General features: G+C 44.8%; 4 protein-coding genes across 9 annotated transcripts; 3 read left to right on the forward strand and 1 right to left on the reverse strand.

The window, feature by feature from the left end:
* Positions 1-8,708: 8,708 nt before the first annotated feature.
* On the forward strand, positions 8,709-26,286 carry cuedc1b (CUE domain containing 1b). Its single transcript, XM_084466331.1, has 11 exons — positions 8,709-8,831; positions 13,190-13,790; positions 18,383-18,501; positions 19,206-19,329; positions 19,461-19,683; positions 22,200-22,265; positions 22,348-22,422; positions 22,507-22,600; positions 23,849-23,907; positions 25,028-25,098; positions 25,355-26,286. Exons 2-10 carry the CDS (start codon positions 13,482-13,484, stop codon positions 25,096-25,098), a joined length of 1,140 nt encoding a protein of 379 aa, XP_084322457.1. The 5' UTR covers positions 8,709-8,831; positions 13,190-13,481; the 3' UTR covers positions 25,355-26,286.
* Positions 26,287-36,992: 10,706 nt separating this feature from the next.
* Positions 36,993-48,360, forward strand: wsb1 (WD repeat and SOCS box containing 1). Its single transcript, XM_084466911.1, has 9 exons — positions 36,993-37,166; positions 40,630-40,798; positions 40,922-41,193; positions 41,793-41,924; positions 42,546-42,646; positions 45,733-45,905; positions 46,006-46,119; positions 46,473-46,580; positions 46,799-48,360. The coding sequence occupies exons 1-9, from the start codon at positions 37,127-37,129 to the stop codon at positions 46,959-46,961; spliced, it is 1,272 nt and encodes a 423-aa protein (XP_084323037.1). The 5' UTR covers positions 36,993-37,126; the 3' UTR covers positions 46,962-48,360.
* Positions 48,361-48,777: 417 nt separating this feature from the next.
* On the reverse strand, positions 48,778-50,072 carry LOC311341678 (gap junction delta-2 protein). Its single transcript, XM_084466482.1, has one exon. It carries the CDS (start codon positions 49,893-49,895, stop codon positions 48,792-48,794), a length of 1,104 nt encoding a protein of 367 aa, XP_084322608.1. The 5' UTR covers positions 49,896-50,072; the 3' UTR covers positions 48,778-48,791.
* A 5,611-nt stretch (positions 50,073-55,683) lies between these two features.
* On the forward strand, positions 55,684-84,839 carry LOC311342517 (vascular endothelial zinc finger 1-like). 6 transcript variants are annotated; one of them, XM_084467342.1, is made up of 7 exons: positions 55,684-55,755; positions 65,848-66,581; positions 67,341-67,410; positions 74,895-75,066; positions 80,387-80,428; positions 80,781-80,849; positions 81,039-84,839. In XM_084467342.1, exons 1-7 carry the CDS (start codon positions 55,723-55,725, stop codon positions 81,362-81,364), a joined length of 1,446 nt encoding a protein of 481 aa, XP_084323468.1. In that variant the 5' UTR covers positions 55,684-55,722; the 3' UTR covers positions 81,365-84,839. The 6 variants fall into 6 exon arrangements, with proteins under 6 accessions (XP_084323468.1, XP_084323467.1, XP_084323465.1 ...); XM_084467341.1 differs by lacking the exon at positions 80,387-80,428 and having other exon boundaries at positions 65,848-65,970; positions 66,229-66,581; XM_084467339.1 differs by lacking the exon at positions 80,781-80,849.
* The last annotated feature ends 59,340 nt before the right edge of the window (positions 84,840-144,179 follow it).

Here is a 144,179-nt window from a genome sequence, read left to right on the forward strand (position 1 = left end):
CTGGCGCAGCAAGGGAGTCCTAGGCCCGGGGTGGGCAGGGCCGAGCTGTGGTAGAGGAGGATTCTTCGGGTGCCGGCCTTCGCTTGCCAGAGGGTGGCCGCCACATTTCCGTTTCTTTGTGTGACGTCCAGATGGAAGGGGATCGTATAGTTGGGGGCTTGGAGGGCGGCGGCCGAGTGGAGGGCCTGCTTCAGCTGTTGGAAGGCGGTGTCTTTTGCTGAGTCCCACTCCAGCAGGGCCTGAAGGTGTCGGGTGCCGGCTGCGGTGACCATCCGGCGGAGGTCTGCCGTTCGTTCCGTGAATTCTGGGAGGTACTGGCTGCTGTAATTGCACAGACCCAGGAAGGCCAACATTTGCTGAACCATGGCGGGTCTCGGGTAATGCAGGATGGTTTCTCGGGTGTCCTGGGTCATGTCTCTGATGTCTCCTCCGACCATTCTCCCCAGGAATTTGACCACGGACCGGACGGCCTGGAGTTTGGACCGCTTGACCTTGTACCCTGCTTTCCCCAGGGTCTCGAGCAGGGTCTTGGTTGCGTCTATGCAGGTTTTTCTGGTGGGGGCGGCGAGTAAGATGTAGTCTACATACTGGATCATCACCACCCCATCGGGTAGTACAGTATCATTGAGGTCCTTCTGCACACAGTCGTTGAATATGGTGGGGGTTGATCGGTGGCATCCGGGTGTAGGTGAGTTTTTCTCCTCTCCAAGTGAAAGAGAAGATTTCTTGTGAGCCTCCGTCCAGGGGGATGCAGAAGAAAGTGTTGGCCAGGTCTATCGCAGAGAACCAGAGGTGATCAGGGGTAACCCCGTGGAGAGCTACTTGTGGGTTTGGTACCCTCTCGGGGGGCCCATCTGTGGCGTGGTTCACTAGACGGAGATCGTGGGCCATCCTCCACATGAGTCCATCCGCCTTCTTGACGGTGGTCAAGAAGGCGGCCGTGATCCCCGCTTCTGCTTCCGGTCTGACCTTGTACTGGGGTTGGTGGACCGGGGCTTGACCGGGTTTGAGAGGTATGTGGATGTTGTGCTTGGGAGTAAACCCCATGTCGTAGGCTCCGTTGGCCCAGAGTTTCTGAGGGAGGTCGTCCAACATGGTCTTTACGTCGGGATCTTCTGCCTCCGGGGGATCGAAGGTGTTAGCAACCCCCGGGACGGGTGGGCGGTCGCACTCCACCAGTTCCGCCACCCCCCAGGAGGCCGTTTGGGGGAAGGAGACTCGGATCAAGCCCTTGTCAGGGGCTAGGTGTACATGCGGGTTGTCGGTGGGGGTCCATTCTCGTACTTGGGTCGCTCTGTAGATCATGGGTCCCAGATTCATGGTTGTGTGGTGTTTTGCGACTGCCAGGTTCGAGGCGGTACCAGTATTCTTGCTCCTGGGTGAGGAGGGTGGGAGCCGCCACCCCCTCAGGTCCGATGTACATCGCCTCATAGAGGCATTTCTGGCCAGTGCCCTCCATGGCACTTTTCCATTGTTCGTCGTAACTGTCGTCTGGGTCTCGGAGTACATTGAGGGTCGTGTGGAGGGGGTCGTGCGGTGGGTAGAAGTCCCCTTGCTGCTGGATCCAGGGGACCCACTGTCGATATGTTTCTTCTAGGGGTTTGAGGCCGTCCGGGGTGGTCATGTTCCGGATCCAATACACGTCTGCGGGTGGGCTCAGGGGCGGGGGTTCATGCACTATCATCATCGTGTTCTAGGGGCTGGGTGTAGGGGAGACTAGTGGTAGCTTCTCTTTGTGGCAGGGTTTTTTTGGGAGTTTGATGTCGTCCAGCAGGGGGTCATCAAAGTCAGGGGAGAAGTAGTGTCGGTGTTGTCCAGCAGGGGGTAGTCAAAGTCAGGGGAGAGGTAGTATCGGTGTTGTCCAGCAGGGGGCAGTCAAAGTCAGGGGAGGGGTAGTCAGATTTCAGGGAAAGTCCAAATGTGGCGGACTGGGAGGTACCGCCTGGGACGGAGTGAGAGAACTCAAAAAATGGCGGCCGGGGAACAATAAACTATTTTGGGCTTGTCTAACATACGAGGGCGGATGAGAAGCTAAGGAGTCGCTTTTTTTTGTCACTCTTGGAGAGGTGAAAAAAGGGGGGGGCAAAAAAAGAAGCAACACATCCAAGAGACGTTATTCAACATAGCCAGATATTATATTATATAGGTCTCTGCTATCCCTAGTCTATCCCTAGTCTGCGTCAGTCCATGCATTTGTCCGGCAGTCCCCGCATATGCAATGAATATATGGCCAAAATAAAGATTATTTATCGTGCTTGTCCAGGCACCTCAAATCCACTTATCAAGGTTCTCGAGGGTATTATTCCACCATGCAGCGAGCCTTATCTACCTTGGCCTCGGGGGTATTGTATCACCACGCCCGATCATTATAGGCCCTAATGTCTCGAGGGTATTATTTCACCATGCAGCGAGCCAGGGGCGTACTTAGTCATTTGGGGGCCCAAGGCAAACCCAGTCATTGGGGCCCTCCACATTCTCGTTCTGCACTGTATATATATATATATATATATATATATATATATATCTCGTATAACTCTGCTTCATTTTCTCAACCCGCGCCAACTAGTTTGTTTTGGTACTGTCTTCCTGAATCAAGCCTGCACATGCGCAGTAACATGGAATTGTCCATTGCATGAGAAGGGAGGGGGGGGGCAGTCAAAAGATCATGATAGATTAAGCATTTTTATGGATTTTTAAGCGTGCGAATTAAGACAAAAAATAATAATAATTGCTTTAAATCAAAGAAAACTTTATTAATCAGTTTTGTATGAGACGTTTGGGGGCCCCTGGAAATCTCGGGGCCCCAGGCAATTGCCTGTGTTTGCCTAATGGTAGGTCCGCCCCTGCAGCGAGCCGTATCTTCCTTGGCCTCGGGGGTATTGTATCACCACGCCCGATCATTATAGGCCCTAATGTCTCGAGGGTATTATTTCACCATGCAGCGAGCCTTATCTTCGATGTGTCACGCGTTTTAGGGTCAATCGGGTTTTTACAGGTTAACACTGCGTTGCAGTTAGATTCGTCCCTGCGGGATGTCCCGTAGAAAACCGTTCTTACAGTCTCATCTCCTAATGTGGTTCCTATATAACTATGCAGAGTTCGGGTTTTATCAACAGGTTCTGCCTACCTTTTGTTTGGGCGCCCGAGGTGAGACTGCAGGAATCGGTCTGGTGCTCCGGGGTCCCGGGGCGTGCCCCTCTCCGTCCTCTGTGGTTTTCCCAGTTGCGGTTCAATTCGGAAAAATCACGTCAGGGTCGCCAATTTGTTGGGAAAAACAGTCTGTCTAGTTACTTGACCAGATAAAATGAGACGGAGAGGTAATAAAGTCTGTCAGCACGAGGGCCTCGGATTTATTGAGTAAAGTAGCAAAGGTGATACAGATTCATAAAGCGTGAGAGATCGAATATTTCTAAGTCCCTTACAGCGCTGAGGTCGTCTGGAGCTTCGCCTCCGTGGAAGTTCTGCTTCAGAAGAGCATGAGGTGTTCTGTGTGATGCAGTCTTATGCTGTATTTTCCCTCCCAACGAGGTGTGTGCGTTTAGGCTGGTGTGTGTGTTTCTGGATGTTTAGCTTGACCTTGAGCCTCTGGGCTCTGATATCGTTTATGAGTGTCTTCTGTGTTTCTGACCAGGTGTGAGGGCTTCTCGAGGGGTATCTTGACCCTGAGTTGTGGCCGAATATTATCAGCAGACTGACTCCTGTTCTTGCAAATGTGTGGTGCATTGTCTGAGTCTCCAGCGTCTCCCCTAGTTGGGACATGCGGCCTGAAATATCTGACTATATTCGTAATGTACATGTGATATGTTCGTTAAGTTAGAACAAGAGTTAACTATATTCGTAATGTACATGTCATGTGATGTGCTCGTTAGGCTATTTTGCCCATCAGGAGCCAGGAGCATACTGCTCAGTTTATTAAGTTGAGGGGGGAGAAGGATGACCTCGTCACCGGGGCCAAAAAAGCCACTGTGTTTGGAGGTAAGGAAACAATAGTATATTCATGACATAAGTTTGTTTATAACAATTATTGTTATTATTAACAATGGGCCATTTGTAATATCTACATTGGACCATCTTGTAAAGGTTACAGTTAAATTAGCCCTCATTAAACAGCAGAGTCCCCACAACACACAAAGTCCCCCAGAAATCTTTTACTTTGATGTCCTTTTTTGGGTTATTAAAGAAAGACCAAAAAGGTCACAGCTTGCATCCCTGTGACAGCACTACAAAAACACACAACAAATAAAGAGAGTATTGTCCCATCTACTTGTTGTTTTATTATTATGGGCTTTGTATAGAATGAGGGCAAATTTAACTGTAGCCTTTACAAGGTGGTCAAATGTAGATATTACAAATGGGCTATTGTTAACATGGGCTATTAACATGATTGATAAATGTTTCCCTTTTCTCTTGTTTTCTCTCTGTGATTAGGACAATTCTGGAGAAAATGGGACTGCAGGGGAAGGTGACTCCCCTGCAGGCAAAGAAAAACAAAAGAAAAAGTGGGATAATTAAAAAAAAAATATATATATATAAAGTATGTACATGTCATTTTTAATTGACATTATTTGTTTTAACCATGCAAGTTGATAAACACACTTTTGCTGAAATTTGTTTTGCTGGTGCTGCTGTTGTTGTTAACTGCCATTATTGATTTCCTCTGCCTTAGGATATGCCAGGGTCCAGGGTCAGGCGAGGGGGTTAGGTGGGAAGCCCACTGCTGCCACTTGGCCCTGGTTTGTCCTCCTGGATGAGGTATTGGGACAGCGGCATTCCACCAACCCCCCTGGATGAGGAGGAGGAAAGCCAGCCAGGGCCAAGGTCAGGGCCAAGGTCAGGGCCAAGAAAGAGGGACAGAGAGGACGAGCTGCTGGACGTGATTAAAGAGGACATGAGGTTGCAGAGGGAGGCTGAGGAAAGGAGAGGATGGAGATGCTGTACTCTCTTTTAGAGAGACTATTCGATAAATTGAATATATTTAAATAAAATAAAGTTTTGTTAAATTTAAATACATTGTTTACTTCATTTTATAACAATGCACAAAAATTATTTACAACATTTACATAGTAATTCAATTCATTTAAATAAATATAATTTGATAATGTACATAAAAAACCGTATTTTAGCTGAGCAGGGAGCCTGGTGGTGCTGCTGGATGGGCGGCCACATTAAGACCCTGGTGTCTGCTGTCAGTGGGACATCATCTGGGGTGGTCTCCAGAGTGTGTTGGAGATGCCACTCTCCACTGTCCACCGCAACGTCAATCGAATGGGTTTGCAGGGCTGACTTAATCGACGGCTGCCATGTCACTAAGATTTTTTCGGAAAAGGGCAAGAATAAGAGTGCATACAAAATACTACTTCACAACCTTACCACAAATAATTTCAACAGGCAAACAGGCAGTTCTACAAAACATTTTAAATAAATAGAAATCATATCCTCCACATCCTGCTCCGGCTCATCCTCCTCCTCTGGGGTGATGATGTCATCGGCCCCAAGGCAGATGTTGTGGAGGATGGCACATGCTGTTTTGACCTGAAATGATAAAAAATTAAAAAAATATATGTACCTCCTGAGAAAATAATTAATGCTTTTTGATTTATTCAGTATATAGTATTATAGTATAGTATTATAGTATATAGTATTCAGTATTCAAAAAAATCCTGTAGAGTGCAGTGGCGATTTCAGAGTCTGTTGGGGCCCTAGGCAAAATTTCCTAGGGGGCCCCTCCAACCAAGGTTCATCAGCATTATGTTATATTAATACTGACCAAAACAGTATAAGGTCCGTGTTCATCCATGCATAAAGCATTTATTTTGCAAATGCTGTTTTACATGCCATGGCGAGTGCAAATGCTATGTACTCGCATCAAAAGACATTGAATATTGCACTCCACTGAAAGAGTCAGTGTTCACATTAATTGGATAGCACTATGTTAACACAAATGTAGAACATTTAAACTAACAAAGATAGATATAAACATAGTATAAAATGCACACCTAAAATGCACACCACAACAGAGGTGTGAAGTGACTCGGTATTAACTATCTCAAATTAGTTATGGCAATCGAGTACTTGTGAATAGTTTTCTTAGGTAATTAAACCCACATTACAATTCCAGTGCTCATCAAACCCCTTTAAAGGTGCTACATATGATATTCTGAACATTAATATAACAGCAAATACTGGCCTTTGCTAGGGCAAATGCTTGAGCTCACCCCTGGCGGCTCGGGGCCCCCAAGGAGTTGCCTGCCTTGCCTGTTCACAAGCTGCGCCTCTGGTTGAGTGGTTACTTACGTGAAGTACAAAGGTGTGGTGCACTTCCAGCGCTTGAAGGAAGATGGCCCGAAACCTAGTCTTCATCATCCCTAAAGCAGGCTCTATAATGGAGCGCGCCCTGGAATGATGGGAGTTGAAGTGCTGGGCTCCCACACTGGTCTTCTGTAGGGAGTGATGAGGGGTAGTGGGTGTTGGAGGCACAGTACCCTCCATCTGCAAGGATAAAGTGCCCTGGACGAGGTTAGAGTGACCTCCTTTACAGAGGGCTGTGTTGGAGGACTCTAGAGTCGTGGACTGACCCAGGCCAGCCCACGTACGTATTAATGAAGCGGCCCTGATGGTCACAAACAGCCTGCAGATTGATGGAAGGGAACAGTTTCCTGTTCCTGTAGCAGTGACCATCAGGGCCACTTGGTGGCTTGATACGGACATGGCAGCCGTTGATTGCTCCAGCTGCTTTCAGCAAAGCACGGTGTCTTGCCAGCCCTGCAAACCCACGGGTCACTACCTCCAGGTCTTCGGGAGGTGGATGACCTTAAGATACCATTAATCCCACACAAAGAAAATTCACTTGTTACAGCAACTCAAGAGTCCAAGGTAGAGGAAATGAGTGATTGAGTGATAAAATAAATAAAAATATACTTTGTGGTGAATGGCCACCACTTTCTTTCGATTGATGAAAACGTTGTCACAAGGAAAGACTGCAGCGCATCATCCACACTGCTGAGAGGGTGATTGGCTGCAGCCGGCCCTCTCTGCTTAGCCCGCACTCCTCCAGGACCCTAAATCTGGGCAGACACTGTGCAACTATTTTTGATGGAGCATGTTCCCACAGCCCTATGTTCCACATTTCACTGGCACCGTTGGATCCTGCCACAACATCTGGTCGGAATTGAGCTAGGGTTAGCACTAACCCTAACCTAACCCTGTCTGCTATGCTTTTCACCAAATATTGTGGAAAAAAATGACTCATTAATTTACTATAAAGTGCTTCCAAAAAATCTTGTGGGAGGATAGGGCATAAATTGAAGGGAAACATAAAGAACACAATACCTCATTTTGAAAATGTCCTAGAAATGTGGGACCATAGGCTTTCATTTAAAAAAAAATCTTATAAATAAGAAAAATCTTAGAAATGTGGGCACATAGGGCTGTGGGACCATTGGCTGTGGGTGTCATGACTAAAACCACATGGCTAAAACAAACCAAGTCCAGAACTGTCAAACTCCAAGGTAGGGGAAGACAAAAACAACAGTCCAAGCTGGAATCCTGACAGTGGGAACATAGGGCTAACCCAGTTTTGGAATCGGGCCGGGTTTGACTTAATCGTGTGTCGTGCATTGTGTAGTATGCATGGAGTAACGAGAAGCGATAACACCTCAAGACCAACTCAGCAATCGTGTGTGTGTGTGTGTGTGTGTGTGTGTGTGTGTGTGTGTGTGTGTGTGTGTGTGTGTGTGTGTGTGTGTGTGTGTGTGTGTGTGTGTGTGTGTGTGTGTGTGTGCAGGGCCGGCCCTGTACACTTGGGGGCCCTAAGCAGGATAATTTTGGGGCCCTGCTTTGCGGTTGATGCATTCATAACCCTTAGTTTTTATCCGTACCTCTTTGAACATGATAAGCCGCAATTATTATTATAAGTATACTCAACAGTCAAAGTAAAGCTTGCACACTTACCACATTTCTACTTTTACTTTACTGTCTGAATGCCGTGTACATTTTGAAACAGCACTAACTGTTTTGTCCACTAGGCGGCTTACAACCTTTAGTATTAAAACATCTTCAATAAAGTTACTGGAGTCTTGACCCTTTGAACAGTTTTTTCCTTTCACATTTAAAAGAGTGAAAGTTGAAATTCATATTTTGAATTTAAGTGGGTGAAAAAACTGCTAAGCAAAGTAAAGGAGTCAAAGCAGTCAAATTATAGTCTTTGAGGCTGTGATATTAGAATGACACTAGGCTACATTAGCTGTGTCACATTAATATGCAAAAGAAAGACAAACAAACCCATTCACCTCTGGAAATAGGACTTGATCGTTACATCATCAGGCTTAGTGATGCAGTAACACTGCTGTGGTCTCTAATGGGACCGAACTACTTCATGGCAGCAAAACGTTTTGTTGTCCACGTTACTTTTTTACACCACTCACTCCATGTAACTGTAAGAATACGGGGAGCATATTTTGATACTGTATTATAACGTCTTTGTTGGACATTCCAGGGGTACAGTAGGGAGCAGAGATTGGCAGAACACCGGGCTGCCGAGGGGACCCGAGTCGAACCGAGTGGACCCGATCCGAGCCGAGTAGACCCGAGTAGAGCCGCGAGGAGCCGAGTCAACCCGAGGAGACCCGAGTCGACGCGAGGGGACCCGAATCGAGCAAGGCCTATATACTGGAAAAACGCAAAGGTTTGCGTGGATCTGATCCCTCCCACTCCAACCCCCCGGATGAAGCTTTCTGATCGTTCCAGCCAAGACGTCGATACAGCACAGCTACGCTTCGTTTTTTAACAGATATCTAAATGTATGTTTTTTTCTGGATGGTTAGGCCTAATGGGTAAGTGAACAATCCTCTCTTCTTTGAGCATGGCGTTGGCCCAGAACCAAGTGCATTGAAAAGTTTGTTTTGCAGTGTATCATCTAAGTCAAATTGCGTCTTTGTAACATGGACACCTGCGTGACTTATCTGCGTGATTTTCAAATATTCCGATCCGGTATTGGAAAGTAGTTGCAGATGTCGATGAGGTCGCCGGCGGCGGTGCGCCGTGGAACAGGACCCGGGGCGAAGGGACCCGTAAGCTCGGTAGGGAGCTACGGGAGGACCCTGCGCAGGGCTTTGATTCGGTGGAACTCCTGTTTGGAAATAGTATTGGAAAAATAAGGGGTCGCGCTATTATCAAAAACACTGGATTAGGGTTTTATGTTGAACAAAGATGTGTCTATGAGTGGCAGAGTGTTGTTGGGGATCAGAGGATGCGGCCTTGTGTTTAGCCATCCACTCCGTGTCCTCAGCTGCTCAGGGACTGTGGGAGCTTGATGTTGGCTTTTATCAAGAGAAAAGCTCCTTATGGATGTTGTGTGCTCTCCGTGTGAATGAGTGAACGGGTGGTGTGGCCTTGGTTTAACGCACAGGTCAACATGCATGCGGTCAGTGGCTCCATGGTCCGCTGCTGCGGCCAAACGGTAGATACCAGCAGATACTGTGTGGATTTGATCCTATTGTGCTTTGCACTTTGTTGCATTTTGTTACTTGTTTTATTTTCTTGTATTACTTCTCCACTATTATATCGCAACTGTTGCACAGCAATTTCCCTCGGGATAAACAAAGCTTCTTGAATCTTGAATCCTGACTGTCATAGTCTCCAGCCGTACATGTATTTAGCTATTGAGGAACTGGCTTGACCCGATTTGGGAAATGTGTCGTCGGCGATGCCGTCGTGTCATATTACACATTTTATGTATATACATATATATGATGATACATATATATGATATGATGATACATATATATGATATGATGATACATACATATATATGATGATACATATATATGATGATACATATATATGATGATACATACATATGATATGATGATACATATATATGATATGATGATACATATATATGATGATACGTACATATGATATGATGATACATACATATGATGATACATATATATGATGATACATACATATGATATGATTTGTTTCAGGTATTTAAAAGTGACTGTAAATTCATGCATCCCACTAATGGGCGATATTGTATTTAAAGGGGACATATTATACCACCAGGTGTGAGTGTGATTAGCCATTAAGCCGTTTTGAAAATGTGCCGCTTCTGACATTACAGGTGGGCGTGTCCATCTAGACGTGTGCTGGATAGATCAGCCTACCCAGTGGACTGTAGCAAACGTTGCTCATCTATCCGTCATCCGTCAGGTGGACACGCCCACCTGTGATGTCAGAAAGCGGCACATTTTAAAAACGGCTTGTAATGGCTAATCAAACTCACACCTGGTGGTATAATATGTCTCCTTTAAAGGATAATTCCGGCATATTGCACTTTGAGCCCCCTTTCTTGGTTGTCTAGGATGAAATATTGGTTGTGGTTGACACCGAAATTTTGACTATTGGTCCCGTCTCGGGTATTTGGCTCATATAGAATCGCCCCTGCCTGCTTCAGAATGGCTGGCTACGGGCATTTACAAACCAGAAACCGTAGGGGGTCTTTTTACGTTTGGTTGTAGTCTTTTCACTCAGTTCTCCGTCTCAACAGTATGGCTAGAACCGAGAGAAAAGATTACAACGTCAACAACCCCCCCTTCCGTTTTCGGTCAACAAGCACTGAGTCTTCCAACAGAAATCAATGGGATTTACAAAATGCCAAATAAAACACGACAAACTCTACGATACTTGATTTGGAACATCAGCGAATACTACTAACTAGGCCTGTCACGATAACAAATTTTGCTGGGTGAAAAATTGTCCCAGAAAATATTGGGATAATATTGCCGTCTTGAGACAATTTTCAACTAATATAATGATAAAGGCATATTAATGCAAGTACAACCTTTCAAAGATCAATAAACTTATTTCTAAATAATATTTAACACTGGAACTAAATATCCAAAATCCAAATCAACAAAACAACCAAAAACAATAAATAAAATGGAATCTATTTTAACAATAAATTAAATAAAAACTACATGAAGCGAACTACACTGTCTGAGTGCGCACCATTTGAACTGTCCTGTTTGTACTTTTGTTTGTCGACTAAACGCCCCAGTGATTGTGGACTGTCGGGAAGACGGAGACATCCCATGATCTGTTGTATTTTTTTTTTTCTGCAGCTGAGAAAACTGCATTGGATGATTATGCTTTAGGTGCAGATGCATGTTTGTTGTATTGGCGCGTTTAGTTGCTACCGTTTTACAACAAATGTGACATACCTGCTCACAGGTTAAGTGGTTCACCGCGGTCATTCGGTTTGAACCCGAAAGTGAAAGTGCTCCCACACGGCAGCTGTCGCATTCGGCTTTGAAACCAATTCCGTCTTTGTTTTTTATTCCTCAAAATCTGAACTAGCCTTTTCTCTGGCTTGCTACTCGAAAACTTGTAAACAAATGTTTATGGTTGTTTTAAGGACAGGTTTGTGAATGCCCGTAGCCAGCCATTCTGAAGCAGGCTGGGGCGATTCTAAATGAGCCAAATACCCGAGACGGGACCAATAGTCTAAATTTCTGTGTCAACCACTCTATTTCATCCTAGGCAACCCAGAAAGGGGGCTCAAAGTACAAAATACCGGAATACCGAAGTTCTGCAGACAAACCGATGTAAACATAAGTGCGTAAATTGCATAAGTGGAATAAATTGAAAAGCATTCAGTGAATGTACCTAAAATAATTTATTATAATGTTGGCTATATGTCTTATGCTCGTCAACATAGTGATCTATGCCTTTTTGCCACTTTTACTAAATTACATTTTTGCCTGTCTTAGCAGACCAGTTTTGAACGTCCCACTCTGTGCTCGGTGACGTGGGAGACCTCATGACATCCTTTAAAGTCCTAAGTGTGCTCTTTAACGTCACACCATCAGCGGTGAAGTGTGTGAAGTTTGCGTCCGAGGGAGTGCGAGGCTTCTCGGACACTTTACACCACAGAGAGTGGAGCATTTCATAACATCACTCTTTTTAAAGCTCATACACAACGACAGTACGTGATTAAAAAAAAAAAAAAAGTATCAACAAGTCGCTCTGTGTCGCAGCATTGGGGAAAACATTTCCTTCCTCCTTCCTAGAACCATTAGCCCAAAAGGTTTTCTTTAATTTTTCATGTCATTGTTGGATTCGGTCTGACTGGGGTTAATTTACACTTTAAGACTTTACAGTCAGTTCAGATTCTTTTCTGATGCTGCGTTGGCATGTGTGACAACCCAGGGCTAACATCCAGGAGAAATACTGTATGATATCACACAGTCATGGTCCCCAGCCATCCTGGTCCTCTGGCCCTCTGTAACGGCAGAGGATCTTTCTAGGGCTGAACGATTTTGGAAAATAATCTAATTGCGATTTTTTTTTTTCCCCCTCAATATTGCGATTTAATATGCGATTATTTTTTCAAGGTCACAATAGGCACAATACCTGACATTGCGCAGCATTGTCTTTTTTATAGCCAAAATAATTCCACACAACTGATGTGCCGCCCCTCTTTGGTACCAAACTCAGCTGTGCGCTCTTCTGACGAGCCTGAGGCCGTTGTGCAGCAGGTTAAAGCGCAGCGTCTCTCCCTGCCTGCACTGCTTTGCTCCGCTCGGCTCACTCGAAAGTCACGTGACAAATCAAATCGCAGCCTTTGTGGTTAGAAAATCTCGTTTTGTCATATTGCGATATTATCGCAAATGCAATTAATCGTTCAGCCCTAGATCTTTCACATGTTCCCTTTCCCTGTCTGTCCAAGGCTGCTGTGCCTTCGGTGTCTGACTCCGTTCAGACAGTGGCCGGGGGTTGGGTGTCTCTTCTAGGTACCTTTTTTATTTATTAGTTGTTTAGCTTCTCTGGACACAACACTTGCCTATGAAGTCCCAATACATTATCTATCAATTACAATTCCCTGGATGGACTGAATCCAGGATAGGCGCTTTTAGCTTTATTCTTGACCAAAATGAGTCAAGAATAAAATCACCCATTGTGATAGAAGGTGCTGAGTCTTTGAGTCTCAGGAATTAAGTGTTCCAACCATTCTGACCCTTTTGATGGTCAAAATATTGGAAAATGTTAAAATAGTAAATAATCTACGTAATCTTTCTGAAACAACTGATCAGAACAAACGCCATTGGAACCATGTGCTGTGGTGTCTATATTCATATTATTGTCCTACCTTTTGGTAACAGTTACTGTCTCTCTTTCTCTTCCTAAGGTGTTGATCTGATGAAGCTATGAGGGACAACAGTTTGGTATTATCTCTAAACCCCTCATTGTGAGAGCTGCCTTGGGATTTACAACAGACGTTAACCAGCACAGTTAACATTTCTGTATGTGCTTGGATGGCAAAGTGAATTGGATTTCATTCAACCATCAAATTGTGCTTCTTTAGATAGGAAAGCCATGTTTGAATGATAAACTTGTAGGATATCTGCAACCGCAAGGAAAATCCAGAAGAGTGGAACAGTCCAGTCAACGGTGGAGGAAGAGCTGCTGAGGACCTGGAAATGACCAGCTTGTTCAGGCGCAACAGCAATGGAGGCTCCAGGAATGGAGGACCTGATGGAGGCGGCGCCCCGACCTCAGGCCAGCTCAACAACAGCAGGCCCAACCGGCATATCCGGCGGCTGGAGTTCAACCAGGCCATGATGGATTTCAAGACCATGTTCCCTACCATGGAATATGAGGTCATTGAGTGTGTGCTACGTTCTAACAACGGGGCAGTGGATGCCACCATTGACCAGCTTCTCCAAATGAGCATTGATGGGAACTGTTCAGATGACAGCTCCGACTCGGATGACAGCATTCCTCCTGAGGTCAGTGGAATATCTCCTGTCTTCCTCTCATACAGTACTGGAACCTAGGGCTGCACAATTATAACAACAATTAGAATTGTGATTATTTGGCCCAATATTGCGATTGCAAATATTCATTGCGATTAACGGATGATGCATTTTGTCCTGACCAGCATAGAAACATTCCTGGCATGAACAGATAAGATCCTAGCACCCTTAATCCAATGCCTGTGATTCATTGGAGTGCTTTTTGCAGGATTCTAATTTGATTTTGATGTAATGGGTCCACAAATTCTGATTCAGTCGGTACGTTTACATGCACAGCTTAATTTGATTAAAGCCATAGTTTGACTATGCTCCTCAATTGGATAACTGCAATTGTCCGTGTATACATGGCGGTGAGTAAATCGATCCATTGGCCGAAGCGTGTCATGCCCCGGTACGATAGGTGGCACTGTACCCATTTCAACATTCCCCACCGCGGCGCAATGAATGAATAAAGATCGTAAACACGTCGGGAGAAAAAAACTTATTTTGACAGATGTGCCCGAAGTTACTACTTTTAGTTAGTAACTTTTACTACAACCTCGTTGATGACCCACATTTAGAAAAACATGAACTTTTAATTCAGCCTTGGGTGAAATGGAAGCGTAGTGTCTGTGTGCTTCCACCTTTAATGAATGCATGCCATGCGCGCTCCCGCGGCCGGGACACAATTCTTATAGGGGGTAACTACATTCACCGGCTTCCTCCATCTTCTGCGCCACCTTTTTAATTAAATCGCCGTTTCTCGTTATCCCTTAATCCGACGGCATCAGCGACAACAACACGACTATCGTCTCCTTCTACTTCCGGCTCACAGCCCCGGGAAAAGATCTCGAGCATGCGCAGAACGCAATTCAACGCATAATCCAATTCGACTCCGTACATGCACGCTTAGCTCGACTATGAATCGCATTATCTAGGGGTCTTAATTCGACTGAGTAACCCAATTCGATTCGAGTATAGCTCGACTAAGGTGTATACATGCATCTTAGTAATCCAATCATAGTTGGACTAAGCCAATAAGTCGACTTTCTTGATTGTCATGTAAACGCACTGAGTGTCAAACCATGAAGTTGCAAGGCACCTTTTGTTGTTGCCAGTTTTATCATTATCTTTCCGCCACACAGTCCCCAACAGCCAAATCTAAAAGAGGAACCAATTAGCCCACGTCTCTTTCATCAAATTTGCAACATCTCAAAAGGCCATATCTCTCGCCCAATTTGCCCTTTCATTTGGTGTTATATGATGCATCTTCTCAAGCACATGAAGACTTCTACAATAACAACTTTTCACATCTTCTCCCAGCCAATTGCATAATTAAAACCAGTACAACTCAAATAGATTCACAATCTCATCATGAAGAACAGTATCAAAACAGTTCTGAAACACAAATTGTATGGCCTCCAGGGACTCCAACGTAATGCGCGCAAACGCCACTTGGAAAGGAAAATAGGCATTTCAGCCGGCTTAAGAAACATTATCTAGAGTTTCTAAATGGTCTGGCCGCTACAAAAATATTTAGACGCCGATGAAGAAGCCATAGCTCCCAAACGCTCCTCCCAATTTGAACCCTTCTTTGGTTATGTTCCCCTGGCTCACTTCTTGCCAAAATGTCCAGATTAATAGAGATCAGCCCAAAACATAAAAATCAGAAAATAAGGGACCAATCGAACCAAGTCTCTAGCGCCACCAACAGGACCAAGTTTTTAGTTTAAAAGGCTAATTCTCAGGTCCCGTCTGACCCAGCCTCGCCACCTTGGTGTCAAATTATGCAGCTTCTCGTGGCCCACCGCCTCTCCATGGGCACCAGTGTCCTCTTCCTCCCTACATATTCCACAATTTTTATATAACTGAAAAAAATTAAAATGTTAATCTCCTCCCAGGCCTAACCAAACTAACTAATTGATTCCGCATTACCCAAATAATAAAATCAAACAAAGTGATTAACATTTGAAGTAAGGCTCCCTCATGGCACTTTGACACAAGGTAGGCATGTTATACCATCTCCTCCGAGACCATTTGTCCAATCATCGTGATGCCTGCTTTGTTGAACTACTCTCCCAATTTTCCACATAATTCCATGAACTTTGTTTTCTACTTGGATTATGTGGCCCATTGGTCCACATAAGTGCCAGGGACAACCTGAAACATGCATACTTGTTGATAGCTCGGTTAGTAGAGCACTTGCCTGGTATTCCATGAAAGATTGTTTGTTGCATTCTGTGCATTCGTTTGTTGCAGGATATATAGTGGATATTGAATTCTATGACGATAGTGGATGTAGAATTATATGCTCTCTGTCTGTCTGATTTTTGATGACTTGCGACTCTACTTGGACTTTGCCTCTTTGACTTGTAATGACTCGACATGTCTTGAGGCAAAAACATTTATTGTTTTAGATATCTAACATATTTCCTGCCTGGAGGGCTAGACACCCAAGACGCGTTCACTTCCGTGAAGATGAAAAGAAAAACAGCGAGCGAAGACACAGGCGGGTGCAGGCGGGGCCTTAGTGGTACGAAGAGTCAGTCAGACACACAATGTGTGGAGTGAAGTCTGCGTGAGAAACTAAATTAATCACACACTGAACACACTGAACTGAACACATCGCCGTCCGCCCAGCGCTCGTCCGCCCAGGGCGGTTGGAGATGTTCGCGCATTTCAGAAGCAGGGAGATTCCGTACAAAAATATCTAATTTGTCAGTTTGCTGTGTGTCTGCCTGGCACTAATGCTCCCGTTGAGCTAATCTTTCCATCATTAACAATACTTGGACTGACGAGAGGAACCGCAAGACCGTTCCACCTTAAAGGCGTTGCTTGTTACGTGGAACAATTTTGATGACTCCTGTCTGCAATTCCACAGCAGCAGGCTGTCAGCAAACAAATCGATGTTGGAGCAAATTCACTCCTCAAACAAATATGTGTAGGCTAATTTGAAGAGCTATGAGGTTGAACACACACACGCACGCACGCTCGCTCTTTGTTTCTTTCTGAAGGTTCAGGCTAATTCATAAAAATATAGAAATATAGTCCCACACAACTCATTCAATGTCTTTTCATATTTTCTCAAATGTGTAAATAGGCCTACCAAAAACATGCATGATTGTTTCCCCATTAGCTTTGTTGTGAGCAGTAGTCCTATAGGACAGTGATCATGATTTCGCCTCAATATCAGAATGACACCCATAGGACAAATAGCAATGGTGGGTGGAATGCCATAAAGTAGGTCTGTATATGCAGTGTAAGCTTGTCCAGGCTCTGCAAGTCAGGATGTAGGCTATGAATCTGAACACAGTACAGGAAATCACGTCTACCAAATCAAAATCTTCAGGGGGAGGACCGCCAAACCCCCTGTCCCTGACTGCACCTGACCCCACCCACAAATCTATCCACCAGCCGCCGCTGGTCCTATGTGTTGAAATTGAGCCTAACATCGGCGTCTATGACCTCACATGCACGCGCACTACGGTCACACGCAAAGTGTCCCGGTTTTAGTTTAAGGAAATCTGGTCACCCTATGCTAGGCAGGTAGCCTAAATAATTTGATTTTCATTTATTTTCTAACAACCTTGCTGCCCGTTGTTTGAACAAGTCTTCTAGTTGTGCTGAAGCCTGTAAAATGTTTTAAGAGTTTTGTAATGCAGATTAAACATTGAGACTTAATATTTAAATAAAACAAACGTGTGTGTTGTAAGGAAAATTGTGGCATACTGTAACTGACATCCACTGAAGCAGTCCTTTCAGATATCCATACATAACTCATATGCCACACTAGTCAAGGCGTGGCTATATCAACTTTAGGGTCACAGTGGTGCCTTCCGTAGCCTACTAATACAATTCAAACCCACCATCCACTCTGTTCTCCTCTGAGACAACATAGGATTTTGGCGCATGCGCATATCATAACACATCTGAAGACAGAAACCTATTATAACTGTATTCATAAGAAATGACACTGTACATGAGAGTGATATGTTGAAATTATGATCAATAGCCTAATAATGACATTAAGTAAAAAGTACATGGTGACTTGTTCAGGACTTGAAAAAGTTTGGGACTTGCACTCGACTTGGCTTTGGTGTGACTTTGCCTTGGACTCGACTTTCCTTCCCCTGTCTTGATTTCGGACTCGACTCGGACTTGACTGCTAAGACTTGGGACTTGCCAAACAGTGACTTTGTCCCATCTCTGATATATAATCTACTCCAGACCATTTGCTTTCTTTTTGTTATGTTGAAAATTCCCCATTAACGAAATCCGACTGAGAAAATAACAAACAACCATTAATTGTTGATTACACACTATGACATAACTACGTGCTAAACTGTGAACTAGGCATGCTTTACCATGGTCTCAGCCATTTCGATGCAACTTCATTTGAAAAACTTTACACAGCACATGACGTATATGAGTTATTTTACTCAAAGGTTACAAGTGGACTAATGAGGTAAGTTAAACAGGGACGTTTAACTTAACCTTTATTAATTGGAGCCCTCAACATTATGGGGGAATGTGAATTAACGTACTTGTGAAAAATGTCAAGTATTGTAATGATGTGCTCTTGCTAGATTCTGGAGAGGACTTTGGAGCCTGACAGTTCAGACGAGGAACCGCCCCCTGGCTACTCTCCACCAACGTACGACCTGCACGCACACGACAGGAAGTACCCACAGGCTCCTCCCCCGAGGTATGCACTTTTGGAGTGGCATATCTGACACTCACACACCGCAGGGCACCGCTTACACTACTAACATCTGGCAGAAAAACAAGGGTTCATTTGGATGTGACTGAAGTGTGACAACAGTGAAAACAGGACTGGTTTTGGCTGCTGTTTGAGGCCCCGTCCGAGCGAAAACAATCTTTTCACCTCAGTTTTCCTTGGAAGTGTTTCAGGAATTTCTCCGTAAAGACGGACTCATTGCAAAAACACATCTAGCTGTAGGAACTCTGTAGTACATATCCAAGGCCTCTATGTGGCGCTGCTTCTCAACCAATAAAAGAAGACGAGGCGGAGCATGTGCATCAAGCCTGCGCGCTGTATACACACATACAGATAGCAGTTGTTTAACCTTGTAGATTGAGCAGAAAATACTTTTTAATGTACAGTTAGTAATTAAATGATACATGTTCAGGACAGTGACATGGTACATGTACCATGTCACTGTCCTGAACATGTACCGTGTCCTGAACATGTACCGTGTGTACCACTGTCCTTCCTCTGGCCCTCTCGTCATAACATGACGAATGAGAAGGGTTGGGGGTTTGGCTATTGGGTTCACTCATCATATGGCTGTATCCGCTTCTCCTCATGTGATTGTTGGTTGTTTGGCGCTTCTCCCTGCCAGTTTCTCTCATGCTATGGGTGTGTCCCTTCTCCTCACATGATTGTAGGTTTGAAGCGCAGCCGTCTGCTCGTTGCCAGGTGGGGAGCTACCGCCACTGGAATCCTCCGCTTTTAGGAAACCTCCCAGAAGACTTCCTACGCATCTTGCCCCAACAACTAGAACACATTAAAGTAAGCAGGGATCTCTTTCCAGCTCGATCTTATGTGAACAAGTTGTGTTAAAGAAATGTTATGGTACTCTGATGAGCCATGAGGTGTATTTCTATATTTCTCCATGACCATTTAACCTCTGGCCATCCCAGCCAAACCCCGTCCCCTCTGAGAGCCAACAGACGCCCCGGGCCCACTCCACGCCGGCCGCTGGGGGAACCAGCAGTGCCTCAGGGTCAAGAGGGGCAGCTACTGAACCGGAGGGGAAGCTGAAACAGTACCTGGAAGATGAGCGTATCGCCCTGTTCCTGCAGAATGAGGAGTTCATGAGGGAGTTGCAACGCAACCACGATTTCCTTATTGCTCTGGAAAGAGGTATGTTTTCACAATCACGTTGCAATTATGACCCATGCATTACCTATTCATTACTTTATTGTCGCAGTTTTAATACTTAAATACTTTGATTAAAAATCGAAAAGGTGAAACTCTATAGCTTTCCCAGACTGCAGGACTTGGATCTACATCTAAATATTTGTGGGTTAAATGCCAACAGGGTGAATCTGGATTATCTTTCCAACTAGCCAGGCTAGTAGAGCAACATTTAACCTAACTGACCTCACTACTACCTCTACTGCTTTGGCCTTTTAACGTCCCTACCTCTATTTATAAAGTTAGAAACTACAGCTGAGTGGAACGTCTTTACTCTGCCAAATATGCCCGCCTTTTTCCCGGCATGGTCTGTGTGTTTACACTGACCGAGTTAATATACCGGCTTGATTTCGCACCCCAATTTACCCTCTCAGACCCTACACATATTGGGGGTTTCATTTTCATGTAAATGCGATTAGACGGCTTTGCGGTTCCAGGGCCGGGACTTGGGTAGAGGTGTTGCTGTTGTCTCTACAACAGAGACAACGCAGCGATATCAACATGAGTCGTTCTAACTGGAGAGACGGTGAAATCCGCAAGCTGCTGACTATCATGGGAGAGAAGGTGAAGCAGTCGCATTTAACAAAGACGGGGAAAGATGGTGTGATCCTTACGAGGCTTTCATCAGGATAAAAAAACATGTGGTTAGCAAAATAAAGAATATGTTGGAGTTTTCGCACTTACAATAGTAGCCTAAACTGAGATGTTGTCTACTCATTCGTGCATGCGAGTGGCTTGAATAAATAAATTAAACATCCAGAATATGCAAATTATTCTACTCTCCATGCATAGCCCCGCCTACTCCAATGAACCGAAAAAGCCGGATCCATGACGAAGGCGTGTTCTACCCCCTCGGTTTTCCACAGGCAAGACAGTAAAATTGCAGGGTGTCTCAAGCCGCAACTGTACCGGCTTGGCATGTGAGATACGCATTTCTGAAAGTACCCTTCCTACAGTTAGCAAACGAGCGAGTCAGTTTCGGCGCCCCCTCCTACGTTGGAGGGGGGCACATTTGAATATTACCACCTACTTCCCCACCCCCCTCCAATCAGAGCATCGATACGATTCTGTGGCCCAGCGGACGAGCGCTGAGCGGACTCAGCGGAGATTCATCCAACCATAGATGTGACCTGTGAGGGGCGGCCGTGAGGCTGGATGATGGTAAAGAAAAGTGGAAGACGACAGCCAGGTTTGAGAGCCAAAAACGAGGGCACTGGTGTTAGGACAAAAAGGTGAAGTTTTATTTACTCCAAGAAATAAATGATCAATAATAAATCCATTAGTTACAAAAATAAAGCAATGTTCTAAAAAGAAACGACTGGTTGCATCAATCAGCCTAGCCTAACAACATATACCATGTGCTCTAGGACTGGCCTCTCGTCAAGCCAGCTCCTTCCCCCCAGCCTCAACATGAGACTCCCCTTAAATAAGCCAATCAGTCCCAGGTGGACTGATTGGGCCATACCAATAACAAGGGGAACTTCCCTGGCCAAGGCTGGGTTAACCTCTGCCCCCTAGTGCTCCAGAAGTCCAAATACCACATTAAATATGATGTGAGGGGAGAGACAGTGAGAGGGGATTGTCACCTTCTCACAGACTGCCTGGCAAGGAGAAGCTCTCCCCACCGGAGCTCCTGGACTGCCGCCGAAGCTCCCCCGAACTCAGGAACGCCGGCCGCAGTACGGCAGCTCAGCTCGGGGAGTACAGTCCCTTTCTCCTCCATGTCGCGGTTCAATCCGGACTTCAGAGTCAAAGCCAAAGTTCCTTTCCCCCAATTCTTCTCAACCATGTCCGAGATAACCCCCACTACGAGTCTTTACTTGTTGTGGAAGTACCAGAGACGTCAGACGCAGGCTTTATGATTCATAATATCATCCGAGGCGCACATAGCTTTTGGCCGTGATATTAGATATACCTATTATTATTATTATTAGTCCACAAACGGCAACAATCACTTCTCCTCCATGCTGTGGTTCACTCTGACAGCTCATTGGTCAATGGGCAGCAGCTCATTTGCATTTAAAGCTACAGACACCATAAGCAGCACATTCTGAAGGGACTGAAACAGAGGGGAATAGCGGCAGTCAAGATTTTTTTTCCTAAAAGCAATTTCCAGCAAACAGCTTCAAAAACATGTTTTCTGGAACTGGTATACTATGTTTACTTGATGGGAAAAGACCATAATATGTCTCCTTTAAGGATCGCCTTGGCTCAGGAGGGAGACAGATTGACTCTGAGGGTCGAGGTGTCCCTGAGCAAGACACTTAACCCCAACTACTGCTGACGAGCTGGCTCTCCCCCTGGTGGTTGACTCCACCATCGGTGTGTCAATGTGTGGATTAACCGTCCGGTCCGTTAAGTCGCTTTGGATAAAAGCGTCTGCTAAATGTAAATGTTGTGTGACATTCCCTCCTCACCAATGGTGAACAGTGTTCCTAACGCCGCCTCTTCTGTATTTGTAGATCGCTTGAAGTATGAATCAAAGAAGTTAAAGTCCAATCATTCAGCTAGCCTGGAGAACTCCACAGGTAGATCTTAATCCTCAAGCTTTCTGGGACGCAGTGAACCATGACAGAGGTTCATCACATCATGTTCATTGTCTCTTCCCAGGGGAGCGTTGTCCTTCCAACCCAGGGGACTCGGATGAGGCCGTGTTCCAGGACAAACTCAAACACATGGGCAAATGTAATGCGCCTCAACTTTTTAAGATGACTTTGGACCGGTAACATTTGAAATGTGCTGACCACTGTCGTCTTTTCTCTTGTGTAGCCACAAGAAAGAAGCTGTTTGAAATTGCCAGAACCTTCTCAGAAAAGACAAAGCGGAGAAAGTCTAAACGGAGGACCCTGCTGAAACACCATTCGTATCCTTAAAGTTGAATCATATGAACGTGTTTTATTATAATATTATCAGAATACAAGCCCATCTCCACGTGGGTCCCGGGGTCTGGGTCAGGGTTCGGGGGGTCTTTGCCTGCATAAAGCTGGGAATGACTCTTCTGGTTCTCATTTGTGTCTGTAAATATATTCAAGCAATAATTATGTAGAGAATAAGCTATTATTTATATTTAAAAACAATATATTCAAAATGGTTTTGCCGTTGGCCACTATACTGCTCCCTAGCGCATTGGCTCTTGTGTATTAAAGGCGTAGTTCGGAATTTTGGACATCGCACATTTCCAAGTGAGCCAGTGTGTTATCGATCATTGGAGATCGTTTAACACGTTTCATTCTTCTAGTTGCAGAAATCGCTGGTGCTAGGCTAGCGCAAGTCGAGGGGAACTGCTAGCCTGCCAATAAAAAGTTTTACCCACTCCAAAGTACACCCAAGGCAAACCAATTATAACGCCCGACTATCGATGTAAATGTCTGTGTTGATAGAATAATGTTAGAAATAAAACTATCCTTGTATCGCAATGATCACATTACATTTTGGGGGACTACTTTCTCAGCAGCGGTGGAATTTGACTTTGCTCCGGTGTAGCAACCAATTCACTACAGCAGAACGCAAACAGAGAAGCGCACTCCAGGTAATATCAGTCCACCGCTGCCGTAGCCTGCTTCCAACTCCAGGGATTATAAACTAAATGCAATGCAAGGGTAGTTTTATTTCTAACAGTATTCTATCAACACAGACATTTACATCGATAGTCGGGCATTATAATTGGTTTGCCTCGGGTGTACTGTGGAGTGGGTAAAACTTTTTATTGGCAGGCTAGCAGTTCCCCTCGACTTGCGCTTGCCTAGCACCAGTGATTTCTGCAACTAGAAGGACTGAATGAAACGTGTTAAACGGTTTCCAATGATCAATAACACACTGGCTCACTTGGAAATCCGATGTCCAAAATTCCAAACTACCCCTTTAAACTATTTATGTAATCATTTTTGTGGTATAAATGTACGCCTAAACATTTATCCGAACAATAAAGTGGAAGTTAAACCAAGCGGCTCCTGCACCGACACCAGTTTGTAAAATGGTTAACACTGGAATGTAGTGACGACATAAATGCTTTTATTTACTTCCAATATTTAAAACGTCACATGGATGTTGTTGTTAAATATGATGATTCCCAGGTTAGTTGGAAGCATTGTCTTTCTTAGCATGTTTCCAGTCTTGGCACAGCGAACTCAACGGCCAACCTACTGGATGCTGCGGAGGGAAACCCCTGTGGTAATGTTCAGCTTTACAATATCTTCTGTTTGTAATGAGAATACCACAAGAACAAGCACATCGATAGAGTGGAAGGCTTTTCTCAATCTAGTGGTTGGCAAAACATGATGGCGGATACATCTTACAATTGTGAGGGTAAAGTCTACAGCTGGCTGACCTGCTCTTAGACCTGCCAGTCGGACGAAGGACCAGTTGATAATGCAATAAAGACAACGGGCAAGGTGCTCAATCAATCATAACGTACATAAATGTGTTTGGATTGATTCAAAGAAAAAGACATGTCAACAACTTGAGACTGGATTGGCAAAGGGTTCTGTTGATCAGCTTAATCTACAGTTCATCTGAGGTCTGAATGTGTCGTCCGTCAGGCCATGAGTTCAAATGAGCCGCTTGGGCAAAAGGCCTCTCTCACGACAGCGACTGAAGAGACTGCACAGGAATTGTGGATCCAGTCTGTATCACCCTCATTTAAAGGGGTCTTATCATGCTTTTTCGACTTTTCCCTTTGCTTTTAACTGTTATATGAAGTATTTATACATGTTTTGCGTCTGCTCAGCTAGAAAAATCGGAGTCCGAGCCAGGGGGAGTATTCGCGCCCACGCGAACGCCCCTCAATAAGAGCGTGAAACGGCTTGTTTGTGCTCAAACTTTACTTCTGTCACAGTGTGACGTCAGAGGTGCAGTGGACGGTGCTGAAGTGCAGAAGTCCAGCCACCTGGCTACCCCCAATGTTTACAACTTCTCAGGGGTGTGAAATTGTCGAGGCACGCGCAAAGCGTTCGACCAATCGCAACAGAGTGTGCTTGCTGACCAATACCAGCAGACTGGGCTACTCAAGAGGGGGGGCCTTAATGCGACATGATACAATTCAGACCATTTTTGAAAGACACTGACATTGGTTTTGCAGAAATGTGTGAGAATAATAAGGGGTATTTTTAACAACCCTATTCAAGTAGTACCCCCAAATGCAATATTGACCCTAAAAAAGCATGATATGGGATATTTAACGACCCCCACGTGACCTTGGCTGAAGGGGCTTCTAATAAGGAATTGAGGCATCATAAAAGCAAAGCCGTCCAACCTGTGGTTCCTCTCTGCTCACACCTGTTCTCTGTTCCAGAGGAGGACGGCCAGTCTAGAAGAGTGGACATCCCGGAGGAGAGTGAACAACAAAAGTCTTGTTCTTTCTAAGTAATTACCTTTTTACTTTTGAAATGGCTTTTTATCTTCTTGTTTACTTGGGCAGTTTAAAATAGGATTAGATTAATCTATTCTGTGTGTAAGGAACATTTGATTGTTTCAGAATTCAGAAATATCGAGACAGAGAATACAATCATTATTTTCTTTTTTTTCCTCCAAGTTTTGCTCGGCTTCATTTTCAGTTTGTGTTTCTGCTGCTAATTGAACCAAACTCTTTCCTTGATTATTGGGTGCTGAATCCCAACAGGGATTCATGACTGCTGCAGTTTGAACCTGTAGACTCCAGCTCAACAACAAGAACGACCACCTCCCATCCAGAGGAACAACCTCAACATTCACGACTAGACTGTCTGCAGAGCTCTTTTGCAACAAAATGGCCACCAGCATTTTCTCTTACTTTGCTTATTCTTATGGTGGATTGAACCACATACACTAAATAATGAAGTAACTAAAAATAACTTTCAATGTACATTAGCTGTATTATAATTGTTTCTGTATTTTTCTTGTTTTCTTCTGTATGGATATATTTTATTCTCGTATGTATGCCCCTAAACATTTATTTCCACATCTGTGTATATATGAATATATTTATTTCTGTAATTGCTGTGATCTTAATGTTGGCTGATGTTGCTGATGTTTGGACCAGCTCCTTCAGAACTATAACCTTTCAGCTGAGAGACAAACGGATATTTCTCTTTAGCAGTCTTTTTCAGTATTTTGATATGTCAGAAACGAGACCGCCACCATTTCAATCAATGGTCATTACATGAACATTGTACTTTCTATCAGATATATTCATTTCTGCAACACAATATCAGGGAATAAAGAAAACGGAAATAAACGTGTGGGAAAACTGTTTGAATTGGATGTGGAGATAAATAGAAATGGAAGTAGAAAAAATAGATTTAATTTGATTTCAAACATTTCCTCTATTTTTTTAATAAGTGAATTTGGTCCTGCATATTTTCAGATGTAGGCCTAGTACCATTCCTGCCCTCTGAGGCCATTTTCTGAATGCCTATTTCTAGGGCTGAGGTGTCTTTATGACTAGACCACATTCTGATGGCTTTTCTAAAACATACGGTGGTATTTCATACTGTTTCCCTACAACACCTGTCTGCCTGGCTACGTGAGGTAGGCCTATAGGACAACTGACCGTGATATTATATCAATAGTTGATGAATAAATAAAATACAAATGCATAGCAAGACTGAAATGTTAAGTTTATCAGATTTGAATGAACTTGATATGTAGGCCTTTATTTGATACCGTGCATCTTCTCTTCACCATTTACCTCCTCCCCCTGGGCACAATCCTCTGTCAGCATGGGTGACGGAGGATCCTTTTTCACATCTACGCTGATGACACACAGGTCTACATCTCCTCCAAACCCACCGCTGCCATCCCTCCCACCTCCCTCATCACCTGCCTTGACGACATCCGGAGCTGGATGAGCAGGAACTTCTTAAAACTGGATGGCAATAAAATCGAGGTCCTGCTCATCGGCTCCAAATCCACCCTCACCAAATCACAACACACCCCAGCTCCACCCATCATCGTCGACGGATTCCCTGTACCCTTCTCCTCCCAAGTCAAGAGCCTCGGCGTCATTCTGGACAACACCCTCTCATTTGCACCCCATATTCAAAACATCACCCGGACTGCTTTCTTCCATCACCGCAACATCTCCAGACTCCGCCCATCACTGACCCAATCCAGCACCGAAATCCTGGTTCACTCATTTGTCACATCACGCATCGATTACTGCAATGCCCTCCTCACTGGACTCCCCACCAAACTCATCAACAGACTGCAAATCATTCAGAACTCAGCCGCCCGGATCATCACCCGCACCAAATCAGCTGACCACATCACTCCTGTTCTCATCCAACTTCACTGGCTCCCAGTACAATACCGCATCCACTACAAAAACCTCCTCCTCACCCACAAAGCTCTCAACAACCTAGCCCCCACTTACCTCTGCCACCTCCTTCACGAATACACTCCCTCCCGCTCCCTCCGCTCAACCTCTGCTGGACTATTAACCATCCCCACATCACGCCTCAGTACCATGGGGGCCCGATCCTCCAGCTGCTCAGCACCCAGGCTCTGGAACTCCCTCCCCCCACACATAAGACAGTCAGACACCATCATGTGGTATGATTTGTAGATCATGTCCCTCTAGCCGCAACCATCTGACCTCAAGTGCTAGGTTTATTACATTGCGATAGGCGTACATTATTAGGCCTACCATGATCAATGTTATTATCAGTGTGCGAAATCGGGAAAATAACCCCTGAAAGCCTCAAAAGCAAAATTTCACAAATTTCGTCCAAAAATAAATAAATATTATTGTCACTAATGGTCATTTAAATGTGTTTAAGCTCACCATGTCCAGTATTCAGAATTTTAAACATTTATTCACAAATATGTTCTATTTTTTGCCAAGCGGAGCCAGCCAGTCCTGTGCGCGTATGCAAATTAGCCATGTGCGCCAAACAGTATCTTACGCCCGGCGCAATTGACTTTCTACACCGACGCATGTGTCGTTGCTAGTTTGCACCCGGCGAAAGCTGATTTCCCCCGCAGCAACCAGGCACCACTACACTTGCGCCTGGAGAGGCGTGTCGGCGAAAAGCAGGGGCGTGTTCCGGCGCAAATGATACTTGGTGCTATTTTAGTGATCTAAAAAATGCGCCAATGCAATTGCGCCACTGACCGAAAAATACCTGGTCTATAGCGGATAGCGCAGTTGTTGTTGCTATTTTGACGTGCCATGGCAGGTCGGAACTACAACATAGCCTACGCTTACACACACGTAGGCTATACACAGCACTACCATGCAAACTATTAACCTGATTTAAATATTATGGTGTCAAAGATTATTCATACGTGTGAAACTGCATAGAAATATTTTTTTGTTCCATAGGGCTGCATGAATGAACACGAATGAAGTATAGTAGGCTATGCCATGCGTTAAAATAATAATAATAATAATAATAATAATAATAATAACAATAATACATTCGAGCAATCCAGGCTTCCAAAACAAAATCTAGTTTTAGGGTAAATGATTGGTTAATGATTTGGGAAAGAACAGCTGATACAGCGGTAAGTTGCACTTTTAAATCAATGCATCTGCAAACACCGTACAGCAAACACATATGTTCTTGACCCAGACATCGTGTACAAGCCCATTGCTTTTAGGATTGATGAGTATTTGATCGTGAGAAAATATAGTTTTACCGCGAGTGAGTGTTTAAAAGAATGAATGAATGCGGGTGATGCTTGGTGCGCGTGTGTGCGCGCCCATCTGTCTAAACACACGCAAATTAAACACGTAACGCATGGCGATGTATATTAACAGGGGGACACATGCATATTATGAACACAAGTCGATAACGATAATGTATACAATACTGGTAACAAACGATGTTTGTTAATGTAGGCCTATTGCCGCATATCATTAAATAGACCCACAGTTGCGGCCATCGAGGACCGCGTCCGCATATCATATGTTTTAAGTTGTCTTTGTCGCAGTTTAGGCCTACATGACGAATCAGTGTTTCTGAAGTTGGCGAAGAAAACGCTATTCCATGTGTTAATTAGGTCTATTATTTGGCCATAAACTGAGCCATTTGAAGTTTGAAATTCATGTGGTCATGCATCTGTCTCAGCGGAGACTGCAAACGCGCTGTCCAAATATCAACTCGTCAAGTCAAAATGCGCTGGCTCTTAAAGGAGATGCCACTCTCATTGGTTTATTGCATGTTACGCCCAAAACACACCTACTGGTTTCAGCCTAACCCATTTTAGATTTGCGCCGGGCGCAAAGCTCATTTATCTCGCCGTCATAATAGCAACAGCGCCATAGAACCGCCCACAAAGTACTTTGACTTTGCGCAACAATCGGGAGATGGGACCCCCCCCCCCCCCCACTGTGGATGCCCGCTGGTCGTGGGTTGGGATGGCTTGTGTATACTTCGAAAAGACATCGGTCATGACCAGGATGTTCTCTGCCCCGCTCTTCGAAGGCTCCAGGATGGTGAAGTCGATGGCCAGGATCTGGTTTGGACGTGAAGCAAGCAAGTGACCCATATAAGCACAGGCAGTAGGTTGAGTGTGTTTGGATACCTGGCAGCATTCACATTCTCGACACCATTGCTTGATGTCGTGGTGCATCCCTGGCCAATAGCACCGCAGACGGACCAGCTCTGTTGTTCGCTCAGCACCTTGGTGCCCATGTTCATTGTGCAACTGTTGAAGTATCTGTGTCTTGAGCGATGTAGGGAGTACTAACTGGAGCACTTCATCTCCTCTAGGGATGGTGACATGGCGATAGAGCACCCCTCCTTGCTCCACCAGCCGGTCCCACTGTTTGATCAGCACCAGGACTTCTTTCTAAGCCTGCCGTCGTTCAGCTGCATCCGGGGCCCTCTTTCTGGTCCAAAACGTCAGGAACTCTCGGATTACTGGATCAGCTTCCTGTAAACCATGCAAGTCAGGGGGAGAGTAGCAAGGGAAAGCTGAAACAGTAGCCTGGGTCACTCGATTCTCCACAACAACCTGTTGTAGCAATTCCGGGACTGATGTGCCTGGAGCTACATACTCTGATGCTTGAATGCTTGGTGGATGTTGCCTGGAAAGTGCATCTGCATTCTTGTTGCTTTGACCGGACCTGTATTTGGTGGAAAAGTCAAAGGACGCCAACTGTGCGGCCCAACGGTGCTCGGTAGCACCCAGCTTGGCTGTGGACAGGTGGCTGAGGGGATTATTGTCTGTATACACCACACACTTCTGTCCCAATAGATAGTCCCGGAATTTTTCAGTCATAGCCCATTTAAGGGCAAGAAATTCCAATTTCATGGAGCTGTAGTTTGTCATGTTGCGTTCTGTTGGTTTAAGACCACGGCTTGCATAGGCAATGGGTCTGACCTTACCCTGCTGTTCTTGGGACAGTACAGCACCCAGTCCGTTGTAGCTGGCATCAACCTCCAAGATGAAGGGTGATGAAAAGTTAGCATAGGCCAGGACTGGAGTTGACACCAACCTTTTCTTCAGCCCCTCGAAGCTCTGCTCACACTCCTCTGTCCATGCAGCATGAAGGCTTCCACCTGATGGTTTCCGGGCTTTGGTGCCAGTGAGTTAAGCAACCAGGCGATGTAAAGGGGCTGCCAGCTTGGCAAACCCCTCAACAAAACGTCTGTAATAGCTGGCAAATCCTAGAAAAGAGCGCAGCTCTGACACATGGTTAGGCCTTGGCCACCCTGCAACAGCCTCGATTTTGCCAGGATCAGTGGCTGCACCTTCTCTAGAAATGATGTGACCCAGGTAGTTCACCTCTGATCTGAAGAAGGAGCACTTCTCCAACTTGGCTTTCAGTCCTTCTTGCTGTAGGCGACCCAACACGTCATCCATGCGTTCAATATGCTCTGTCACAGTGGCAGAAAAAACAACAACATCATCCAAATACAACAACAATGATTGACCATGTTGTTCCCCAAAGATCCTCTCCATCAATCTTTGGAAAGTGCTTGGGGCATTGCACAAACCAAAAGGCATCCGGTTCCACTCAAACAACCCAAAAGGGGTACAGAATGCCGTCTTTGCCTTGTCCCTCTCTGTGACAGGTACTTGATGGTACCCAGCAGCCAGGTCCAACGTGGAGAACCAGTGGGCCCCTGATAATGCATCAAGGGATTCTTCAATACGGGGCAAGGGGAACGCATCCTTGTGAGTCTTGCTGTTCAAAAGCCGGTAGTCCACACACAACCGAAGGCTGCCGTCTTTCTTTCTCACAAGCACAATGGGAGAGGCAAAGGGGCTACTACTTTCTCTGATGACCTGTGCATCCAGAAGTTGGCGAATGTGGGCTTTTGCCGACTCATACTCTGAAGGTGGGATACGCCGATATTGCTGGCGCACTGGCACGTCATCTAGTAATGGAATATCGTGAGAAATGAGGTTAGTACAACCTAGATCTCCCTCATAGGCTGAAAAGATACTACTGTATTTCTGCAGTAGCAGCCTAACTTGACACTGCTCGTCCTGAGTGAGTGCTGTTAAATCAACTGCAGCGATCTTATCCTGCACTGAACTGGTAGTCTGTGAAGAGACTGTAACTTCTACTCCCTCCTCCACAAGGTTATCAGGTGAGTTGGCAAGGTGAGCTTCACTAACAGTACCTAGAATGGTATTGGGGTATAGTACAACACACTGGGTCCCTACATTGACAATGGCAATATACACAGTACCTTTAACCATGTGAACCAGGGCTGGAGAAGCTAATAGCCCTGCAGGCAAGCCACCGCTGCTGGGCTCAAACAAAATCTGATCGGCCAAATGTTGGGGACCTGTGGCTGCCACCATTTTCATAGTACCCCCTGGGACTCTCCCCCTCTCCCCCCAAACCCTCCCCCCTTTTACCCTTACACAACCCGAACGTTCAGGAGGGGCTTTAGTTTGGACCCGATAACACTGCTGAAGAGCGTGCTGAATGGGTGTGGGGGCCTGTAACACAGAAGGCAAGTCAAAGAGGGCAGGCCCATGTTGCACAAACAACTCCCCGTAACATTCTTTGATGATGTTCATTCCTAGTACACCAGGGACTAAGGATACACCATGTGGAGTGTTTCTGACAACCAACACCCCCCGCCTTTTAACAGTTTTCCCACAAAGCTGCACGTCCAATTCCAGATAACCCACATATGGAATTGCTAACCCATTTGCAGCACTTAATCTGAGCCAATTACAAGACTGGAGTTTTTCTGGGCCCCAGGGCTCAAAATGCTGCAGAAAGAAACTCGCGGTTATCGTTGACACCATTGATCCAGTGTCCACTAAGCATGGAACCTGCACCCCTCCCATACGTACAGAAATATTTGGACATGCAGAAACCAATCTTTCATGACTAGCAGCCAAATTGTCAGATGAGCCCCCACCTGAACTTTGGCTCAATGGTTCAGGGGGTGCCAGTTTCCCTGGTTTCTGGGGCGGGACATGGGTTGTGTGGTAGCAGGAGCTTGCTGGGGCTGTATAACTGCATAATCCTCTCTACACTCCCTAGCAAAGTGACCTGGTTTTTGACATCTCATACAGATCACCGTTCTCTTACCATGCCCTGACTGAGTTCTAGGGCCTTCTTTAAGGGCTGTAAGGCTCTTAGTGAGGTGGATGAGTTGCTCTTGCTGGTTGTGGAGGATTTCCTTCAGTTCACTTAACTCAGAACTGAAGGATGAGTTACCTGCCCCCTGGTGGTTAGACCGATTACCTTCTACAGTGTGCTGGTAACCAAAGGCACTGGGAACAGAATAGCTTCTGCCCCTTGCACCCCCAGGCATCCCTTCTTGTTCCCATCTAATGGCCTCAGTACGGACCTCTATCAGGGTGGCGGTAGGGTGGCCCCGGACAAACTGCTTGAGTTCTCTGCGAAGGGATCAATCAAACACATGTTCAACAAATTGATCTCTCAACAACACCTCCCTATTAAGTGAACCATGAGGGGATTTTTGTACCACCTGCTCCATCAAACACATTAATGCATGAGAGAACTCTTGTAACGTTTCATCATCTTGTTGCTTCCTGGAGAAGAAGTCTTCCTGCAGAGACACATATGATTTTGTACACCCAAAGAGTTATTTTAATATAAGCAGAACCTTATCTGGATCTGCCCTTTCCTCTGGGGACCGATATTTAATTTCTTCTCTTGCTTCTCCCTCCAGGTGATCATAGATGAAGAGCGCTTGGTCCGCTGGAGACAGGTGACGAGCTTGTACGCAGGCGTGGACCTCTTCGATCCACTCCCCAATACTTAGTCCTGCCCTGCCCCGAAACAGTGGGCATTTCCGGTCTCTGGGGAAATGAATGAATGGTCTCTCAGTTACTGTAGGAACTGAAGAGAGTCCAGGAGCTGATTGCTGATGAGGTGCTGGGCCAAGGCTGGTTAGCCTCTCGCTCTTGACGCATGTGTTGATTCTCAGCTCACAGCTGATTGACCAAGTCCCTTAATTGGGCGACCTCCTCCTCCATGAGGAAACAAAACTGAAGAGGTGAGAGAAACTGTCCGTGCCTGCCCGGCACCTGCTGCTGTTCTGTAAAAAAAATAAATAAACCCTAACAAGCTATATACAAATCAATTGGGTTGTGGAAAAAAAAGAAAACTACAAGTCTCTGCCTCAAAGAAATCCTGCCGACAACACCAAAATGTGGCGTTTACTTAGTGTAAAACTCAACATAAATGGGGGGAAGTAACTAAAGAGGGACCGACAATGCCACCTGGGGAATTGCACCCCAGGAAATAAAGAACAAAGAAAATTAAACTATTATATTGAAGAAATTATAAGGACACAGGTTCGAAAAACTAAAGAGGCAGAGACAATATATATATTAAATGTTTATTTTGTTACAAGAATAACTAAATAAAGAAAACTGGAGTAAAACCAAACCAAACCAAACAACAAAACAGAGGTTATGTAAACCAGCAACCCAATTGTCAAACAATGACACAGAAAAGGGGAAATAACACAAAAAGCAAACTTAACCAAAGCAAACAAAACAAAATAGCAAAACAGAACCAAAACAAAACCAAAACAGAACAGCAGCAGGGGATCCACCCTGGTAGGCAACCAGCAGAGGTTGAGTTCAGCCATCTTGGCCCTTTTATAGTGCACCTGGGTGCAGGGGGAGGAGCTAGGAAAGGCTGCGTTCGCAACCCCTACTGAGGTTCACTACACCACCATAAATCACAACTTTGTAGAGGCTCGCCATATCATTCAAAAAGTACTGCACAGGGAATTATTTATTGTGCTTACCTTTCTTGTTTATTTGTCCAAAACAGCCAACAGCGCGTATCACTGCTTACTTAACTGTTAGTAGTTATTATGATTTACTGTTATTAGTAAATCATAATTTTAAGGGTCTCGGGCATAATGTAATGTCTACTCATGTTCTTATCTTTCGCCTCCCTCCAACCCTCCCAGATCCCCAATTCTTCTCACCATCTTCCTTTTCTCCCAGTCTATGGGACTACTTTATGCATGATTAATTGATATGGATGAATATCAAAATATGAAGCCCTAGTTGTGTAAACTAACTGATCATGTTTTTACAATTTATGCTGGTAAACATACGTTTTTAAATCAGAATCAGAATCAGAAAAGGTTTTATTGCCAAATACATTTCACATATGAGGAATTTTTCTTAGTTTTTTTTCAGTGCGCACGAAATTTACAAACAATAAACAATAAATCAAGTGGTCCAATACAATTAGATAGATTGAAATAGAAAAAAAAAAAAAAATTAAAATTAAAAAGATAATAATAGAATAAATTAAAAAGACACTCTATATACAAATGAACCGTAATAAGAAGAATTAGAGAAAAAAAAAAAAAAAATATATATATATATATATATATATACAATTGTGCAGAATGATGCAAGTAGTGCAAAAATTGTGTCATCATAGGCAGATGACGGGTGGTGGGTGAAGGGGGGGTAGTGTGCGTGTCAGTGGGGGTCCGGGGCCATTGTTGATGAGGCCGGTTGCAGACGGGAAGAAACTGTTTTTGTGGCGTGAGGTTTTGGTCTTGACAGACCTCAACCTCTTGCCGGAGGGGAGTGTTTCGAACAGTTTATGTCCAGGGTGGGAGGGGTCCAACATGATCTTCCCTGCATGTCTCAGTGTCCTGGAGGCGTGCAGGTCCTGGAGGGACGGCAGGTTGCAGCCAATCACCTTTCCAGCACTGCGGATGATACGCTGCAGTCTGCTCCTGTCTTTGACCGTAGCAGCAGCGTACCAGATGGTGATGGAGGAGGTGAGGATGGACTCTATGATGGAGGTGTAGAAGTGCACCATCAGGTTTGGCAGGTTGAACTTCTTCAGCTGCCGCAGGAAGTACATCCTCTGCTGTGCCTTTTTGGTGATGCAGCTGACGTTCTGCTCCCACTTGAGGTCCTGGCTGATGACTGTGCCCAGGAAGCGGAAGGACTCCACAGTGTCGACTGGGGAGTCACACAGAGTGATGGGGGAGGGTGGGGCTGCATTCCTTCTGAAGTCTACAACCATCTCCACTGTCTTTAGAGCATTGAGCTCTAAGTTGTTTTGGCCACACCAGGTCACCAGGTGGTCAATCTCCCACCTGTAGGCAGTCTCATCGCCGCCAGAGATGAGCCCAATGAGGGTGGTGTCATCCGCAAACTTCAGGAGCTTGACGGACTGGTGACTGGAGGTGCAGCTGTTGGTGTACAGGGAGAAGAGCAGGGGAGAAAGAACGCAGCCCTGAGGGGATCCGTTGCTGATGGTCAGGCTGTTGGAGACGTGCTTCCCCAGCTTCACATGCTGTTTCCTGTCAGACAGGAAGTCAGTGATCCACCGGCAGGTGGAGTCGGGCACGTGCAGCTGGGAGAGCTTGTCCTGTAGCAAGGTCGGGATGATGGTATTGAAGGCAGAGCTGTAGTCCACAAACAGGATCCTGGCGTAGGTTCCTGCTGAGTCCAGGTGCTGGAGGATGAAGTGGAGGGCCATGTTTACAGCATCATCCACAGACCTGTTGGCTCTGTAGGCGAACTGCAGGGGGTCCAGGAGAGGGTCCGTGATGGATTTGAGGTGCGACAGGACAAGGCGCTCAAAGGACTTCATGACCACAGAGGTCAAGGCGACTGGTCTGTAGTCTTTGAGTTCTATGGGCCTTGTTTTTTTGGGGATGGGGATGATGGTGGAGGATTTAAAACAGGCTGGTACATGTCTCCAGCGAGGTGTTAAAAATGTCTGTAAACACTGGAGACAGCTGATCTGCACAGTGCTTGAGGGTGGAGGGGGAGACAGAGTCCGGTCCAGCTGCCTTGCGGGGTCTCTGTCTCTTGAACAGTCTGTTGACATCCCTCTCCAAGATGGAGAGAGGTGTCGGAGGGGGGGAGGGGGTCTCAGAGGTAGGCAGGAGAGGAAACGCCTGGGCTCCTGCTGAGGTGGGGGGGTGTGGTGATCGGGCGATGGTGAATGGGGGTACGGGGGATGGTAACAGGACTGCATTGTCTGTCGAATCTGCAGTAGAACTCGTTCAGGTCGTTGGCCAGGTGTGGGTCGTCGATGGAGTGGGGGGCAGACGGTTTGTAGTTGGTGAGCAGTCTCAGACCCTTCCAGACAGACGCTGGGTCGTTATCTGAGAACTGCTGTTGGAGTCTCTTTGAATACGAGAGTTTAGCATCTCTCACCGCCTTGCTAAACCTGTATTTGGACTCCTTAAACCGGTCTTTGTCTCCGCTCCGAAACGCCTTCTCCTATAATCATTTATAGGCACACTACTGTTCTAGTATTAGTATTCTACTTTCGATCAAAATTACTCACAGAAAGGCATCTGTTCTGCAGCAAATGACCAGAGCCCCAGGCTGCAGCCAGAGAGAAAGATTGAGGGGGTCATTTTTTTAAGCCCGCTGACTCATCAGCATCGGCGTAAGAAACTACCCATTCAGTTGAGTTGTAGTGGAGGAGACCAGAGGTGGAATGTGGAGTCAGAAATATATTTGTCAAACATCATTTGTTCCACCATTTCAATCATTTCTTTTTAGATGTGAATCTAAAATGTGAAGAATGTGAAGTTTGAAAATACAGTTGTTCAATTTTGAATAATTTAGGTTATTTTTTATTGGGGGGGACAATTCATGTTTTTCAGAAATTGGGGGGGACGTGTCCCCCCCCCCCCCGTCCCCCCCCCCGTCCCCCCAGGATCTGCACCCATGATTGGAACGCAGCCGGGGATGTTGTGTCGTCACATCCAGTGTTGCCAGATTGGACAAACAGTATTGCCTGTTTGGGCGGGAAAACTGTCCCAATCTGGCAACACTGGTCACATCCTCCCGTGAACCCCTATCCGGGTAAACCAACACCAGTGAGAAGAAGGCGGCCATTAATGTGAAGACCGAAGACCGATCGCGACTTCAGTGGTCCAGTAAACCCAATAACTGAATACAGTATATAATATTATTCTAGTGTCTGCAGTCTGAGATAAAGAAGGTCTTTATTTAGATGGCAAGCTTCCCGGGCTCTCTAAACGAACAGGACATAGGTACGGTACAGTTCTGAAGTGTCAGGCCTCTGGTTACTTCCTCTTATGCTTGTGTGTATGTGTGCATTATTTGTACTATTCTCACTATTTACTTCCTCTAGTGCGTGTGTGTATGTGTGCATTATTTGCACTATTCTCACTATTTACTTCCTCTATTGCTTGTGTGTATGTGCGCATTATTATCAGAATCAGCTAGGTTTGCGTAAACAAACAAGGAATTTGACTTCGGTTAACCCTTGCTGTCAAAGTACAACACTTAACTTATTGTTTATATTAAAATAATAAACAGAATACTACGTAATATATGAATATCTACTGTTAAGTGTACAGTATGCCAATACCATATAATTTACAAATTTACAAAAAATACGATTATTTATTATTATTATTTGCACCATTCTCACTATTTACTTCCTCCGTGGGACTGGGGGAGTCGCCCAGTAGGAGCACCAGTTTTGTCTCCGTTGGGGTCAGGTGGAAAGCCAGTGTGACTCCCACCTGGTTTCAGGGCTGTTGTTGACAGATGGGAGAAGAACTAAATCACCAGTGTCACGAAATACTATGAGTGACTTTCATTTTTCAGTGTGTCCAAAGGGCTCCACACATCGTGACCCCACTGGGCTAGATGGATCTGTCGACTTTAGTGTGAGCCCAGCGGGGGGGCCCTGTCCCAATTCTTGAGCCCTAATCCTAGGTTTTGCGCCTTCCCACGAAGGGGTAGGGTGTTCCAATACTTAAGGGAGCAAGGGCAAGTGGTGTTTTTCCCTTAAAATCAACCCTTGAACGCTAGCCAGCTCGGTAGCTGACTTGCAGCTAAGGGCACTCAAAGCAAGTGTTCTTGTTAAGGGGAGAGAAATGGGACTGGGCCTAGTGTTGTGGACAGGTCTGAGGCCCCTCGGGCATGCAGACCCCGGCCTCTGCATGTCAGCTGTAGTCCAGTGTCCCGCTGCCAATCTATGCTACTTATCACATGGGGCTACGTAGTGGTTCTGCGCATGCCGACAACATTGATCTGTGTATTATAACGTAACCAATAGATAAGACTCTTGCCGTATCCGGTCGGTAGAACAGCAACGCTTTTGGCTCGCCTATATCAGATACACCGATGTGATTGGTTAATGTTCTGGGCCAGGGGAATCGGGGAGTGGGTAGATTGCTCGTTCCCAGAGTGACTCGCTGAGCAAATTCAAATTGTGCTCTCGCGAGAACTCTGGATTTCCAGGGTAACACCACAGATCAATATTGTCGAATTGAACCACTAGGTAACACCATTTGATATGTAGCATCGTTTGGCAAAACACCGGAAGTATCTTATGGTATGGTCAGCAATGATAAGATATGTTTGAGTGATCTGAATGCTAGGGCTGAACGATTTGGGGAAATAATCGAATTGCGATTATTTTGACCAATATTGCGATTGCGATTTAATATGTGATTTTTAATTTATTAAGTTCCTTATGTTCTGTATTATTCACTAAAAAAGCAATAAATCATTCTTTAGTATGACCAACACAACACTGCTCTTTCCTTTAGGCCGATGTGATGAGATTAATTGATATTATAACATCTTTATTTAACTTTTGAATTGTAAAAGAAAAAGAAATATAAATCTTACTGATCTCCAGTCAGTAATGGTAACAAATCCCAAATTAAAAAAAAATACGTATAATTTTTTTTTTCCACAGCCTTTGCGATTTTCATATTGCGTTCTATTACATCGCGATTTTGATTTGAATTTGATTAATCGTTCAGCCCTACTAAATGCTACGGAAAAGTGCTTCAATGCTTCCTTTCTCATCTCTTTTAGGATAGGGTAGACTGGACCCTCCTTTAGGAAAGGAGACGATGCCGTCCCACACCTTCCTTGAGGCCGCAACGTTTAGAACCAATCAGGAAACGAACAATCAAACTTTACGCACCATTATTTTCAGGCACGCATTTGGCCTGCAGGATGGGACTATTTTAAATTAAATGTCCCACACGAATAATGATCTTATTTGTTAAAACATGTCCGGGGTAGGCCCACGCCGGGGTACAGACGGAAACAGACTGCAGTTAGGTCAGTCTAATACCCTGCACATGGAAACCGCTCAGAATACCTTCTAACCGTCGGAGCAAAACTTTATGCCAGTGACCTAATGTTGCCCGGCATTAGTCTTCTACCAGTGACCTTCTCTATAAATGACACATTTCTTCATGGGGATAATTATCTTGAATTAGACATTCGTGAAACTAGGCTATGTTAATATTGGTTGAAAGAGGGCACTCACACTGAAACACTGAAACAGATTCCACACAAATTCCTTTGGTAACTGAAGTGTTAGTGAAGCAAGGAGAGAAGGATGTTTCAGACCCACAACTCGGGCTGAGCCTCGACTCTGGGGAACAGCTGTCCCTCGTCATCCGTCATGCCGACCATAGGCCCTTTAAACAGCAGCTACTTTGACAAGGCTTTGCAGGGTCAAGTAATGACATGCCCTGTTCCATTTAGGTGGTGATGAGGCATGCTGGCTCACTAGATCATGGAGTCAGTTACACCTGTGTTCACCATGATGTGTGTCAAAATGGGTCCTGTGAAAAGTCCCATTGAAAGGTAGTAGTATTTCCACAGCTGGGCCCAATGGGTTGCAGATGTTTCTCCTGAACGTAATATGAAGGAATCCACTGCAGACCGTTTATGTCCTATTTACCCGTGTCGCGGTGTGCTAGGAGGCTAGGAGGCCACAATGGTGCATTATTTCCCCATGGGTCTTCCTGAGGGGAGACAAGGTTGGGTCATTTGATTCAACATTGAAGGAGGGCATGTAGTTGGTGTGCTCTATTGACCACTCTACATTAATAGTCCAGTCATTTTATGAAAAAAGGTCAAACAAATTGCAACAGAAGCAAACTCAACTGATTTTGTTTCCTCAATATGTCCTGAGTAAGGAAAAAAGGCCCTGAAGAATCCCAATAGGGGAAAGTTTCTAAAAAGACCCAACTATAGCCTATTCATAAGCCTATTTATTATTTTTCTTACGTAAATAGCATACAAATTACTGAGTTGATTACTTACATTAAGACAAACAAAAAATGTATTACAATGTATTACAAGTTCAAAATACTTATTTTTTGTTTGTCTTGATGTAAGTTATCAACTCGGTCATTTTCATGGTGATATCTAAATGTTACAATTTTTACCCTATTCACGTGAGAAAAATAATGAATAGGCGTATGAATAGGCTATATTTGGGTCTTTTTCTAAACTTCACCCTAATGGGATTCTTCAGGGCTTTTTTTTCCCTTACTCAGGACATATTGAGGATACTAAATCAGTTGAGTTTGGTTCTGTTGCAATTTGTTCTAGGCTGACCCCCATTTTGGCTTCAAATGACTGGACTATAAGGCCAACAGTTGAGCCCCCTCTCCATGGGCGTGTTGATGCAGCCTCACCCTGATCATGCCCCATATATTGGTTTCCCAGGTAAGGCCAAGTTCATCGGTGAGCTGTCGGTGCCTGTAGCCCCCTTTGACCAGAAGTCTGGACGGGAAACCTGGACTGTAGCCTTCGCCCCGGATGGATCCTACTTTGCCTGGTCTCAAGGGCATCGCATTGTGAGGCTGGTTCCCTGGTCCAAATGTCTCACAAAATTGTAAGTAGATCCCGTTTTGTAAATGAGCTTTTATTTGTACAATGAATAAGTGAACCGCACAGCCACATGTGCTTATGGATCATTCACCATGAATCATGATGGTTCTGTTTCATGTGTCTGTAGCTCCACGTCCCGCTCTGGTGAAGGTACCCACCCAGCAGGAGGACACCAGGACGGTGATGAAGGCCTCGTCCCCCTGGCGGCGGACCAGCCCCGCGACCACACCATCGACTGCGGGGACATCGTCTGGGGGCTGGCCTTCGGGTCGTCGGTGCCGGAGAAGCAGAGCCGCTGCGTGAACATCGAGTGGCACCGCTTCAAGTTCGGCCAGGACCAGCTGCTGTTAGCAACAGGCCTCAACAACGGACGCATCAAGATCTGGGACGTGTACACAGGTGAGCACCAGAGTACTATACACACATATATATATATATATATATATATATATACACATACAAACAAACAATAGGGTTCTATACCATGTGAGCACACGTCTACTGGACTGGGATAGGGTTCTATACCATGTGAGCACACGTCTACTGGACTGGGATAGGGTTCAAATGGGTGCATTTAAGGTGCTCTCCTGGTGAGAGATCTTTTTCCAAAAAGAGGTACATCATATGCACATTTGATTGCTTGAATAAAAATGATTGTGGGCTGAACCCTTTTCTGTTAATTTCATATGGCATCGTAACTGTGTGTGTGTGATGCACACTCTCTGACACCACATTCATTTCAGATAAAATGATATTGAAATAGTTGCGTCACGGTCACGGCCCTACATGGGTTAAAGAGGGTTTTGTGTGAGTTATGATATAAAATCGACCCATTGCAACCAAGTCCCCACTCAAACGTTGTGTGGGGCATGTCACACCAGGACATCACACTCGTCTTCAGTTGGTGCAATGATCAAGCTTGTTTAATGTTGTTGACCGTTTTCATATCACAACGTTGATAAGGTTGTGTTCACTGTTTCTTTATCATGCTTTTCCAGGAAAGCTGTTGCTGAATCTGATGGACCATACTGACATAGTGCGAGACCTGACCTTTGCTCCTGACGGCAGCCTCATGCTAGTCTCTGCATCCCGGGATAAGACTTTACGCATCTGGGATCTGAAGGATGACGGTATGGACAAGTGTTCTTAATGCTAGAGATGAAGGAATTGTGTGTGCCTGCAAAGTGATGATGTATCTATTATCTCTGCTGTCCAATGTTCTGATTTTTTCTGAGACAATATGCCGCTACAGTTGGACCAAAGACGTTGTTTGTCTTGGATGGATTATTTCCCACCATGCACATGGAGCAGGAATCTCTGATCTAGAAACAGCTGATCATTTAAGCACTATAAATCCACTATAAATGCACCACAGATAATTCAGTTCCACATCGTTTTTTAAGCAGCTTCCTTCCATGATGCATAAAATGGAGCAAAAGTGAAGCAGTATTGTTTATTGTTTTAGGTGTCTGTTGCAGTAGATCCACGCCTACAGAGCCTCAATCTGTCTTGAGCCTTGTGAATGCCATGTGCTAATGCCATACATTATTACAAAGCATTAGTTTTTAAATAATGTAGATCACCACCTATTCCATCGATGCAGCGTTTAGCTCTACATGTGTTCAGACCAGGCAGCGTCTTTGTGTTTGATGATTTCATCCACACAGAGATGGAGGTAGAGTGTGTCACTACGCTAGGGGCACCAGAGCTGGGTCTACTGTAGTGCCTCCTGACTCTCCCCCTGTCTCTAGGTAACATGGTGAAGGTTCTGCGGGGGCACCAGAGCTGGGTCTACTGTAGTGCCTTCTCCCCCGACTCATCTACCCTGTGCTCGGTTGGTGCTGGTAAAGCGGTAGGTTGGTTTAAACCCTTTTCCGATATTGTTTTTATTTCTTAACACTGCTATTTGTGGTATTGTTTGTGCCCACTAGTAAAGAAGTACACGCTCAAATTAAATATAGTTTATACCCTTGTATGAGTGTGCTTAGTGTCGTAAGAGGAGTTTGCATCATAGCCTTTGTTTTGGAGGTTAAATGGATGAATTCTGGGGATATTTTGACAGTTTGCATGCAGAATAAGAATACATTTGACGATGTGACGGGTGGGTTGGTGAAGGCACAAAGGAGGGACCTCAGGTATCACCTGGCCAGGGGAACATCAATGTTTTAGCTATTCTGGATTAAGAAACAGTTCTATGCTGCACGATCATGAAATCTCCATCATATTGTCGCACAAGGGCGACTGAAAACAATGTATTTAAAATGGTGCTGGCGCAACGGCCCCTCAAACACTCTAAATTCAGTCTTGAAGATGCGCCTGTTTACTTGAGTAGAAGTGGATGTCACTAAAGGGGTTTGAAGTCGATGTACATGTGCAGCACGTCATATATGACCATGGGTATAAACCCTGCAGACAGCTGTTGGTTACTCAGGCTATGTTGGGCTATGTGTGTCCCTACAAGTGTGTGTGTCTTGCTTCCCTGTCACAGGTCGTGGCAGAACTGTGTGTGATTGGTTTTGAAGGGAGCGCCGCGCTGGCATTTTGACAGCCGGTGCAGACCAGGGATGCACTGTGCCCTATGCCCCGGCACCTGACCCGCGAGGTCACTCCGTACGTAGGTCCTGCTCCGTGTCCGTCTCCCTCTGCTGCTGCAGTTCCTCCTACATTCTCAGTTGAAAGCATTGATCAAATTCATGGGAACTCCTCTCCTTCACCTCCCTCCCAACCCTCCTCCCCACCTTTCCTCCAACTCCTTCCATCTTCTGTAGTAAAAGGATGAGGTCTCTATTGTTGACCAAAGGGCCTCCTCACAGTCCAGCAGCACCGGCAGCATAAAGCACGCTGCCGCAATTTGATAAATACCGTCTATGCTCTCCAATCCTGCTGGACAGACTGAATAGGCCCTTGGGTCCAACATAATGAACACCTGTAAATGTCACATCCTAATGTAAGCAAGCACTTTTATTTTGCTGCTTTTATAAAAAAAATATACTTTCAAAGCTTGTCAAGTAATGTCTCAGAGGATCAGGTCATTTTCAAGAACAGGATGTGATGATATTTTAGATAGATTTAACTTGGCAAGTTCTCTAAAGTAGTTTTAGACCAAAATCCCTGTTTCACCAGCACTACAAATAGAAGACTAATTACATCACAACACTCCCCTCTCCTCTATGCCTAGCGGTTTCGACACTTATTCCTCAAGACTTACTAGTAACTATTCTACTTTCTGTAAAAGTTACTGATAACTATTCTGTTCCCAGCCCATTAAGTACTAGTAACATTTAAATTGTGACATCTACATGAAAGCCAAATTGACTGCAAAATATGAATGAGGACCAAATCAAGCCGCATTTAGGAGCACTCTGTCGTGGGTTTCAGAGAGAGGGCCCTTGCAGAGGGCCCTGATGGCCATCAGTTCATCTGTCGTCAAAGAGCCAGTGGACCTACAACCCTTTTTGTCTTAAACATGGTTATATGTTTGATATGATCGTCAACATAGTAATGTCATTTTATTACCTTAACTCTAATAAGTCCCCAATTCTTTTCTTAAACTACATCGCTCATTATAACTCTCATTCACTGGGTTCACTGGCTCTCTAAGATCCAGAAGGCGTGATCTGGGCGACTATGGAACTCGTTCATAGTCATAGTGGTTCTAGAGCCGTCGCTGAAACACGGCTCTAACTGGTTGATCATTCAATTCATTTGATTATCAGGGTTTATATGTTACTAATTGTAATAGTATCTAATAAAGTTACTAGTACAACTGAAATGGATACAAGCCACTATTGGAATAGTGACTAGTAACTAAAGAGCAAGCACTAGTATCTAATGAAAAGTTACCAGTAAGTCTTGAGGAATAAATGTTAAAGATCTTGCCATCATCCTCTTTCATTCAGGGATATGAACGGGCTTCTTTGAGCCTTCAAAGACAATTTATAAAAAGGTTCAAAACACAAAACGATCTTACCATGGATAATATACAATAACATTGGTCTAGTCATGAATTGGAATTAGTGACATGAAAATTGGAATCAGGTATTTTCTTTGCTATCAATTGCCTTTGCATCATTTAAATATTAGAACTATATGCATATTTCTGAATACATTATTAGACTTGTATTAATTAGTCATGGTCATTAGTCATACAGAACAGTGTACAGCAGCTCTTACTGCCATGTTCAGTGGTAGATAGTGAATCTAACGTACAGCAGAGGACCGCTCTGCGTTGATGAGCAGGAGAGGAGAACGTCATCAAATGACCTTAATGATGTAGATGTATTGTGATATAATCACACGATGCTTAAATGCAATGTCTTTTATGCTGTCATATGTTTATTTGATCTGAAAAATCTTCTAAAATTGTAAAGCATGTCTGAGTTGGAGCATTACTTCAGTTAAACTGTGATCACCAATACCTGTGGTGTCTTCTGTGGGGGAAAGATTGCAGGTATTAGTGCCAAAGTCCATCCTTTGGCCATCGGATGTTATTTTCTCCTGAAGCGTCTCTTGGTAGGCTTCTGCTGGAGGAGGGAACCGTTTACAAACACGGTGAACTAACACTCAGAACGGAACCAGTGGAGGAACTATTTATGTCACCTCAAGCTACTGCTTGTTTTTGTCTTTATTTTTTGTTAACTTGTTTTGTTACGCATGCATTCATTTCAAAGGCGTACAATATAGCATAGTTTATAATATATTGTCGGGTTAGATCAAATGTACAAAATAGTCAGTCATGAGAAGTCTTGGCCATTGAGTTGGTTTGACCCGTATAGCCCCGCTGCTTGTGTACTGATATTGGTTTGGACTTGTTGCAGAGCCTTGGGTTGATGGTAATGTTATTTTCATTGACATGTTCTGTGTCTAGTACTAAAAATAGGACCTAAAGCTGCCTTCTGAACCACTGCCCCGTCTATAACACGCCTGTTCCCGGTGCAGGTTTTCCTCTGGAACATGGATGACTATTCGCTGGTCCGGAAGCTGGATGGACACCACAACGACGTGGTGTCCTGTGAGTTCTCCCCCGACGGAGCTCTGCTGGTGACCGCCTCCTATGACACCCGCGTCATTGTGTGGGACCCCTACAATGGCACCATTCTGCTGGAACAGGGGTGAGATGTGTGGCTATTTACTTTGAAGAGTATCAAAGCCTTGTTTGACCTGACCACTATTAGTGTGGCTCTTCTCTCATCCTCTCCCTTCCTCCTCTAGTCATCTCTTTCCCCCACCGTCGCCAATATTCGCTGGTGGTGCCAACGACCGCTGGGTGCGGTCTGTCAGTTTCTGCCATGATGGACGACACATTGCCAGTATAGCTGATGACCGGTAGGTTTTCTGAATGGCCACAAAAATCCCCAAACAGTTTTGATTAGTGGTGCATCAAAGTCTCAGATGTAGCACACATTCTGTTCAACAGTAGTCCTTGGATTGGTCACAGATGGCCAGAAGTCTGGCCTCACTTACAGTGCTCAACCCCAGCACTAAACAAACCTGCACGCCTCTAGCACTGTATGCTGTTCACGGATGAGCACACAAATGTTTTTTATGGAATTTGCTGTCTCAGAAGCTTTCTCGGTTTAAGTGTGCATCTGTACATTCCAGGTGAACCAAAGGCTGTGTGCGTCATGGTACTATTGACGCACTGTGTTATTGTGACCTGATCCTAAATCCTCCTCCAGATTACTGCGGTTCTGGAGCATCGAAGAGAAGGCCCCTCAGGCCATCGCAGGCCTGACCAGCGGCCTCAGCTGTGCCTTCTCCACCGACGGGACCGTGCTGGCTGCAGGGTGAGGCTCATCATTCAGTTTGATCTCTTTTCTTCATTCTGCTCCGTGTTGTAATAAGGGCCGTCTCAGGAGATCTATTTCTGCTTAACTAATGAACTCTATTAGAGTAGAAGTAGGCTCCGTCCCTGACGAGAGCGCGTCCGTCTTCTCTGAAGTGACCCCGTCATCAGTCCTGTGTTGTCAGCTACCTGCGGTGAGCTGACTGTGTTCTTGGCTAGGACCCGTGACGGCAGCGTGCTCTTCTGGGCGTGCCCCCGCAGCACCCCCCCACTGCAGCACCTGTGCCGGATGGCCCTGCGTCGGCTGATGTCCACCCAGCAGGTGGAGGCGCTGGTCATCCCCACGCCGCTCTGCGACTACCTGGCCTACAGAGTCCTCTGACTCCACGCACGTCCACAGAATACAACATCAAAGTACCGAGAAACAAGAGCACATTTCAGAGTCCTCTGACTCCACGCACATACACAAGATCAACTCCTTAGTACCGAGAACCAAGAGCTCACGCAAAACCACAACCGTATAATTCTTACTTTCTGAGGGCTGCTATGTATTTATTACATTTTTTTATGTTTTGAGGGAAAACGATGATGGCAGGAGGCAAAGTTCAGTGGAACACAGGAACCGCTTAAAGTGACTTGATGCGGTTATTGAGCTCCACGTGATCAGCTTTGTGTTTTGACTCTGTGCTGGATAGGGGAAGAGAGTGCTGTTGTGGCTCCTAGCCTGAGGGCCGGGGCCACGCCGCTGCTTGTATGGAGGTTTATCGTGCTAGAGGGCAGGGTACTGGGTACTGGGTACTGTTGTGGGGCCCCCAGCAGGGTGTGCGTTGGAGCCCTGCAGGAACGTGAACCTGTGCTCTCATTGTGCCTCCAGCCCAGGGCTCTTTATCACGCTGGATATCAGTCAAAGAGGTTTTCCTGTTAATAGAATCAGAGGGCAATCTTCGTGTTTTGTTCAGGACCATTCTGCCAGGTTATGTATGCATCCTAAATCATTTTCTCGCCTTTGATATTAAAGCCAATTATTTTTTGCTTATTTTCTCCATGGGAAATTTTTATTACAAGAAAACGATATAATGTACAAATAACCCAGGATGTCTGCATATGTAGTAGAGACCAAACTCTGACTGTGATAGTATGCATGGCGTTGTGTCCTATACCTTGCACACATGCAGTACACAAAAGTAACTTCTTTCCAAGCCCCTCAATGTGTTGTTGGTACTCCTGCAGAGGACCCAATGCTGGGTTTCAGGAGACTTTCTATAAGTTGATCGATCTCCTCGATCAAAGTCCTTTTCACTGGCTTCTGTCATTGGTTCCAATCCTATCTGTGCATTTCTGAAATGTTGGTCCCAGTCCATATATGTTTCTCACTGAGGCTTTGTTATAAATACATAATTGCCTTTTCATAAATAAAATTGGCGTGCAGGAATGTACAATTTTCATATACATGTTTTGGTTTTCTTATGTCAAACATTCTTGGCAATAACTTAAATGGTAAGCTTAAGAAATGTTGATGCCACTCTAAAGAGACTTTGCAGATGTTGATATATTGATGTATGTTGGTGGGTGAAGACCATATTTTAAGTGTGATATATGCATTCAAATTTGTACTGGCATGACTGCCAAAGACAAATTATAATGCTGCCTCACTCATATGAAACAAACATATCAGTACGTTAATTTATGTCAATGCCCTTTGTCTGTGTGTGTATAGCTTTTATAGCTAAAATAAAAGGCTTTTAAAAAAAACATTGTACTTTAGGGGTATAATGGGTATAATGGCATGATGGACAATTTTGAAAAGAAAAACAAGAAAAATATATATTGACTATCACTAGTGATAGCGATGCAATTAAAATGCTGCAAAAAGTGTGTGGAGTTATAGTCAAAGAAACTTCTGTCAAATTGGTTTAAAAATGTTTCAAAGAGCGACAGACGATACCGACATGCCTGCACATTAAGGGTTCTCAAACAGTTCAGAGTAAATAACCAAGTTTCGAAGAATTTATTACACAAAATAGAGTGGAAAGGTTTTGAGTGGTTTTACACCGCTTTAATTGAAGTATTTAATCCAGTCATATTACCTTTTTTTGACCACCTAATCCATGCAATAAATTAACTATAACTCCATACATACATATTCCATGTGCCAAAAAAAGTGAAATACCTCAAAGTATACTATTTCTGTATCACATTTCTAAAATGCCTTTTATAACCAGGACTTCTTAGTTCTTCCTAGTTTTGCCATGTTTGCTAGTTTGAGCTTCACTTTGTCCCTCTCCTCTACAGTCCGCTTGGAGGTGCACTCCACGGTGGAGTCCGTCTGAAAGGAGATGGCCGGGGCGTGACTGAGCAGACCTCCGTTCTCCTCCTGGCTCCTGGGGGCAGGTGTCTGTAGGACCAGCCTACCCCTGAGGGAGTGCTTCAGCTGCAGCAGCAGGGGCTTCTGGTGGGAGTACCGCCCCCTCGCATCCCTCCCAGGAGTACAGCACGTAGAACAAGCTGAGCACAGGATGCGGAATATATACACCCAGCCCAGATAGTGAAGCTCAGCGATGTTGAGAACAAAGCATCCCAGGCTGATACTAAACATGAAATTCAAAAAGATAGTCTTCTCTGTGGCGCGGGACACAAAGCAGTCAGTGCGTGTTGGGCAGGGATAGGTCTCGCAGCGATACAGGTGAGGCACTTCAAAACCAAACAAGTAATACTGGCCCACCAAGAAGGTGATCTCCATAACAGAACGTAACAACACGTGAAGAATGTAAATGAGTAGGACTTGGCTCGATAGCTCGGTTGGATCTTCACCAAGTTCTGCATAATCCTCGTCCAGGAGACTTTGCTCCATTCCTTCTTGGTCTTTTGTGCCCCATTCCTCCATGTACTTGGGACTGTAGATGGGCTCCACCCGGCTGCCCTCCATACAACCGCTGCCAAGCTCAACATAGTTATTTTTGGAGGGGGTTTGGATGATGAACTTTCCTTTCTGGACATCCAGCTTTTCATCCTTGGCAATTTTATGGAGAACAAAAACGATGTAGAAGATAGATGGAGTGGATACCAGCACAATCTGAAAAACCCAGAAACGCAGATGTGACACAGGTGCAAAGGTGTCGTAACAGACGTTGTTGCATCCGGGCTGCTGGGTGTTACAGGTGAACTTGGACTGCTCATCACTGTAGACTGCGTCTCCCACCAAGGTCACCAGCAGGATGCGGAAGATGAGCAGCATTGTCAGCCAAATCTTCCCTATCACTGTGGAATGGTTTTGCACTTCGGACAGAAAACGTCCCAGTATTGACCAGTCCCCCATGGCTCTCCCTGAGGCAGAGAGAAAAGGCAGGATACTTGACTTTACGGGTGAAAAATCATGATTGTCAATATGTGAAATCAACTACTTTAATTCCTAGAATATTATTAAATGAGGTGCTCAGCTTGAGCAAGTAATTCAAATGGAAAAGCTGAATATGAACTCAATACATGGATTCCATTCCAGAACTAGCCAATACAACTCACCTTCAGATTGTCCTGTTTTAGTCCTGTCACACAAATTGGGAAGAATTGCTATGCAATTTGCATGCCTATTTTTTATGTGTTGGCAGATGATGGATGGAAATGAATGTTGCTGAGCATGTTGTGAGCAATAGGCTGACCTCACATATTCCAGCCAGTTTATCTGAAACTGGCATTGTTCAACGTCTGCACAAAGCAAGTACAGTGTGACAAAGATTTAAAAACACAAAGAGGGGGGGACATTTTCTGAACAGCCTGGAATGGTCTGACAAAAAACAGTAGAAAAGGCTGGAAAAGGGTCACAAAACCATCCTGCGTTTGGCAGTATGTATAAGTGGGAAAACAACCAATACACCGATGACTGGATTGTAGCTTGATCTCTAAATCAACCTGAAAAAAATAATACAGCAATAGCACAGTTACATAAGCATAACATTATAGAAACATGATTTTATTGTTTCCCTCGTCATTCACTTAACTAGGATGGCAACAGGAATTAAGCACAAAGATATGAAAAAGATCTACTTTGAATACTTAATATAATAATATATATATAATATATAATATATAATACATAATACTTATATAATATAATAAGGTATCGCAATTCCGACCTGAGAGAGCTTATTCTTTTCATCTTTGAGAAATGTAATGTTTTTCATAGTAGAAATATATCCAGATGTATACTCAGAATGTGGCAGATGTAATGTCAGCAGCCCTAGACCACGTCTGAACAGAGGGACTCATACCAGCAGCTCTGAACAGACGGACTCGTACCAGCAGCTCTGAACAGAGGGACTCGTACCAGCAGCTCTGAACAGAGGGACTCGTACCAGCAGCTCTGAACAGGGACTCGTACCAGCAGCTCTGAACAGAGGGACTCGTACCAGCAGCTCTGAACAGAGGGACTCGTACCAGCAAACAGAGGGACTCGTACCAGCAGCTCTGAACAGAGGGACTCGTACCAGCAGCTCTGAACAGAGGGACTCGTACCAGCAAACAGAGGGACTCGTACCAGCAGCTCTGAACAGAGGGACTCGTACCAGCAGCTCTGAACAGAGGGACTCGTACCAGCAAACAGAGGGACTCGTACCAGCAGCTCTAAACAGAGGGACTCGTACCAGCAGCTCTGAACAGAGGGACTCGTACCAGCAGCTCTGAACAGGGACTCGTACCAGCAGCTCTGAACAGAGGGACTCGTACCAGCAGCTCTGAACAGAGGGACTCGTACCAGCAGCTCTGAACAGAGGGACTCGTACCAGCAGCTCTGAACAGGGACTCGTACCAGCAGCTCTGAACAGAGGGACTCGTACCAGCAGCTCTGAACAGGGACTCGTACCAGCAAACAGAGGGACTCGTACCAGCAGCTCTAAACAGAGGGACTCGTACCAGCAGCTCTGAACAGAGGGACTCGTACCAGCAGCTCTGAACAGGGACTCGTACCAGCAGCTCTGAACAGAGGGACTCGTACCAGCAGCTCTGAACAGAGGGACTCGTACCAGCAGCTCTGAACAGGGACTCGTACCAGCAGCTCTGAACAGAGGGACTCGTACCAGCAGCTCTGAACAGGGACTCGTACCAGCAGCTCTGAACAGGGACTCGTACCAGCAGCTCTGAACAGGGACTCGTACCAGCAGCTCTGAACAGAGGGACTCGTACCAGCAGCTCTGAACAGAGGGACTCGTACCAGCAGCTCTGAACAGGGACTCGTACCAGCAGCTCTGAACAGAGGGACTCGTACCAGCAGCTCTATAGCAGCTGAAGGAACTTTAAACGTGGTAATATGTCTTATAACATAGAAGAGAAAACAGGACTAAAATCCAACGTTAACTGTTTTATTCACCGTTAAGGTGACATCACAACTCTACATCCCCTCTCTTTTTGAGGTGACCCAAAGTACATTTCTACAACCCCAGTAACATTAGATAACCTGAGTGGCCCGGCTACCTAAGTGCAACCGCATAAAAAAGGACCCAGTACATAACTGGAAACACACACTGGTTTTTATCAGTGTGTGGGGTTCAGGTTCTGATGTGATCCTGATAAGGCTTATTGGGGACTCTTCCTGAGCTAGTCACCTCAGGTGGGCTGCTACATGAACCACCTCAGGTGACTTCTGGTGGGACAGTGCGTGGTGTGAGTGGTGGGGTCATTGGGGACATTCTCAGGATCAGGCGCTGATGTGGGCTTTCGTGGCCAGATGAGGCGTCGCTGATTCCTGGTGTACCTGGTTCCTTGAGATGTTCAATTGTAGCTGGTAGGCTGAGGAGTTGGGCCCTGTACTCTTGCTAACCTGTCAAAACCATGCGCAGTCTACATCCTTACGGTCTGACCTGGTCTTAATGCTGGGAGGTGCCGTGCATTTGGGTCATGTTATGCTTTGCCCCTCGTTCTGTTTTGGGATAGTGGCCTGCAGGCTGGAGCACGCCTTTGGTTACTGGTAGGATAGTTCTGGTCTGTCTAGACAGAAGCCGCTGAGTTGGAGAGGGGTGCCATCACAGGGAATGCTGTGAGCATGGAGTAGGACAGCATGGATGTCCAAGCCATCGGGGTCATCAATGACATCTGTATTCCCAGTTAGAAGGTTTCCGAAACCTTGGGACCAATTCGCCCAAAGGAGTGCTATCATCTGTGGTCAGCCCCGCTGGCCTGATGGGGAACACTTCTGAAACTGTACAGGCCTTACTTACCAGACATTGGTCTAAGAGAAAATAAAGTTTATATGGGACTTTGGGCCCCTCTGGGTGGAGCCTGGGGCCCTCTGGGTGGAGCCTGGGCCCCTCTGGGTGGAGCCTGTGGCCCCTCTGAGTGGAGCCTGGGCCCCTCTGGGTGGAGCCTGGGGCCCTCTGGGTGGAGCCTGGGCCCCTCTGGGTGGAGCCTGTGGCCCCTCTGAGTGGAGCCTGGGCTCCTCTGGGTGGAGCCTGGGGCCCCTCTGGGTGGAGCCTGGGCCCCTCTGGGTGGAGCCTGGGGCCCCTCTGGGTGGAGCCTGGGCCCCTCTGGGTGGAGCCTGGGGCCCCTCTAGGTCGGAGACTGGGGCCCCTCTGGGGCCCCTCAATCAAAGCAAGAACAAAAGTCTTAGTTTGATGACAAATCACCATAAGAACTATAAGAACTAACGTTTGCTAAAACACATGACACCTTTTTCAATGTTGCCACATAACTATTGTCAGCTGATCATGTCCTCCGTATCTCAAGATTTTAGTGCTTCTGTTGACATGTGAACTGCACTACTGTATGTTACAGGTAGACTCATTGGATGATAGCTGCGGCAAGAGGAAGACCAGTGGGTAGAGAAGAGGGACGGCATCAGCAGGCAGCACGCCAGGAGTGAGCAGGATACGTGACCAATACCCAGACGGCCCACACACTGGGTTCATGGCAGCACTGTTAGAATTACTGTTAGCAACATCAACCCTGTTATCTTCTTTAGAGATATCTTCCTTTTTATAGAAGTGAATGGTTAGTAAATGTTTTGTACATTTTATCATTTATTCTTGTTATAAAATATAGTTCATGGTTCCATACTGCCTTCTTTATGAGGCATTGCTTATTCAAATAGTTGTAAGAGTATGATTATGTTTTTATACACAGAACAAGACATTTATTGAACAAAATATTTGTTTCCTTGCGATGAATGTGTTTCATTAAATGACCACGGCCATTCCACTATTCAATCAGACCATATCCTAGTTCTGCTTTTACAGTCTGTTGATAAATGTATGGTCCTCATCAAAACGAATATCTTCACCTTCTGTTGGATGCTAAAGGACTTTAAGGTAAAGCCTAATGTTCATTTACACCACATACCCTTTATATAACGTCATGACATAGAAAGGTCTTCAATTGTAGCCTCCAGAAAACAGTGGAGAGGTGATATTCTAATAATTCAGTATTCCTTCCCTATCTGATGGTAAGTCACTGGATGGTGCTACGGTGGGGGCTGCTAGGTAGAAAGGACTTGAACAGGCTTTAAAAGTGTCTTGCTAGGAGTTGACGTGGAGACTCCTCCTGTCTGGTAACTACAATTTGAAGTTAAAAATAAATATTTTGCATCTGCCACAAACAGATAATACATTGAGGGCAAAAATTAAAGCAGGGGATACTTAGAAACTAACAGTTCACAACATGCCTCTGTGTATCACAGTGAACCTCACTTTTTCCTTACACAAAACACACAGTCTGAATATGGTCATGGTTTATCAACGTTGAAGATCACTAACACACTCAATCCGAGAGTAGCTTGAGGTAGTAGTTTATGTTAACTATTTGCAAAGATAGAATATGAAACCATATGAAACCGTTGTATTTTGTCTGGATCGATCACAGTGATTGATATCCAACATAAGGTTTAAGGTTACAATGTTATGATACATTCCAATTATTAGAGCTAATTCCCCAGCCCATATATATATATGTATATATATATGTATATATATATGGATATATGTATATATATATATATATATATATATATATATATATATATATATGTACACAAAGGGACATTATATCCCATTATACGTTGACGTTAGTAAGGTGAAACTCTTGACAAATTGCGGTGTCTCTGAGACATGATACAAATACGTTACTCGCTCTTATTCATAAAAACATGAGGATCTTGCAATATGAGTAACTGCGTTGTGCTATCATCATATAATACTGTTACACTATCGACATTGAGGATAGTTACCGTTTTCAACAGTATCATCATAATAATTTAATAATTTACTGCTTAGTAGCCTACTTAGTACTTTCATTACTGTTGTTAGTTGTAATATTACTATTTTTAGAACTATTATTCTGATTACAAGTATGTTAGTGAGAAAATTTCACTACTGCTCTGATGAAGTGAAGGTGAACTTGTTCAGAGCTTACTGCACCCCTATGTACACAGCCCTCTCTGGGTGAGGTATAAGAAAGAGAGCTTGCGCAAACTCCAGGTTGCGTATAATGACTGTCTCAGAATCCTGCTCAAGAAGCCCAGGGGTAGTAGTGCCAGCAAGATTTTTTGTGATTTAGGGATAAACACCTTCCAGGCCACCCTGAGAAAACTGATGTATAAGTTTATATGTAGACTGCAGAGGTCCCAGAATAATCTTATTATACATTTGACCAATCCAAGGTGTAGTTCTGTTAGATACCAATCCTATATGTGGAAACATTGGTATTTGTGTCTTTTATAGGAAGTGTATTATCACTGTTTTTATATGCCACTTTTCACTGCTATTATTTATTAGATGCCTTTTTACTGAATTTGCATAAGCACTTTATTAGGCGATATAACGCCTTTTACACTGTCTGTTTTATGTATGTATGTGATTGTTTGTCTGGACGTTGGAGTCTGCAATAAAGTTTGATTGATTGATTGATTGATTGATATCTCTCTTTTTATGTATCGTATCGCTTGGACCAAACGTATTAATAATATATAAATTGTTATTTATCTATATTTACAGTAATATATATATATTTAGAATATATATATAATATATATATATATATATATAGTTTCAGCGCCGTTATCCCAGAGCGAGCTGAGCTGACCGGAAGTCGTAGCTGACCGGAAGTCGTAGCTGCCGTGTTTAGTCGCTTTGTTGTAATTCCTGCAGATTTTAGTGGATGCAATTATGGAACCGAGCTGGAGTACGTTTTTATTCCAAGTGAGTAGCATCGCGCATCGGAAACACGTTACGAACATTTTGAATATGGTGTGGTCTTCTTTAAAACTGTACGCAGAGAAATAAAGTGAAACTATCCGAGCAAAACAAAGGTGGTAACCTCCTCGTCCGACGGACGGGGAGCTAGCTCGGTGTCTGGTCCGCGGAGCCCCGGAGAGCTTCATCTAATGTCCGTCTACCGTCGACTTTAAGACGATCCGTTCGCAGCTATACTTTGATTTTAGATTATTGTCCTTTCATCGGTGGGATCGAAACCCGCCGGCTCTCGCGAGGCTGGCGTGGGATCGGTTCACGCGCGCGAGAGGTCCGAGAGTTCCGTGCATGCTAACACGACTAGCAGACCTCTACCTGGTTAGTCTCTGGTCCGTGCATGCTAACACGACTAGCAGACCTCTACCTGGTTAGTCTCTGGTCCGTGCATGCTAACACGACTAGCAGACCTCTACCTGGTTAGTCTCTGGTCCGTGCATGCTAACACGACTAGCAGACCTCTACCTGGTTAGTCTCTGGTCCGTGCATGCTAACACGACTAGCAGACCTCTACCTGGTTAGTCTCTGGTCCGTGCATGCTAACACGACTAGCAGACCTCTACCTGGTTAGTCTCTGGTCCGTGCATGCTAACACGACTAGCAGACCTCTACCTGGTTAGTCTCTGGTCCGTGCATGCTAACACGACTAGCAGACCTCTACCTGGTTAGTGTCTGGTCACGTTGACGTCCATTCCAGTAAACGATATAGCCTGTGTCTAACTGTTAAAGGTGTATTTTGAATTAACCTTGATGTTTACCAGCGCTTGGTCAAAGGGAATTGTTGGAATGGGACCTGCACTCCCATTTCAAACTTTTCCCAGTATTTCATTTTCCCAGTATGACCCAGGGAGGTCTAAAGAGAGCTGGAAATGAAAACCTAATTCATTTATTTTTCAAGCGTAGACCCTAGACTCTACATATGTCCTGTCGTGGTCAGACCTGGCTTTTCGACTATGTTGCCTTTCTACTGAAACGCACAAAGAATTACGAATGAATGTCTTAAGAAGCTAGACTTTGCTTGTCGTTCATTAAGCAGATGCATTGTTTTCAATAGAGGAAGTCCCAGAATATGAGGTCAACCATGCAGGTTCCAATTAATGCTTTAATGAAAGATCTGTAACTGAAGGGGCCACAGGCTTCATAAAGTATAAATCAATCATCAATGTATTCGTCCACAGCCTGGTTGTAAAACAAGAACTCAAAGAAGGAGAGGTCTGACTAAAAAGTCCCCCTGTAAGTTGTGGTAAATAGGACTTTGATGTTTCTTTTCTGTAAACCCTCCAGTCTAAGCTGTTTACCTCCTGAGCTCCGAATATACATACTAAACACCTGATAGCTGATCAACCTAAACATGTGCAGATCACAGGGCCCATCACGTTAATCATAGCTATTGTTCACTTGGTTATTATATAAATTATTTCACAGCACTACTGATGTATAAATCACATGAGCATTCTTTAGATATTCTATTGTATTGTTTCTCCACAACATAAATTTTTTTCTTAATCCTTTTTAATCTATTTTAAAATGATTGATGTCATTTTACGTGCAGCCTAAAAGCAGATGTTATCAATCACTGCCATTAATTGGATCCCATGGTACAATGCTGGAAGTCGATGCCAGCAATTACCTGGACTGCTGGACGTGAATACGGGTTGCTTTTGATAACATGAAGGTGTGGCATTGTATCGAAGGAGTTTCGTTGGAGTGATGGCCTATGTTTTGCGTCTCCAAAACCAACCCACTCCATTATCATCCCCCTCATCCACAAACAGCCGTTCGCCATGGATTATCGAAAGATATACACCCTAAACACTTGATTGCTGACCAGTTGATCATATTTCTTCTATCTTATACTAGGATCATCTATGTTGCACTAAGATTTATAAGTACAACTGCAGTATAATTGAATCCTCTAAATACATCTGATATGTTGGTAAAAGGATGCAGTGCCAGCTCATCTTCACCAGGTTATACAGGTTAGGGTTCTATCGACTGTCAATGGAATACATCGTAGATCGTCTGAAGTTGCTGATGCCAAGGTGATTTTTTTATTTGTATTTGTATTGCCAGAAAAAAAGGCGCTGTGGTGACTTTACTTTTAGAGTTTAAAAAGCCCTGTAAATTGTAATTAAAGTTACTTGGCCCAGGTGGAAATGCACTCTGTAGCAGCAAGGTGCTGTATTCTCCCTGTGTTACGAGAGGGGAGGGAGGGGCTGGAAACGGTCCACTCGCATGGCCAAATTGACTTGAGCGGGGGCAAATTTATCCAAATTCATCCCATAAATACTCTGCATGGGAAACACTGATATGTGTGTCTCTACTCAACGCCTGCGTTTCCTTCACCATAGTTTATAGCCTACCCTGCAGGGCAAAGGCTGTGCACAGCTAACAGGGTGTTGTATATAGTTCGACATTATTGAGGCATTGATAATATCGGGCGATATGATCAAACTAATGAAATATTAGAAGAGACCATTTCATGCAAGTCCCATTGACGTTAAAAACATCCTGGTCTAAGGTTGTCGGGTTTATTCCGAACAGAAAGATAAGACATATGGTTAAAAGTAGGCTATGTGTATGCACCAAATGCTTTTAAAGAACAAATATAACCGAATATTAAACATGAAATAGATGTAACAGATGGCGAAGTCTTCACAACACCCTTAAATGAAATAAAAAATATATATTGTCTTGGCCTATTGCAGACTCGGAATGTAACGAAAACTTTTCTGGCTTCAACAAGCCCCTCAGTGGTATGACAACATGGCCTGCAGTGCTAAAAGACAGCTGAGAAGGTGCACTAGTAGTGCATATACACTAGTAGTGCATATACATAAACAGAAAGCGGTTCTAGTTTGCCTTCCACCTTGCGAGTGGGTCGCTGTCCCCATCTAGTGCATCTTTTTGCAGGGAGGCTGTTACTTCTGTTCTTGCCTGTGGCTCTGTTTCTCTTAAAATAATAATAATCCAATTCAATGTTTTAATCCTCTGACGTCTGCACGATGGTGCTGAGTGGCACCCATTGTTTTTCCACGGCTGGATTTGTGATCCAAGATAGATCTATAGACTATATCTAATAATTAGCAAATAATCTATTGACACCCGCCTGAATTACATTGGATTATAGCAAGCAACCAACGGGGTCATATCGTTGGGTTGTGCGATCATCTTAAATGTTGCTGCAGCGATGTATCATATATTCCGTTGCATCCACAACATCCGTATCGATCGATGAAATATAGGAGCATGAGTTAGAGACAAATAGAAGAAACGACGAACAAGAACGGCGTCGCGAACAACTGCGTTACCAGAGAAAGAGAGCCGTCTTTTTTTTTGCTTCATTTCACATCTAACAAACACTAGGACAAATGTAGTTGATATCTGTGTTTAACTGAGAAAACAGGGAGTGGAAGGACGGGACCCTGTAATGTTCAGCTAACTGTTGTCAAGTGTGTGTGTGTGTGTGTGTGTGTGTGTGTGTGTGTGTGTGTGTGTGTGTGTGTGTGTGTGTGTGTGTGTGTGTGTGTGTGTGTGCGAGCAAGGAGAGCGAGCGATAGCGTGTGTCAGTTTAGTGGTGAACGAGTCCGGTGTGTCTGTGCAAACGTGTACTGTAAAGTTAGTGAAACTAAGAATAAAGTACCCAGCTTGTCAATAATCAGCGGCCACTTCATTCCGACCATATTCTGACCTATAAGCAGACCCACTGCCGGTTAAAGGGAAGGGTGATACCCCCGAGAGAACATTGACGTCTCCACAGGGAACGTCTTCCCTGTGCTCCTCGACTACGGTCTGGGAGCCGACAGCAGGAAAGGTGTAACATAATAATAAAAAAAAACATTTTCTATATATACACGTGCAGTTGTGAACTCATGTATTGTAATTGATTGTATGATGTGTACTTTTAGGGTTACGATAAGACCTTTCATTTAGCATTAGTGGGAGCGGGGCACTGAAATTATATAGGCTATGTTATCTGGGCTATTCGTCATGATATCGGACTTATCGGAATGACGTAATCATTCGGCACGATAATTATCGTGTACCCCTAATAACAATGTCAAACAGAGCACGCTGCTGTGATATGGTCACACCAATCAGACACAGACTTCTAAAGGGAGTTATTTGACAGGAGACATTGATATTCAATATCGGTTTGCTAAAACGAAATTCACTTTCTTTTAAATGTTTATCCCCGTAACTTAATCTTCATCCATGTGGCTTGAACTTTTTCAAGCCACATTGATGATAACCTAGTGCAGCGAGTGGAGCCTTGCTGCTCCCCTCCCAACGAGACACTTTAAAGATCCCATTTCATTTTATGGTTAATAATTGTTTTTGGGGGTACTACTAGAATAGGGTTACATGCCTGTATGTTAGAAATACCCCTTATTATTGTCACACTGTTCATTTCTGCAAAACCCATTAGAGCGTTGTTCAAAAACTGATTTAGGGCTCTACGGTATGGACTAAAATTTATATCACGGTATGATTTGAGGCATAGACGGTACGGTATTGTATCACAGTATTTTCATTTTATATTCTAATTAGGGACCGAGCCAAACTTGGCAAGGACCCTATTGAAACCCTCGTGTTTCTTCTTATTATTATTTTTAGCAACTTCGACTGCGTTTTTCCCCCCCTGCACATATTCGAAAACTCATTTTTTTTTGGCACATTTGTGGGGACTGGTGAAAAATTTTAGAATCTGGCCCTCAAATTAACATTCGCCCCTAGGTGGCGCTATAGCAACTGTTCAAAAGTGCAAACTTTGCACAAGCAGCACGCGTCACCGGTTTGACCTACACTCATGAAACTTTGCACACATATGCATATCCTCATGATGAACAAAAAAGTCTCTTGAACTGAACACTTCCGGTAGCCATATTTTCCGCCATTTTGAATTTAGTTAAAAACAGTAAATTCCCCAAGGATCCTAGGTTTTTCGACTTTGACAAAAATCCTTTGGCACATATCATCTATGGCCCATTATCTTCAATCTGACTTAAGGATTAGTCTGTACAATAAAGTTTAGAGCACCAATGAGTTCTAAAAGTGGTGTGGTTGAAACCTCGAAAATAGTTAATTGCTCATATCAACGTCAAGTTGGACGCCTATGATGTTGGCCCCAATACAAAAGTTGTTCAGAATCAAATTCTGAACAAGATAAAGTCAACATATTTTCAAATGGGGCGTGGCATCAAAGTGGGCGTGGCCTGACACTAAAATCGCCACAGTTCATAGACGCAATGTTTAATTTGAGCGGGACCCACTCAGTGGCCGTTAGGTACCCAAGTTCTAACTGCTCAATTAAAATTAAGTCGATTGAAAAAAAAACATGGCCGCCACAGGCTCTGGTGTCAGGGTAAATCACTGTGCGGAGACCGTAGTAGTTATGAATATGAAATTCACAGGGCACGTGTAGACTGGTGCCTCTAGCTCACATACCAAAATTCGTGTTTCTCATGTGTGTAGCGCCCCCTACAGGAACTTTAAAAAGCAGCCCCTGCGCCACGTTTCACCAATATGTATGAAAATCGGTAGGCACGTATAACGTGCCAATACCTACAGAAAAGCCTCTTGGACCCATGCTCCAAACCCCACCGGAAGTCGGAAATTTTAATTTTTTCATTTTCACTCTCGGCGGCCATTTTGAATTTTTTTCACTTTTTTGCCTTGTATTTGAATGAACTCCTCCTAGGGAATTTATCGGATCTGCTTCAAAATTGGTCAGTACAGTCATGAAGTGGTGCTAAACCAAAATCGTGCTATTTGTGACTGTACGTTGAAGGGCGTGTCCGTGGCATGCCGTCAAAGTTGGCCATTTTTGAATTCCGTCGCCTTGTATTTGAACTAACTCCTCCTAGGGAATTTATCGGATCTGCTTCAAATTTGGTCAGTACAGTCATGAAGTGGTGCTGAACCAAAATCGTGCTATTTGGGACTGTACGTTGAAGGGCGTGTCCGTGGCGTGATGTCAAAGTTGACCATTTTGAATGGAATTTCACTTTTTCGCATTGTATTTGAACGAACTCCTCCTAGGGAATTTATCGGATCTGCTTCACAATTGGTCAGTACAGTCATGAAGTGGTGCTGAACCAAAATCGTGCTATTTGTGATTGTACGTTGAAGGGCGTGGCCGTGGCGTGCCGTCAAAGTTGGCCGTTTTGAATTCCGTGGTCTTATTTTCGCTTTTTTCCCCTTGTATTTGAACGAACTCCTCCTAGGGTATTTATCGGATCTGCTTCACAATTAGTCAGTACAGTCATGAAGTGGTGCTGAAACAAAATCGTGCTATTTGTGACTGTACGTTGAAGGGCGTGTCCGTGGCATGCCGTCAAAGTTGGCCATTTTTGAATTCCGTCGCCTTGTATTTGAACTAACTCCTCCTAGGGAATTTATCGGATCTGCTTCAAATTTGGTCAGTACAGTCATGAAGTGGTGCTGAACCAAAATCGTGCTATTTGGGACTGTACGTTGAAGGGCGTGTCCGTGGCGTGATGTCAAAGTTGGCCATTTTGAATGGAATTTCACTTTTTCGCATTGTATTTGAACGAACTCCTCCTAGGGAATTTATCGGATCTGCTTCAAATTTGGTCAGTACAGTCATGAAGTGGTGCTGAACCAAAATCGTGCTATTTGGGACTGTACGTTGAAGGGCGTGTCCGTGGCGTGATGTCAAAGTTGGCCATTTTGAATGGAATTTCACTTTTTCGCCTTGTATTTGAACTAACTCCTCCTAGGGAATTTATCGGATCTGCTTCAAATTTGGTCAGTACAGTCATGAAGTGGTGCTGAACCAAAATCGTGCTATTTGGGACTGTACGTTGAAGGGCGTGTCCGTGGCGTGATGTCAAAGTTGGCCATTTTGAATGGAATTTCACTTTTTCGCATTGTATTTGAACGAACTCCTCCTAGGGAATTTATCGCATCTGCTTCACAATTGGTCAGTACAGTCATGAAGTGGTGCTGAACCAAAATCGTGCTATTTGTGACTGTACGTTGAAGGGCGTGTCCGTGGCGTGCCGTCAAAGTTGGCCATTTTTGAAATCCGTCGCCTTGTATTAAACTTACTCCTCCTAGGGAATTTGTATTTGAACTAACTCCTCCTAGGGAATTTATCGGATCTGCTTCAAAATTGGTCAGTACAGTCATGAAGTGGTGCTGAAACAAAATCGTGCTATTTGTGACTGTACATTGAAGGGCATGGCCGTGGCGTGCTGTCAAAGTTGGCCATTTTGAATGGAATACTTTCACTTTTTCGCCTTGTATTTCAACTAACTCCTCCTAGGGAATTTATCGGATCATTGATGTAGGGTTAATAATGTTAGTTAAAGTTGTTACAACATGTAATTCAGTTAAATGTGGTCTTACATGTTAATGTCAAAACAATCAGTAGGACACCACAGGGCACCTCTGCTTCTACAGATTACATAAATTTGCGAATTTTTTTTAAAACTGCGCTTTTTTAAAACTGCGCGCAGTGATGAACGGGACCTCGTGCCGGCTTGCGGCTGCGTCACGTGCGGTCCTAACATGTGCACATCTTGCCAGCACACATGTTACGACGGCACGTGACGCGGCCGCAAGCCGGCGCGATTTTTTTTTAAAACTGCGCGCAGTGATGAACGGGACCTCGTAGTGGCGGCTGCAAGCCGGCGCGAGGTCCCGTTCATCACTGCGCGCAGTTTTAATTTCGATTAAAATGCTTCTGAAGGGGTAAAATACTGGTTAGGCAGCTATTTTTGTATAGAAGAAAGTATTTTAAGAACATTTATTGAGCAAAACTGCAATAGAAAAAAATGCTAAATCTTTTCTTTTTTTTTTTGTTACTTCCAGTATGGATAGATTTCTTTCTCCACTTGGTCGCGGACCTTGCCATATAGTTTTGCCATCTCAATTTGGCTGAAGTGTGTGCGGGCAGGTAACGCGTACCTGGGATCGAGTGTTTTGATCATCTCTTTAAAGCCCTTTCTATCGACATTTTGAAAGGGAACCATGTCCTTACACAGGTAAACAGTGACGACGTTTGTTATCTCGTTCCACCGCTGGCTTTTTTGTCGTAAGGACTGGCTTTGGAAAATGCCTGCGGAAGCGATGTCTGAGATGCAGAGACAGCTTCACGCTACCAGCGTCTGTCTCGTACGGTGAATGAGAGCTTGTGAAGGGACTATTGCACAGGCTGCGCTCCTGCGTGCTTGCGCAATAGCAGACTGCCTAAGAAGGCAGTATCGCTGTCAAATCGGTCCCTGGGAAAAGTAACTTTGCGCCGAATTGTAAAAAGAACTACGTTTCGTTACCATATTTTCAGTAGTTTTGCATAACTTTACTTTTCACATGAAAAGTAATAATAAGTTACGTTACTGTATTTACGTTACTTACGGTCACACCGGTCTCACGGTATGGTCAAAATCCATACCGTAGCGCAAATTCACACGTACTTTCTATACCGTTTATACCGTACACCCCTACCTGATTATGTCGTTATTTAAGCTACATAGCCTAATGCCGCTAAGGACAGGATCTCACGGAGAGAGCCTGCTCCTTCGCTGTACATTTTCTCCAGCTGCAGTCATAGTTTGGCGACATGGCACGGTGTAATCTGGCTCGAGAAATGCGATCAGATCGCGGAACCCCTTTGCCTCGACTACGCTTATATTAAAAAAAATATATATATATATCTAAAAAACGATTTTCCGATTTCTACTTTTAGAGTCGACTTGAGGAAGAGAATCGATCGTTGAGTCGACACATTTTTAACATCCCTAATGAGGATGAGGGTGACTTTACTGTTTGCGTTCTCACTTGGTGGCTATGTGCTGGGAAGGTGGGTGGAGTCGGCTGCTGCTGCTGCTGCAGCTGTTGATGTGCTTGTTGTTGCTGCTGCTGCTGCAGCTGTTGATGTGCTTGCTGTTGCTGCTGCTGCTGACTCTTGGGTACTTCCATAACAAGTAAATATTCATAGTGGGGGTTATCTCGCCCATGGTGGAGAAGGAATTGGGGTAAAGGAACTTTGCCTTTGACTCTCTGAAGTCCAGATTGAAATGAACATGGAGGAGAAAGCGATGTTTCAGCAGACAGCTGTCAGTTCACTTCGGGTCCATATAATTTCTCAGATGCTCCATTGTTTTGACCTCTCGGTCGTATGCGGACTCCTCCACCGGCAGAGCCAGCTCCTCCGGTTGGAGGGGCTGGCCGAGAGGTCGGAACAATGGAGTGGAGAAATTATATGGACCCGAAGTGAACTGACAGCTGTCTACTGAAAACATCTTTCTCGAATGCCACCTGAGTTTGTTGTTGCTGGTGACGTAAAGAGGTCAACCGGTGGCTCTATTACCACTAGTTGAAATGGGTGCAGCGTAGGGCTGTACGATTTATCGTTTTCTGATCGAAATTGCGATTTCAGACAACGAGATCTTGTGATCGGCAAAGCCGCGGTTTCTTCCATGTTCCTGACTGACCCAAGATCTGTTGTCAACTATTGATACCGGCACTTGAAAAATCTCCACAGGCATTTGCACGACGAGTGCATGACGAAAAAGTCTGGTGAAAAGTCTCTCCCCGTCAACAATTCAGATCGCGGACCCTGTTATAATGTCCCCAATTAATGTAATGCTATTGGCCCGCCGGCATACCGCATTTCAGCGTTAACGCGCGTCTCGGCGTGGTAACCCTGGCGCGTCAACTCCGGCAGCCCGTAATCCCGTACCTTCCCCCTCCCCCCCGTCAACAATTCCGACCGCGGACCCTGTTATAATGTAATGTTCCCAATTAATGTAAAGCAATTGGCCCGCCGGCATATCGCATTCCAGCGTTAATGCGCGTCTCGGTGTGGTAAACCTGGTGTGTCAACTCCGGCAGCCCCCCCCCCCCCCCCCCCCCCCCGTGAACAATTCCGCCCGCGGACCCTGTTATAATGTAATGTAATAGTCTAACTATGGCTTTAATCGGATTAAGCTGTGCATGTAAACGTAAAGACTGGGACCCTGAATGAGTGATGAGTCCATTAACATCTGCTAACACCTCTCGTGTCTGTCTCTCCAGCAGGCCAACGAGGCCCTGCACCACCAGCATCACGGGGTTGGAAACGGCCTTCTCCCCCTCCTCAACTCTGAGCCTACTGATCAGAAACCAGTTCTGCCTATCCTCATGGAACAGAAGCCCCAGGTCAGTGCTACAGAACTCCTCAAGGACAATGTTGCTAATGGGATCGGTGGTGGAGGTTTGGCTCAAATTGCCATCGTCAAGAAAGAACCCAAAACCAAGACACCCTTTATCTGCGGCTACTGCAACAAGGCCTTTAGGGACAGCTATCATTTGCGGCGGCATGAGTCCTGCCACACCGGTATTAAGATGGTGTCCAGGCCTAAGAAAAGCCCCACAGCTCCTACTATGGTACCTCTTATCTCCACTGTATCACGACAGAACAGTAGCCACTCGTACATCTCCACGGTGGCTGGCATCCTGACCACCGCCACCACCTCCACAGGGACGGGCGCCGTGGCCCCCATGCAGCACCAGCACCAGCACGGCATCGCCAAGAAGCCCCCGAAGCCCGTCAAGAAGAACCACGGCTGCGACATGTGTGGGAAAGCTTTCCGTGACGTCTACCACCTGAACCGCCACAAGCTGTCGCACTCTGACGAGAAGCCGTTCGAGTGCCCCATCTGCCAGCAGAGGTTCAAGAGGAAGGACCGCATGACCTGTCATGTACGCTCACACAACGGGGCGGTTCACAAGCCCTACATCTGTTCTGTCTGTGGGAAGGGGTTCTCAAGGTGTGTATGAATCACAGACACATACACAGAGAGAGCAATGTCCAATATGAGATGATTATGGCAGATATTATGTTTTTCTTCTATTCGGTTTCCAATATCGATAATTAATGCAGCGTTCTCTTTTTTTGGCTTGATAATGTTTCTTTTAATCAAAACAACCAGAAGCCCACATGTCATTGAGTTTGGTTTCTCAATAGAATGAAACTTGGTAAAGGTAAGTGCGGCTTGGATCAGCTCATCTGAAAGATACATTATACTTTTCTACAACAGCTATTAAAAATGAATAGCTCAATTAAAACACATGTGAAATCGAAACCTTCTAGAATAAAACAGCCTATCCAGGAGGATCAACCAGGGAATTTGAGTGAGGCCACTGCGGTCTGCCCTGAGTACAGGTGGCTGTAAAGGAGTTCAGTGGAGTGATGAAAAATGTCTGACTGAAAACCCCAACCGCATAGAAGAAAGCATTACGCTTATAATAACTGATGTAAAAAGCATAAGGAACATAAAATAGGTCTCAATTGTATCATTCATCAATAAAAAGGCTACATTAACTTCGGAAAGCCTTTCTAATTTGGCTAGGACCTCCTCTTGGCTTCCAGAATAGCATAAGTTATCTGTGCCTTGGATTCAACAAGGTGTTGGATATCTTCCTTCAAGGTTCTGATCTTAACATGATCACCACACATTCATGATGATCATCATCCCCCCAGAGCTGCTCTTGGGGCACCTTATGATGTTTCTCCCTCTCCTCCACAGACCCGACCACCTGAGCTGTCACGTCAAACATGTCCACTCGTCAGAGAGGCCCTTTAAGTGCCAAGTAACGGTAAGATTGAGAAGGTTTTCCTTAAAGTGTAGTTGTTTATTTCAGACTACTAACGTTACCAACATAAGCTTAACAGGAACATGTGTTAAAGTATCAGGCTGGCATGATCCAGTGTAGTAAAGCTGACCTCCTGAATCTCCTGGAAAGAGTCTAATGGGCAGGGAGAAACGGGAGACCAACTTTGTTTTGCCCTCTGGGCTTTGAGTGTTGGTATGCCTACTATCTGAGTTCCTTATCTGAGGTTACTATAATAATAATAATAATAATAATTATAATTATAATAATAAAAAATAGATTTTACCTAGCGCCTTTCAGGATACTCAAGGTCGCTTCACAAGAGTGGGAGGTGAGGGTGTGTGTGTAGACGAGTGAGTGAGAGTGCAAATGCGCAAGGCGCTGGGTGAGGTCTTTTACTTTTTGAAAGTCTCTGCGGAAGGGGCACAGCAGATGTGGGGAGGGAGCTGGTTCCACAGAGTGGGGGCGGACACGCAAAAGGCCCTATCCCCAAAGGTCTTGAGTCCAGTGCGGGGAATCGCCAGCTGGTCCTTGTCAGAGGACCTGAGGGAGTGCAGGGGGGTGTAGGGGTGGAGGAGGTCAGAGAGGTAACAGAGGGCCAGAGCGTGAAGGGACTTGTATGTGAGTTGTAGAATTTTGAATTTAATGTGGAACTTGACTGGTAACCAGTGGAGCTGGGGGTTCCAGGGTTTTAGAGGGGAGGCCGGTGAGTATGGCGTTGCAGTAGTCCAGGCGGGTAGAAATGAAGCAGTGGATCAGGGTTTCGGTAACTGAGTCTGAGAGTGAGGGTCGGAGTTGTGCGATGTTCTTCAGGTGGTAGAATGCAGATCTTGTGATGTTATTAATGTGGGACTGGAATGATAGGGTGGGGTCCAGGCTGACACCCAGGTTGCGGACTACGGGTGATGGAGCAGCCATCCACTTCCAGGAGAAGATCCCCAACCTTCCTGAGCAGTGGCTTGGGGGCCACCACCATGAGCTTAGTTTTATTGCTGTTCAGTTTGAGGAGGTTAGAGGTCATCCAGGTTTTTAGTTCTTGCAGACAGTTGATGAGTGGACCAGGCGGGAGCTGAGTGGAGGGTTTGGTGCTGATGTATAGTTGAGTGTCATCAGCATAGCAGTGGAAACTGAGACCGTGGTGACGAATAATTTGGCCAAGGGGGAGCATGTATATGGTGAAGAGGAGAGGGCCGAGCACAGAGCCCTGCGGTACGCCGCGATTGACTGGAGCCAGGGTGGAGTTGGCATCTTTCAGGGTGACATATTGTTTGCGGTTAGAAAGGTAGGACTGAAACCAGGAGAGAGCTGAGCCCCTGAGGCCGATGAGCTCAGAGAGACGGGTAAGGAGGATGGTATGGGACACTGTGTCAAAGGCTGCAGAGAGATCGAGTCAAGTCATGCACCTGGTCAGTGTCCAGTGTGGTGAAAGAGGAGAAACAGCACTGCAGTGGACAGGCAGTAGGGGTGTCGACACCAGGATGGGGGGGAGTAGAAGTGGAGTAGAGTGTTGCAGAAGGTGGTTGTGAATGGATTCCACTTTGTTTTGAAAGAAATCCAAGAACCTGGAGCACAGGTCTACGTGTCAGTGGGTTGGGGAGCATCGGGGGGGCGCAGGAGTCAGTTGATGGTTGTGAAAAGCTTTTTGGGGTGGTTTTGTTATTAATAAGCATGGAGTAGTAGAGTGTCCTTGCCTTAGAGAGAGCCTCCTGGTACTCCCTGGTATGGTCCTTGTAGGCCTCATGGTGTACGGTGAGGCCAGATGTCTTAAAGCGCCTCTCAAGGCGGCGGCCAGCTGCCTTCCTGAGGCGGAGCGCAGGAGTAAACCAGGGAGCTAAACCAGGGAGCTAAACCAGGGAGCTAAACCAGGGAGCTAAACCAGGGAGCTAAACCAGGGAGCTAAACCAGGGAGCTAAACCAGGGAGCTAAACCAGGGAGCGGGGCGTGAAAAGGAGACCAGTCGGGTTATGGGAGGGGCCACGCTGGAGTCCAAGCTGAGGGAGAGAGCAGTATTGTAATGTTCCACCAGACCATCCACGGAGGTGTTAGGAGGGGGGGTGGCCAGGTGGGTCGCTAGGGTGGAAGACAACTGGGATGCGCACACCTGTTTGGTTTTCCGGAATGTGATGGTTAGTTTACTGGGCTGACTGGGTAGGGGCAGAGGAACAGAGAATGAGATAGCAAGATGGTCAGATATAGCCAGGTCATCACACTGGAGATGACAGGGGGTGATTCCAGTGGAGCACACAAGGTCAAGGGTGTGCCCTTTGGTATGAGTTGGACCAAGCACATGTTGTGCAATACCAAAACAGTCCAATAGTGACATAAAATCAGAAGCAAAGGGGCAGTTGGCTACATGGATGTCCACATGGATGTTAAAGTCACCCAACAGAAAGGTAGATGTAGCATTGTAGCATTGTAGTAATTCGCTGGAGCTTAGTTTGTTTAGATCCCGCTAGTTGGATACATTGCATTCTTTCGTAGTGGCGACTTCTCTACTGCAAGGGAAGCTCGGCTTCACCTAAAATTTCGAAAATTAAATGGTCAGATATATACTGTTGTTAAAATTTCATTGATTAAAAATGCATTAGAACACGTCCATCTCGAAGACGAGTCCGTTCAGAATCAGCTGCTTATCGCAGGTCGACTGACTAGATTTCCTTCTCATACACTTACGTGTTTAATTTGCGTGTGTTTAGACAGATGGGCGCGCACACACACGCGCACCAAGCATCACCCGCATTCATTCATTCTATTAAATACTCACTCGCGGTAAAACTATGTTTTCTCACGATCAAATACTCATCAATCCTAAAAGTAATGGGCTTGTACACGATGTCTGGGTCAAGAACATATGTGTTTGCTGTACGGTGTTTGCAGATGCATTGATTTAAAAGTACAACTTACCGCTGTATCAGCTGTTCTTTCCCAAATCATTTAACCAATCATTTACCCTAAAACTAGATTTTGTTTTGGAAGCCTGGAATATACTTTGCTCGAATGTGTTATTGTTATTATTATTATTTTAACGCATGGCATAGCCTACTATACTTCATTCATGTTCATTCATGCAGGGAAAAAAAATGTTTCCACAATCCACACGCTATTTCTATGCAGTTTCACACGTATGAATAATCTTTGACATCATAATATTTAACATGCAAGTGTAGTGGTGCCTGGTTGCTGCGGGGGAAAATCAGCTTTGCGCCGGGTGCAAACTAGCAACGACACATGCGTCGGTGTAGAAAGTCAATTGCGCCGGGCGCAAGATAGGGCCCTTCTTCTGTTTGGCGCACATGGCTAATTTGCATACGTGCACAGGACTGTCGGAATGGGAACATGTCGGACTGGCTGCATTACGGGGGCGCGATTACGGGCTGGCGGAGTTACATTTAAAAATCGCGTTCAAGTAAAAATAAATAAGAAAAGCGGAATCAATTTGTGGCGCTCGTTGTTCAATCTGTGGCGCAGCGCCACACATTGGCCTATGTGTGGGAAACACTGCTGTTAGTGGAAGCTACAACAGGGGTCACAGTGCAATTGCTGCAGAGCAGGGGACGCAGGTTGACGGCCCGTGGGAGTGGTTTGTTTTGATGACGTTGCCGCAGTGAAGGATGGCACCTAACTGCGGGGACAGCTGGAGTAGTATCCATGTAAACAAACTGGCAGCCCTATGCACGTAGCAGGGGCGACGAAGAAGGCAGAGAGATCTGATGACCTCAAGGCAGTTCGGAGAGGAGAGAGTGCTGTGTGAAAAGTTAAGCTGCAGAGTATTTGAGTCATGGCGCATCCGGCTGGAAGCGTTAGCCTGCTAGCGAGGCGGTTAACTACACAGAGGAAAAGCCACAGCAGACTACCATGGAAGAGGCAGTCCGGGTAAACCAGGTCAGTTCCAGCACTGCAGATCAGGGGTGTCCGCGTCCTGAAAACTCTTATTGGAGGTAGTCCACAGATCGTCTTGGGATAAATGGAGAGTAGACGTAGATTACACAGGCTGACGAGATGGTAACAGCGTGATCAAACTCGTAATACAGAGATTTACAAGTCACTGTGACGGCAACCTGTAGACCCGCGATTCAAAAATAGGAAGGCAAGTTTGGATTTTGAAAATTAGGTGAGTTTGGAAAGCTAAAAAGTGGCGACATTCACGCCAGTGTCCTCTCAGCCATCCTGGGATGAAACAAACTTTAAATTCAAAATAACCATTGTCAGCATGTCAATGTTTAACATCTGGACTCCGAAGAGTAGGAGTCAAAATGTGTAGTGTCTTAGAGATTGTTCACGATTGACCATTGAACTCTGATCGGATTATATACTTTAATAAATAAGCTAAAATGTTACGATCATTTCCATTGGTATTCTAGGAAAAGTACCAACAAAATGTTGAATAATATAAATAGAACATATAGATGTATTAACTGTTTGATTAACAAACATGATCTGGCAATGGACATCTGTGATTCCTATGATTAATTTTGCTGTGTAGACGGTCTCTCTGGTGGAGAGCGGTTGTAGCTCTGTGTAGACGGTCTCTCTGGAGGAGAGCGGTTGTAGCTCTGTGTAGACGGTCTCTCTGGTGGAGAGCGGTTGTAGCTCTGTGTAGACGGTCTCTCTGGTGGAGAGCGGTTGTAGCTCTGTGTAGACGGTCTCTCTGGTGGAGAGCGGTTGTAGCTCTGTGTAGACGGTCTCTCTGGTGGAGAGCGGTTGTAGCTCTGTAGACGGTCTCTCTGGTGGAGAGCGGTTGTAGCTCTGTGTAGACGGTCTCTCTGAAGGAGAGCGGTTGTAGCTCTGTGTAGACGGTCTCTCTGGAGGAGAGCGGTTGTAGCTCTGTGTAGACGGTCTCTCTGGTGGAGAGCGGTTGTAGCTCTGTGTAGACGGTCTCTCTGGTGGAGAGCGGTTGTAGCTCTGTGTAGACGGTCTCTCTGGAGGAGAGCGGTTGTAGCTCTGTGTAGACGGTCTCTCTGGTGGAGAGCGGTTGTAGCTCTGTGTAGACGGTCTCTCTGGTGGAGAGCGGTTGTAGCTCTGTGTAGACGGTCTCTCTGGTGGAGAGCGGTTGTAGCACTGTGTAGACGGTCTCTCTGGAGGAGAGCGGTTGTAGCACTCAGCACGTATACATGGAGAGTCATAATCGGGTAACTAAACGAATAAGACCTCCACAGGACTTGTAGGTATGTAAACACCTTTATCCGCACAAAAATCAGCACATGAACGGACAAGCTAAATCGGATAAGAACACCTAGATAAGTCGTTTATAGTCTGGGCTCTACCTGCATGTACACAGCATCGTTTCGGAGTTCATGCTCGAGATCTTTTCCGGGGGCCGTGAGCCGGAAGTAGAAGGAGACGGTGGTCGTTGTTGTCGCCGTCGGAAAACGAGAAACAGCGATTTATTTTAAAAGGTGGGGCAGAAGATGGAGGAAGCCATTGTCATGCCAATGTAGTTACTAGGGATGTAACGGTTACCGGTGTAACGGTTAACCGCAATAAAAATGTTGTCAATAACAATTACCGTTTTAATTTCAAATAAAATGATTATCGTGGTGGATAACCGCGCCCGCGGTGTGGAAACCGTGTGCTTAAATCCTTCCCAGCGCTTCATCCGAGCAGTGTTTGGAATAACGCCGTTTAAAATAATGGCGTTAGGTAACGCCGTTATTTTTTCAGTAACGGGTAATCTAACTAATACATTTTTCCGTCGTTACGCCGTTACTGTTACTGACAGTTAAATGCGGTGCGTTACTATGAATTGATTGAATAAACTGCGTAATCCGAACGCACCCCTGGCTGCACACACAAACTGCTAGTGAGGACGGAGACCGGGTGGGTTAACAACGAGATAAGCGATTATGATTGGCTAAGGCAGAGTCGTGTTTCACGGTAGCCAATCGGAGCCAGTGTTTTTACACACAAGCCAGGAGACGCGTGCCACACGCACACACAAACACCAAACAGATTCGATGAAGCAGTAGAAATGGCGAGTCCGGAGCAATCCGATGAAAAGTTGGCATTTTCAAGGTGGAGATATAAGCACTACTTCAAATTCATTGAGGTCAAAGGCAAGAATGTGCATGTAAAGTGAACATTATGTCCAGGAGCAAAGACTTTGTTGACATCCGTTGTAAGCAACTCTAATGAAGCATCCCACAACGACACACGCATCTACAAAGCTACTCTTTTTTCTTTTTTTTTTACAGTAATGCAAATAATTACTTTCCCTGGTAACTAGTTACTTTTATTATAGAGTAATTCAGTTACTAACTCCGTTATATAGGAGTTCAGCGGACGATCAGCCTGGGCTTCCCTCAAGCCTGATGTGTGGGGAAATTAACCAGATCTCAGATCTCTCTGTCTTAAGTAGTAGTAGTAGCCGTCGTCGTAGTAGTATTTATACACAAGAGTCAAAGTACAAAACAACTCCCGCTATCGGTTATAGCCGGGCGCTGAGCGGGGGAAGGTGGGGGAGAGGAGGAGGTCGCTGTCACGGCGATCTGCGGAGGAAGTGTCGGCGGGAGACGGAGAGCGAGTAATTGTTTACATATTGTTCTTTATGTCTTGAATGTTTGAATTAAACCTGCACTACTGTAAATGTTCCTGATAAATAAGCTGTTTACATGCTGAATCCTTGTTCCTTTGATGTTAAAAGTTGCACTTTTGATAATATAATATATAAATAAATATAATAAACACTTATTTTAAACTATTTCTGTTTGCGTAGGCCTATCAGTGCTTTCTGAACATATTGAACACACTTTTAAAAATACTGCGATAATACCAAAAACCAGGATAATTTTGGTCACAATAACCGTGAGGTTAAATTTTCATACCGTTACATCCCTAGTAGTTAACCCCTATAAAAAGCGTATCCCTGGCCGCGGGAGCGTGCATGGCATGCATTCATTAAAGGTGGAAGCACACAGACACTACGCTTCGATTTCACCCAAGTAGTAACTTCGGGCACATCTGTCAAAATAAATCTCATAAAAACGTTAATTTGATCTCTGAATTGTTGTGCACCACTTATTAATTATCCAATCCAGTAGAGTGGCAGTAATGGCTACTAACACCGTTATCTCTTTATTAGCAGACGTGTTTTCCTGCTTTCACCCGTCACACCAGACCTCTGATGTGAATGGAAATCAAGAATTGGACCGTAAATGCAAAACGACGTAACACATCACGTCACACATGATATTCTATCATCTACTAGTTGGGACAAGTGCATTTTATAGAAATGTACCACCGCTGATGTAAATATGCAGTTCTACTTAAAAACACACCCACTGCCTACGATCAAAGTGTGTTCTGATTCATGCAGCGACTCTGCTGTCCACTTTGGCCTTTTGTCAGAATCTGGATGCAGCACTTCTATTTTCTTGTGGCTCCAAGTTGTATTGTTTTATTTTAATCTTTAAACGGATGGTTCAGGAGCATTTATTAAAATATCTCCAATTCTGTGTTGCTACCATCCATAGGCATGTACTTCAGCCTTTGCCACCAAAGATCGTCTGCGCTCCCACATGATCAGACATGAGGGCAAAGTCACCTGCAACATCTGTGGCAAGATGCTGAGTGCGGCCTACATCACCAGCCACCTGAAGACCCACGGCCAGGCGGGCTTCAGCAGCACTGCCTGCACTAACAAAGGTAGGAACCCCCGTACACTCCTCTGTACTCCAGGCTCCAGGCTCATTTGGACATGTGACACATCTAGACCCAACTTGTTGGTGAAAAGTTGTACACCAACAAGTTGGGTGCCAAAGAAAAGTCAGGCTCCTTCTGTCCAGGGATTCTTATGTTGGCCTTTCTTCCCAAACCTAACGTCATTACAAAAGAGGACTCAAGTTACAACCACTTATATCTGATATTGATAATCCAACCCTGTGTAGTTATTTTAAAACCTTAAACATTGCTCTATGGTTAAGCATGTAACTCAATGATTGGACAAAGGACCAATGACTATGATTGGACAGCAGGGTTAATGCTGCCACCTGGTGGCATTTTGCAATTCTATAGGCAGCGAGTCTTCCAAGGATGGGTTAATCTTGTGGTCCCCAATTCAATACATGAGCTTGATTCCTAACGAGTATAGATTGTTTCGGGCTTGCAGTTAATATTTTTTTTTGTTATTGTGGCTAAATAATAAGGGCCAAAACTTTTATAGGACAGGGAGCCAGCAGAAACTCTGGGGAAACTCCCGGTAAAAGCCAGAGGGGAGGATTCGTACATTTGCGTTCATACATGCAGCCCCTCCGGGTATAATCCGGAGCATGTCCGGCCTACAGTGCATGTGTGAAAGGCTTATTATAGTGTTGGCGGATGGGTGTAGGGGGAGTTGGATGGTTGTAAGTTAATGAGGTGTTGTTCAGGGTAAGCCCCCACTGACCTCAGCCAGAGTGACATTAGGATGGGGCTCCTTTGGGCGGCTTTACATACTAGATGTGCTCCAGCTGGTGTTAGTGATGCAGGTCAGGGACGGTCACTGGTGTAACACATTCCTCTTGGATATTTGCCAACTGTGTTTAACTTTATGTTCTCTGCTAACCATTGATTATAACCAGCGCCAGATTCACAGACGTTATTGATGGTCTTCAGTGTTACTGGCTGTGTGTATAATAACGTAAAAAGAGACCATCTGATATTGAGTATCACAGTCAGTGGCGCCAACTTCAGGTCAACATTGGGGGGTCATAAATATTTAATTCAAATGTGTTTGACCAAAAAGTAGTCAATATCACTTCTGCAAAACCTGCTTTCAGAATTTGAGGTTCAGAACAGTAGTTAATGAATTATTTACGAATTATTCATCTGTAATTTATTAGATTTTTTTCAAATTTTTGGTTGTGATGTATGATTTAACCGTTCCATAAATTGACAAATTTGTTTTATAAGTGCGTTACGAGTGGCGGGGCGTGCACTTATTTTCCATAAACATGCCCAAATAAATGGGAGTAGGCCTAGCTTAATTACATTTCAGTCACTCGTTTAGAAATGTAGAAATCATGGAAGTAACTGACTTCACACTGCTCACTCGCATCGTCCAGCGGGAGGGGCAAAGCGGGCGCAAACTGTTCCCACCTGCAGGCTTACGGAAAGAGTCAAATGCCTGTCTGTCTTTTTGGTGACTCTCTGATTGTATTGATCAGGGCCCGGTTTCCCAAAACCTTCTTAAAGCCTTCTTAACGCTATGTAATTCGTAACCTCTACTTTAAGTTCTACCTTAACATCTTGCGTGTTTCCCAAAATGTGCTTTGCTACGAATCTCTTTCGTACGTCGTTCGTTGGTAAGGTTGGTCTGAAGCGCTCGTAGAACCTTCATAGCTCTACCATAGTGATGGTTCAGCTCCTGACGCTATAGTCGCCACCACTACAGTAACCTTTAGAAATCCCTGTTGCGCATAGAACTGCCACATTGGCAGTGTTGTGTTTCACCAATATACAGTACAGTAGGCCTACATATACGATACAGCAGGCGAGGTCAGCTTGACTCGCTTCCAATAATTTCAAAAACTCCCAACTTCAAAAAATTATTTTATTCATTTTACAATTCAAAAATTAACAAAACTCTTCTAAATTAAGGAAATGATACTGGGAAACGAATAAACCATTATAAGCAACAAGTGAACTTAATAAGCGGTCAAAATACTTTTTTCAACTACCGCCTCTTTCCATTGATGGTGTGCAAGACACAGACAGGTAGCAAAAAGCAAAGCAGTCTCAGCATAAACAGTATTATATAATAAATAAACTATTCAAGTCAGACACCTCTGTAAACTGAAAATCAATAGCCTCATTTGAACAACTGCAACAGATATAATTAAGGATGTAATTGCCTCAATCTCCTCTGCTGTTTATATATTTTCTATATATTTTTTAAATCAGTGTAGGCTATGCTATGTTCGCCCATGGTTAAATACATGTTTAGGCCTACTAGAAGGATTTCGAGCAATGTTTTATTCGCAAAGACTGCATTATTTTTTAGAACACTGTCATGCACCTGCGCATGAAATGGAAAATCGATCTCTGAGCAATCAATTTCAGCACGTTCTTTCTGGACAGCTCGTTTACGAACAACGTAAGGAGTGTTTCCTAAGAAGACTCCTAAGAGACCGTTCGGGAACCACGCCTATAGAGGTAAACAACTTTGATAAGTCTAAATGTAGGAGTCTTCATAGTGCGCTAAGAGTGGACGCCCTGATCTTTGACATCTTTGTCATCGCATCTCGGCATATGTTAACTTTTGAAACGGCATCTTGAAAGGCAAGGTTCATGTTGTGGGCATTACAATGCACGTACATTGCCTCTTCTTGTATGTCCTTGACGCACGGTTGTAAGCCCGACCTGCTCCCTGACATATTCGCCCTGTCAGTCATTTGGCACTCTGCCAACCATTGGTATAGACCTCCTGAAGAATAAGTCCCGCCTCCGAGGCTCCGGTTCCGAGGCTGCGTCACGTTTTGAACGACACACTTCCTACATCTATTTTCGACTGGGTCTTTGGATTGTCGGTGCCGTTAAAGTAGCATTAATGATCGTTTACTACTTTAACGGCACCGAAAATCCAAAAACCCAGTTGAAACTAGATGTAGGAAGTGTGTCGTTCAAAACGTGACGCAGCTTTTACTTCTCCGCCACCTACAGAGTTTGTTATGTACGATCATTCATAAACCTCATGTTATTTCCCTTAGACATTTGACAGAGGGAACCGGGAGCCTTGGAGGCGGGACTTATTCTTCAGAGGTCTATGTCAGGAATGTTGCCAGCGATGCTTTAGAACGATTGGTGGGGGAGGGAGGTGACGGGGTGCTATCACACAGCGTTCTATCACACAGCGTTCTATCACACAGCGTTCTATCACACAGCGTTCTATCACACAGCGTTCTATCACACAGCGTTCTATCACACAGCGTTCTATCACACAGCGTTCTATCACACAGCACAGCGTTCTATCACACAGCGTTCTATCACACAGCGTTCTATCACACAGCGTTCTATCACACAGCGTTCTATCACACAGCACAGCGTTCTATCACACAGCGTTCTATCACACAGCGTTCTATCACACAGCGTAGCGTTCTATCACACAGCGTTCTATCACACAGCGTTCTATCACACAGCGTTCTATCACACAGCACAGCGTTCTATCACACATCGTTCTATCACACAGCACAGCGTTCTATCACACATCGTTCTATCACACAGCGTTCTATCACGCAGCACAGCGTTCTATCACACAGCGTTCTATCACACAGCGTTCTATCACACAGCACAGCGTTCTATCACGTTTGCTTTATTTAAAGGTCAGACAACGAAAACGTGCCGGTTCACTTCGTTTCAATATTGAGGGTTTTTCACCCCAAACCTTATCTGGGGGTGCAAGAAACCTTGTGCCCCCAGAGATGGAGCCAGTGACGGTATTTAGATCCTGCCCCATCAGTACACTGTTGCGCACCTGTCCATGCCTTTTATTCCTTACTGCATATGTCCTGACCTGCTCACCCCCCTATCAGATACATTGCTCTAGTTTCTTAAGATATAACTTCACATGCTGCGACAATCAAGACGGATATGAAACATCAATCAAGGAACAATGAAAGTAATTATTTTCATGGTTTCTAAAACCCCTAAGATCCTCTAACGCGCTGAATCCATGTGGGTGGACCACTGTATGCAGTGGCTTTCCAAAGTGTTCAGACATCTTCACCTCTTACACACACAAGGTCCAGTGTGTAAGATTGGATAGCAGCTAGTGGTGGTCAACTGAAAAGCCCCCCCCCCTCCCTTTCCAAAGACAACAATGGCCTGTACCGGCCTGTTTTGTGTTATCTGTTTTGCAAAAAAGCGTCATTAATTTTATTTGCGCCGATCAACGGTGCCAGCCTGTGAATAAATCAGCTTAACCAATGACAATGGGGTATCTTTGTCATAGTCACCATGGTCACTGGTGAGTGACCATGGGACGGGGACTAGGAGGTCCCGTGATGGGGCTGGGAGGTCCCTCGACGGGGACTAGGAGGTCCGGTGACGGAGTTAGGAGGTCCCGTGACGGAGGTAGGACGTCCCTGACGGGACGTCTAAGGAGGCTCTCTGTGGTCAGACGGCATGGATTCATTCAGAGTAGGGCCTTCTACCACCCTAACATCTCCTGCTCTCATTGAAGCTGGAGTCCTCACCTCTCCACCATGGTAGACAGGGTGTGTTCAGCATTCTGGAGAGTCTACCCTGCACAGCTCAACCCATCAGCGTTAACTTGGTTAACTTGGTTGCGAGTAGAGTATTTTTGTCTGTGGTGATCATTGGGTTATAATAATAAATAATTGAAAGGATAACGCCAGTCTGGATGAATGGTTCAGTGGTAACAGTCTCTCCTGGCTTCAGTTAACCGTTGAGCGCCGTGCACACAACAAACAGAAACACTTTCATCTATATGAGGATACATTTTACAAAGGACTTGTTTGGTGATTCACACAAACCTTCTCCAACTCCATACTGCTGTGTCTTGATTCCAGAGTTCTACACTGCTAGGGTTTGAGAACTCCCACTAAAGGCTCTCCCGCAGATCAACAAAGTATTGAGCCAGATTCTGTTGGTGGTGGCGGATGTTGAGTGGAGACAGTTCTGATGGTTGGAGCCCTGTCCTCTCACTTCTGTTTGGCTCATTTAACATGGTATGGATGGTGTATCGTTGTGCAGGAGTCTTTGTTCTATTTACATTTACATTTAGGGCATTTATTAGACGCTTTTATCCAAAGCGACTTACAACGGTAGATATACCAACCATGCTACTACTAGAGGATGAAGTGGTGTGACAGTCAATACTAGACATCTTGCTGAGAAGCAAACCCCGTCAAATAGAAATGAAGAATGTGTACTTCAGAGGGAACATCCTCTGTCCTCACTGTTGAAAGTGGCACCCGGTTAAGGGCACTGATGCTGCTCTCTAACCCATGTGTCTATTTTGAACTAGGCGTAACTGACTGGCAGTGGAACAACACAGTGCCACAGAAAGGTAATGCTGTAGTCATTAGCAGTGACCCACAAGGCTTTACATTGATGGGACTCTTGTGGCAGAATGTTAACAGAATTATACAGCTCAAACAACCAGGGCTGCTGTCTTAAGTTAGTCAACATATATGCTGTTTTTGTTCATAGCTGTGCTATTATGCAGTGCTAAGGTTTAATTTCAAGGAAGCAGGATCAATTGATTAACCAGATTATGATCTTACAGTAGGGTTGTAAGAATTGATGTAGACACATGGCCCTGCAAAGATCCTAATCTGTCACTGGCCTCAAACAGTAGATTAATAAGTCACTGTTAGATGGTTAATCTTTTGATCCTGCTCTTTGAATTTACCCCTCAGGTGAGTTGACTGTAGGAGAGATTTTAAATAACTCGTTCCAAGTCCTAATTGACATCTCTCGAACTCAAGGTAGGTGTTTTTCTCTACTAACATCTAAAGTAGTGTTGTTGTTCTTTGCAATGATGCATTTAGCCTCCACCACAAACAGCTGCATGTGGGCTTGGCCTCATGAGATATTCAACATAAAACCCAAAGAGCAGCTTCAGTCTCCATTCTTAAACACTTCTGCATTGTGTTTCTTCATGTATTTAACAACAGATCCCAACATTGTGCACACCTCGACGCCCGTGACCCCGGTCACCAACCCGTCGGCAGTGAGCCGCAGCAGTAACAGCAGCTACCCGGTCACCATCGCCGCTCAGATGAACATCAGCAAGAGCTCCCCGGGGGGCCACCTGCAGCACCCCGGGGTCACCATCACGGGCCCCATCAGCCTGGCGGCCGTCAGCCTCCCCGCCGCCGCCCACATGAACCTGGCCCACCCGCTGGCCATGAACCTCTCGGGCCCGCTCAACATGGCCATGAGGCCCATGGACAACATGTCCTTCCTGTCCCAGGTGCTCCCTTCCTGCCCTCCGTGGTAACGTCTGCTTCCTGTTTCAGGTGACGTCTGGGACGCTGTCCAGCGGAGAACCATTTGCTTTAGTTCTTTTGCCTTTTTGATTTGTTAGCCACCCCACTTTGTCCCGGGCATAAGGTACGAATCAGAGTGCCCCCATGCGACTTTAGCGTTGAAAATCCGAAAACAAGTGTGTTGATTTAAATGTTTTTATTTTGTACAGATTGTTTTATTTCAATGTTTAAGGTGATCAGTATTCAATATTTTGTAAGTATTTTCAACACGACTAGATGAAAAGGGACGTAGGTTATCACATTCAATGTTGCCCGTGTCTCTAATGCATTATAAACATCTTTATGATCTTCTTATAGCACTAGTTCTAAGAACTTATTAATATTCATAATGCTTTATAAAACATTGTAAAATGGCTTGTATGGTCACGTATCGTAATACTTCATGACTGCTGGTCACTCACTGGCATTCTTTTGCTGCAAGGATCACAGAGTAAAGGTAGAAATAATTGGTTGGAATCCATTGCAACCATTTTATTATGAATTATAATCACTGTTATAATCAATTATAATTTGATTATTAGTTACTCTAAGTGGGCATTGGGTGCTTAGGTAACAAAATCATTTAATTAAATCTTTGCAAGAACAACACAGAGCGGTGCAATATGGATTTATTTGGGTAATCTGTCATAACAGAAAGTGAGTTCTCCAATTTGACACGACTTAACAACTTAATGGACTTCAACATTTCACTTATGGAATGTTTCCCCAAAAAAACACATGAAAGTATCTCAAGTCTACGAGACACAGGTTCTATATTTAGTTCCTTATCCCAGAGGTTTCCAGTGTGTTTGGTTGTAATGGGATCCTCTCATACCGAGGCAGGCCTGAGCCAGTAACCTAGCTAATGTGTAGGTTCACTTTAACCTTCCACAGCCTCACAAGGTTGTGTTTTGTATGCATTTGACCGTGGATAACAGCGGCACACTTCTTCTCCATGGTTGAATTAGCCACACTGCGTTAGCTCCAGCTGTGTAGGTGGTTACTCCTTTAATGGTTAGCAAGTCAACGCTATGTTAGCTTACGTTAGTCACGGCTAGTTCAGTAGAATGAAATGACATAACCTGGATAAACTTGGCTAAACTGACAAATCTTAACAACGTCATGAAACTCTTTGAGAGATCCCTCAAAGAGTTCAACATTATAATGCATAATAATAATAAATATGTAGAATTCATTCAATTCATTATACATTGATTATAACGTAACTACGACAGTTATATTTACACCATGATCCTTGCAAAAACATGCCAACGACTTCAAATATTAACATTTTGATACTTGACCTTATCATTTGTTTGTGTTGTGATGAATATGAACTATTAATGTATCAGTGCTTATTACTATGATTATACAGACCACAGGTATGTTGATAATGCATTGTGGATGTGGGCGTCATGGAAAGGGTCCTGAACACAACATTGAACCTTGTTTTGAGTTTTCAAGTAAAGCTAGATATGACTTGTGAACAGTCAATTCCATCCAGATGGCAGTATTATTAACTCCTTTATGTAGACCGCACCGGCCCAGGGGCTGCACTGCAACCAGGCCCCAAGGGAAGGGCCCCAGGTGTCTTATGAGTTTAAGATAACCCTGGTTGATCTCATATCACAGGTATAAGATGCCATCGCTGTAGCTGCTAGCTCAGGAAGTATAAAGGTATTTCTAATTCTTATTTATGAAACCCAGAGGAAATACCTCACTCAGACATCTCGACTCCTAAATTCCTCAAAGATTAATCATTTATTTTACTTTCTCTTCGTTTCTGTATTTGAAGCCACTACGTCAAACTCTGTTTTTTATTTTTTCACTGGGTTATGGAAACGTGTTCAAGAAGGACAAAGGTCCCTTAAGGCAATACTTCACCCACTTTATTCATTGAGCTGCCAGAATCTGGACTAGAGACTTGACTTGGACTGGCCTGCTCTGAGCCTGGCCTGCTCTGAGCCTGGCCTGCTCTGAGCCTGGCCTGCTCTGAGCCTGGCCTGCTCTGAGCCTGGCCTGCTCTGAGCCTGGCCTGCTCTGAGCCTCAACTGCCGTTAGACTCAAGAATCAGTGAAGAATTTAAAGTGAAAATGTTTTTGTAATGAATATTACAACAGCCTGCAAGGATTAATCCATCAAGCAAAATGCTAATAATCTCTAATTAAATCCCCAATAAATCCCCTAATTGATCACCCAATTAATGATTGAGGCCAGTCTCAAGTTAAAGACATGAGACTTGGACCTAAGGACACAACTGTGGAGTCCATAAAGTTAAATGTTCTTACCCAAAGCTCTGCCACCCTTCCTTTAAGAAGCCAGGCGAAATCCAAGTACAACCACTGGAACATGATGGTCTATGCACTAATTGATAAACTAAAACAATAAAGTACACATTCAGACCATATTCGAAGGCTCAATGCAAGTGAATAGGAGGTCTGTTTTGTACCAAAGGGGGTTATGAGATGTGCTGTTTCGAATTGATTTGATGGTGGGTATGTGGATATTAAGTCAAAAACACAAAGTGGGTGAAATATTGCTTTAATGTACAAACTGGTTATTTTATCTGTTAATGCCTATTCCACTGATGGGTCTTTCTGGTCATACGTGAATGTTGGAATGTTCCTGAATGTGAGAATGTCAGCTGGTATCAGAATGGATGCGGAGCATGTGACCCTGTGGCTCGCTCCCTGATGTTCAAAACCTTCAGAGTCCATGTCAGGACGGACTTGTCCCGTGTAATGTACGACGCAAACAACACTGTGCTTGCTTAAGGGAATGGTTCATTTAAGGACCATTCATTTTATTGGACGAGAACATAGAAAGAGTTGTTTTCATTCTAGATGTCACCCTAGCTAGTTTTCAGGCACTACACTGTACCTTGGTGTCCCAGGTGATAAAGCTGTGCCTTTACAAGTATCCACATCTCACTCCAACATGTACTGTGGTGGAGTTGTGTAAAGGGAAACTCAATTATTTTAGTTGAAAGTCCACGTTTTGGCCTTGTGATTATCAAATTTCAAATACCGGTGTGATTGAAACCTGTATTTTCATCTCCACAGTTGCTGTGAATATATTGTTGACATTCAACCATAACAGTGTCATTTTATGTAACTGTAAACAAAGCCTTTTGTCAACCAAAATATAATTTGTAAGGTATTTTAACTATTTTCATGATACATTTGGCAGATATTGTGAAGGCAAATGAATGTAGATCTTTTTACCATTTAGTTAAAAATTGTGTTAGCTATGTCGACACGCACTAAGAAAAACATATTACCTTTTATAAATCTTTTTGTATTAGGACACTAACAAAGGTCATTTTTTGTATATATGAAGAGTATACTTTCTGATTAGCAGAAAGGTAAACATTCCTACATTAGTTTTTTTTAATGTAAATCTGAATAATTATGTATGCATTTGCGCGATGTTATGTGCCTTTTATTTGGATTCGGCTGAATAAAAGAAACAAACTAACTGACTGGTCTGTAATACTCAGTCCAAGGATTTGCGGTAAGATGAGTAATGTAATATCCTATAATATCATGTAGTATCCTGCCTCTACAGATCACAGAGGATCTATGAGTTAAGGCAGTGGTTCATAGAGGATCTATGAGTTAAGGCAGTGGTTCATAGAGGATCTATGAGTTAAGGCAGTGGTTCATAGAGGATCTATGAGTTAAGGCAGTGGTTCATAGAGGATCTATGAGTTAAGGCAGTGGTTCATAGAGGATCTATGAGTTAAGGCAGTGGTTCATAGAGGATCTATGAGTTAAGGCAGTGGTTCGTTGAGGTCCAGTAGGCTTGGGTTGAAATTGGCTCACTTTTTAATCCCGGGAAATCCAGACCCACAAATTTAAATTGTGCTCTCGCAAGATCTCTGGACATCCGGGGTAGGTGAATGGGGGGATGAGAATATTACTCATTCCCAGAGTGACTCTCTGAGCAAATTCAAATTGTGCTCTCACGAGAACTCTGGATTTCCAGGATATAAAAGCTATATAAGGAAAACTAAATATTGCACTATTTAGGGGACACTAGTAAAGAGGGGAGCCACTAATTATGGCCAGTGGGTTTGCAGTGTGAAAAGCCATCAGGGTAAAGATGTCACACCTTGCCAGCTAAAATAACCTCTCCATCTCTCCTAGATGAATCTTATCACAATGAAGATGGCAATGGTCATGGTCTAGTGTGCAGATGAGTTCACATCAATAAGGCGGTCCATCATGATCCCAAACAGTTAGTACACACGTTTTGGACAGCACTACAAGACATCCCAATAGAGGGCGTAGCCGAGCTCTGTACTGGCTTTACTGTATCAAGACTGTTTGAAAGGATATTGAGAATATATGTTTAGGTTGCCAAGGTTTGGGGAGCCTCAGGTTTGTTTGGGGCTGTTGTAAAATAGTGAGTATAAGTAACCTCTCACATGATCATAAATGGCACTTGAACTTGTGAATGGTTCATAGTCCAGAGGTTTCTCAGGCATGGCATAAGCAGTGAAGAAAAACACGGCTGTGGTGGGCAGGAAGTGAAAGGATTAATAAACAACCAAACTGCAGCATAATTTTTTTTTCTCTTTTTATTTGGGATGGGTATACTAATATACTAAACTATCTGAAACTACACAGAATGTCTGTATATCCCTTCCCTCCACCAACATAAACACATGCATACATCCATGCATATCTGCCTACATGCATGCACATATACAACACACACTACATACTGTATATACAAAAAACTGCAATGAACCTATATTCTGAACGTCGGAAGAACGATGGTTTCCTCAGAAACCAAAGTTACTTTCTGAAGTTGGATGACAACCAGAGGCAGTGCGCAATGATGGATAACATCCTGTAGCAGAATTAAGGAGTGGTACCACAGGCCAAGGGACGCAGGTAGAAGACAGAAGGGTTTATTTCTCAAATCAGGTGGTCAACAATAAAGGAACTTAAATTCAAGATAACTTCACATGGCCTCCACGTGTTTCACCAGCCTGGACATGGACCACGGGGTTCACAACAAGAGGCTGAGCCAACACACGCCTCCAGGGAGGCAAGCTAATGACAGAGCAACGACGAGGCTGCGAAAGGTTTAGCTCCCTCTTCATTCTTTAGTGTCAGAGGATGTCAAACAGTTAATGACAAACATACCCTGACCTGAACACACGCAAAAGAAAACTACCATATTTAGAGTTCCATAAATCTGTTGTGTTATAACACATATCAAAGTTATGCATGAACATAAGTGTGTACCGAGTCATAATTTAGTTTGGCTGGTGTTCACTATCGTCTTGTATAAGTATTAGTACTGGTTATCGATACAAAATATCACACAATTTGCTGTAATTAATTAATATTCAATCTCAAGATTGTATTTATCGTATTAAACGTAGATTACCAAATAAAAACACATAGGAACTACTGGAACTGAAATAACATTTGTAAGCACATCTTGTGAACTGTAAAACACTGTGCACCGACAGAGCACTCATTTTCGTTAAATATATAATACAGTATTTAGCATCATGATTAACAACACAATGTTTGAGACTTATGTAAAGCTGGTCGCATGCATTCAATAAATAGAGATAAATAGAGAGAAGCAAGGAGAAAAAGATTATGGCATTAGGTAGGCTAAAAGGCTATACACCATATGTACATATATGTATGGATGAATGTATGCGTGTGCCACATAATATATTATATGTATGCGAGGTAACACCCTAGCCACTACACTAACCTGTGTATATTTAGAATATATCAGCAGAAAATCAATTATTTAAACATTGACCTTTAAAAGAATACTAAACATATCAAACAATAGGCCAGTGAGACTAAATAGTGGGGATATTGCTCTATTAAAGGTGACACATTTACAAATGTACAATAGGCCTACATTGATTTTATAATGGAAAATATAGAGTAGGTTTTAACAGTTAGTTTCATTGTCTTGATGAAAAGGCTGATCATCTTCTGTCGTCAGGAAGAGTTGTGGGTCTTCATCATGTCCTTCTGCTTGTCGGTAGAACTGGAGAGAGCCTGCAAAGTCCAACCAGTTGAGGTCAATGATACTAGTCAACAGCAGCGTCCCAGCCCCATGCAGACACAGGCCCAGATAGCATGTGCGCAATCTGTCACCTCTGGGCCATAACATTGTTTTAGTATTTTTATTTTTTCAATAACTATTATTAGGGGACCTACGAAATCTGTAGGAACCCTGTAGTGTTTGTTAGTATTATTAGGGGTCCTATGAAATCCGACATCAAACACGAGCAGTGGTGGTGGGTCAATAGAGCAAGTACGTCTCGCTGCGACCTGCAGGAAGGCGGGGCGTGACATCACGCCCCGCCCACATCACGGGCGAGTGCATTCTGGGAACTCCTCAAATCATTTGTTGTGCAGTAGTGAAATATTTTATGTTAAGGCCTAGCTAATCTAAGTCAGGTTTGGGTTAGGGTTAGGGTTAGGGTTAGCTGCTAGTTAGGGTTAGCTGCTAGTTAGAGTTAGGGTTAGGGTTAGGGTTAGGGGTTAGCTGCTAGTTCAAGAGGACGTATTTAGTTCAAGTATTTTCAAGAAAGACGTATTTTTCTTCTTCTGTTGGTTTTATATGGGCTACGCAATCCCAGAATGCACTCGCCCGTGATGTTGGCAGGGCGTGACGTCACGCCCCGCCTTCCCGCAGGCCGCAGCGAGATGCTTCTCCAATAGAGGGCGCTAGGGCGCCGCCCCTCCGTGAAATATTCACTTGAATATATCTGCCAACTTTGAATAATCTATTATAAATACGAAATAAATCAACAAAAATATATAGTGTTTATACTTGTTTAATTGTGTGATAGACTGTACTTGCCACTGCCAGCAACAATTTAAATGCGTCTGAACGTCAATGATTTGGACTAGGCTAGTTATTGGTCATTCGAAATAAAGCCTCCTTCAGGTCAGGGGCGCCGGCCAAGTTGAAGTCAACGTAAGCCTCGCAAACTTTTTGCTGTCTTTTTGCTGTCTATTAAGCAGAGACGGCTTTTCATTTTCATTTGAAAAAAACACCCTTGGGTCGCACCAGTGTGCGCCCCAGGCCAATGGTATGGCTTTTCTGTTTTTTTTTTTATCACCACATGATTGGACAATTCAGCGAATCAATCAAATAGGCTACCTCCCTCAGCAACACTCGCGCAACACAACTACAGCAGAGAAGAGGATCGCTTACTCGCTTACTAGCAGAGTTGTAAAAGCACTTTCCACCCATTTCAGTGGAGGAATTGGACTCCCCAAGCAATGTTATACTTAAAAAGTAAGTTAGATATTAATTTAGTCTTTTGGCCTGTAGCATATAAACAAAATAAAGCAACTGTCACATATTTCTAACTGCATTTGAAATAGACATTAAGACTCCCAGAAAATGGACGCTATAGGACAGTGATCATGATTTGCCTCAATATCAGAATAACAACAATGCGTAAGCTTTTAAGCTTGTAATGAATAGTAGGTAATAGGTAATAGGTAGTGGCCATCCCCAAAATGCACCAGAATACAGGAAATCAAATCTACCAAATTCAATTTTTTCTGGAGGGGGGGGGACGCCCAGACCCCATCACCAGCCGCCAGTTGTCACGAGGAACAACACCCACCTTTTGGTCAACTGTAGGATAGCCGATGCCAGCGTGGACCCAGAGGCCACGTTAAGGTGATAAAACCTTGAGAATGTGCAGGGTGCTGTCCAGGACGCCGCCGAACAGACCTCTGATAGTGACACCCCCCTCATTACCGCCCAGGATGTGGCCACACCCCTGGTGGAATGACAGATAACCTCTGAGGGGGCAGGTTTACCTGCTACATCATAAGCCTGTTTGATTACCTCGACAACCCAGTGGGAGAGCCTCTGTTTAGACAATGCATGTCCCCTGTTTTTTCCGCCATAGCAGACAAACAGCTGCTCTGAGCGCCTAAAGCCCTGCATTGCCTCAATATACAGCAGCAGCTCTCGGACTGGGCACAGCAAATTGGCCCTCTCCTCCAGCGGGGAACTGAATGGAGGAGGATAGTATGCCCCCAGTTTTATGGCCTGATTAACATGGTTTGGGGATAAAGCCTTTGGTAGGAAGGCGATATTCGGCCACAGTGTCACCCCAGAGCCGTCTGCCTTCCAACGAAGACACGTAGGAATGATAGACAGTGCATGGAGTTCACTCACACGCTTGGCTGTTGTAATTGCCAAAAGAAAAGCAGTTTTCATTGACACATTTCTCAAAGTCACCCCTGCCATAGGCTCAAAGGGTGACTCGCCCAGGGCCTGCAGGACCAGTGGTAGGTCCCATGCTGCAGCACGTCTCATCCTAGGATGGCATAGCCTTCTGGTACCACGCAGAAACTGTGTCCCCAGGTAATGCACCCCGACTGGCCTGCCACCAATGTGGCCATGGTTAAAAGATATGGCCGCTACGTACAACTTCAAGGTTGAGGCGGCCCGGCCTACATCAAAAAGGTACTGCAGGTACTGCAGGTATGCCCTGTAAAGGGCAGGAGACTGGGTCCAACTCCCTGTCCCCGCACCATGTAGAGAATGCAGCCCAGCAGTTACCATACACCACTCTCGTGGAAGGAGCTCTTGCATTCCACAAGGTCTCACAAATTGAGGGCCCGAGGTCAGTCAAGAGTGACCGATCCCTGTCAATGGCCATACCCAGAGTTGAAGGTGGCCCGAAGACGGATGCCAATCCTTCCCCTCGAGCTAGACAGAAGGTCCATCCTCACTGGGAGCTGCCATGGTTCTCCATCCAGCAGACTAAGGAGTGCGGAGAACCATATCCTCGCTGGCCACCTGGGGGCCACTAGGAGGACCCTGTGGCCTGACAATCTCACCCTGTGAAGCGTGAGCATTATCAGGGGGATCGGAGGGAATGCATAAAGGAGACCCCTCGGCCAGGTGTTGGCAAGAGCGTCTATCCCCAGCGGAGCACTGGTCTCTGCCAAGGAGAACCATAGGGGAAGGTAGGTTGTGCTCTTTGAGGCGAACAAATCTACCCGGGCCTCCCCGTACTGGTCCCAAATCATCTGCACTACCTGTGGGTGCAGCCGCCATTCCCCAGGGGGTAGCCTCTGGCTTGAGAGGTAATCTGCCACAGAGTCTGCCCTGCCTGGGAGGTGCATCGCCCTCAAGGAGGCCAACCGAGGATGAGCCCATATCCATAGTCTCTGGGCTTCCCTCAGGGACTCCAGTGACCTGGTCCCTCCTTGATGGTTGATGTGAAACACTGCTGAGGTGTTGTCTATGTGGACGAGCACATGCTTGCACCTGAGACAAGGCAAGAAGTGCTTCACTTCCCAACCGTGAGATGAGGCATCTGTTGTCACCACCTCTCACCTCGCTGGGACTGAACCAAGAGGAACGATAAAGGTTGTCTGCTGTGTTGGGTGAATCGAGCTCTTCTCCCAGTTTACGGACATGCCCAGTGCCTCGATATTAGCGAGGACCCTGGATGTCGTTTGCTCTGCCTCCCGGAGCGAGGGGGTGCATATAAGCCAGTCGTCGAGGTGAGGGAGAATCTTACTCCCATCAGGCACAGTGATGTCAAGGCTGCCCTCGTGCATCTTGTAAAAATGTGAGGAGCCAGGGACAGGCCGAATGGAAGGACTGCAAACTGGTAGGCTTGGCCTTGAAAGGCAAAGAGGAGTAACTTTTCCTTTTCCGGGTGAATGGGAACGTGAAAGTAAGTGTCGCTGAGATCTATGGAGGTGAACCACTCTCCTGGAGTGATAACCTGAAGGACGTCGATTGTATGGGGCATCCAAAACGGGAGGACCTTCAGATGCATGTTCAATCTCCTCAGGTCTAGTATAGGCCTGAGAGAATTGCCCTTCTTTGGGACCAGAAAATACGTTAGAGTAAAACCCATCGCTCTGTGTATGTGGTTGAACCACTTTGATGGCCTTTTTGTCCAAGAGGGTGGCTATCTCTTGTGACAAAAGCAAGGCCCTCATGGGGTCTGCGACTGATGTCACCCTGAACCCTGTGGGTGTTGGTGGCCGGCAGCGGAACTGCAACCTGTAACCCTGGAACATTGTGTTCAAAACCCATGTATCTTGGGAATGGGCTGCCCAGTAGTCCAGGTGCTGCTGTGAAAACCTGCCCACCGCCGGCCCTGAACCCTCAGAGTGTGCCTCAAGGGTTATACAGGGGCTTGGGGGGGGTGCAGGTTGTGCCCTCGTCCCCGCTGGGACTGGCGAGGTGGAGGCTGCCCACCTCTGGGCTGACGCCAGCTGCCTGAGGCAACCTGGCTACTCTGTTGCCAGGGTTGCGGCGGTGGGTTTAGGTAATGGGAGCGTTGTGGGTCCCGTGCGCCACGTTTCCCGGGGGCAGAGCCAGGGGTCCCATGCTCCTACTCTGGGGTCCCCAGGCCTCTGAAGCCTGGTTTGACTGCTTCCAGCGCTCCAAAGTCCTTTCTGCTTCTGGCCCAAACAACTGGCCTGGCACAACAGGAAGTTTCCGTAGCGTCTGTCTACAATCACACCTGACGTCGTGTAACGACGCAGGTGGACATCAAGCGGCCAAGCTCCCCGGACATCAGACCAAAGGTCTGAAGTGCCGCATCGTTTGTATCCCCCAACTCACTCCCTTCATGCTCTGGCTGCAACATTTGAGACTGAGCGAGGAGGAGCACGGAGAGGGAGTTCCCAATACGAGCCATGTGGGCAGCAGTGTCATAAGCCTTCGAGAGTAGACTATCCGTGACCCAGCACTGTGGCCTGGCACAGCGGGCATTGTATCTCAGTGCTTCATCTGGTGAGAGGACCAGCGAGGCAATACACTGGTCCACAGGGGGCATGTGAACCAGGTCATGCTCCCCTGCATTGGGCATGGAGGCCAGGGTCCTAGCATCCCTGCCCTGGTGGGCAGATGCCCTTGGATCCACCCAGAAGCATTTCATATCCTCCAAAAAGGCAGGTGAGGGTGGGATGTCAAAAGGTGGGGCTGCAGGAGCCCGTCAAAAGAACGGGTTGGTCACCCGGCTAGTAGCCGGCGTGTCTTCCAGCCCGACCCTAGCCAGAGCTACACGCAGTGTTGCTCGCAATGGGCAGGGTCCCTCCCCCAGCCCAGCACTGCCCAAGCTCCTGAGGGAAGGCTCTGCGCCATCCTCAGCCTGTATACTCACAGGCTCAGCCACCTGAAAAGACGGTCCAGGGGAAGGCTCCTCCCTGGGGCTAAATCCCCCCCAGCGGCCCTGAAACATAGAGTTTGAAGCTCTTGTTGACATCGTCCTCCTCTGACTCCCAGAGAGCTGCCTGAGGTGGGGTAGGTGGAGCCCGCACCAACGCTTAAAGCTGTTCTAGCTCAGCATACCGCCTCCATCTCCTTGCGAGAAGGAGCCTTCTCCTTCACCCTTTTGAGTTCAGGGCTACTGCGGGAGAAGCCTCTGTGCTTCTCCCGCGACCCCAGGGGGTGGAAGGTAATCTCCAAACAGGAGGCCTTCCACCTGACGCAGCCTTCCCTCACTCATAGAGTCGTAAAAAATGCCACAGTTCATCCATGGGTCAGACAGGGCTTCCCTAAGGTGACCCACCCCCAGACACTTGGGGCACAATTCATGGCCGTCCTCAACCTGAAGCTGAGCTCCACAAGAGGCACACGCCAGCATTGTTCAAATTCAAAGTAGGCGGCCAACTAGGGAATCTGGGCGAGAACTGTGACTAAGCCACAGGACGCATCAGAACTTCTAGAAGACCAATTTCACAACCGCAACCAGACAAACAAATGCATGCCAGTCAGGCTCCCCAGCCTGCTGTTAGCCTGCTCACCTGGTTTGCATGTGTGGCCAGGTAGTCCAAGAGAGAACTGTGGCTCAGCCACAGAACGTGTCCGAAACCTCCAGCAATATCTCTGCAGCTAGCTAAGGATCCTGTATTCCCCAACCTAGCTGCGTCTAAATACTTACCAAGTTAGGCTAGACAAAAACAGGCGAGAGCTGTGGGCTAACCACTGCGCGCGACTGAAATATCTAGTGTTTAGAGGAATCAGCTTACACAACAAACAGTTTAAGACAGTAAGTGTAGCTGGTGAGTGAGCCAGCACAAGGCAAGGATGCTCAAAAGACAGACAGGATGGAATGAGAGGTAGGATAGTTTGACATCCACAGCCTTAGAGGGCAATAAATTGCAGTCTGACAAGAGTCACAGGCAGGATGTCAAACAGCAAACAACACAAAAAGTGTATACCTCTGTTGGACCTGCAAGCAATTAATGCTTATAAATATAGAACCGTAACCGGATCTATGGAGCTACTTAATGGGCGAAAAACACAAGGTTAATAGTGAGAAGATCAAAGAGGCTGAGTGTCGGCTGTCACGTGATTTATATAGCCGTCACTCACGTGACCTTGTCTATATAAGGTCTGGACCTGCGTCACGTGACCTTGTCTATATAAGGTCTGGACCTGCGTCACGTGACCTTGTCTATATAAGGTCTGGACCTGTGTCACGTGACCTTGTCTATATAAGGTCTGGACCTGTGTCACGTGACCTTGTCTATATAAGGTCTGGACCTGTGTCACGTGACCTTGTCTATATAAGGTCTGGACCTGTGTCACGTGACCTTGTCTATATAAGGTCTGGACCTGTGTCATGTGACCTTGTCTATATAAGGTCTGGACCTGTGTCACGTGACCTTGTCTATATAAGGTCTGGACCTGTGTCACGTGACCTTGTCTATATAAGGTCTGGACCTGTGTCACGTGACCTTGTCTATATAAGGTCTGGACCTGTGTCACGTGACCTTGTCTATATAAGGTCTGGACCTGCGTCACGTGACCTTGTCTATATAAGGTCTGGACCTGTGTCACGTGACCTTGTCTATATAAGGTCTGGACCTGTGTCACGTGACCTTGTCTATATAAGGTCTGGACCTGTGTCACGTGACCTTGTCTATATAAGGTCTGGACCTGCGTCACGTGACCTTGTCTATATAAGGTCTGGACCTGTGTCACGTGACCTTGTCTATATAAGGTCTGGACCTGTGTCACGTGACCTTGTCTATATAAGGTCTGGACCTGTGTCACGTGACCTTGTCTATATAAGGTCTGGACCTGCGCGGAGCGCCAGGAGACTTGTCCACTTTGTGAACTGGCAGCCAGGAAGGAAAGAAACAGAACTTATTACAACAAAACAACAAAACAAAAACTCAGAGAGGGGGGGGGGGGGGGGAGGTGTCTGTTCAGCCTGGTTAACGTGGGGTCTGTTCAGCCTGGTTAACGTGTTCAGCCTGGTTAACGTGTACAGCCTGGTTAACGTGTACAGCCTGGTTAACGTGTACAGCCTGGTTAACGTGTACAGCCTGGTTAACGTGGGGTCTGTTCAGCCTGGTTAACGTGTTCAGCCTGGTTAACGTGTTCAGCCTGGTTAACGTGTTCAGCCTGGTTAACGTGTACAGCCTGGTTAACGTGTTCAGCCTGGTTAACGTGGGGTCTGTTCAGCCTGGTTAACGTGTACAGCCTGGTTAACGTGTTCAGCCTGGTTAACGTGTTCAGCCTGGTTAACGCGGGGTCTGTTCAGCCTGGTTAACGTGTTCAGCCTGGTTAACGTGGGGTCTGTTCAGCCTGGTTAACGCGGGGTCTGTTCAGCCTGGTTAACGTGTACAGCCTGGTTAACGTGTACAGCCTGGTTAACGTGGGGTCTGTTCAGCCTGGTTAACGCGGGGTCTGTTCAGCCTGGTTAACGTGTACAGCCTGGTTAACGCGGGGTCTGTTCAGCCTGGTTAACGTGGGGTCTGTTCAGCCTGGTTAACGTGTTCAGCCTGGTTAACGTGTACAGCCTGGTTAACGTGTTCAGCCTGGTTAACGTGGGGTCTGTTCAGCCTGGTTAACGTGGGGTCTGTTCAGCCTGGTTAACGCGGGGTCTGTTCAGCCTGGTTAACGTGGGGTCTGTTCAGCCTGGTTAACGTGTTCAGCCTGGTTAACGCGGGGTCTGTTCAGCCTGGTTAACGTGGGGTCTGTTCAGCCTGGTTAACGTGTACAGCCTGGTTAACGTGGGGTCTGTTCAGCCTGGTTAACGTGGGGTCTGTTCAGCCTGGTTAACGTGGGGTCTGTTCAGCCTGGTTAACGTGGGGTCTGTTCAGCCTGGTTAACGTGGGGTCTGTTCAGCCTGGTTAACGCGGGGTCTGTTCAGCCTGGTTAACGTGGGGTCTGTTCAGCCTGGTTAACGTGTTCAGCCTGGTTAACGCGGGGTCTGTTCAGCCTGGTTAACGTGTACAGCCTGGTTAACGTGGGGTCTGTTCAGCCTGGTTAACGTGTTCAGCCTGGTTAACGCGGGGTCTGTTCAGCCTGGTTAACGTGTACAGCCTGGTTAACGCGGGGTCTGTTCAGCCTGGTTAACGTGTTCAGCCTGGTTAACGTGGGGTCTGTACAGCCTGGTTAACGTGTACAGCCTGGTTAACGTGTTCAGCCTGGTTAACGTGTACAGCCTGGTTAACGTGTACAGCCTGGTTAACGTGTTCAGCCTGGTTAACGCGGGGTCTGTTCAGCCTGGTTAACGTGGGGTCTGTTCAGCCTGGTTAACGTGTTCAGCCTGGTTAACGTGTACAGCCTGGTTAACGCGGGGTCTGTACAGCCTGGTTAACGTGTTCAGCCTGGTTAACGCGGGGTCTGTTCAGCCTGGTTAACGCGGGGTCTGTACAGCCTGGTTAACGTGTACAGCCTGGTTAACGTGTTCAGCCTGGTTAACGTGGGGTCTGTTCAGCCTGGTTAACGTGTACAGCCTGGTTAACGTGGGGTCTGTACAGCCTGGTTAACGTGTACAGCCTGGTTAACGTGTTCAGCCTGGTTAACGTGGGGTCTGTACAGCCTGGTTAACGTGTACAGCCTGGTTAACGTGTTCAGCCTGGTTAACGTATACAGCCTGGTTAACGTGGGGTCTGTTCAGCCTGGTTAACGTGTACAGCCTGGTTAACGTGGGGTCTGTACAGCCTGGTTAACGTGGGGTCTGTTCAGCCTGGTTAACGTGTACAGCCTGGTTAACGCGGGGTCTGTACAGCCTGGTTAACGTGGGGTCTGTTCAGCCTGGTTAACGTGTTCAGCCTGGTTAACGTGGGGTCTGTTCAGCCTGGTTAACGTGGGGTCTGTTCAGCCTGGTTAACGTGGGGTCTGTACAGCCTGGTTAACGTGGGGTCTGTTCAGCCTGGTTAACGTGGGGTCTGTTCAGCCTGGTTAACGTGTTCAGCCTGGTTAACGCGGGGTCTGTTCAGCCTGGTTAACGTGTACAGCCTGGTTAACGTGTACAGCCTGGTTAACGTGGGGTCTGTTCAGCCTGGTTAACGTGTACAGCCTGGTTAACGTGGGGTCTGTTCAGCCTGGTTAACGTGTTCAGCCTGGTTAACGTGTACAGCCTGGTTAACGTGTACAGCCTGGTTAACGTGTTCAGCCTGGTTAACGTGTTCAGCCTGGTTAACGCGGGGTCTGTTCAGCCTGGTTAACGTGGGGTCTGTTCAGCCTGGTTAACGCGTTCAGCCTGGTTAACGTGGGGTCTGTTCAGCCTGGTTAACGTGTTCAGCCTGGTTAACGTGTACAGCCTGGTTAACGCGGGGTCTGTTCAGCCTGGTTAACGTGGGGTCTGTTCAGCCTGGTTAACGTGTTCAGCCTGGTTAACGCGGGGTCTGTACAGCCTGGTTAACGTGGGGTCTGTACAGCCTGGTTAACGTGTACAGCCTGGTTAACGTGTACAGCCTGGTTAACGTGGGGTCTGTACAGCCTGGTTAACGTGGGGTCTGTTCAGCCTGGTTAACGTGGGGTCTGTACAGCCTGGTTAACGTGGGGTCTGTTCAGCCTGGTTAACGTGTACAGCCTGGTTAACGTGTACAGCCTGGTTAACGTGTACAGCCTGGTTAACGTGGGGTCTGTTCAGCCTGGTTAACGCGGGGTCTGTTCAGCCTGGTTAACGCGGGGTCTGTACAGCCTGGTTAACGTGTACAGCCTGGTTAACGTGTTCAGCCTGGTTAACGTGGGGTCTGTTCAGCCTGGTTAACGTGTACAGCCTGGTTAACGTGGGGTCTGTACAGCCTGGTTAACGTGTACAGCCTGGTTAACGTGTTCAGCCTGGTTAACGTGTACAGCCTGGTTAACGTGTACAGCCTGGTTAACGTGGGGTCTGTACAGCCTGGTTAACGTGTACAGCCTGGTTAACGTGGGGTCTGTTCAGCCTGGTTAACGTGTACAGCCTGGTTAACGTGTTCAGCCTGGTTAACGTGTTCAGCCTGGTTAACGTGGGGTCTGTTCAGCCTGGTTAACGTGTACAGCCTGGTTAACGTGGGGTCTGTTCAGCCTGGTTAACGTGGGGTCTGTTCAGCCTGGTTAACGTGTACAGCCTGGTTAACGTGGGGTCTGTTCAGCCTGGTTAACGTGTACAGCCTGGTTAACGTGGGGTCTGTTCAGCCTGGTTAACGTGGGGTCTGTACAGCCTGGTTAACGTGGGGTCTGTACAGCCTGGTTAACGTGGGGTCTGTTCAGCCTGGTTAACGTGGGGTCTGTTCAGCCTGGTTAACGTGGGGTCTGTACAGCCTGGTTAACGTGGGGTCTGTTCAGCCTGGTTAACGTGGGGTCTGTTCAGCCTGGTTAACGCGGGGTCTGTTCAGCCTGGTTAACGTGGGGTCTGTTCAGCCTGGTTAACGCGGGGTCTGTTCAGCCTGGTTAACGTGTACAGCCTGGTTAACGTGGGGTCTGTTCAGCCTGGTTAACGTGTACAGCCTGGTTAACGTGGGGTCTGTTCAGCCTGGTTAACGTGTACAGCCTGGTTAACGTGGGGTCTGTTCAGCCTGGTTAACGTGGGGTCTGTTCAGCCTGGTTAACATGGGGTCTGTTCAGCCTGGTTAACGTGGGGTCTGTTCAGCCTGGTTAACGTGGGGTCTGTTCAGCCTGGTTAACGTGGGGTCTGTTCAGCCTGGTTAACGCGGGGTCTGTTCAGCCTGGTTAACGTGGGGTCTGTTCAGCCTGGTTAACGCGGGGTCTGTTCAGCCTGGTTAATGTCTGGTTAAAGTCCTCACACTCGAGCCTCAACATCAATGAGACCAACTGGAAATAGACAAAGTGGGTATGAAATGAAACTTCAACTGTGATAGTAGCATGTTAACCAGCATGTTAACCAGGCTGCACAGACCCCATGTTAACCAGATAGTTGAGCGCTGCATGCACCGCTCAACTATTGTTCTTCTTAAAGGGACACTGTGTAGCGTTTTAGGTAATGTATTTGCTAAAATCAATGGCTTCATTCATAAATATATCTATATCTATATATCTATAAAATTACCTCTGCCAAGCGAAGAATTTCTTATCTGTTTTAACATTGAATGGGTAAGTCCTAAGGAGGCTTCCATGTCCTTCCAGGTCTATGAAGAACGGCCGAGAGGGACATAAAGCACTAGGTGGTACTAGCAGGCTAAACGCATTTTCTCTCAGAGCCAGCGTGACTGAAACATAGGAAACGTAGTGCTTCCCCCTTTGTGCTTCGGTGAAATGACGCGAGAAACCTTGGAGATGTCCCACTTTGAACATGTGCGGGTGTCGTACGATGCATCTCCTGTGCAATAGTTCTCCGGTTTATGTTCTTTAAGTTCTATTTCAAGTTGAAGTTCTACATAAATGTAAGATCATTTTATGCATCACTATTTCAAGGGTCGTTTTATTTTAGCTCATGTACCAAACATACATTTTCTGTGGTTGTGTCCCTGCACACGGAGTGCGCGTGTGTGTATGTGTGTGTGTGTGTAACAAAGTTAATAAGTCAATAAGGTCGCATTCAGGTGTTAATCGAGCTCACCATTGGTCTTTTACATGTCTATTGTGTGTGTTGTGTATTAATGTCAGTGTGTTCTTTACAGACCTTGTGAGGTTTGTGTGTGTGAGAGATAGATGCGAGGTTCCTTGTATATCACACAACATCAAGTTAATAATCAGGTTGCGTTTAGGTGTATATTTGTGTGTTTGCCATTGCAGAAGTATATCGTATATCGGTTTTCTGGCAGTATACGTTTTGGGTGGGTTTTTGTTTGATTGGGCGGTTTGTAGTCTATAGTTGGGCTGGAAATTGCCAATCCGATCTGGCAACACATGCTATCTACACACTCAAAGGAGTCTTTATTCCAAATGTATTCCATATTTGATCTCAAATGTATTCAAACTTGATCACATTAGCTATTTGTTTAACTCTTTACTTTATTTGTGTGAAATAAATTTAAAATGGTGTGCATGTTTACATTGTAATGTTAAAGACCGGGTAAACCAAATTCAGTATTTTTCTTCTTATCATATTAATTAGGCCTTAAATGTGTCCCTCAAAACATGTAAAAAATATTTTTCCCATTCATCATTTCCTTGAGGAGCTAGGCCTCAGAGAATGTTCTGTGTGCAGGTTTAAAATGGGCGGGTCTACATCGAAGACCACGTTACGTAAAGCGGTCATACTCACATAAACCCGCCCCCTGCTGCCCTCTAGGTATAAATACATTAACCGCGCACTAGCATTCTGTGGTTTCACCCGTCTATGGTTTTACCGCTCACGAGTCTGGTTTGAATTGTCAGTTTGCAGCTAGCTTGCCCGTTATGCCTCTTCAACCTCGTTGGTGCATCTTCCCTGGATGCCACAGTGGGAAACGTAACGTTAACGGTTCGTTTACTTTATTTAAGTTTCCGACCGAAGACGGTCTCTCTCCGGTGATGGGCGTGGTTTCCTGGCCTGCAGCGCACACGCCCCCACCGTCCTGAGCCAGGGATTACTGCTCATTTTTCATCAACTTTGAAGCATAATTTTATATACTTCGCGATTTTTTTAGTCCTTCAAATTTGGCAGGGTGGTTAATAATATATTTTCCTGTGGTATTATAAACTCAAAACCCATAATTATTTTTGGTTTACCCGGTCTTTAACATTTCTTTACGTCTAAAACTATGTGGCTTCACGAAAACATATTTTCAATCTCACTTTGCACTGTCTGTACTATCATTACCACAAACACACATCTGGAGATTTAAAGTGATTTTGACAAAGGACCTCTGCCCCATCGGACGTTCATCCAGGTGGGTGGTCACCCCGGGGCAAGATGGCGGCGGCATCGACGCATACGTTCCACTGAACAGAGCAGGGGACATCTAGTCAGTATCTATGTATCTATGGTTACTGTGGAAGGGTTTTAACATGTGAGTGTGTGGTGGGATCCTCACACGAGGCCTGGGCCGTCTCCTGGGCCGTCCCCCGGGGGGGGTGGACACACACAGGCGGGGATTCACCGAACACGGCCGACATCACCTGCAGCAGGCTCACCAGGTCACACGTCTCCTGGGGCCAGGAACAAGAGCCAATCAGACGACATAAACAGGCGCCTTGACAATGGCTAATCTTATCCTGCCACACACGTGGTCTCTGAAAGTGAGGAGGACTTTGGCATCGGTGTTGTCATTGTTTTACTAACCCTGTATTCAGTTTCCTTGCATTGTACCGACTCAAGCTGCTCTGGAGTTGGTCTTTTGGAACAGGTTGTGCAGCACTACAACATGTCTCTGTCGCACATTAGCTCTGATGGCCCTCAGCCTCATTTTTGAGTGGCTTTGGATAAGTCTGCTACATGACTTAATGCAGATGTACTTTTCATGTTGTGTTGCTCTGTGTGTCTGTGGGTTAATCATCTGCAAGATCTTGACCAGATGGGACGTGATGACTGTTGGCGTGCGCGCTCTAACCTGGCTCCATTCCTGCAGAAAGGGCAGCATCACCTCCCCGTTGCCGTCCACATGTTCCCCCCTGACCGTCATCATGTCCTGGGTGGGCTTCACGTAGCAGAGAGGAGCTGTCTGGGGGTAGCTCTCATCCAGCCATAAGCACACTGGGATGTTGTAGCTCGTGTCTGTAGCCAGCCAGAAAACCACAGGCAGGTGGATACAAGATGTTAGCTTTCTGAGGAGCTTCTACACTGTTATAGTTTCTACCTCAACTAGGGTTCTTACCTTTAAACATCACGGGAATGGTTCCTGATAAACTCATTAAGTAGTTTGTTCTGCCGTCATTGAATACTGTAAACACAACCCATGGGTTAAAGAGGAGTTACTATTTACAAAATATGTTTTTAAGTAATTCAAGGACTTAGTTAATCTGAACGAGTATCGGAGAGACTGATGTAAAAGAACAGCTATTATACCGCATACTCACCATAATTGTCCAGCACTGGCTTTAGGTTTTTGTAATGAGTGACTACAATGTACACCTCCTGAGCAACCCGTTTCCTTTGAAAATACGTCTACACACACACACACACAGCTTTATAGGGAAAATATAACTATCTAACTTGTTCAGAGAGTGTCATACTTAATGTTAATCTTACCTTGGGAAGCAGTTTCTTAATGGAATCCATAGTATCATAATATAGTGATGCTTGTTTGTAATCTAGAACAAAACCAACAAAGATCCAGGTCTGATCACAAAACCTCTAAATGTAATCTCTCTCGTCGCTTTATGGATAGGCTTTTTATGGTCTGTCCACTGTGGACCAATGACGGAACAGAAGGGCAGCAGTTGATGTTATCATGAGACTACGTGACTCGTCCAGACGAGGACGCAGGGTGCTGGTTTTGAAGCCGGTTTATTGTAAGAGTTGCAGCAAATGAACATGACAATGGTTCTCCATGGAGGTCTCCTGAGTATGCGTGGAGATGGTTTAACCTGTACTCAGTGGGCAACAGGTGGCACCCAGCCAGAGTCCAACCAGCCTCGCCAGGTGAAGCTGCTTCAACCAGCCGTGCTCCACACACAACCGCCCACAAGGTTCTTTTGGGGAAGGGCTGGCTGTATTCTGCACGTCCCAGAGTGGGTTAGCCTCTCCAGCTCTTATACTACGATGCCACGGTGTGTGTGGACCTGTCGCACTCCTCCTGGCTGGCAGTTGATTTTGATCTCAGCGTCTGAGGGTTCAGCCTCTCCAACGCCTACTGTACAACGCCTGCGTGTGTGTGTGTGTGTGTGTGTGTTTTTCCCGAGAATTGGTTAGGGTGTGTGGTGCTGTTTTGGCCAAATCGTTTCCTTCCACACACTAAACAACCAAAACAGTTACAGTAAATGTATCTTAATCTATCTGCATGGTCTGCAGTATGTACTATTGTATGTACTATATTGAACCATTTTTGAGGTACACATTTCAATCTAAATCTAAATCTTATATCTTAATCTAAATCCTAAATCTAAATCTTATACTACATCCTAAAATCTACATTTCATATCTAAATCAAATCGCCCCCATGCCCTGGCATGACAATCTAGTTCAGTCAACTGTTTACTGGGACGCTCCATAGTTCAATGAACTGACCACACACTATATGGTAATCTGTACGATGTATGTTATTGGTAGCCTATTGTAGTGTATTGAGTTTATATAACTATACCCTTTTCAAACTAGTTAATAATGAACGGGAATTACTGGCATGGTAATTACAATAAAAGCACAAATATCCTTTTTAGTATGAAAAATATTAAATGTTTACTGTATAAAATATGAAATTAAATGGTAATGAAACAATAGTATTCAAAATATAATGGTTCTTGGTATTACCCATTCTGACCAACTTCACGTGACTCAGCACGCGTTCCAGCACGCGTGAAGTTGGTCAGAATGCGTTTCATTGACGGTGAATTGTGGCACACTCGGCTTGCCATATTGGTTTACCTGTGTGTTGATGGAAACAAGGATTTAATTTATGTTTGACGGGTAATACCAAGAACCATTATATTTTGAATTGTTGTTGTTTCATTACCATTTAATTTCATATTTTATACAGTAAAAATATTTTATTTACAGTACATATACAGTACATGTACAGTAAACATTATAGAAGGTTCAATGGCAGCAGTCCAGATTAACTGTATATCCGGGTCTGTGGACTGATCGGCTGCCATGTGTGCATAGTCAAGCCATATGTGGACGGCCCCCACGATGGCACGAGAGAGGCAGGCCGTGACGAGATTGGTTTTGCCTGAACTGTGGTGTGTATCTGTGGTGAACTCTGAGATGTAAGAGAGCTGTTGCTGTCTGCGGGCAGACCACGGCTCAGACACCCTAGCCATGGCAAATGTTAGAGGCTTGTGGTTGACGAAAGCTGTAAACTGTTTGCCCTCCAGCAGTAAACAAAAGTGTCAAATGGCAGGATGCAGGATAGGATGGTAGGATGGCAATAGATGCGTCAGGCGATGGGTGTGCCAGCATTGTTGTGTTGGCCAAAGCAGTCTTAGCATCTGTGAATGCAGTGTCTCTCTCCAAGAACCAATCCACCAGGTGTTTGGGCGCTTTCCCCCCTTTCCCTTTTTTCCCCCTGCTGCATGAGTGCAGCAGCTTTGGGAATGAAGCAGTGGTAGAAGTTCACCATTCCAAGGAACTCCTAACTGCAGCACTGTGACTGGCCGAGGGAAGTCCAAGATCGAGGCAGGCCCCGTCCTTGGTGAGGACGGGCCCGCACCACGTTTCCCTCACAAACGGGGTCACCAGTGTGGAAATTGTGATAAAAAAAGTGAAGAGACAATTTTTCACGTTGACAATGTAACGGTGTGTCGACGTTAAAAACAAACATGGCACAGACTGGCGTATCAACAAAGAAGTTGCACGATCTTAAAGAGACAGTGTCCTTATAACAGAGAACGAGATAGTACATCGATGTGTTGATCTTAAAGAGACAGCGTCCCTATAACAGAGAACGAGATAGTATATCGATGTGTTGATCTTAAAGAGACAGCGTCCCTATAACAGAACGAGATAGTACATCGATGTGTTGATCTTAAAGAGACAGAGTCCCTATAACAGAGAACGAGATAGTACATCGATGTTTTGATCTTAAAGAGACAGCGTCCCTATAACAGAGAACGAGATAGTACATCAATGTATTGATCTTAAAGAGACAGCGTCCCTTTAACAGAGAACGAGATAGTACATCGATGTGTTGATCTTAAAGAGACAGTGTCCCTATAACAAGGCCAGAAAGGTCAAATCAACCCAGAACGTGGTATGCCTTTTCAACTCAAGTCATGGCCCGTAAAGTCAAGCCAACCCAGAATACGGCCAGATATCCCACCGATAGATCACAGTAATTAACACATAGCCTAACCACAGCCCGGGGCGCCTCCCGCCCTTCTCAAGTTTAGGGAGCTGAACAGGGAGCTGGACCCAGGTAACCCCCACGCCATCTCTGAACACATAAAACACACACACTCAGAGAACCATCATGCTCATCATCATGCTCATCTTATCTCATCTGGAGCTTCCACGGAGGTGAAGCTCCAGACGACCTCAGCGCTGTTAGGGACATTCTCGCTCGATCGATCTCCTATGCTTTAGGACTCAGTGTAACTTTTGCTACTTCACCAAATAAATCCGAGGCCCTGTGCCGACAAATTTGATCTCCTCTCCGTCTCAGTTTATCTGCTCGAGTAATTGGACCGACGATATTTTCCCAACATAAGGGAAAACATGTCAATAACACAGTATGGTGAATTATGTCCATAGCGACCACCACAATATTTAGTTAATGGGGAACTGGGATGGGGGACACGGAGGTGTCCAACTGTTGTGATGAGTAGCATCCAGCTGCAGCACCCGAGCCGGGCACTGTGGTGTGGCAGCGGCACTGTGGTGTGGCAGCGGCACTGTGGTGTGGCAGGTCAGATTTTTTCAGCTTTTTTCAACGTTTAGCGTCACAGTTGCATCACAGTCAACGTTGTTCGACTAATTTGACCAAAGTCAAGAAGAAGAAGGAGAAGACATGCACCTGTAAGTATTTAGCGTCTTTATATAGTATTTGTATTTTTCACGTTTATATCGTCTAGCTAATTAGAATGTTTTGCGAAGTGTCTATCTTGCTAACTAGCATATGTTTTGCAAATGATAAAACATTTCTTCAAGTTTGCTACTGTTAATTAAGTCTAACAATTTACTAAATAGATACTATTGATAAGCAATACATTGAGCTGTGTGATGGAGAAGCTGTTTGATGTAATGGTATACGTTGGAGAAGATCTATCTATCTATATCTATCTATATCTATATGTATATATATATATATTTTTTTTTTATTATTATTTATTTTTTTGGAAATTTAACAAGAAAAAATTTACGTTGAAAAACATATATATATATATATATTTACTTTTTTAATTAGATAAATTATTATTTTATTGAACATGAACAATTACGTTGAAAACTCGACTGGGGCAGCTAGGGGCTGCGACGCAAAACGTCGAAAAAAGCCGAAAAAAACTAGCCTGCCACACCACAGCGCCGTTGCCACACCGTAGGGGGCGGGATGTGACAGTAAGCCGTCAACGTCTTATCAATGCTGCCCTCTGCTGTTCACTGGTAGAATGAGTGTGTGTGTGTGTGTGTGTGTGTGTGTGTGTGTGTGTGTGTGTGTGTGTGTGTGTGTGTGTGTGTGTGTGTGTGTGTGTGTGTGTGTGTGTGTGTTCTGGCATAAACCGGAAGTGACCCAGAGTTATTGTTATTATTTTTATTGCTGTTTTTATACATTTTAGCTACGCCAAAATAGACCATTAGTACACGGTTTACCGTGCTTAACGTTTCTAGCTTTTAGAGGGGAGAATCGTAGCTGTTTAAAGCTGTTATGTATTTAACTTGTAACACCCCTGTCTCAACGGGTATATTGGTATGCGCCAATTAGTAGGGGATGTGAGGCCTATTTAAGCTGACGCTTGTCAGTTGTTCAGGAGAGCTGATGGTGGAAGGACGTATGTCTGTTTATTGCTCTCACTAAGTGACTTGTTTAAAGGTCCGGTTTGCAGAAGTTTTGACTTATTTTTGTGACTCTCAAGTCCATTTAATTTGTTTAGTCAACAGTGTTTTCTTTTTGTTACTTTTTGTTTTATTTTTATTGCCTTAATTGGGAAAAATAAAATATCCCATCATTTCCTATCATTCTCTTCTGCTCCTGAGTGATTTCCACCTAGCTCACGACGCTCATACATATCTACCCATGACATGGCTGTTGAAAAACATGGCCTATACAATTTTAGATATTGAGGTTTATGGGCATTCAGAGGGGTGTTCCACAAAGCCGGTTTTATCACTTACCCAGCTAAGTTAACCCAGGGTTAGCGGCAACCCTAGGTTTTCCGTTCCAAAATGACCACGGCATGTAAGTTGCTATGGAAACATATGCTCTCAATCAAACCTGGTCGGAGCAGGTTTTGCGCAGGTTAAGTTTGGAAGATAACCCGGTTTTGCTCAGAGTAGGCTATTTAAACCCACGTTTATCGCAGCTTTTACGTGTTCGCCTATTGATATCGGAGCGCAAATAATTTGTGCAATTCACAGAGAGATTAATTAGACCACGGCTCGACATATTGTCCTTTCCGGATGACTTTTTGCTGGAGAGATATAGTTTTTCACGTGATTCTTTGATATATTTAAATAGCCTTCTCCAACCCTACATTGCAAATGTTACCAATCGTGGATCTGCCCTCAGTTCACTACAAACAATTTGCATAGCTTTCCGTTTTTTTGCGACGGGTAGCTTTTTGTACAGTGTAGGAGATGCTGAGCCCATAGGCAAAGCTACCGTCTGCCGCTCCGTGCGTCTGTCTTGCGCTGAAGCGGTTGTTGCGTAACTTCATGGAGTTTCACCAACTTGCAGGTCAGCATTATCTACTTTAAGTGTTCCCAAATGGCTCCGAAATTATCCTTGTTGACTTTTCATCTGTGTGTTATATTTCAGGATTTCCTAATGTAATTGGGTGCATTGATGGCACACATCCAATGTGAGCAATACATTTCAACAGGGTGCGTTGCATTATGAACATATCATAGACCTCATATAATTGTTGTGCTTGTGCAAGATAGCTCAAAGTTTGTATTTGATCGCAGGGCAATTCGATGGGGATCTCCTAGGAGATCGAGGGTATCAATGCCTCCCGACGCTCATCACCCCGTACCCTAATCCGCTCCTGGACCACAGACAACATTTAACCTGGCACACAGCAGAACCCGCGTTAAGATTGAAAATACATTCTGGATATTGAAGTCCAGATTCCAATGCCTACGTGGACTAAGAGTTTGTCCGGAACGGGCATGCGATGTAATTGTTGCATGCGCCGTCCTCCACAATATAGCCACTCTGCGCAAAGAGATGCCTCCCCACTTTACCCGTTCCTCGAGGAGGAACACATTCGCAAATGTTTGTAAGGGCTGACAAAGGATGCGAGACCACATTTGCAGAAATCATTTAAATAAATAAAAATAAAAAAAACACTTTTCTTCCATCATTTTTATTCTTTAGTTGCTGAGGGAGGAAAAAGAATAATTAGTACCTTGATCGGTAAAATATGCGGCCCGTTTCGCCATTTTGATCAGGATTTCCATGATCCATACATCACGTCTTTATAGGTTTGCCGTGAACGCGCACAACCCTGTGTTAACCAACCCCGTGTTGATTGAACTAATTCATAACCGGTGCTGTGGAACCGACAGCTCTGGGTTAGTCGGCACAGGATCGGACAACCTAGAGTTCAGCGTTAACTCTGTGTTTGTTAAACCTCCGTTCTTGGAACACCCCTCAGGTCATTCAAAAAAAGATGCATCTTTTGTATGCGTCTGAGGCCCTCTCCTGGTACTTCATGGGGAGGCCTTTCCTGTATGATGGGATGATCATCCTACCAGTTGGTGCAGGTGGGCAGACTGGTATTCGTCATACAATCTGAGTGGACACTCCCACGTGTGATGTCTCCCACTTGTAATAGCTGATCAGCTGATCACCCCACCAGCTGGTGGTGAAATGGGCCTGGGTTAAAAGGCATCAAAGGATACAATCCCTGCTACTACAACTGTAACCGCTTTAAAGCTGAGTGTCCAAAGGCAGCCTGACGCTGCTGCAGGAAACTCTAGGACAGAAGCATCACAGCTCAGTGTAACAATGGGATCATCACAACAATAATGTCACAGAAAACCCACGGTGCAGCTTTGAAGGGATAACCAGAGGAGAGCCAGATTCTAATTCTGGAGAAAATACAGAAGATTATTTTGATCTGAATTGGTGGCTTCTGCAATTCATTCATTGTACATGTATAAATATTGTACCATTTTTATTTGTATCAAATTGTATGTCATTCTTTATATGCACTAACAAATAACCACTGTCGGGTGAAAGGTGTGTGTGTGGCTATGAGTTCAAGAATCAGTTCTCATGATAGATTTCCTTAGTTTTCCTTAACAACACGGCCCTCTCAGGAAGGGAAATATTTGTGGTGTGTGTGTGTGCTGAATATTTGAGTGTGATTGCTTGCATACGTGTGTGCATGTGTGTGTGTGTGTGTGTGTGTGTGTGTGTGTGTGTGTGTGTGTGTGTGTGTGTGTGTGTGTGTGTGTGTGTGTGTGTGTGTGTGTGTGTGTGTGTCAGACAGCTGAGCTCAGCAGCCCCATGGCTGGATACTCTTCTGCTCAGCACCTGGTGTCACAGCAGAAAGAGATTGTCTGTGTGTCATACATATAAATAATAACAATAATTATATATATATTTATACACACACTTTCACTGGCACTGTGGTGCAAGACGGCAGACCAGATTAATAAACAAAAAATATGACCACACACACACACACACACACCAAAAGCAAAGTGATACGTCCTATCCTCATAATATAATAACACAATAAGCTGCTAGATGCCATCATGTGTCCCATGCCTCCAGTCGGAGCTCAAGTAATATTAAGGTTGTTTTTCAGCTTTGTAGGTAAAATCAAGCACAATCTAAATCAGTGTTAGACCACCATAGATCTATTCAGTCTAAATGAACAATGTTGATTCTTAAGATGGCTGTCCCTGCTATGCATGTCCTTACCATTTACAGTAGGCCTACATATTGTTATTAAGTTGCCTAGCAAGTTAGAATAAGGGTACTATATTTCCAACATAGTAAAATGGTAAATTCTTCTATTTAACACTATAACACTATTGTATTAAAGCCATGACATTCTGCTGCACACAGGGGTATGCCACGTCGCAGCCGTGCCCATGGTAACCGTACAATAGTTCCAGGGACGTCATTAGGCCTATTTTGGGGGGCTAAGCCACCCCAAAATTATCAAAAGCCTGCTCTAAATAAAATATTGTATTTTTTTAATAGATATTTTTTGAAGACTCAGAGGGAAGCAGGAGGTCTTAAGGCAGGTAAAGAAAGAGAGTGAGACAGAAAACAGGCCCTGGTAGATGCTCTGCTATACTCTCTACTGTAATCAATCATGAATTAAAGAAGCACTTTAAAGATGTGATAAGTTTTTCGGCCGTGTGCATTAGATTGCGTTAGACTGCTAGGGGCTAAGCCCCCCCCCCCAATCTTTCAACCCTAGTGACGTCCCTGAATAGTCCAAGCCTATAGAGTCAGTGAAGGCACCCCAATTTGATAACCGCTCCTGGCATGCAGACTGGCCAATAAAATTGCCAACTTTTTTTTTTTTGCTGTACGAGCATTGTAGAACCATTTCATTGCAGGAACTCCAGTTATCCACCTGTTTGAAATGATAATGAATTATAGCAGTTCCACCAACTATATATGCTGCTGGGGCCAGTAGCTTGGAGGCTGCTGCTTCTGGGGCCGGTACCTTGATGCCTGCTGCTTTTGAGGCTGCTGCCGCTAACTTGATGCCTGCTGCTTTTGAGGCTGCTGCCGCTAACTTGATGCCTGCTGCTTTTGGGGCCGGTAGCGAGATGCCTGCTGCCTTTGGGCCTGCTGCCTGTAGCCTTGAGCCTGCTGGCTTCCGTAGCTTGGAGCCTGCTTCTGCTAGCTTGTGTAGCTTGGTGCCAAACGTACATATGACTTATATTCTAATGAAGTAAAACCCAGTTTCATCTTTACGTTATTATAGCTACACAAGTCCCTGTCCTGTTCATTAGCCTACTATTTCCAAAACAGTTTTTTTTAGCTAAGCCCCTGACCTGTCTATACCATTACAAAAACATTAATATTATATTTATCTATTTTTGTTAGTCAACATCAAATTGATACAATATTTCCTTTTTCTAATAATGATTTACATAGATTCCAGCCATGTTGAAGACATGAGTGGATCTCTGACCCTCCTGGAGTCCCCCAATACAACAAAGCCTTTGTTATTGTGGCGGGACTCTGTATAAAACTCAATACAAACAGGGGGAGATAACTAAAGAGGGGCCGACAACACCACCTGGGGAATTGCACCCCAGGAAATAAAGAACAAAAGAAAATTAAACTATTGCCTTACAGAAATTATAAGGACACAGGTTCGAAAATCTAAAAGAGGCAGAGACAATATATATATTAAATGTTTATTTTAATACAATAATGATAAACACTAAATAAAGAAAACTGGAGTAAAACCAAACCAAACAACAAAACAAAAGGTTATGTAAACCAGCAACCCAATTGTCAAACAATGACACAGAAAAGGGGAAATAACACAAAAACAAACTTAACCAAAGCAAACAAAACAAAATATCAAAACAGAACCAAAACAAAACTAAAACAGAACAAAACTAAAACAGAACAAAACTAAAACAGAACAGCAGCAGGGGATCCTAAAAACAAGAAACACAAATTAATAAAAAGGGAAAATTGGAAATCAAAACTGTTAAAAAGCGGGGACCCTACTCACCAGCCTGGTAGGCAACCAGCAGAGGTTGAGTTCAGCCATCTTGGCCATTTTATAGTGCACCTGGGTGCAGGGGGAGGAGCTAGGAAAGGCTGCGTTCGCAACCCCTACTGAGGATCACTACATTATGATGGTGGTCTATCCATTGAAGCTCCTCTAAGTGTCATAAAACGGGGTTCACCACTGATGGAACACTGTCTCCCTCCCCCATGGGGGTGAAATACAGCCTGTGAACCCATCCCCCGAAGGCTGCCACAAAGACAGGCACATTCCAGCAGACACAGAGACACAGAACGTGAAAACTGATTTTTCAGATTACATGTTAACTATTCTTGAATGTATCGGGGATAGTCTTTCTTATTACTCTTTCACACTTTCTCCACCTGATTCCTAGCTGTTGATGGGCTCCGGGCGTCTCTGCATCTGGCTCCTCCTCTGGCTCTGGAACTTTGTGTTTCTCTCGTTGGAATAAAAACTCTGTATAGCAGTTAGTTGTCAAACATATTGTTCTTAATTCTATTTCTAATTGCTCTAACGGAGGTCCCTTATGGGGCCCTTGAAATGTAGGTGAAGGCATTGGTCGACCCGTAAGCATTTCATGTGAGGTTAGATGAGTCATTCTGTTAGCTTGTATGTGATAACTCATTAGTGCTAGTGGTAGTGCATCTACACAATTCAATTGAGTCAAAAGTTTGATTACAGTAACCACACTTTGATTTAATTTCTCACTACTTCCCTCCTTGCTCATGGCCAACACCATGCGCATCAAATGATAAGTAAACCTAACAATGACACTGTTAGGTACTTTGAGGTCCCTAACCTTAAAGAGCAACATGCAGGTTAAACACCATTACATAGAATAGTGTATATTAAGGATAACACAACTAGATGTGAAGGACTGAATAATTTTTTAACCATTCTAAAACGATATTTTGAGCTAAAATTGTGATATTATTATGAAAATAACTTCCGTCTATGAAACCGCCGACCGGAAATGACGTAGCGCGAGGGAGTCCAGTCAAGTCCAAGTGCGGTTAACATGGATGTTGAGGAAGAAACGCACGCCAACGAGCATTGGTGTTATGCAATAAATCTGCTTTAACAAACATACTTACGACCTTGTTCTTGATTAAACATCCATGAAGATTGTCTTAATTTAAGCCAGCAACGTTTTGTCTTTACGTACAACCTGAGATTTTAACGCAGAGACAAGGAAGCTCAAGCTGGTTAGCACTAGCTGCTAGCTATATTGACTACATGCATAGATAATGTCAATACCAAAGTTACAATATCAGTCTAACAATCATATCTCACTGTCTGAAAATCCAGTATACAATTTTGCCTGCTAGAAGGAAGGAGAGGGGGCCAGATTAGAAAGAAGGGTTTCTCCTAACGGCTGATTAGTGTTTTATTGGCTAGGTGCCTTTGTGGACATTGTGAGGCTATGGCATTGGCAGTGGACACCATGTCCACTTCGAGAGGTGGATGCTTACTGAGCCCTAGTGCAGGATTTAGTCCCAGCCACGGACATTACTTGCCTGACGCTCCATCCCGGGTTTGATGCTTGCTGCCTCAACCCATTTTCGCTGCAGGTTGCATACCTCAACTTCAGGCAGGAGCATGGCCCTCTCCACGCCAGCAGAGCAGAGTATGTTTACACAAGACTAATTTACAATACAATTATACTACCTTATTATTATTATCCACCTTACACCAATACTTGTCAGTTTTCTACACAATTAACAAACTGTCAAAAGATTTGCATTTGATGCTCACAGTTAAGTGGATATTTAATTAAATGTACACATACACTTAATTATTGAATAGAATGGAAACTGTTACATCAAATACTTTTATCCCCTCATTCTAGGCAATTCCGATATACAGCCTACAGACAGGTGGTCCGATGGGCACATGGGTTTCTGGGCAGGGAGATCAGGAAGGCGATACCCGCTTGTATTGTGGCTGCAATCAGGAGACAGTTTCCAGAAGAAGGGGGAACATAGAGGTTTCAAATGGCCCCATATGGGGGATGATCAATAAATAAACATACATCTTTAACAAAATGAACACACTAAATGCCTTGGTGTAAACAATGTATTTATTGTTTGAAACGTGAATGACGTTGAAGATAGTGGCCGACTGCCTCATCCTTGGCGATCTTGTGGTGTGTGGATAGGGGGGCAGGTGCAGCTGAGGACAGGATGTTGCTGTCTTCTTAGAGGGACTGTGGTGACCTCATGTATGCCTCTCTTAGTGAGACCATCAGGGCCGATGCATATTCTAGATGAGGGAAAGAAATATTGAGATCACATTTAATGGAATAGTTAATTCATTGACTGAGTCAGGTAAAATTTGACTAGACTTAAAAAAATATCTTTAGAAACTGAATGAAGTTCTCACCATATGATGGTTTCTCTTTTATGGGTCGGACAACTCAGCCACCCTTGCGAAACCTGGGATAACGGACTGCGTAGCGTGCCTCACCACTGTTTGTCCAGGATACGTCTCTGTCTCCATTCTCATTGAAATGGAGGACTGCTAAGAGAAGTCTATAGGAAAAAGGTACACTTCAGTATTAGGCACCACAACTAAAACAAAAAGAAAAGTGGTCTGACGCTGGCAATACAGTACATTCCAGCAAGACGTTAAGGTTACTTTAATCACGTTTCATGAGGCGATCCTCCATGTGATGTAATTCTAATGAACAATTTGGACCTTTTTCAATGAGGTGTGTGCTACTATGTTAGACTGCATTAGATGTAGCCAGATTCATCCATTAACCCTAAGCAACATTGTCTGTCAACTTGAAGGGCAAACATATGGGATTTCAGAGAATTTATCAATAAATAAATTGTGAAATCACTTGAGAGTAACTCACAGGATACAAAACCGAATGGGGAAACGGGAGTGTTGGGCTAGAACTAGCAGCTAGCTCCCTGACAACAGCTCACAATTTGTGCAAACTGATAAATTGATGCCAGAAGGCGGAAAAACGAAAACCTGTTAAGCCCAGTCTCTCTCTCTCTCTCTCTCTCTCTCTCTCTCTCTCTCTCTCTCTCTGTATTATTACACCGAAGCCCTATGCTAACAACTTGCACAGTCAAGGCAGTTTAATCCAGATGAAAGCATGGTTCAAAATGCAATTTTAGCTAGCTTAGCTACCCATGTCACCATGTGCCGTGTTCCAATATCCATACTATCCGCACTCACTATGCTTAGTTTGAGTAGGTAGGGCGTTCCAATTCAGATCGGGGCGAATAGAAGTGTACTGAAAGGACCGGGATGGTGTACCCAAAACGGTCAAACCGCGAAGTGTGGACTCAACGAGCATTTTCCACATAGCCTGCATTAATTTAGTTATTTTGTAGCTTTTATAGCTACTACGCGTAAAGAGTTCACCGTTCACAGCGGGATGTTTTTTGCGGGAATTTCTGGGTAGTGCACCATGGAGTATTCGATTTTGGAAGACATTGACATCTGAAAATCAGCGCACTTAGTGAGTGCGGATAGTGTACTATGGAAGTATGGATATCGGAACACACGTCATCAGCTACAAAATGTTTGCTAATGCAATAGCCAAATGTGTTGTGGGCCTATGTTGCTAACTAGCTGGAGGATTGCCCAATGCTCGAATCACTTCTCTATTCCGCCATTAATACACTAACACATTAGGAAATCACCAAAACAGCAGTCAAAAGAGGTAAAAGTAAGACTTACTCGGCTAAGAGACAGCTTTCGGTGCAAAGCATTTCTGCTAGCACTAGCAGTGGTAGCACTTGGTCCTCCAGTCCCGCCCGCGCCAGTTTCAAGTGGATCCTTTGGCTTTGAACTTGAAACCATCAAGGGAACAACATCAGCGATCAGCCTCACATGATCCTTACTCCGAAATCCCATCTGAGACTCCAACAAATCTCCTTGTCGATAGCTCTCCGGAGTGAAATGAGCGCTACAAATCACCGAGTGTACGGTGACAGACGCTGCCGTGAAGTCTGCTCTCTTCACCTCCACAAAACGCACCCACAAACTTGCTTTTCCTTGACGGAAAATGATGGACACGATGTTCTGTCAGGCAGGAATTCGTGCACCCTGCACAAACACAATAATTCACCATGACTAAACTCAATCGGTCTCTTGCTACCGCTCTCGTACTACGTCGAAACCCACAGTGAGAGAGTGGCGCGCGAAGGGGAGTGCCTCTGCCTACGTCATAGGACTTGTTGCTAGGGGGTTCAACGATAGCTTAAAAATTGGTGCATTTTCATCAAATTATATATTTTACGTTTTGTGTAACATAGTAATTTCTACGTTTACGTTTTTAGAAGACCTTTTCAGACAATATCATGTATTGAGTAGGATATAAATTAAACCTGCAAGTTGCTCTTTAACTATCTTTAAATGAAACCAATCTATTGGGAAGGGAAATCAAAGCCAGTATCTCCAAAACCACACTGTTCCCGAATTTTAACAAAGTCATGAGTTTAACCGAAAACGTCACATGAGTCACTATATACCGTGAAGGTTTTATAAAACTAATACGTGACATTCCCTGTTCCAAGTCCACCACTTCTGCTGCCTGAGCGATCATATCTGACTCCTGTTCCTCCTCCACCTTTCACCCCATCCAGCTCTTCCTGTGATGGTTGCAGCTCGTCACTTCATGATCAAGTGAGTCCATGCTCACAGCGACTCTGCCAAGTAATCGTGACTGTGCCTGCCTTAGGTTGTCCCTGGTTTCAAGGTGGGATCTTACCCGTCGTTGGCTAACCAGCCTTCCATACTGGCTTATTGCAGGATTCCGTGCCTGGGACACAATCAATTTCCACCTATAAGGTGGTATAGATTGCAAAGTGGAGGAATGGAGACAGAGTTTTCTTCCCCAGCTACTCATACAGCCAAGTGTGTGCGAAATGGAGTCACAGCTGGGCAATTACCATGTGTGTGTGTGTGTGTGTGTGTGTGTGTGTGGATGACCGGGCGAATCAAAAAGTAACTTTCTATCAGAGTTAAAAAATATCATATTATCAAATGCTTACTCTATCTTATTCTATCAAAGTGTTCCAGCAGTATTAGTGGCATTTGAAAGGTAAACCCACTACTTCTGAAAGTAAATTGAGAACCTAGCATGTAGGATCCCTTCCCAGCAGATGTAGTGCTAATCTACCTGTTGTCCTTGATTCTATATTTTAATTGACGTATTCCTACTTTTACAGCTTATTAAGATTATTATTTATTATTATTATTATTTATTATTTGTTATTATTTAAGATTATTATTGTTATATTTTTAATCCAGGAAAGGCCGCCGAGACAGGATCGCTTTTAACTCACTTTATTTGGTAAAGGTTTTGGTCTATTGTCTATCGTCTATGAAACAAAAGGAGAGGAATGGTATATAACATGCGCAGAGCGTCTCTAAGCTTTATATCTACGATACGCCGCCCAAGAGATTCTGATCTCTCATAGCGGAGTCAAAAGTTAAATAGGCAGGTAGGGGTGGGCGTGTTCTGTGGCTTTAAAAGCCCGCCCCCTGACGTTGCAGCCCTACCGTATGTGCTCGGTGCTGCTCCCTTGTGACTATATGAGAATATTACCTCTTAACTATTAAATGTGCTCGGTGCTGCTCCCTGTGGCTATGTGAGGATATTACCTCTTAACTATTAAATGTGCTCGGTGCTGCTCCCTTGTGACTGTGTGAGAATATTACCTCTTAACTATTAAATGTGCTCGGTGCTGCTCCCTTGTGACTGTGTGAGAATATTACCTCTTAACTATTAAATGTGCTCGGTGCTGCTCCCTGTGGCTATGTGAGGATATTATGGCTGAAATATGTTACACATTTTAGTCTTATTCTTATCTTACCCATATTTATTCAATTACCTTTTCCAGTGTGATTATTACTTTTTAAAATTTATTTTAAATTTAGAAAACACTAATCACAATACACCATGCAGGGACAGACGTTAGGTTACGGGCTGACTACCCAGAGGGATAACGAGCGTGGTAGATCAGTGCGTAACAATTGAGGGCTCGTCCGGGATGAAGCAGGGAGCAGGTTGTTAGCTGTGTGATTATAACCGAGGCTGATTCGGTTTGAGTATTTGGTCTGTGTGGTTCATATTAGCCTACGCCTGCAGTGGCTTTGCGGTAGCTTGTGGAGGATCATTTGGGTGGTGTATGTTGCACATGTTATTAGCTCGGTGGGGCTATGCGTGCAGGCTACTGGGGCAGTGGCTAGCGGTCGGCGAGTTAACTTGGGTTGTGTTTTTTTTGTTACTGTTTGTTTTGAGTTTGATCTGTAACAGTTTCTGGACACTGAGGTGACCAGGCCACGGGTGGCTAAACTGGATAAGCTCCGGTTATGGAACCTGATGAGTATCTCGAGTTGGAGGCACCAGAGGATGAAAAACAACAGCTCTCGTACATTCTATTCTACTATTCTAGTTGGCTGTAATGCAGAAGAGCGAGAACGGCAGGATAGACTGGAAGAGAGATAGGGATCGACAGCATGAGAGGGTGAAACTGGACTTTGAGAAAGCAAAGCTTTCTGTAGTTTGCAGAAGTCAAGAACAGCAAGACATTTTTGACATGAGTAAGTGTTTCTCTTTTGGGCCGAAGTTTGATCCTGACAATTGTGAGCTGTTCTTCGAGATGTTTGAAGAAATTGCTCTGCCGCGACAGTGGCCGAAGGAAGAGTGGGTGACCCTTATTCAGGGCTCTCTCATAGGTTAGGCCCAGGCAGCTTACATTGCTCTCCATCTCAGTCAGATCGGTAACAATGATCTGGTCCGACAAACTGTGCTAAAAGCCTATGAGTTGGTTCCAGAGGCATACCGGCAGAGCTTCAGGACAGAGTAAAGCCGGGACAAACTTATTTGGACTTTGCCCGACAGCAGGAAGCAGCTTTTGATAGAGAGCTAGTGATGTCTACGATTTCAAACAACTGCGTGAGTTAATGGTTTTGGAACAAGAGTTTGCCAAGGGTCATGCAGACCCACCTGAATGATCTGGATGTCAAGGTTTGACACTGCCGGGGCCACTGATAACTATGCCCTCACTCATCGTGATTCCTCCTCCCACTCTGAGCTCCCTCAGGGAGGCTGTGAGGAGATTGGCACTATGGCTGAGAGATTCTATGTTATGGATGAAGTATTCATGAGAAAGTGGAGGCCCCCGGAGCAACCTGCCACTGACGAGTGGAGTGTGTTCGAGCAAATAGTCCTGCCTCAGGGTTATCGGGAAGATGTGTTACGTTTGGCCCATGGGACTCAGTTGGCGGGCCATCTTGGCATTCATAAGACCCAAGCTAAGGCCATGAGACACTTCTATTGGCTTAAGCTCCATCAGGATGCGGTCATGTTTTGTCGCTCCTGTCACTCTTGTCAGGTCATAGGTAAACCTAACCAGAGAGTCCCTGTAGCTCTGCTGAGCCCTGTGTCTGTGGTTGAGGAGCCCTTTTCTAGGCGAGTCATTGACTGTGTTGGCCCCCTACCTAAAACTAAGAAAGGTAATGAGTTTCAATTTCAATTGTCCGGTAATACATGGCGGTGAGTAAAACGATTCATTGGCCGGTACAATAGGTGGCGCTGTACCCATTTCAACTAGTGGTAATAGAGCCACTGGCTGACCTCTTAACGTCACCAGCAACAACAAACTCAGGCGGCATTCGAGAAAGATGTTTTCAGTAGACAGCTGTCAGTTCACGCTCCATTGTTTCGACCTCTCGAAAGCTCTAGCCGGAGGAGCTGGCTCTGCTGGCGGAGGAATCTGCATACGACCAAGAGGTCAGAACAATGGAGCACAGGAGAAATTATATGGACCCGAAGTGAACTGACAGCTGTCTACTGAAAACATTGCTTTCTCCTCCATGTCGCATTTCATAATATCAGAGAATTCATAAAAGAAGATTCATAATATCAGAGAATACCCCCGTCAGTTCGGCTGCAGTGCAATGAATGAATAAAGATCGTAGTTACTACTTTACAACCTCGTTGATGAGCAACATTTAGAAAAACATGTACTTTTAATTCAGCCTTAGGTGAAATCGAAGCGTAGTGTGTACTGAATGCATGTTGATGATGATACACTCCTTATAGGGGGTAATTACATGACACCGGCTTCCTCCATCTTCTGTGCCAGCTTTTTAAATAAATCGCCGACCCGAAGTGAGTTGACAGCTGTCTACTGAAAACATCTTTCTCCCGCCAGAGCAGCCCCTCCGCCGCCCGTCCATATACGGCATTCTCCCAATTCCTTCTCCCCCATGGCCAAGATAACCCACACTACGAGTTTTTACTTGTTGTGGAGGTACCCGAGAGTTGAGAGGAACCCGACGCGGTCTTTAAGATTCATAATATCAGAGGATATCCCCGTCAGTTCGGCCGCGGCGCAATGAATGAATAAAGATTGTAAACACGTCGGGAGAAAAAAACATTTATTTTGACAGATGCCCGAAGTTACTACTTTACAACCTTGTTGATGACCCACATTTAGAAAAACATGTACTTTTAATTCAGCCTTGGGTGAAATCGAAGCGTAGCGTCTGTGTGTTTCCACCTTTAATGAATGCATGCCATGCGCGCTCCCGCGGCCAGGGATACGCTTCTTATAGAGCAGGGGTGTCAAACGTACGGCCCGTGGGCCTAATCCGGCCCGCAGTGTAATTTAATCCGGCCCGTCAGATAATATCGAATAATATCTATCAGAACTGGCCCGCCGGAATATCGCATTTCAGCGTCTTGGCGCGGTAACCCTGGCGCGTCAACTCCGGCAGGCCATAATCCCGTACCACGACCCCCCCCTCGCCCCCCCGTCAACAATTCCTGTTATAGTGTAACCCTGTGATACCCTGTTATAATGTAATGTCCCCAATTAATGTAATGCAATTGGGATCGCCGGTATGGGGGCCGATATACCGGCGATATACTGCCGGTATGTCGCATTCCAGCGTTAACGCGTTGACAGGCGTCCTGGCGCGGTAACACTGGCGCACAATCCTGTAGCCCCCCCCCCCCAACTCCGTCAGTCCGTAACTCCGTACCACCCCCACTCCCCCCCCCGGGTAAACAACCCGTCAGCCTGTAACTCCGTACCACCCCCACTCCCCCCCCTGGGTAAACAACCCGTCAGCCTGTAACTCCGCATTCCAGCGTTAACGCACTTCCTGGCGCGGTAACACTGGCGCGTCAATTCCGGCAGATCGCAATCCCGCAATCCCGCAATCCCCCGTCAACAACTCCGTCAGCCTGTAACTCCCCCCCCCCCCGGTCAACAATTCCCCGCAACTTTGGCCCGCGACTTGGTCCAAGACTTCAATTTTGGCCCGCTGTACAGTTTGAGTTTGACACCCCTGTTATAGAGGAGAACTACATTCACCGGCTTCTTCTGCGCCACCTTTCTAAATAAATCGCAGTTTCTCGTTTTCCGATGGCGACAACAACACGTATACCGTCTCCTTCTACTTCCGGCTCATGGCCCCTGGAAAATATCTCGAGCATGCGCAGAACGCAAACTGCGAAACATGCTGTTTACATGCAGGTAGAGACCAGACTATGAACGACTTATCTAGGTGTTCTTATCCGATTTTGCTTGACCGTTCATGTGCCGATTTTTGTGCGAAGTAGATCGGGTAAAGGTGTTTACATGCATTCCACAAGTCCTGTTGAGGTCTTATTCATTTAGTTACCCGATTATGACTCTGCATGTAAACGTGCTGAGAGTGCAGGCTCTTGTTGACCAAGGAGAGCCAGGTAATATCAAGTGTTTAACATTTGGCTTCATTGTAACAATACATATCTTATATTATTGTATGCTTTATACTTAAAGTTAACCTTACTTATACCTATAATCTAAGTGAACTGAGAAATAGGCTGATTTCATTGACTAGAGGAATGTCTGTCTGGTGGTCTCCGGTCAGCCCAGGACCCTCTGAGGTGTTATGAATGACAAAGGGACAGGGCCCTCCCCACCCTGTTGACCCGCTTATTTTACACTATTATTCCAAACAGGCACGCACGCACAAACACACACACACACAGGCACAGACTCACACACACACAGGAACGCACGCACAAACACAGGCACAGACTCACACACACACACACACACACACACACACACACATACAGGAACGCATGCACAAACACACACACACACACACACACACACACACACACACATACAGGAACGCATGCACAAACACACACACACACACACACACACACACACACACACTGGAACGCATACACAAACACACACACACACACACACACACACTGGAACGCATGCACAAACACACACACACACAGGCACACACAGAAAAAACAATTTGTTTTATTACGTACAATCTTTCTTTAACCATGAGAGTGCCATTAACCTGCAGTGTGTGTTGGTCATGGTTCAGTGTGGTTGCGTGCGTGTGCGTGCTTGTGCGTGTGTGTGTGTGTGCGTGCCTGTCTCTGAAGTGACAGATGAACCTCTAGCAGTATTGCTTAGAACGATGGTCTGCAATGATGGAGGAAAGGATGTGATGTGAGTGATGGGCTGCCTCTAAAACAATGTGTGTGTGTGTGTGTGTGTGTGTTTGTTGGTTCTTGTTGGACCCTAAACAGTGTGTGTGTGTGTTGGTTCTGGTCGGACCCTCTAAAACAGTGTGTGTGTCCAGTTGATAGTGAATATGACCATGTACAGTTGAAAGCATCTCAGTACACTGAACACCATATACAAGATTTGGAACATGACATAGACCCGGACAATAATTTCCTCCTTGATATCAATGGAAACTGCCGTTACTACACTGATGAACAGTACAATCAGAATATCGTCAATAAGGGTAATCTATCAATCATTCATTTCAATAGCACAAGTCTGAATAGAAACTTCAATGACATAAAAGACTATTTGCACACCTTCTCACAATCACTCAACATCATTGCAATATCTGAGACTTGGATTAACAGTCAGTGAGAATGTGGCCGGTTTTGAACTGGATGGTTATAAACTTATCAATGTAAATAGGCAAAATAAGGGGGGTGGAGGAGTGGCGATTTACGTGGATAACACTGTGAGATTTAAAGTTCTGGACGATATGAACACTGTGGTTGATAATCTACTTGAATGTCTAACAATCAAATTATGTATGGAAAAAAGTAGAAATATAATTATTATTTGTTGTATTTATAGAGCGCCAGGTACACTCATTGAAGGATTTACAGAGTGGCTTGAATGTATGTTTTCAAATAAGAGTAACAAAGCTGTTTTCATTTGTGGAGATTTTAATTTTGGCCTGTTAAATCCAAGTAAAATTAAAGCTATAGATGATTTCATAGACACAATGTATAGTATGAGCCTATTTCCAAAAATCACCAGACCCAGCCGAATTACATCCCACTCAGCTACACTAATTGACATTATACAATACATTATATGATATGAATTGTCCATTAAGAGAGTAGAACAGTAAAAGAAAACATACCAGTTGTCCATGGATCACAAAGGGGTTACTAAATGCCTGCAAAAAGAAAAACACTCTTTACATAGAATTTGTAAGAGTGAAAACTAAAGAAGCAGAAAATAGAGAAAAAAAAAAATATATATATATGAGAATAAATTAACTCATATTATGAGGACAAATAAGAAGGATTATTATCACAAATGACTAAATGATAATAAAAATAACGTCAAAGGAATATGGAATTCTTTAAACAGTATTATAAGAAATGGTACCAAATCTAACAACTATCCCAAGTACTTATTTGATAAGGGTAACAATACAGAAGATGTTACCAACAGCTCTAATAAATTCTTTGTCAGTGTGGGGCCCCTCTTGGATCCTGGGAAAACTGGGAAGGAAATGGAGGGATTGTTGGAGAGAAATCCTAATTCAATGTTTTTGTGTGATGTGGAGGAAAATGAAATCTTGGATATTGGAAATAACTAGGAGCAAATTGTCCACTGATTTCAATGACATTGACATGGCACTGGTGAAAAAGCCAAACCCCTAACCTATTTGTTATTTATCATTTCAAACCTTTTCCAGATAAAATGAAGATAGCTAAAGTAATACCTCTGTTTAAAACTGGGAGCAAACACCACTTTACAAACTATAGGCCCGTCTCTTTCCTACCACAGTTTTCAAAAATCTTAGAAAAAGTCTTCAATAAAAGGTTATATATATATTTTTAGAACAGATCAACAACACTGGCATTAATAGAATCAATAGGGGAAATCACAAATCCCATAGATAACAAACAATATGCAATGGGATTATTTATTTATTTAAAAAAAGCATTTGATACTATTAATCATGATATATTAATTCATAAACTGGAAAGGTATGGCATCAGGGGAGTGGTTCTAGACTGGGTCAAAAGTTATCTAAATAGGAGGCGTCAATTTGTGAAGTTGGGGGATTGCTCTTCTTTATGTTTGGACATTGCCTGTGGTGTCCCCCAGGGGTCAGTGTTGGGGCCTAAACTGTTTATTATATACATCAATGATATATGTACAGTTTCTAAGATACTGAAATAAGTCCTTTTTGTTGATGATACAAATATTTATTTTTTCAGGTAATGATTTAAAACAACTGCAGTATGACATTATGAAAGAAATGTTTAAATTAAAAATATGGTTTGATTATAATAAATTATCCTTAAACTTGTCCAAGACAAAATGCATGCTGTTTGGAAATTGTAAAAAGGCTACAGGGGTACATATCTCAATTGATGGGGTGGGTATTGAAAGAGTTTCTGGAATACAATTCCTTAGAGTCGTTATCAATGACCAAATTAGTTGGAAACCATATATTAAACATGTACAAACTAAGTTATCAAGGAGCATTGCAGTAATAAATAAAGCAAAACCGTTTCTGGATTACAACTCACTCCACATTCTTTATTGTTCACTAGTTTCACCATATTTAACTTATTGTGTCGAAGTCTGGGGCAACACTAAAAGCTCACTGTACTCTTTAACTATTCTACAAAAAAGGGCAGTACGCACCGGTTGGATATCTGGACCATACTCATTCACTATTTCTATAGTCAAAAAAATTGCAATTAGATGATATTATACTATACCAAACTGTACAAATAATGCATAAGGCCAAAACTAATAATCTCCCTGTTCAACTTAAAAGAGTGGCATTATGATTTAAGGGGAAAATTATTTAATTTCAAAAGGCTCAGTAACAGAACAGCTATGAGAGGTTTCAATATATCTGTTACATTCCTAGGTATTTGTGGGGGTTTTGGATTTCCCTTTGTTTTTTTCTTTCTCCTTCTCCCTGTTTTTAGGAAGACAAAATGGCCGTCCGGGACTCCACTGCCGTGATTGGTGGAGGAGTGACAACGAGGGCCAAGCCAGCAGTTAAAGGCTCATCAATGCCACCTGTTCGAGGTTGAATGCCAAACTCACCAGCAAGCTGCATCTTCGGTCTCTGGTGGTATTGACACATGCGTGTGCCTGTATTGCTGTCTAAGTAGTGTTTTACTTACCATGCTACTGCCTGTTGGTTTTATGCTGTCTGCTGCATTGGTGGCCATTGGTCAGCCATTTTCTTTTGTTTGATTGTGATCTCTTGCTAAGGTGCTGGTAGGGGTGAGTGGCCTTATTATTTGGTGTTCCATTTTTCTCCTGTTTTTCGTTTAAGTGAGGAAGCTAGGCTTACCCTAGGCTTGTCCTTTTGGTTTTTAATTAGAAAGACTATTTTGTTTAAGGTGAGACTTATGTTTGTTGTTTTGGCCCGTGCTCACCCTGATGTCTATGAATAAATCATTTTGTTAACCTTTAAACCCAAGCCTCCTATGTTTGAGTGGGCTTTATGTTAGGCCCTCCACCACCTAGACTAGAGGGTCGTAACATAAATGGGGGCTCGTCCGGGATCCTTTTGCTGTTTCCTTAGGAAATCTGCTCAAACAGTTGATCTTGTTTCTTTACTTAACTCTTTGATAAACGCTATCTAATATTCCAGTAATGGCGGCTTGTTTTGATTTGGACCATTTTTTTGGATAATCCCACGTGGGAGCAGTTGGAGGGCTGCCGAAAAGTGCATTTGGAAACTATTGCGGCACACTTTAGTATGGCTGTTCCAAAGCCGGTTCTTAAAAGAGACTTGAGGTCTCTTGTGCTGGATAGGTGCCTAGAGGAGGGAATTCTTGTTGTACCTGAGTTGAAGTCTCTCACAGGTTCTCAAACTAGGTACCCTGAAGCTGTGGCATTGGAGTTGGAGCTCTGTATTGGAGGAAGCTCCTCCGGAACCCGATGAGAAGCATAGGGGAAAGGTCACATTGGCGTTGTTCGAGTCATCAGCAGGGCCTAGTACTGAGGCCCGTGTGAGGGTTCGGCTGGCACATCTACATATAGATGCTCAGGATAGGGCACAGATATGCCAGGCTGAGCTGGAGCTCCGTAAACTAGAGCAAGCAAAGGAACAGGCAATACAGATGCGCAGGCTGGAACTTGACACAGAGCTTAAATTGCGGCAATTAGAGCTGCAGGCTAATCCTGGAGTGCCTTTGCTAGCTTCTGGAACCTCTGGCATACCAACTTCCTCTGTTACACAAACAAAAGCTTTTGATATAGCAAAGCATATCGCTTTGGTCCCTCCCTTTCGGGAAACCGAAATTGACAAGTACTTTAAAGACCGGGTAAACCAAATTCAGTATTTTTCTTCTTATATTAATTAGGCCTTAAATGTGTCCCTCAAAACATGTAAAAAATATTTTTCCCATTCATCATTTCCTTGAGGAGCTAGGCCTCAGAGAATGTTCTGTGTGCAGGTTTAAAATGGGCGGGTCTACATCGATGACCGCGTTAAGTAAAGCGGTCATACTCACATAAACCCGCCCCCTGCTGTCCATTTTCAGCTTTGAGATTGGGAGGGGCTGGACCTCTCCGGTGATGGGCGTGGTTTCCTGGCCTGCAGCGCACACGCCCCCACCGTCCTGAGCCTGGGGTTACTGCTCATTTTTCATCAACTTTGAAGCATAATTTTATATACTTCGCGATTTTTTTAGTCCTTCAAATTTGGCAGGGTGATTAATAATATATTTTCCTGTGGTATTATAAACTCAAAACCCATAATTATTCTTGGTTTACCCGGTCTTTAATGTTTTTGAGCGTGTTGCTGCTACCTTGCACTAGCCAAAAGGTAAGGCCCAAGAAATATATTCATCTCTGTCCTTGGAGGACAGCCTACAATATGAGTGTGTTAAAACTGCTGTTCTCAGTGCCTATGAGCTCGTGCCTGAAGCCTATAGGCAGCACTTTAGAAATTACACTAAGACTGCTGGGCAGACTTTTGAGTTCGCCAGGGAGAAAGGAACTCTGTTTGATAGATGGTGCACAGGCTTCTGATTTTGATTCACTCCGTGAACTTGCTCTTTTGGAGGAATTCAAAAACTGTTTACCCGAAAGGATGGTCGTTTATTTGAATGAACAGAAAGTGTCCACCCTGCGTCAGGCTGCAGTGTTGGCCGATGAGTTTACATTGACCCATAAGACAGTGTTCAGTGGTAAGCATGAATCGTCTTCAGGACGTGTTTTTTTTCGAGGACTCCTGGCCCAAGTAGTAACGACTGGCGGCATGCAGAACCAAGGGGGGCGGTGCCATGTCAAAGAAATGAGCAGGTATGCTCCTACTACCATAGGGTCGGTCACTTAATGGCAGACTCTGTTTCGCTTTGAAACAAAAGAATCAGTCAGCCAAGAACCCTGCCCAACCAAGAGGTGTCAGTTTGGTTAAGACAGTTAAAGCCCCATACTCCAAGGTACTGTGTGACCCTTGTTTCAAACCCTTTGTTTCCAAGGGTTTAGTTTCACTGACGGGTGATCCGAAGGACCAGAGACACGTTGAGATCCTGCGGGATACGGGTGGTTTGCAATCATTCATTCTTGCAGACGTCCTCCCCCTGTCCAGTGAATCCTCCTATGGTTCCAGTGTAATTGTCCAGGGAATTTAAATGGGTTTCGTACCAGCACCCCTGCATCGTATTCATGTGCAATCTGATTTGGTCAGTGGTTTCATTAATGTATGTGTGCACCCTGAATTGCCAATTAAGGGTGTTCACTTCATTATGGGAAACGACTTGGCTGAGGGCAAGGTGAAGCCAGTGCTGGAAGTCTTGGACGCTCCAGGTGACAGATGACAGATGTCTTTCAGATGCATTGCTTCATTCTTATCCTGAAGTCTTTTCTGCCAGTTTTACCCGCTCAGTCACTGAAGCGGTGTGGTGAAATTGACCTGTCTGACTATATTTGCACCCATTTTAGCAGAGGAGGAAACTCTACAGCGATCCTCTGACGACTATCCAAGGTAGTGCAGATGGACCAAGGCACTAATTTCATGTCTCGGCTTTTTGAACAGTTGTTGGTGACTTTAGGTATTAGACATGTAGTGTCCAGAGCATACCATCCTGAGACCCAGGGTGCGCTGGAACGCTGGCATCAGACCTTAAAGTCAATGCTTAGAAAATACTGCCTTGATACCGGGAGAGATTGGGATGAGGGAGTTCCCATGGTCTTGTTTGCAGCCCAAGAAGTGGTACAAGACTCACTAGGTTTCAGCCCATCTGAGCTTGTGTTTGGTCACACTTTCAGAGGCCCTCTGAAGGTTCTTAAGGAACAGTTTAGGTCTTCAGGCCCATCTCCACCGTCTAAGGTATTGGACTATGTCAGTCAATTCAGGGAGCGCCTTCAAAAGGCCTGCTCTCTTGCAAGAGCCAATCTCTCTGCCTCACAGCAGGCAATGAAGTGTCACTATGATGAGAAGACAGTCATCAGGTCTTTCATGCCTGGTGATAGAGTTGTAGTTTTGCTCCCTATCTTGGGGAATGCTCTTGCTGCAAGTTTCTCTAGCCCCTATGAAATAGCCAAGAAGTTGAGTGAAACAGACTGTGGTTTGTACTCCTGATCGTAAACGCCAGTCCCATGTCTGTCACATTAACATGCTGAAGCTCTACTACTCAAGAGTCCACCCTCAGGTAGATCAGATGGCAGGGCCCTCCATCTCTTCAGTTGCACTATCTGCTGTTGTCCCTGACTCTGCTGAGGCCGGTTATGGTGGAGATGAGGATGGCTTGGAGTTGCGCAACCCAATTCAACAGTGTGCTAGATTAGCAAACTCTGAGGTGTTGTCAAGGTTGACCAGTCTCTTGTCCCATCTGCCGGAGCAGCAACAAGGGGATGTAGAGCACTTGATTCAGGGTTACCCGACTTTATTTGGGGATACCCCATCTCGCACAACTGTGTTGAAGAAGATAATGTTGGGTCCGCCAAGTATGTGAGCAAATTGGACATGTTAAAGGGATATTGGCAAGTGCCTTTAACTCAACGTGCATCAGAGATTTCAGCATTCGTGACCCCAGACAACTTTCTCCAGTACACAGTTATGCCTTTTGGGATGTGTAACGCTCCTGCTACTTTTCGGAGGCTGGTAAATAAAGTATTAGGTGTTCCAAACTGCAAGGCATATTTGGACGACATTGTGGTGTACTCGGAGGACTGGACTAACCACATGACTGTCTTAAGGGAAGTTTTCCAACGCCTATCAGATGCCTCCTTGACACTCAATCTGCATAATATCACATTCAAACAACGGTTTGAATGTGGAGTTAAAGCAATGTGCAGTTCAAAAAAAAAGGTTTAAATATGTTGGCTGGCGGGACATGGATGGCGGGATCCACATTGTTGGGCTGATCATCATCTGGGTGGTGGTGTTGCTACAGTGGCATCATGGCCACTCCCATGATAAATTGAGGTGGTGATGTGGCCGTGTGTATAATATAATGTGCAGATGTGTATGAATTCATGTGTATTTGTGCGTAATGTTTGTATGTATATGTAGGTATACTATATATTATGTACTGTGTATTTACTTAGCTTTAGAAAATATGTTTTGTGCTTCCAAGTGGGCAACTTAAATATTATTTAATTATTTTTCATGTATTAATTGCATTAATTGTATGTTTAATTTTAAGTAAAGGAAACAGGTATTTGTTTATAATTATTGTATGATTTAATGAAAGGGGGTGGGATTAAACAAGTGTATACTTCTTCCCAAATGTGTTAAGAAACATAGAACATAGCCTTGTTTTTGTTTGTCATTTGAAAAAAACATTTATTTTGACATGTGTCCGAAGTTAATACTTTCCAACTTTGTTGATGAGCAACATTTAGAAAAACATGTACTATTAATTCAGCCTTGGGTGAAATCGAATGTAGTGTATACTGAATGCATGTTGATGATGATGCACTTCTTATAGGGGGTAACTACATTGGCACGACACCGGCTTCCTCCATCTTCTGCACCACCTTTTAAAATAAATCGCAGTTTCTCATTTTCTGAACACGACGACCGTCTCCTTCTACTTCCGGCTCACATCCCCCGGAAAAGATCTCGAGCATGCGCACAATGCAAAATCCAATTCCAATTCGATTGACTGTAAACATGCACCATTAATGCGACTATCAATCGAATAATCTAGGGGTCTTAATTCGACCTTGAGAAACCCAATTCTGGGATATTTAACGGTCCCAAGTCCACACAAGCAGAGAATGTCTAATATGAAGAGAACTGGCACTCTCTGGTGACTTCCGGTTTCTGAACTGACATCTCTGTCCATGCGAGGGCGCTCGCCAGTGAGAGCAGAATGAATGGGAGTCGACGGGGTGTCACCCTCAAATTCCACTTTTCTCAGGGTGTCATTTTTTTCAAGTAATTTGAGTCACATTCAAAAGGGGGGGCTAAAAGACTCAGCTGAATATTACATTTTTAAAGTTCACTTAACTGTTCTAAAAATCTGTTCAAAAAGATGATGACGTCACTGCCAGAGGTCCTGCTTTACGGCACTTTGGCACTTCCGCATATAATATATATATATATATATATATATATATATATATATAACAATTAACTTAGACTGAAAGTCCTCCTTAAGATAATGTTTCTGATTCTGCTTCAGCTTCAGATGCCATCAAGAGGGGTCTCTGGTCGTAATCAGTCGCAAGTCCGTCCCTGACCAATCAGCATTCATTAGCAGAATGCTGCGTAGGCCTACTTTGAATTAGAAAAGTAGGCTACAACTGATGACGTTTCATGAGAACGCAAGTACACAAGTACAGACAAGAACGCAAATTGAGAAACGGCCTGTGTTTAAGGGACGTGGTTAGTTTCAGTTTTTGAGGGGGTCTGCTGAAAAAATCTGATCAATTGGATTAGTGTAGCCTAGGCCTACTTGTTTTGACCAATCCTGCGCAGCCCGCCCCCCCCTTCTGAAGTTGAAAATTAATTCCTAATTTATTTATTTATTACGGAGACAACCAGACCTCCTCGAAGCAACGAAAATGGTCTATTAACCCGCTCTATTAAATCCCAAGAAAGAAGACGCCATACCTGCTCTAAAAATGTAGGCCTATTAAAGTTTTTTTTTAAGTTGTTAAATAAGAGAACATCATTACACGGTCCTACATAAAATAACATAATCAGCAAAGACAATGGTTTTATATCCATGATTTAAACGGCATGCGAGCTGCGTCCGTCACAGCAACCATGTTATTATATTTCTGTCGAGACCTGAAATATTCTTCATCATAACTTTCAAACCAAACATCCTACACATTTACCGAGCGAAGATTATGAAAGTAAAATGCACATTTCTCGCTAAAAATGTTTATATAAACACTTTTAATGGCGTAACTATATTCAAATATCATATTTTCCACCCAGAATAAAAAGTATGTCCGCCATTTTCACAGAAAAAAATCCTGATAACTATCCAACAGGAAAGATGCTCACAACGTCTACTAGAGCCGCAGTCGGGTTAATACAGGAGTGAATGGGCTGCAGGAGCACCCGGTCTGAACGTCAAACATCGCCGGGTTCCCCGGCGAAATTCACTACCAATGCCATCCCCGGGCCGGGATGGCATTGGTAGTGAATTGAACTGCCTCTAGGACGCCGAAGGGTAGCCTACTTTTCCCGTCAGTGACAGACGCTAAAGTGCCCTTGCCAATAGTCGGAATTTGACGTTCTCGGAGTGAGCCTGTGTTGTTTTTTTCAGGAGCCGCAACACACACACACACACACACACACACACACACACACACACACACTGTGTGTGTGTTTATTTATTATTGTTCTGATTGAGAGACCCCTAGCGGCCAAATACTGTACCTGTGTGTGTGTGTGTGTGTGTGTGTGTGTGTGTGTGTGTGTGTGTGTGTGTGTGTGTGTGTGTGTGTGTGTGTGTGGGCTCTCAAGTCTCACGCATTGGGCGTGAGACACACGCAATTCAACCCATTCACACGCTCACTCGCCACACTTCGTATTAATCACACAGAGAAATTACCAGGATAGCGCCCACTACAGGATAGCACTACCCCCCCGCCCCCCCATTACGTCCGCCCGCGATCCCGAATTATTCCCCCCCCCCCCCCCCCTCAACAATTCCACCGCGGACCTATAATGTAAGCACTAAGTTGGCAAGCCTGCAAAAACGCACTCTGAACTCAGTTCAAAACTTGAGAGCTCTGCACACACACACGCGCACGCACGCACACACTCTCTCTCTCTCACACACACACACACACACACACACACACACACACACACACACACACACACACACACACACACACACACACACACACAGGTGATGGGGATTAACTACCACTAGGCCTATGTGTGTTGTGGATGTGTGTGTAACACGTGGAGTGGAATCCTCACTTTACATAATGACACGCACTGTATGGTAGCCTATATAGACTAGTGCTAGTGCCCCCGGGACGTTTAACAAAGAGACGGGTTGTCGTTTGATTAACTGATGGAGCAGCAGTTTAATGGTCTTAGTGCAGTTCTGCTCAACAGGAACAGGGTTTAACTGAGTTCGGCCTAGTAGCCTATGTCCACCAACTATTTTGGCCGAACAAAAATAAATAAATAAAGCTCCTCGGACTAAAATGGTTTGCATTTGGGTTAAAGACACTTCGGACAATTATGCGTGCGTCATACTGTTGATTGATCAGAATCCTCATTACATGGGCCAGCATTATTATTTTGCCGCGGCGGGCAAATTAAAAAACAATTTGAGCAGATATCGCGGACCACGCAACCTCTGCGGAGTCCGCAGGACGCGCGCACGAGCAGCACCACACGACATGGAGAGCTCCGCGACGCCTTACCGCGGGAGCTGCGGGGCTTGGTGCTCTTTAACCGCCTCCGTCATGGCTAAGTCCGCACAGTGAGTCCACCGACAGGACCTCACGTGGTACACGGAGGACACATGTTGCACGGAGGACACACGTTGCAGATCCCACTCCGACGTCCCCCAGCGGCCCACGAGGAGAGCGAACAATTGAAATGCAACGCCAACAGGTAGGAAGGTTTCATCGCATAGACTCGACCACCAGAAGCAGTTTACTCCCACCACCACCACCACCAGCAGCACCACCACCGTCACCCCAGCCCAGGCTCGTCCGTCCCTCACACGGCTCTGCACATCTGGAGCAGCGGAGGCTGAGGAGGAGAGGAGCTGCTGCGGCAGCATCCGCATTGCAACACAGCATCCCCCCCCCAGAGCGCCCACCTGCTCAGACCGGCTGTTGAATGTGGGGGACTTTACTTGGACCACCTCTCTCATACCTCTCCGCATTAGCAGCCTGTGGTTTTCTTATTAGACATCCTCAGCACATCTTTTAGCATTTTGCGTTTTTTTAATTTTGTATAATATACACCTTTTGCAAGTTGGGCTTTTCCAGGCATCACCAAGTAGACCTACTGTTAGTGTGGTACCAGGAGGAAAACCAGCGACGGCTAGCAGCACCAGGGACGGCCGTTTGGACACATCAAGGGATTTCAAGCATCGATTGAAAAAGTTTGAATCTAATCAATCGGAACTTATTTTAAGCAGGACATATAATACTACAGTCACGGTGTCTGTCACCCCAAACCCCTCCAACCTCGATATCAGTGTGTGTGGGGGGGGGGGGGGGGGGCGAGACATGGAGAGCTGCAGGTGACTTCTGGACATCAGCGGGGATTCTGGACCAGGTGGGAGGATGGTGAGTAGCTCTCTGTGTTACCGCTGTGTGTGTGTGTGTGTGTGTGTGTGGTGAACGTGTGTGTGTGTGTGTGTTTGAGTGTGTGTGCGTGAACGCGTGTGTTTGTGTGTGTGTGTGTGTGAGTGAGCATTTGGACTGTCTGTCCTGCTCTGGTCTGATACCTGTGCCGCCGACCCCCGCAGGTCCTAACATCCCCCTCCCACACACACACACACACACACACACACACACACAGTATATAAGTAATGTAAGTAATGGGGGTTAACTACCACTATGTGTGTTGTTGATTTCATGTTGTCATTAATGACACCTATTTACACTGTCTGGTATATAGACGTTGGTAGTGCGTTGGTAGTAGAGAGAGAGAGAGAGAGAGAGAGAGAGAGAGAGACAGAGAGAGAGAGAGAGAGAGAGAGAGAGAGAGAGAGAGAGAGAGAGAGAGAGATGTTTTTACACTGCCAAAAACACCAATATGTTGGCGTTTTTGCACTTGTAAATAGTTAATCGCGTTTGTAGCCTACACTCAGATGTATAGTCATTCTTGCATGTGAGTGGCTTGAATAATAATGAAACATAACAATCGGAATATGCAAATTATTCTAAAGAGGCCTACTCTCCGTGCGTAGCTCCGCCTTCTCCAGTGAACCAAGAAAGCTGGTTCCTTGACGAAGGGGAACGATTTACTCCCTCAATTTGTACGCAGGCAAGACAGTGAAATTGCCATGCCAAGCTGTTCTAGGAGGGGTGGAGGTTGTAGGTGTCACAAAGCTTCCTTCAGGTGTTTGCTCGTGATCTTTGTAGATGTTTCATCTCTAATGGTTCACAGAAGAGCGAGTGCATGTTGCATGATGGGGAATGATCCCACCAGGCTGGAAAGAGTTCGGGATGCCATCTTTCTCAGAAAGAGTGATAGCCTACTTTGAGTTATCAAACAGGGAATCAATCTAGCTACTGGTTTACACTTGGTTTAAAGTGTAAACTCATTCTAATTGAGTCCTCTGATTGCATCTGAGGTTTTGGTGTAAAGACAGAGCATGCTTGTCTTCACGGTCTATGAGGCTATATGAGGCGTCCCGAGAGAGGTTTTAGTACAACCATTTAGCTGTAGACACTAGGCATTGTTTTTATTGTCTTAAGCCTTTGTACTTTATCTCATCAGGCTATACTCATTATCAGGCGAGCGAGGTGCCAGAGAAAGTACATAACTAATAGAAACACCCTGTTGTGTTCTCCTCCTAGCCTCCTCCCACCCTTTACTGTTGTTTTCATGCACAAGCTAATATGCTGCATTTGGTCTACACTGTGGAAAGTGGGAGCACACACCATATTACTGCTATTGATTGTTTGAAGCTGTTGCAGGTGAAGTCATTTACTCTCGACCTGTCTCTCTATAGCTCTTTACGGTGATAGGCCTACACATGGGCATACTATGGAAGTATATCTGTCTCATCGGATTTTGAGAATAAAAAGCTATTGAATTTTAAGCGCTATTCATGCATTGAAATAACATCTGAATTTTTTGCCTCTGAAATGAACTTTTACACATTTTCTGCAACATGCACGAGTTTGAAGCGTAGACAGGCATGAAGTCGTTCACGTGCGGAAACATGCACAAGCTTTAAACGTAACGTTTGTATCGTAATCGATCAGTCGGAATGGGTGCATTCGTTTTGTGAAACCGGGCGCACGTTGCGTGGCTGAATCAAAGCGGTTGATATGCCTGTGGTGGCATAACGAGAGCGCAACGAGCGCACAGAGCTGACAGTATTGCGCACTGAGTGGCGTGATACAGATATGAGGATGACAAATCAGGTTGCTGTCGGGCGCTTCTTCCTGAGGGCCGCCGTGCTTCCACTGGAGCTACAGGCTGCTGCCGCTTCAGTTGCCACTCAGTACGCAACACTGCCGGCTCTGAGCTCTGTGCCACAGCGGGCTTCAGATCGCCCCAGACTCACACCAGTAGGCAAAGGGACCTCGGGTCGCCCCATTTGGTGCCCTAATAAATTGGGCTCTTAACCCACTACAATTACCCTTATGCTGCATGCAAATCCAGCCAAGTCACCGCAATCACACACACACACACACACACACACACACACACACACACACACACACACACCCCCCACACACACACACACACATTCAGGCATTCGTTCATCATTTATTTCAAAAACTGCAGTAAAAAAACTAAACGGTATGCATTATAACAAAAACATAGCTAAAACATAAGACCCCCCCCCCTCACCTGTTATTAAATGTGCTTAATAAATACATTTGATTTGATTTGATTAGCATTTTACAGACCAATACAATGGACAGGGCGTTTATTACGGTCCATCACCGTTGCTTCTTTCCCCATAAAAAGCTTCAGTCAGTGTTTAATGACGTTGATTTACCTCTGAGCATTTCCTATTATAGGCTATACTGTGTAAAATGCTGTTTAGAATTAACGTTTAAAGAAAGAGCCATCATCACAGCCGTTGCCGTTGGACAAACCTGCTCTGCCTTCCCGCACCAGAGTCAGGTATCGAACAACGCTATTATTTCCACTCGCTCTCCTCGCTTGACAGCGATCTAGCATCTAGGCTAGGGTGACTAGATGTCCCCGTTTTCAGTGACCTGTCCCCGGATTTGACTGTGACTGAAAGATCCGAAATTGGAATAAAGGAAAAAATGAAAAGTAGGACGTATCCGTCCCCCCCCCCAACCCTATGGGGTCAGAACAGTCTCATTAATAATGAATGCACAGAGAAGGATTCACAAATGTATTTTGTGATTTATATATAAATTACTCTCTTCTCACAAATACATTTCAATACACACACAAATGGATATCGGCATGTATAAATGTAAAATAAATCCATAAACAAAAACAAGTTTCACAAACACATTTCTGATCCACACACAAATGTGTCTTGTTTTAAATAAATGTAATATAAATCCATAAATATATTAATTAATTTTTTTTTTGCAATTTTCATCAAAAATGTATTTGGATGTTGTTACATTTATATACAAACTGTTAAACTTGAATTTACAAGACGCTTTTCATTTGTGAACTTGTTTGCATTTGTGTGTGAACTGGTCTGTATTTATATGTGGATTTTTGAGACTCCCCTGACACGGCTGGATTCACAAATGCATTTTTTTCACCAAGGAACTCTCTGTAGCCAATCAGATGCCTCCTTAGTTTTCAGCCAATCACATGACTGCAATCCCACGAGGGGTACCTCAGCATAGACCTCTGAAGAAGTTGTCGGGAACTGAAGAAGTTTTTGAATGATCGTCCATAACGAACTCTGTAGGTGGCGAAGAAGTAAAAGCTGCGTCACATTTTCAACTACAACCTTTTTCCATCTGGTTTCCACGGGTTTTGGATTGTCGGGCCATTAAAGTAGTAAACTATTATTAATGCTAACCGGGAGCTAGTTACAACCTGCGCAGACTTCATACATCATACTTAGGGAGGAGGGAGGGCTCGCCACCAGTCACAACCTAACGTGATGGTCATTCCACACGCAATTTCAGTGGTGTATAAAACTTATTCACTGGCGAGGTTCAGCCTCTTTTCTCCACGACTTGACTTTTTGGTTTGACCGTGATAAGAGTTTGTTGGCTGTTATTGAGATTTAGATCGATTTGATCGATTTCACACATGAACGAGCAGCGTTGGCGCCACCTCCATCCGCGTTAGCATAATACTTCTTCATAATAGTTTACTACTTTAACGGCCCGACAATCCAAAACCCAAGTGGAAACCAGATGGGAAAAGGTTGTAGTTGAAAACGTGACGCAGCTTTTGCTTCTTCGCCACCTACAGAGTTTGTTATGGACGATCATTTGACCGAGAGACACAGGAGCCATGTGATTGGCTGAAAACGAGGCAGGCATCTGATTGGCTACAGAAAGTTCCTTGTTGAAAAAAATGCATTTGTGAATCCAGCCGTGTCAGGGGAGTCTCAAAAATCCACATAAATACAGACCAGTTCACACACAAATGCAAACAAGTTCACAAATGAAAAGCGTCTTGTAAATTCAAGTTTAACAGTTTGTATATAAATGTAACAACATCCAAATACATTTTTGATGAAAATTGCAAAAAAAAAAATATTTATATATTTATGGATTTATATTACATTTATTTTAAACAAGACACATTTGTGTGTGGATCAGAAATGTGTTTGTGAAACTTATTTTTGTTTATGGATTTATTTTACATTTATACATGCCGATATCCATTTGTGTGTGCATTGAAATGTATTTGTGAGAAGAGAGTAATTTATATATAAATCACAAAATACATTTGTGAATCCTTCTCTGTGCATTCATTATTAATGAGACTGTTCTGACCCCATACAACCCCCCCGTCAACAATCTCGTCCACAATAATAATAAATTATTTTATTTTATTTAACCTTTATTTATCCAGGTGGGTCCCATTGAGACCTTTAGCCTCTTTTTTCCCCTGACATACAGACATAAAGATATTGCACAAAAATCTTGATGAAGCATAGAAACTGATCACGTAGACATTACACAAAAATACGACGAAACATAGAATCAGAGCACATAGACATTGCACAAAATTTCTGTCTGTCTGTCTTGTAACAATGTCTGTTGCTACACACCAACTAGGTGTGTTCTCCAGACCAATGACGTAGGGTGGTGATGTTGAACCTGACTGGATGACAAGGTGGGGTAAAAGGCTGCCATGCAGGAGCTCTCCTGAGTGTAAGTGTGATGGCTGGTTTAACCTGTGCACATTGATTAGTCAAGGCACAACAGGTGTGCAGCCTCCCCCAACGCCAGAGTCCAAGCAGACTGACTTGGGCCAGGTGAGGCTGCTTAAACCAGCCATCAATCACACACCCTTCACATCAGATAAGAGCTGATGATCAGGGCCAGGTTTCCAGGTAACGTCCACTCTTAGCACTCTACGAAGACGTTTAGAATGATCAAAGTTGTTTACATATATAGGCGTGGTTCCCGAACGGTCTCTTAGGAGTCTTATTATGGCACATTTCCACCGCAGGGTGCGGGTCGGTTCAGTCTGCAAAGGTGCGGCACGGGTCCCGTTTCCACCGCCAATAGTGGGCATGATCCGGACAGAGCCGTATTGAGCCGTACTTGTCTCACAGTACTCCTCCGTTGAGGTACTGAGATGCCTGAAAGGGTCCCGGCAAGTTTGAGGTACACACGCCGTCCGTGTGATTGGTCGACAGAATCGTCCCTTCCGTGCGACAGGGGGATAATAACAAACAGTACAAGCGAGGTATTTCTGGACAACGGCGAAAGCTTTGTTTATTGAAGAAAATGTTCTAAAGTTTGCCATCCTTCTTGGACGTCCTACATTGTTTCTTGCTCTTTGTTCATTGTGCACGTTCTTCTTTTTCCTTGGATTTATACCCAGGCTACACTGTGTCGGGCTGCTATGAGATCACAATGCTTACGTAGCTGCCGTGGCTATCGCCGTCAGGCTTAAACCTGGCCCACCATAAGGGTACTGGCGGCGGTGGAAACGTGCGCCGTAACTGCCGTGTTCTTTGGAAAATCAGGATCAGAGTCAGGATCGCTTTTAACTCACTTTATTTGGTTAAAGGTCCGGTATGATGTATATGAAGCAAAAGGAGGGGAATTGTACAAGCACGCGTGGAGATACACTTAGTAGGGCATTTGATAAAATGCGTTACCTGGAGCGTTCTCACCCCTTGGACTATGTGTTGTGACTTTATGAATGGGTGGGCGTGGCCTCCGTAATGCGCTCTGATTAGCTAAGCATGGTGCTGAGCTCCCGCCTTTTGGATATCCGTATGTGTGCTCGGTGCTGGTCCCTTGTGGCGATGTGTAGGTATTACACCTTGGTTTCCGGCTACACAAGAACGAGTTCTTCCCTAGTTGCCAAGGACATGTCCGGCCTGATGCATGCTAGAATATGCTACAATGCTAAAATACGCTACATAACTGAGCTGGTCTATACCACACCCTCACCACTGGGATGAGGTATGGTGGGTCCAAAGCGTACCCGCCAGTGGAAATGCGCCATTAGGAAACACTCCTTACATCGTTCGTAAATGGCGCTGTCCAGAAAGAACGTGCTTAAATCGATTGCTCAGAGATAGATTTTCCATTTCATGCGCAGGTGCATGACAGCGCTCTAAAAAAAAATTGCCGTCTTTGCAAATAAAACATTGCTCCTTGTAATCCTGTAATCCTTGTAAGCCTAAACATTTATTAACCATGGGCGAACATAGCATAGCCTACACTGATTTAAAAGAAATGTAGAAAATATAGAAACAGTGGAGGAGATTGAGGCAATCCGCCCCCGTGACTACCCGCCCAGCCGCGCTGCCGCGGCAGTGGTCCGTCGGACCCCCACTGGCCGCCCCCGGGGCTGCCTGCTGTACGCTGGCCGCCCCCGGGGCCTTTTCTCCTCCATGTCGCGGTTCCTAATTCCTTCTCAACCAACCCGATGCAGTCTAGTCTTTTCACCAAATGGGAGCTTTATGCAAGCTTGTGTTATTGTGTTGTGTGTTATGCGCCATAACACCAACAGCAGAACGGTTATCCAAATAACAAAGAACACTTGCATTACAGTGTGTGTATTCACACACACATGTGGCACTCGCACGGTCCTAGCTCATTGTCTCATTGGCGGGCCAAATTCTCTGGGTGGGCCAAGCAGAGAAAGGGGAGGTAACCTGGTCCCGTATGACGTCATACTTGACCAGAAGCCAAATCGAAGCATTTCAGTGATCCTTTTTTCAAAGACGGAGTAAGATAGCTACTTCTCGGTTTACACCTAATGCAATTTTTAGCTACTGGGGGACCATAGGCAGGCCAGGGGAACTCAACTTAATGTTAGAAAACCTCATAAAGTGACATTTTCATGCCATGGGACCTTTAAGTTCATTCGTTGCTTATAATGGTTTATTCATTTTCCAGTATAATTTCCTTAATTTAGAAGACAGTTTTGTTCATTTTTGAATTGTAAAATAAATTTAAAAAATTGTTGAAGTTGCGAGTTTATGAAATCATTGGAAGCGAGTCGAGCTGACCTTGCCTGCTGTACCGTATATGTACTGTACTGTATATTGGTGAAACACAACACTGCCAATGTGGCAGTTCTATGCGCAACAGGGATTTCTAAAGGTTACTGTACAGTTTTTTTACGACTAAAACTACGAGCGCTTCAGACCAACCTTACCAACGTTACGACGTACGAAAGAGATTCGTAGCAAAAAACGTTTCGGGAAACACGCGAGATGTTAAGGTAGAACTTAAAGTAGAGGTTACGAATGACCTAGCGTTAAGAAGGCTTTAAGAAGGTTTCGGGAAACCGGGCCCAGAGCTCTTTAAGGTCTGTGTATGCTGAGGAAAGGTGTTTCAATGCTTCCTTTCTTGTCTCCTTCAGCATAGGGTAGACTGGACCATCCTTGACAAAAGGAGACAGTGCCGTCCCACAATTCCTTTCAATCATACTAATTGACAGAGGTGGAAAAAGTACTGAAAAAAGCTACTCAAGTAAAAGTACAGTTACACCATTGAAATTGTACTCAATTCCAAGTACAAGTATTGTAGTTAATAGTACAAAGTACTCTTTTCAAAACCTATTCACTAGTTACTTTTTTACTGGTCATATTTAATGCCTCACCAATCATCGAGTTTTCAACTGCAAGGGGGATCCAAAATCTCTAATCAGGGTTAACTTTGAACAATGATTTTGAGCAATTTTACATTCTGTCATAGTAATTTTACATCCTGTCATAAGATAACTCTTGAAAACGTATCTTGAATATATTGGTTATCGTGACTTAATTAGCTTTTTCAAACCCAACAAAACATACATTAAGGCCTTCTTCAGTCTCTAGCCTACTTTGACTTGAAGGAGTGTCATGACACTATATGCTTGACATCTGTGATATTAACACTCCTCTTATCTCTCAATCATTTGTTCAATAGCCTAAACAAAACGACTAAAACTATTTCAGGTCCATAACTGAAATGAATTTTGAAGCTTGATATAACAAGACAGTCAGCTATAGCCTAGTCTAGGCAGAACCCCCCAAGGAGCCCAGTGGTTCTCTCTCTCTCTCTCACTTGTTCTCCCTCTCTCTCATTCTCCCTCTCTCTCGTTCTCCATCTCTCTGTCTCTCTCTCGTTTTCCCTCTCTCTCTGTAGCCTAAGTTTAATTGGTTTTATTACTGTGATGGACAGTGCTGTTAGCCAATCAGAGGCGAGTCATTTGCATGTCATGAGTAAGAGCCAAAATCATGTCGTTCCTCCCTGCTCACCTCCTCCTCCACACTAGAGCAGTGTGAAACAGGAGCACCAGAGCATTTTTTTCACCAAAACCGACTCACAGGGCATTCATTGCTACTATTGACCAATGCAAATGTAAATGTTTAACCTTTAAGTAAATTTAATTAATTACTTTCCACCTCTACTAATTGGGATCTATGTTCATAAGTGAGTGAACGGGAGTGTGTGTGTGCGCAACCATCCTCAATTGGAAAACTATTGTGTTTCTTGTGACTGGTAACCTCTATTTCCGTTTTGTTTTTAAATTAATTTTTCATTGTGTTTCCACATTTATACAGCCTGCGTGAATCAACACAGTCAGAACACACAGGGAAAAGTATCTAGAATACGCTTTTAGTCATCAATCTTCAGAACACTGCAGTTCAACCACGGCAGACCCCATCGATAACTAGTGTAGGTGTAGTCTCATAGTGACGTAGCCTAGTGTAGGTGTAGTCTCATAGTGACGTAGCCTAGTGTAGGTGTAGTCTCACAGTGACGTAGCCTAGTGTAGGTGTAGTCTCACAATGACGTAGCCTAGTGTAGGTGTAGTCTCACAGTGACGTAGCCTAGTGTAGGTGTAGTCTCATAGTGACGTAGCCTAGTGTAGGTGTAGTCTCATAGTGACGTAGCCTAGTGTAGGTGTAGTCTCATAGTGACGTAGCCTAGTGTAGGTGCAGTCTCACAGTGACGTAGCGTCTACTCCAGAGATGCATTGCTGTCCCTCCGGCCCACACCACGCCAATCCACACCACCGGAACATCTACCGGCGGCCATCCGAGCGACACATACCGGCACACGGCCGCAACGCAAGCGAGGCAGACGGGGAGGCGTCCGAGAACGCCTCGGCCGACAGACCAACAGACCACCGCTGCCGTCAATAATCCTCAGCAACGTGCGATCGCTGACACCGAAGTTGGACGAGCTTTGTGTCAACCTCAAGAGCTGTTTTGAATACCGGGAATCCATCATCATGGTGTTCACCAAGACGTGGCTTCACCAAGGCATCCCGGACTCTCTGCTCAACCTGGATGGCTTCTCACTACTGCAAGTGGACCGCTCTGACGCATTCCGGAAAGAGAAAGGGGGGTGGAGTCTGCGTGTACGTGAGTGACAAGTGGTGCAAACAGTTCATGGTGAAAGAAACCATATGCAGCCCTGATGTAGAACTGCTATGTTTATCTATGAGACCTCACTACCTGCCTAGGGAGTTTGGCAACATCATCATAGCCGCTGTTTATGTCCCACCCAGCGGCAACGCAGGCAGAGCAGCTGCGCGCATGGCAGCATGCGCACAAGAACAGCTGCAGCGTACACCCGGAGCTCCTGTTTTCTTTTTGGGTGACTTTAACCATTGCAAACTGGAGACTGCCTTGCCGGGCTTTGAACAATTTGTAAAATGTGACACAAGAAATAACAAGATTCTAGATAAATGTTAGGCAATATAAAGGGGGGATATTCAGCAAAGCCAAAGCCCCCCCCTTTCCAACTCAGATCACAACACCATACACCTAATACCATACACCTAATACCATACACCTAATAGGCGCCTATAAATCTGTTTTCAAATCAAGCAAACCTGAACATAAGACAGTTAATGTGTGGACAGACAACGAAATTGAGACATTAAAGGGTTGTTTCATGTGCACAGATTGGTCCCTGTTCCATGCACTAGAACTGGATGAGGCTACTGTAACTATAATGGACTACATAGAGTTTTGTGTTGGCAATGTGGTGGCCAAGAAGAACATTGTAGTCTACCACAATAACAAACCCGATGTAACAAAAGAAATAAAAGAATGCATAAATAGGAAAAAGCAGGCCTTTAGAAGTAAAGACAGAGTAGGACTGTCATTTGTCCAAAAATAACTCAAACAACTTTTCACTAATGCAAGAGAACAACATAGGCAAACAATGGAACATAACCTCAGAATGTCAAATACAAAAGAACTTTGGGACACAATGAAATCAGTCACTAATATGAACCATGCAAAGAAACAAATCATCACCCTGGATGAGCAACAAAAATCAAACGAGCTGAATGACTTTTACCTCAGATTCGACCGTCAAACCTTCTCTCAGGAGTGTGACAGGGTTTTGCAGTCCCTGCCAGACACTGATGACACCTGCTGCCTGGAAGTCGACCCGTCCAGCATCCGCCGTCTCTTTAGTAGAGTACGTACGGGCAAGGCCACAGGCCCTGACGGCCTGCCAGCTTTTTTGCTCAAAAGCTGTGCAGAGGAACTAACAACAGCATGGTGTCCAATATTCCAACAGTCATTGAACACTCACACTGTTCCAGCTCTGTGGAAGAAGTCAATTATAACTCCAGTGCCTAAAAAGCCCAGTGCCACAGTAAACAATGATTTTCGTCCCATAGCTCTCACCTCGATTGTTATGAAATGTTTTGAAAAATGTGTTGTGTCACTGCTCATGAAGGATGTCGAGCCAAAGTTAGATGTGTACCAGTTTGCGTATAAGCAGGAACGCAGCACTGATGATGCAAACCTTTGCACCTTGCACTTTATTTCCAAGCACCTTGAGCACAAAAGCTTATGCTAGAATTGTATTTGTTGATTTTAGCTCAGCTTTTAATACAGTGCAAATTCACATACTTTTAGAGAAGCTTAAAGACATGAGTGTAAACACCACCTTGACCAAATGGTTTTATTCTTTTTTAACTAATAGAACACAGCAAGTGAAGGTCAACAGAACACTGTCAAACACCAAACACTGCAACACAGGAGTCCCACAGGGTTGTGTTGTATCACCAACACTGTTTACATTGTACACCAAC

The sequence above is a fragment of the Micromesistius poutassou genome (genome assembly GCF_964030765.1).
Source record: "Micromesistius poutassou genome assembly, chromosome: 4".
Taxonomy (NCBI): domain Eukaryota; kingdom Metazoa; phylum Chordata; class Actinopteri; order Gadiformes; family Gadidae; genus Micromesistius; species Micromesistius poutassou.

What these genes read in the sequence shown, in the direction of transcription:
- cuedc1b (XM_084466331.1), top strand. Translation starts at nt 13,482, where the DNA reads ATGACCAGCTTGTTCAGGCGCAACAGCAATGGAGGCTCCAGGAATGGA. An exon ending in AACAACTAGAACACATTAAA is followed by an intron (nt 19,330 to 19,460) that starts GTAAGCAGGGAT and finishes TGGCCATCCCAG; the next exon opens with CCAAACCCCGTCCCCTCTGA. An exon ending in TGCGGAGGGAAACCCCTGTG is followed by an intron (nt 23,908 to 25,027) that starts GTAATGTTCAGC and finishes TCTCTGTTCCAG; the next exon opens with AGGAGGACGGCCAGTCTAGA.
- wsb1 (XM_084466911.1), top strand. Translation starts at nt 37,127, where the DNA reads ATGGCAAGCTTCCCGGGCTCTCTAAACGAACAGGACATAG. An exon ending in TCTAAACGAACAGGACATAG is followed by an intron (nt 37,167 to 40,629) that starts GTACGGTACAGT and finishes TTGGTTTCCCAG; the next exon opens with GTAAGGCCAAGTTCATCGGT. An exon ending in GGGACCGTGCTGGCTGCAGG is followed by an intron (nt 46,581 to 46,798) that starts GTGAGGCTCATC and finishes GTTCTTGGCTAG; the next exon opens with GACCCGTGACGGCAGCGTGC.
- LOC311341678 (XM_084466482.1), bottom strand. Translation starts at nt 49,895, where the DNA reads ATGGGGGACTGGTCAATACTGGGACGTTTTCTGTCCGAAGTGCAAAAC.
- LOC311342517 (XM_084467342.1), top strand. Translation starts at nt 55,723, where the DNA reads ATGGAACCGAGCTGGAGTACGTTTTTATTCCAA. An exon ending in GGAGTACGTTTTTATTCCAA is followed by an intron (nt 55,756 to 65,847) that starts GTGAGTAGCATC and finishes CTGTCTCTCCAG; the next exon opens with CAGGCCAACGAGGCCCTGCA. An exon ending in CCTTTAAGTGCCAAGTAACG is followed by an intron (nt 67,411 to 74,894) that starts GTAAGATTGAGA and finishes TACCATCCATAG; the next exon opens with GCATGTACTTCAGCCTTTGC.